Source organism: Crassostrea angulata, chromosome 9 (assembly GCF_025612915.1).
Source record: "Crassostrea angulata isolate pt1a10 chromosome 9, ASM2561291v2, whole genome shotgun sequence".
In the NCBI taxonomy this organism is placed as follows: domain Eukaryota; kingdom Metazoa; phylum Mollusca; class Bivalvia; order Ostreida; family Ostreidae; genus Magallana; species Magallana angulata.
Window position 1 is genome coordinate 35,666,618 of NC_069119.1, and position 102,408 is coordinate 35,769,025.

General features: G+C 34.2%; 7 protein-coding genes and 1 long non-coding RNA gene across 11 annotated transcripts; 4 read left to right on the forward strand and 4 right to left on the reverse strand.

The window, feature by feature from the left end:
* The first annotated feature begins 4,303 nt into the window (after positions 1-4,303).
* LOC128163090 (uncharacterized) lies at positions 4,304-7,936 on the forward strand. The gene is made up of 5 exons (XM_052826578.1): positions 4,304-4,397; positions 5,198-5,526; positions 6,735-6,815; positions 7,296-7,436; positions 7,613-7,936. The coding sequence occupies exons 1-5, from the start codon at positions 4,392-4,394 to the stop codon at positions 7,872-7,874; spliced, it is 819 nt and encodes a 272-aa protein (XP_052682538.1). The 5' UTR covers positions 4,304-4,391; the 3' UTR covers positions 7,875-7,936.
* An 878-nt stretch (positions 7,937-8,814) lies between these two features.
* Positions 8,815-21,508, reverse strand: LOC128163093 (uncharacterized). Its single transcript, XM_052826582.1, has 8 exons — positions 21,351-21,508; positions 16,748-17,399; positions 16,218-16,354; positions 15,741-15,885; positions 12,216-12,295; positions 9,775-10,426; positions 9,417-9,553; positions 8,815-9,152 (listed from the first exon to the last, which is right to left on the reverse strand). Exons 1-8 carry the CDS (start codon positions 21,351-21,353, stop codon positions 9,006-9,008), a joined length of 1,953 nt encoding a protein of 650 aa, XP_052682542.1. The 5' UTR covers positions 21,354-21,508; the 3' UTR covers positions 8,815-9,005.
* LOC128163095 (uncharacterized) lies at positions 21,508-35,108 on the forward strand. 2 transcript variants are annotated; one of them, XR_008240760.1, is made up of 5 exons: positions 21,508-21,586; positions 25,903-26,084; positions 27,884-28,085; positions 33,469-33,572; positions 34,971-35,108. It is a non-coding gene; the product is annotated as an uncharacterized LOC128163095 (long non-coding RNA). The 2 variants fall into 2 exon arrangements; XR_008240759.1 differs by lacking the exons at positions 33,469-33,572; positions 34,971-35,108 and adding an exon at positions 28,177-28,573.
* LOC128163084 (putative phosphoenolpyruvate synthase) lies at positions 21,755-47,531 on the reverse strand. Of its 3 annotated transcripts, none has more exons than XM_052826566.1 (38): positions 47,462-47,531; positions 45,898-45,998; positions 45,221-45,387; positions 44,502-44,758; positions 43,660-43,725; positions 42,948-43,061; positions 42,238-42,347; positions 41,398-41,453; positions 40,996-41,048; positions 39,369-39,496; positions 38,801-38,948; positions 38,232-38,415; positions 37,544-37,606; positions 37,144-37,193; positions 36,706-36,872; positions 36,249-36,319; positions 35,501-35,565; positions 34,991-35,138; positions 34,433-34,550; positions 33,475-33,569; positions 32,900-32,971; positions 32,468-32,574; positions 32,165-32,237; positions 31,657-31,749; positions 31,187-31,357; positions 30,491-30,622; positions 28,617-28,701; positions 27,910-28,061; positions 27,538-27,633; positions 27,068-27,127; positions 26,505-26,605; positions 25,940-26,075; positions 25,446-25,537; positions 24,902-24,980; positions 24,600-24,651; positions 24,426-24,502; positions 23,907-24,084; positions 21,755-23,497 (listed from the first exon to the last, which is right to left on the reverse strand). In XM_052826566.1, the coding sequence occupies exons 2-38, from the start codon at positions 45,995-45,997 to the stop codon at positions 23,430-23,432; spliced, it is 3,984 nt and encodes a 1,327-aa protein (XP_052682526.1). In that variant the 5' UTR covers position 45,998; positions 47,462-47,531; the 3' UTR covers positions 21,755-23,429. The 3 variants fall into 3 exon arrangements, with proteins under 3 accessions (XP_052682526.1, XP_052682527.1, XP_052682529.1); XM_052826567.1 differs by having other exon boundaries at positions 47,457-47,509; XM_052826569.1 differs by lacking the exons at positions 42,238-42,347; positions 42,948-43,061; positions 43,660-43,725; ... (2 more) ...; positions 45,898-45,998; positions 47,462-47,531 and adding an exon at positions 40,529-40,566 and having other exon boundaries at positions 41,398-41,427.
* A 1,793-nt stretch (positions 47,532-49,324) lies between these two features.
* Positions 49,325-53,304, forward strand: LOC128163088 (zinc finger protein 501-like). The gene is given in 3 exon segments (XM_052826574.1): positions 49,325-49,449; positions 51,182-51,719; positions 51,722-53,304. Coding segments are annotated over 2 exon segments (1,458 nt in total). The 5' UTR covers positions 49,325-49,449; positions 51,182-51,427; the 3' UTR covers positions 52,888-53,304.
* A 3,400-nt stretch (positions 53,305-56,704) lies between these two features.
* Positions 56,705-62,231, forward strand: LOC128163087 (zinc finger protein OZF-like). Its single transcript, XM_052826573.1, has 2 exons — positions 56,705-56,884; positions 60,084-62,231. The coding sequence occupies exon 2, from the start codon at positions 60,254-60,256 to the stop codon at positions 61,817-61,819; it is 1,566 nt and encodes a 521-aa protein (XP_052682533.1). The 5' UTR covers positions 56,705-56,884; positions 60,084-60,253; the 3' UTR covers positions 61,820-62,231.
* A 6,181-nt stretch (positions 62,232-68,412) lies between these two features.
* Positions 68,413-77,586, reverse strand: LOC128163580 (uncharacterized). Its single transcript, XM_052827206.1, has 3 exons — positions 76,960-77,586; positions 76,607-76,691; positions 68,413-70,688 (listed from the first exon to the last, which is right to left on the reverse strand). The coding sequence occupies exon 3, from the start codon at positions 70,675-70,677 to the stop codon at positions 68,986-68,988; it is 1,692 nt and encodes a 563-aa protein (XP_052683166.1). The 5' UTR covers positions 70,678-70,688; positions 76,607-76,691; positions 76,960-77,586; the 3' UTR covers positions 68,413-68,985.
* A 13,280-nt stretch (positions 77,587-90,866) lies between these two features.
* Positions 90,867-98,214, reverse strand: LOC128164172 (tripartite motif-containing protein 2-like). The gene is made up of 4 exons (XM_052827924.1): positions 96,526-98,214; positions 92,379-93,326; positions 91,867-91,949; positions 90,867-91,002 (listed from the first exon to the last, which is right to left on the reverse strand). Exons 1-3 carry the CDS (start codon positions 98,189-98,191, stop codon positions 91,882-91,884), a joined length of 2,682 nt encoding a protein of 893 aa, XP_052683884.1. The 5' UTR covers positions 98,192-98,214; the 3' UTR covers positions 90,867-91,002; positions 91,867-91,881.
* Between the last annotated feature and the right edge of the window lie 4,194 nt (positions 98,215-102,408).

Below are 102,408 nucleotides of genomic sequence, written 5' to 3' on the forward strand. Positions count from 1 at the left end.
TGGGATATATAAACGTATTATACCTAATCTAGCCTTAATAACCTTTCACAAAATTGCTCTCATTAAAGGGCTATAGATAAAAGATTTAAGAGCTCTTTGATCCCCTAATTTAAGGGGCCAGTCCCTTTTTCTTGATATCAAATGAAAAGATATTTAATTCTGAACACATTTTGTCAACAAGTGTTGAGAAAATCGTTACTGTTCTGGAGATATATGAGATAGAAGGTTTTAGGGGCCGATCCCTTATCTCTTATCCCTTATAGGGGCCGTTTAACGAAATTTTGAAGGATGCATATTGTTAAGAACATTAATTTGAACAACTTTTATTCTGTATTGCATTTCAAATTATTTTTTCTTTCTGAGATATGTTATTGAAATTTTGGACTTTAGGCCCCTAAAAACCCTTAATTACGTAACACATAATTAAATCATTACATTGCTTGGATACATATCTGTGAGATAAACATATTTGCTTCTATAACATTTCAAAAAATATCTCTCAGTAAAGGGCTACATATTTAAGACTTTAGAGCCCTTTGGTCCCCTTATTTGAGGGGCCAGCCCCTTTTTCTTGATATTAAATGAAAGGTCATTCAATTCTAAACAAATTCTGTTCAACAAGTCTTTAGAAATTCGTTACCGTTTTGGAGATATATGAGATAGAAGGTTTTAGGGGCCGATCCCTTATCTTCTTTTAGGGGCCGTTTAGCGAAATTTTGAAGGTTGAATATTGTTAAGAACATTAATTTGAACAACTTTTCTTCTGTATTGCATTTTAAAATATTTTTCCTTTCTGAGATATGGGTTATTGAAATTTTGGACTTTTGGCCCCCTAATAACCCTTAATTACGTAACACATAATAAAATCACTACATTGCTTGGATACATAACTGTGAGATAAACATATTTGCTTCTATAATATTTCACAAAATATCTCTCAGTAAAGGGCTACAGATTAAAGACTTTAGAGCCCTTTGGTCCCCTTATTTGAGGGGCCAGCCCCTTTTTCTTGATATCAAATAAAAGGTCATTTAATTTTGAACCCATGTTGTTCAACAAGTCTTTAGAAATTCGTTACCGTTTTGGAGATATATGAGAAAGAAGGTTTTAGGGGCTGGTCCCTTATCTTCTTTTAGGGGCCGTTTAGCGAAATTTTGAAGGTTGAATATTGTTAAGAACATTAATTTGAACAACTTTTCTTCTGTATTGCATTTCAAAATATTTTTCCTTTCTGAGATATGGGTTATTGAAATTTTGGACTTTTGGCCCCTAATAACCCTTAATTACGTAACACATAATAAAATCACTACATTGCTTGGATACATTACTGTGAGATAAACATATTTGCTTCTATAACATTTCACAAAATATCTCTCAGTAAAGGGCTACAGATTAAAGACTTTAGAGCCCTTTGGTCCCCTTATTTGAGGGGCCAGCCCCTTTTTCTTGATATCAAATAAAAGGTCATTTAATTTTAAACCCATGTTGTTCAACAAGTCTTTAGAAATTCGTTACCGTTTTGGAGATATATGAGAAAGAAGGTTTTAGGGGCCGGTCCCTTATCTTCTTTTAGGGGCCGTTTAACGAAATTTTGAGAGTTGAATATTGTTGAAAACGTCATTCTAAACACCTTTTCTTTTACACTGCTTATCAAAATATTTTTCATTAAGGAGATATAGATGATCAAAGTTTTGAACTTCTGACCCCTAAAAATCCCTAATTACGTAACATATGAGAAATACATTTTATTGTATGGGTACATAACAGTAAGATAAACAATTTTGCTTCTATGATTTATAACAAAATAACTCTCAGTAAAGAGCTACAAATCAAAGACTTTAGACCCATTTGGGTCCCTAATTTTAGGGGCCAGCCCCTTTTTCTTGGTATTAAACGAAAGCCCTTATAAATATAAATTTTTTTTGCTATACAAGTTTTAACAAAATATTTTTGAGAAAAGATATAAACAAAGAAAACCACAAAAAATCATGACTTTTTTTTAATCTCTTTTTTCGGGTCCAGGCGAGCTTTTAGGCTCTTTGAGCTAGACATTGATGATTGCCTTTAGACATATCTTCAATCTTTCGTCTATCATCCCTGAAAATTTGAACTCAATATCTTTTACCGTTTAGGAGGAGTTCAATGGACGAGCAGACCCTCAAAAAATCACTAAATCGTCAATATCTCAGAAACGGAAATGACGTCATCAATATAAAAAATTTCCAATAAGGTTCAGATCAACTTCTATTAGATCTGAAAGTTTCATAAAAATCGATCAAGCCGTTTACGAGAACTTGCGTGCACAAAATTTGTAAGAAAAAAAAAGAAAAAAAATAATAATAATAGGGAAAAAGAAACAAAGCAAAAACAATAAGGTCTTCCGTTGGAAACGGAAGACCTTAATAAGAAACAGTAGAATAACAGAAGGGTTTTCCGTTGAAAAACGGAAAACCCTAATAACTAGATACGATCTCGTTACGAGTAACGAGTAGGTCTTCCGTTCAATTTTTAAACGATACGATTAAAATATCAATAAAATTTCTGAATTCCACCTCAAACACCCCCTTTCAGATAATGTATACGATTGTCAATATCCTTTAAAATGCATAACAAAGTGTTTTGCTTTTTCACATTTTGCATATTAAAGATTTAAGAGTTTAGTCCCCTAAAATCAATAATTACGTCATCAATGGGTGTGGCAATGCGTTTTACTAACTGATATAGTTATGATCAACAACTTTGTTTCTATAATGCATAATAAAATCTTTATGGTTTTTAAGGTATATGAAAAAGACTTTACGAGTGGCTTGGCCCCTAATTTAAGGGTCCAGCCCCTTTTTCTTGAATTCGGTCGAAAGGTCTCACAAATTCTAACATTTTTTGTTATTACACGTATCTAAAATTGTTGATCATATTTGAGATACAAATGATTGAATATTTAAGGGGCCAGCCCTTTAGATCCTTATTGGGGACAGATATTGGTGTTTTGATTGATGGAATCGATTAGAATTATCAACGCAAGCATTTTCTCTTTTACAAAGCTTAACAAAATATGTCTCCTTCTCTAGATATATTGTCTCAAAGTTTAAGTACTTTGGCCCCTAAAAATCCCTAATTACGTAATAAATGGGCGTGGCAATGATTTTTCCTGATAGATATTGTTACGATCAACAACTTTGCTTCTATAATGCATTACGAAATCTTTATCATTTTTAAGTCATCTGTAATAGAGTTAACGAGTGTCTTGGCCCCTAATTTAAGGGGCCAGCCCCTTTTTCTTGAATTCAATCGAAAGGTCTTTCAAATTCTAACATTTTTTGTTCTTACATCTATTAAAAATTGTTTATCATTTTTGAGATACAAATGTTTGAATATTTAAGGGGCCAGCCCTCTAGATCCCTAATGGGGACGGAAATTCGTGTTGTGATAAGTGGAATCGATTTAAATCATAAATTCAAACATTTTCTCTTCTACGATGTCTAACAAAATATTTTTACTTTTCTAGTTATATTGCGTCAAAGTTTAAATACTCTGGCCCCTAAAAATCCCTAATTACGTAATAAATGGGCGTGGCAATGATTTTTTCTAATAGATATTGTTACGATCAACAACTTTGCTTCTATAATGCATTACAAAATCTTTATCGTTTTTAAGTTATTTGTATTAGAGTTTATAAGTGTTTTGGCCCCTAAATAAAGGGGCCAGCCCCTTTTTCTTAAAATTGTTGGAAAGAACTTTTGATTATCTACCACTTTTGTTATATATGTCTTAACAAAATATTAACTGATAAAAAGATACAGATCAAAATGTATGAAGTTTTTGATGCAAAATTCGTATCCAATTTTCGAGCCTAGGCGAGCTCGAAGGAATGGCGCCACTGGCGCAAAAAAAATACGTTCTGCACATCTTCAAACTATGGTCTACCCATCCTGAAAATTTCATATTTATATCTCTTATAGTCTCTGAGTTTATGTCTGCACAAAATGGGTCGTAAAAACTTACAAAATCGGCCGTAAATCGGAACCGGAAGTGACGATTTCAAAATTTCAAAAAACTTCTAGAATTATGACCACTGGCAATCATCTGTGAAGAAATGGTCAAAATCGGCCAAATAGTTTTCGAGATATCGCGTGCACAAATTTTGTGGAAAAAAATAATAATAATAATAATAAGAAACAGTACGAAAACAATAAGGTCTTCCGTTGGAAACGGAAGACCTTAATAATAAGAAATCGTACGAAAACTATAAGGTCTTCCGTTGGAAACGGAAGACCTTAATAAAATCATACTTGAATTGTTTTGAGGAATTTTGTCTTTTTTTCCATTAGAAATTCTCTATATAAGTTTAGGGGGAAATATTTTTGTGTTAATTCGCAATTCGGGATTCTAAAATGAAGGTAAAGAAAATTTATATTTCTTCTCTAACTTTTATATCGAAATTCTTGCTACATTACAACATTTGTTTGTTATAGTTACATGTAATCATATGTTTAGATGAGTCTTTGAAAGTTATACGTTAATATTAGTATTAAAGGGGCATGGTCATGATTTTGGTTGAAAATTGTTTTTTTTTATTTTATTGTTTACAAATGTTCAGAGAGGCATTTTTAATAGACAACCAAAATTTGAGTGTCATTCGTTAAGTTATTAGCTAGTTACAGAGCCTACAAATCTTTGCTATGTAAACACAGCTTTTGTTTACATTTTAAATGTTGAAGTGGAAAATCCAAATTTAGACCAAATATGAATATGTCAACCGTAAAGAACAGTTTATTTATGCTGCAAAATGAATAAGAAGATTTATATGTTAAAGGTGAACTTGTGAATTAGCTCTTTCAGTAAATTTATTGTCAAATTGATACATTAAAAGCATATGTTTTAATTTTGGAATGACTTTGCCTAGTTTTAGTAACACATGTATGCAACAAAAATCTCCTAAACTTATTTTATGTAGAGAACATTTTAGTATTTATAGCAAATCTAAATATAAAACCACGCCATTGGAATTGTTTTTTCTTACACGTTGAAACATTCTTTGTGATGTAGATGACACTGCCATATGTTATAATTACGCGATTTATAAAGACAATGAATAGATGGCTCTGAAATATTTGAACATTATTTGATTTTTAGTCGATGCTACCATATGTTATAATTATATTGATTGATTGAAAAACACCAACATTATTCGTTGTAGACGCCACTGCCTTTTGTGACTCTCCTTCTTGTTCTGGTCTTCTATGGACAATTAGTGTCTGCCCTGGAGGAACCTCGTGAAGCCACTGAAGTCGATTCCCAAACAGACGCAGCAGACGACAGTCGCTCAGAAGAAGCTCCAGTTGATCCAGAGAGAAATATTGCTGAAACTCCCGAAGGCAGAATACAATCTTCTGACTCTTACCAATCTTCTCACAACCCCGATGGTTCTATCTATGGAAAATACAATTCTAAGGAATGTTGCTGGGAAAGGGGACCAAGAGCGCCTAGGATAAGAGTTGGAGATAGGAGTCAGTCTGAGGAAATCAAGTAAGACAGTGTTGTCAAACAAACAGACCCTTTGAGGAAAGGGACCTAGTCTCAAATCAATATGCAGAAGCGGAGGGGGAGGGCTAGACTTATAAAAAACCTTGACAAGAAAAAAAAGGTCTTTGGCCCTGGTTATATTTTTATGCTTAAAAAGAAAAAAAAAATGTAGAAAAAATTTTAAGTTACAACTTTTGAAAATTGCTTTATTGATTAATTGGTTAAAGCTTAAAAATCATAAATAAGATTTAGAAAAGATGGGATGGTTAATTAATTGACCATGCAGTTTAGTTGAAGGATTACAGTTATTTTCACTTCCTTTTCCCCATTCAGGTGTTTCTTTTACATGTTGTAATATTTGTTTTGATGCATTTATTTAATTCATTATTAAGAAACCCAGACGACTTTAATTGAACACATATTGCGAATTTGAAATAATTTAAAAATGTCATCATTGAGTATGTCTATATCAGAGCATAAATCTTCATGTTGGCGATAGTTTGAAGAAATTAAGAAATCTATGATGTTGTTACATCTATATCTATTCGTTGTAAGAACATTTCACGATTATAAGAGACACTCGCGAACCTTGCAAAAAATCTTTAGACGGAAATACCAATAGTTAGTTTTCCCAATGTCTTGTGATGTAGTGGATGCCTCAGTTTTCCCTTTTAAGTCCTCGCTAGCATTACATTGTGGGATTTTTTTTCCAAGAGAATAAAAATCAAAGTACTGAAAGCACTGAAATGTAAAACCATGAAAAGGGTCCAACGGATAACTCTACCAAAAAAATGTACATGCTCGAAATTAGATATTTATTCTAATACTGTTTGAACCTCATTGTCTTATTCAAATGTGTCTTGTTTAGTGAAACTTCTTAGGCAATGCTTAAATTTTAAATACTATTTGAAAATTAATGAATCATAAATTACGTATGCAAATGGTGTAAGGTTTGAAGAAACAAATAAATCTACATTCTGCATTTATGGTTTTTGTCGCGTGTGTTTGTGAAACATTGTGTTGTGTCTAGGTTTGAAGAAAGCCCGTTAATGTAGGTAAAGGTAAAGATATGAAATAGAAAATACATTAGTAAAGACACATTTGAAGACAACGAAAACGTATTTATGTGTTTTGGAAACAAAAAACAAGGCAAGATGTTTCCTAAACTCTAGTGCAGGTAAAAGATAATATATAATACCTTTTTGTTACAGGAGGAAGATAGAGTACGAGTTATCCAAAAATGTTGCAGTGAAGCAAGCTGTATCCAAACACGCAATGAACTGTGAAAAAAGGTACAGTTCACACTACAGAATAATTAAACAAAATTATTATCAATTAAACTTAACAAGGGCAACTGTAATCGTGATTTTACCTTTGTGTCATTTTATAAACCATTTTGAATGTATTGTTAAATGCATGTACACAAAGAGCACTAGCTATAATTTCTAATTTACATCTTTTTAAACATTCTGAATTCTAATTTGATCACTACAGGAAACACCATAGCATATTTGAAACTAAAACTATTTGTGTAAAAGTATAGTATAAAATGCCTTGGTCCCTCAATCTTCTTAAAAGTTAATGCAGTATTTTCTCTCATATTTTTTTTAAAAATTAAAAAATTAAAATACAGTTCAGTTGGCTTGGTCCCTATTTACCTGGCCCTTCCATTAAAGAAACAGATGCTATAAGCCAACCAATGAGGATGCCAACGACAGTAGTCATATAATGCAGGGAAATTAACCTTTCGTATTTGCAATTGTCTTTACAAGCCACTGGTCATCAGAGGGTCTCTCAGATAACTGTCCCTCTGAATACAAACGAGCTACTGAGATCCGATTGCCAGGCAAGAAGTGTTACATCGTGCGACCCAATCAACAATGTGTGACCTACAAAAGGTGTTCCTCCAGACGGTAAGAGTTGATTAAATTGCTACCTAAGTATAACAAGGAAAGCATTGCTAAAAGACAGGTTATAATAACTAACTATTGTGTGTTAGTTTTAAACTTAAATATTTTAATGTCCTGATTTTTTCTCTTGAATACATTTTGCCTTCACTGTTTATTTTGCTTGTATTGACACATTTCAGCCCGTGTGCCGGTCGCAATATTATTAAACGACCCATCGCGGACAGAGGCTCTTTGCCAGTCCTGGTCAGCCGGAGGAGGGTGAGACCAAAAGAGGATCCGTGTGACCGTGTGTACATGCGCTCCAGTACGTGTTTACCTGACGGCTACAGGACGTTCCCGGTCTGGGTCTACTGCGATTACAGTCGCTTCAAGCTGATTAACTTGGAGTTACCGCAGTGTTGTTCATGCAAACGGTACCAAGAGTGCATACCACAAATTTAGGTTCTTCTCTTGGTATCCAGTGTATGAGAAACAGCAATAAAAAGATCTTTAGAAAATCTAAACTGTTTTTGTTTTTCGTCTACAGTTGTCTAAAATATTTATAAAAATCAGTATATGGTTTAGAACACTAAATGATCTTATTACCTGAAATAAAAGATACCATAGAATCTGTATCATTTGTTTCATATTTGGATATTTTACTGGAGATGGACTTTGATGGTAACCTAACAACAAAACTTTATGATAAACGCGATGACTTCAATTGTTCTATTGTCAACTTTCCTTACTTATGTAGCAATATACATTATCCTCATGCATATGGTGTTTTTGTCTCTCAGTTAATTCGATACACAAGGGCATGCTCTTCGTATGAACAGTTTCTATAGCGAGGCAAGCTACTGGCAAACAAGTTGATAAAACAGGACTATCAACAGTCTCCTTTGTAGTCATCTTTTCGTGAGTTCTATGGTCGATACAACCACCTAGTCAGCAAACACAATCTACCGCTGGGTTGCATGCTGAAAGGCGTTTTTCATAGTAATTGTTAGACCATAATTAATCACCTAATTGTCTACAGACTTTTCCGGGGATATTTTTCGATTTAATAAAGGCACATGGCGGGTGGGACCGGTCAGCAAAGGATGCTCACTCCTCCTAGGCACCTGATCCTAGCTCTTTCGATTTTAGAGGTGGTGTTGCTCTGCTTTGAATTTTTTGTTTTATGGATTTTTTAGATGGTTGACGGTTTGTTATTGTCATTTTTCATACACCCTGCTTCCAGTAGACTCTTAAAGAATGTTACCTTTATGTTTGATTTTGAATTGATCATTCCGTTTCCGATTCTTTGGAGAAATTCGAGATCTGATTTCTCTATTTTGTGAAATTAACTAATTTAAAAGTCATTATGCCTGGGTTCTTGAAGGAATGAAAAAGAAAGTCGCAGTATTATTGAAAATCTAATCAAGCAAATGGAATTGACACGCATACAATTTTCGCTCATTTAACGTAATTAAGATAATACTGTCAGAATATTTTTATTAATCGACAAAGCATTTAATTTATTATAAGCAACATAAATAGATGAGATCACTTATTTGAAAAAAAAATCAACAAAAGCATGGCAGTATTCAGCTACGTGGTTTCATCTTTCTTCACTTTCCTTTGCCGTACTTTTCCTGATGTCACATTCTTCTTTTTCGTACCCAAAGAGTCGTCTCCCTTTTTGTACTCTTTATCTGGTGTATCTTTGTTAAAGGGCAAACTATAAATCTGACTCGCCTGTAATTACATTGAGAGAATAAGACATTCAGTCCTGCTAGGTAACTTAAGTCGGAAGTAGGTCTATAGCGAAATCATGATGTTTAACTTAAACTTAGTATATACATTTTTTTTTAATGACTATATGTATAGATTGATATTTAAAAGGCCCAAAGTATTCTTTCAGCTTGTATTCAGTGTTTAAACTCTCTCTCTCTCTCTCTCTCTCTCTCTCTCTCTCTCTCTCTCTCTCTCTCTCTCTCTCTCTCTCTCCTGTTATCCTACCTTAAGCCCCACAAATATCCCTACGAACGGCCCTGCCCAGTACACCAGTAGATGGGACAGTATTGGGGTGTCTCCACAGCCGATGGTTCGCCCCGTGACCATAGCTGGGTGTATGTACATCCCTGTCATCCTCACGCCTAGAAATAAAACACAGAAAGAAAACCATAGCGAGACAGCAGAGACAATTACAGTTAAGATGCATTGTGTGTCTTAGAAAAAAAGTTAAAGTGTATGCATTTAAAGAAAGTAAGATGGACGGGAGGAAGTAACGAAATGCACAATCACACATGATACCGGTATTTTAAGGGGGGGGGGGGGGGTAAGACATTTTGAAACGATGATTTTTATTGTCTCTTACCGATACAAACCACGAGAGCTGTATTGGTAAATTTCAAAGCAATGTCCAGTGCTCTATTTTTAGAGAGTGTCTGTTGGTTCATCCAGAAGTCATAGGCTACCCCAGTCCCTTCCAGGAAAAACCCCGCTATGGCGGCAATTCTCAAATCTGAGTTACAGTTCGCTTTTTGGCCAAGTTTGTCTGCAAACGACGGGTGAAAATCTAGGCCTAAAATGAAGTGTCCAAGTTCCCAGGCGCAAAACCCGGCAACGATTTGGGCCGACACCTTGACAACGAACTTCCATGTGGGAATTTGACCTCGAAGATATTTGGCCCATACAGTCAAGGGCGTCCCGTCTCCAAGGTTAAAGATTAGAACACTGGCTGTGTTGAGGGGCACCATGCAGAGGATGTAACCAAGGTGACCATGCGCGTTCCTAACGACGCCATGGCCAAAACAATAGGTACAGAAAGCTAACGTCTTGAAGAAATCCAGGACGTATTCTTGTATGAATCCGGGAAGAAATGTTTTTGACAACTGGTATAGGACGTAACAGAGGAGCAAGACCAGTAGGTAAATCAGGACTGCTGACGTCACAGACGAGAAGTGGGTCATCGGGGGATCGAACCCGACCGACATTGACCAAAGCTCTCTCCATGTCGTAAAAGCCCCCTAAAAAAAAGATAAAATATTGAATAATATTGTAAACATCTTGTTATAACTTCATAATAATGTATAATACGTTAATATTAAAAAAAACTGAAATATTGATCTCGTGGGATGAACTGCATGTACAAGTATTATTTTCAAGAAATAACAAGGACAAACGTGAAGGACCAAAGTTCTTTTAAAAATAGGCTACCTTGGACTTCAGACATTTAATGTAAATATGATTGTTTATTCAAAACAGACTACTCATGAGAAAATTGCAAGGGGTGAAAACGAGAACTCATAGTCTAATTCAAATCATTGAAAGAAAAAAAATACTATTTTAACCCTGTTTTATTTTTGTTCCATTCTCACTCAACCCAAATAGTATATCTGCCTTTAATTTCAAATTCAGCAGAGAGAGAGAGAGAGAGAGAGAGAGAGAGAGAGAGAGAGAGAGAGAGAGAGAGAGAGAGAGAGAGAGAGAGATATTCAAATTTAAAGCTAAAATATTTGGATTTTCTCTTTACTAATAAATATTTTATGGGCCAAAAATATCAATTTTAAAATTTTAAGGCAGATCTGACGAGTAACTTGTTGGCCATCTAGCCTCCTTTAGAAATAGCTTACAATTGGCCATGAGCTGTAAACCACCGTGTCAAGTGTACCTCTTCAATTTGAAAAGTCATATCAGGTGCAGATCCACATATATTTCCCATTGGTTATTGTTAAGTTTAACTGTGGATCAATGATATTTATGAATTGAGATGTTTAATTTCCAAGGGCGGGGATGGGGCTGTCCCCCTTCCCCCACCCCTAACCTCAACCTGTGGCCCGCACATGATCGTAAGAGAGAAAGAAAGGTAACTCTATTCATCTTAAATTACATTAAGATAGATGTCTCTAAATTTTATAATGAATCAAAAAGCATTTCTGGACTAATTTAAAAAATCCCTTTTTGGTGTTTAATTAGCAGCGCCTTTGGTTTGAAATTTTCACACAGAGACAGACAATTTTGTTATATCCCTAACAGATCCTATCAAATTACTAGCACGGTTTTTTTTATTCTATGCATACATGTGCATGTTCGTGCATATTTGACTCGTCCAAAATTTTTAACAGTCTTTACCTATCTTTGTTGTGAGAGACTACTCGACGTTTATAACAATATGTTGTTTAAAAGTTTTTAGAAACTCCACAAAACGTTATTCATTTTTGACACTGAAAATGATGCGTATCAACTAAAGATAAAAGATGAGTTGGAAAATAGGATTTGTTTTTTCTTCAAAATTTGATACCGGTACAAGAACCCCCCCCCCCCCCTTTAAAAAAATCAAAACTAAAATATCCTTCTTTTTCCAACCCCAACCCCCAGAAAAAAAAGTATGGATCCGCACATGCATGATGTTATCGTTGAATTGAACTTTTTCTTTCCCGATTTGCTAAAAAAAAAAAATCAATTCTAATTCACGATTGCACAGTCATGTGTGTTTACTTAATTTAATCTTAAAGATTAAATAAATCTAGAGTCGGTGCGTGACCGCATGCATGCAAATATTTAAAAACTTATCTGATATTTAACTGTGTAAAATGTACACGTGTGTACTGTATACTTTTAATCACTACTTAATATTCCAGTAAGCCTCAACACACCAACCTGGTCAAACGAACAAAGCAACTAATGAATTTCACTCCGGAATTTAACTGCTGATGGGTATATCTTTCAAATGAATTGAATTTACAAGTTTACAGACAAAATGCAAACAGTTCAGTATGTATATATGCAGTGATAATTATAAGAGTAAGACCTCACCATGCCGCGGCCTGATGTCCTAGTTTTCTTTATCAGTTTACCTAGATGTCGACACCTTTTTCTTCTTGGGTTCGTCGTGTCTGTCAGTGACTGTTATATAAAGTTATCCATGACGAGACATTTTGAATGACATAACATGTGAGGACGGTTTTTTGGGAGGTTCTGCTCCCGGCCCATATTAGCCACCCCCCCCCCCTCCCCCTCCAACAACAACAAAAAAGCTCGCAACTTCTCGGACCTTTCCCACAGGTGTCCAGAAAGCCCCGAAAAGATGCGAATAAATAACACCCCTCCCACTCCCACCCACCCGCACAGAGAGAGAGAGAGAGAGATTTTAAATCTAAGGAGAGAGAGAGAGAGAGATAGAGGAGAGAGAGAGAGAATTAAATTCACATTTGACATGAATATATGTACATTGTACTACTAGTTCATAGATTTGTGGGTTTTGTTAAAATATATTTACCTCACATTTTAACGGACATCCTTTGGAGGTTTGTGGGAACGAGGGGGCGGGGCAAGATGATGCAGTAGAACAACCAATAGATAGAACTAGTAGTCCAGGCCTATACCGTAATCATATTCAATACTTTGACGACCATTTCTCATTTTCAAAATATGTCATAGCAAACCTTTGTTATAATATTAAAGCACGAAATGGTTCTGCAACCTATGATATGCATCCTCTAAAATCTATTTAAACAGTGTCGTAGTAAAAAGATGGGTCGTGGGTATGTGTGTGTGGTTGGGGGGGGGGGGGGGGATGTTACTCCCCTTTTATTTCAAGTTCGTTTTCCATATGTCAATACATAAACATGAAGGCCTTCTGTCCCACCAACTTTCTGTTTAAGCCACATCCTGGGGGTCCCCTTCCAAATTTGATAAACAATTCTGCGTGTCTGCATATACATGTAAAACAGGAGACGGTACTTTAATCCATCTTTTTATTGGTTCAATATATTCAATATTCATCCAACATATGTAATACCACAGTACCAGCAGTCATCACCAAGAGAACAAACATAATATGTCAAATGATAAATAATACATTTTGATTTGTGGATAGTTTTGATTAGCCAGCTGTTGTATAATGGGTTCCTTGTATTATGTCCCATGCTATAACTTGAGACTGTGCATTGCATGCTTTGATAAATCTGTGACATCTTTATATAAACGTGAAACCAGGTGATCAATACAGCAAGCTGATGAGCTTTCCATTTATAGTAAAATTATGGTGAAGTGAAGAGTTAAAATAAAATGCATAACGATGTATAAATTTGAAAATAATTCTGGTAACTATTCAAATACACCTTTCAAAGGTCTTGCATTTGTAACATTTAAAATGTTTATTTTTCAAAACTAACTTTTGTCAAACTGAAGCCTCACTCTTCAAATAAGCATATTTTGGTACTTTTACTATCCCTACCCCTTGATGTCAATGAATAATCTCTCTAGCTGAGCACCTTACACTCCCCCCACCCCCCCCCCCCCCTTTATAATGAATGATTCAAGTTATCGATGATACAGAAACACAATATTCATAAACTCGAGAATCCTCATTTCCAAACATATGGATACCGGTGAATCTAAATAAATATATGTGTGTGACAAACTCTGATTTGATGCAGGCGGGGTCTAATCTTGATAAACTGTCCTTTCATTGGCTAATAGGTATAAATACATTGAAAACAATGACACTTGTTGACTTCATTCAGGGCTGTATGTTTTATTTAAAATAATGTAAATTCCTCATAAATTGCGTGGAATTTATATCCGCCTAAAATCGCGAGAAGCACCCTTCTCGGATTTTTAAATCTCCCCATTATTTTCTGATTGTCAGGAACTATAATAAAGTTGGATATATGTTCCACATTTGCGATTTAATAATCTCCCTATTTGATACAAAACATTGGAATTGTGGAATTAAGAACTTGCGTAATATAAGGAATTTACAGTAGCATCAATTTCACACAACAGAGCAGTTGGGGTAAAAAAAATTCTGAGTTTGGATTTTTGTGAATATTAATGAGCTTCTCTAAGTAAATTAGGAGAAACGAGGTCAGTATTTGAGAGCTTGTTTTGATGAGTAAAGTAGATGGTAACATCTCACGAAAGTCCAATCTTTCGTTAAAATCTGTTAAGGAATTTGTTTTATAGATTAAGAATAAGTTCCCAAGGACAACAATACTATATATGTGTATTAAAAAAAAATAGATGGAACAGCCTTAAATGATTTTATGCTATATACATTGAAATACATAAATAATGAGAAACTACGAGTAGTTTCCCAAACTACTGTTTTAAAATTCTACGTAACCAAGATTTTCTGTGTATGATGGTGACAGAAGATGAAGGCTCTCGCCAAACTGAATGCTAATTAAGTTTTCAACCAAAAAATCAGACAGACAAAGTTACACATATATAACAAAAAATAAAGATCAATATATTGGTACCTTCACTCAAAACAAATCTGAATACTGTAAATTCTTGATTAAATGCTGTGGAATTCATAAATCGCGAGAAACATTGCAAGAAACACCTCTCACAGATTTTAATATCTCACTTTTAATATAATGGCAGATGTGGACTATATGAAGTCATAACAAAAGTTTGATGCTCGTGTTTTTTATATTCTCAAGATATGATTCAAAATGGTAGAATCGCAGAATTAAGTACTCGTGTAAAATAAGGAATCTACAGTATGGAAAATTATTTCAGTATTAATTAAGGTAAAAACAAAAAAAAGTCTTTAATTCTTGTGCAAAAAATTTCCTGAACAAGAATAATGCAGCATGCAGGGTTTCCATTACGAATGTCATTTTTCCTATTTGTCCGAAAAATTGAAAAGGTTCTGGTGGGAAAATTAAAAAAAAAATACAAAGTTATTCCCCTTTGTAACATTGCATTGTAACTTAAGCAGTAGTGCCTGAAAAAATAACCCCAAATGAATATTTTGGCCTTGCCACAAATACATTACAAACTGGTACAACACTTGTGAACAATATAGGTGTGTTAAAAAAATAAGCACATCATCATAATGTGAGATCAATTGATTGATATCAAAATGCAAAACATAGAAATGAAAAAAAAAACATTTCAACATGGTGCCCTTGGCAAAATATTTCAAAGTGTTGGTCCAATACAATCTGGAATTTAATGAAGTAAAATGAGCAATTGAAATTATCTTCAAAAAATTGGAATTACATGTAACATAGTCATAATAAAACCATAAATGAAAAATTGATTTCATTAATCACAAAATAAGATGTTAATTAAACATCTCATTAAACAAGATGAAAGGACACTTAATGTCCTTAATGATTAAAATTGTAATTTTTTTTAAAGTCATATCAGACAAGAAAAAATAACATTAAAATTTTATGAAATTAAAATGGGAGCACCAGGAAATTTACCGGCATTATTTTTGGCCTTTATGGAGTAGGTTTCCTTTCTAAATACAGCATTTTGAACACAAACAGAGAAGCACCAGGATAATTTTCGTTCTCTAATAATGCTTCTTCTTCCTACTCCTGTTGCGCACTTCCCCTGAATGATGGCCATTTTGTTCAGTCTTTTTGACAATGCTGTCTCCATGGTCACCATTTTGGGTTGTTTTGATTGGCTGCTGGGATTTTGTTGTCGTTGAGATCGGCAGATGGAACATTTGTCCCAGCTGAAAGTAAAATTTGAATGCTGGTAAAAAGGGGCAATTTAAACAGCCGAAAATTCTCACAAATAATGTGTTTCCTAATTTTGATGCACTATAAAATAAAAAAAATTCTATTTCTATAACACTGTGCAGTAAAACATGCTTATAGCAAAGTACCAAGAAAAGGTGATTTTCATTCCTAATAAATGTATTTGGTTCTACCTGATCATAAAAGTCCTATCACATGTAATTAACTTTTAGGGTTATGAAATTGACTTCACTGTAAGAATATATTCATTGTAAGCAAGTTCTCTGTAACCAAGTCTTACTGTAGTTTGTATGGGGAGAATACTGACCTTTAGACCAATGTATATTCCAATGAACGGGCCTCCCCAGTAGACTAGGATGTGTGACAAGATGGGGGTGGGTCCGCAGCCGAATGTGTGACCCGTCGCCATGGCAGGGTGCAGGTACATTCCAGTCAGGTGTAAACCTGATGGAGGAAGTTAACGCTGATAAATCATTCAAATGGATACAATTTCTTTAGGACAAAATAAAATTATTGTTCGGTTGGAATTGCCGCCCACCTCACTGAAATACCCCCGCTGATAAAATTTTATCAGCAAAAAAAAAAAAATTCCCTGCCTTCCTCCTGGGTCTAGAAACTTCCAGGCAGCAATTCCAAACAAACAAATGGCATTAGTGATACCACATTTCCATTCTTAAGTAAGGAACACTTAGGAACACTAAGAAAATTGTATAATTTGATGTGTGAGTTATCAAAAATTTGCTTCAATGACTAAAAATTTTTTTTTAAAAGGTAAGGACAAGGTCATTGAAAGCATGAAGGGGAATATAGTAAATCAAGGGAAAAAAATGCTTTTACCTAAACATACAATAATGGCACAGTTAAGGATCTTTAAGGCAAGGTCTAACGGCATATAACGAGAAAGCGTCTGCTGATCTAACCAGAAGTCGTAGGTAACGGCAACCGTCTCTAAGGCAAAACCTGTAACCGTGGCAACATTCAAGTCAGTGGAACAGTTGACCTGACTCTCAACTTTCTCCACAAAGGAAGGATGAAAGTCCAGTCGAAAAATCAAATGGCCGAGCTCCCAAGAACACAGACCAGCCATGATTTGAGCAGTCACTTTTGCCAGAAATTTCCAAGCAGGGATCTGTTTCTGGAGGTATTTTAACCACACCATGAGTGGGGTTCCATCACCGAGGTTGAAAATGAAGACACTGGCGGTGTTTAAAGGCACAACACAGAGGATGTAGGCAAGGTGGCCGTGAGCGTTTCGTATGACTCCATGACCGAAACAGTAGGTACAGAAAGCCATGGTTTTGAAGAAATCTAGGACATATTCCTGCAGGAATCTGGGTAGGAGTATCCGTGACAACTGGTAGAAGACGTAACAGAACAGCAAGGCCAGTAGGTAGACTAGGATGGCTGATGTTACTGAGGAGAAGTGTGTCACCGGGGGGTCGAATCCAACAGCCATTACCCACAATTCCCTCCAAGTCATCAGATAGCCCTGAAAAATACAAGATTTTGTTTTTTTGGAAGCTAAAATTATAATTGGGTGTCTGGAACAGTTTTATTTCAATGATGAGTCACTTGTACATGGAGGTGTGATTGACATCAGTGTGAAATGGATTAAAAATCATTATGGAATCTGTGTCAGTAAATTACATGTATTGTCTACTCGTTATTTTATGCAAGTACTTCTTTCCACGATTCTGATAGCAAGAATTTATTATCTTGAGTGGCAAACTTAAATTTCAAAGTGATGAAAGCAAGATTTGATAATCTGTAACGGATTCTTTCTTCGTTTTATTGAGGATGTTTATTCCTAGCATTTACTTGTAAATAGAAATTTACAATACAGTACTGTATTTCATTTAAAAAATGATCAAGTTAAAACAATGGGATTAGTGATTTTGAACCATAATTATAAATACAAACTTTTACTTTGTGAATTGAACAATCAAATATACCAAATATACATGTATTTTAAAAGATTTAATAGATATTTAAGCTTCAAGATTTATATACTTATTTCAGTTTTGAATTACATGTATCTTTGTTACCCACTTGCCATTTCATGAATGTAAATCTGATTCAAATACATGTACATAATTATATTTTTCACATTGAGTTGATGATCATCAACTCAGGAATATATCTGCCTATATAAAGACAAAGTTTATCTTTTTCACATCTGGTACAAGTTCATTCAAATTTAATCCTTTTCATTGATTTACGTTATTTAAGCTTCACAATACACTCAATATAATGATTTTCAGCTGCTTCTAAATACTTAATTGAATTTACAGAATTAGAGTTATTTTCAGTGCACGTGGTGCACCTAATTCAATGGGCTAACACTGCTACACAGAACAATTAATCTACACATGAAAATGGCCAAGACAATTAAGATCCTCACGTACACTTTTTAAAAAATCTTTCGCAACCGAACACCCAGACATAATGCTGTGGAAATCAGTTTGATTAAAATCAGTCTGCATGCAGTAAACATGCAAACACAGAAATGGTTGAGTTAATTACCAACTTTCAGTTTTGTTTTAAAAGATTCATTAAAGTATGTTTAAGAGCCATTTGATCTGAAATCACAACACAGACAGGTATAGTTCTATTTCATTCTAAAGAGAATTTTGACCTACATATTCAACTGATTCAATTACTTGCACATAACCAAGTAAAAAAAAAGTCAAACCTCTACAAACATACACTGATAATATCTTGTCAAAATTCATATATGTATACAAGATAATTCTCTCTCTTTCCCTTTCTCTCTCTCCCCCTCTCTGAGCTCTCTCTCTCTCTGTCTCTCTCTCTCTGAGCTCTCTCCCTCTCTCTCTGAGCTCTCTCCCCCTCTCTCTGAGCTCTCTCTCTCTGAGCTCTTCCTTTCTCTCTCTCTCTCTCTCTCTCTCTCTGAGCTCGCTCTCTCTCTCTCTCTCTCTCTCTCTCTCTCTCTCTCTCTCTGAGACAATCCTACCTCCAACATATTAGAACCAACTGGGGTTATTATATGGTAGCAGTAAAAATTAACTGACCATCTGATCACAGTTAATTGTTATAGTCTGGGAGCTGTAGTCTCATGGTCCGTGAACTACTGAACTTTAAACCACTGCAGTACTAACTTTAAAAGGACTGATTAATACTTGCATTCAATCATAATCTACTTTGCAAAGGTCCACGTACATGTCTGCTTGTCTGACAAAATAAGAATTGTCTAAATGACAGTTCTACACGTAATCTGTGTTTGTACTGTAATTTTTTATAGAAGGTTATTCATACTATTATGTATCTCTTTTATTTTTTCAAGCATAAATCTGCAGATGCATAATTTTGTAAAATATTAATATCTAATGATGCCAAAAAAAGTCTATCAAATATTAATAACCTAGTTGTACAATCGCCGCTTGCATCAATTGACCAAATTCATTTCAGCATGATATATCAAAATTGTAAAAATTGGCTGGTACTAAGTGGAGGTCAAATATAAAGCCAAGCCTATTCACAATGCCATCTTATATGACCCCTCCAACGAAACTGCAATACTGCTCTTTTGTACGACAAATTGGCATTATTTGATGAAATTTGACGTTCACTCAAATATGTTTCATTTACGTCACTTATCTTCCTATAACTAAAAGTTCAGCAAAGTATGTAATTAATAATTTATATTAAAATTGCTTTGCAAGAGAGTACCATAGTACTGACAAAGGGCTCTATAACGTCAGTACATCTCTCACTAGTAATTGTAACCAGATAGCACTGTCATAATTTACGCTAAATACAGTAGGCGAATTGCCTCCATACACCTCTTATATATATAATACCTTCTAAAATGTCAAAGTTGGTGCACCAATAGTTGCTCTAAAATCGTGAAGTTGGAAAGGCTAGGGAGTCTCGGATATGTAGAAGTATCTGCACTCCCTCAACTAAGCAACTTCCCACTTTTGCATCTACACACCCAAGTGCAACAGTTTGTGTGTGTGCCCCCAACAGTTCATATTATTGGTAGGGATGGGACGATCCACCGATGCACCGATGCATCATGACGGTGCATCATGGTATTTATTTTGACAATATTTGGATCGATACGTTTACCATTAATACAACGATACCTAAGCGAACTTTTTTTTATTTTCCAAAAATATCCGAGCTTCATATATCGGCTATTTTTAGTCTGCGCGCCTAATATGAAAGTACAAAGATGCGGAAAACCTCGTAAAGTTGTCGAAACTGTTAGGAAGCTAAATCTGGAGACTGTGGACAACTTTTGGATTACTTGTTTATGAAAAATTAGTGTTTATGAGACTTAAGTCATTTGTAAATTTTGCAACGCTCATTTTAAATATATCAATAACATTGGACATGCGGTAATATACATCAACAGATTAAATAAATTTTTAACCCTTATTCATGTTTTTATTTAGTTTCAATGTATCATGATTTGTATCGTATCTCATGTATCGTGATATGTACCGAATTGGCTAAGTACAGAATCGTCCCAGCCCTAATTATTGGGGAATGTTAACATCTTTTCTCCATTCACCAAGCACTCAAAACATGGCACAATTTTTATACATTATTCTCCGTTTACAACGTATATATAATCCTGCACTATACATTTTTTATTTGTAGCCGCGTGTATTGAAATCAGACAAACTTTAGATCTTTATGATGGGGGGGGGGGGGGGGGGGGGGGGGTTTCAAAGGAGATATCTTGGAATTTTATCACACTTTTGAATGAACCTTGCTTGAACCCTGATGTACTGTGCAGCTTATAAATGTTTTGGGACAGACTAGGCCTATATATAATGTTATAAATATCAGTTTTTATAGTGTACATCCTTTTCAAGGTGCATCATTCTTTTATCTTTAGGCCTATTCTTAGTTCTACAGTAGCTATTATCTATGGGGGAAACTTCATTTAGCTGTTCAGTACAGTGTCTATTGATGGTCTATTTTTAGTTTACATATATTTTTTTTCATTACTTTAATTTAAGGTGCCTCACTACACCGTGAAATAGTTTCTCATATCAGCAGAAAATTACTTGATTATGATAGAAAGCATGATGGAAAAGAAGTATATATGTCGAATAGGCGAAAAAATGTGCAATTTTAGATAAAAAATGATGTTTTAAAAAATTTCATTCAGTAAACATAAACAAAAGCCCCAGGTGGATTCGAACTCATGACCTGCGGTTCACAAGCCTGATACTTTAACCACTGAGCTATGACGATACACATCTGAATCGATTGATACAAACAGTTTAACAAAACATTTAAATCGCCATCTTGTGACGTAGTGTCTTAAAAAGTATAAGTCTCGGTGTAGTGAAGTACCTTAACGTACTCTAAGAATAAAACAAGAGATTCAAACATGATAAATATCTATCATGTCTGAAACAGTACTGTACAGCTGTACGTTAAGCCTATGTAACATTCTTACCATTTCGTCAGGGTCTCCAAATCCTTTATCTAAGAGGCCCCAGTGCTATCTAGCGGCAGCCTACAGCTGATCTCCTACAATTACTATGGTGAGGATGGCCTCATGGCCAGAATCGGTTGTTTTACACATCCCTACTTAGTCCAAACCGGCAAACGTCAACATGGTTGAATAGCGGTAGCTTGTCAATTCAGTCCTAGTGCCTTTAGACCCTCACCAAGAGGAAACTCGCTAAATCGGTATGTATTTCATTTTCGTAACCTCTCTTTTAAAAAAATGATTAAAATTCATAACAATTACTTAAGAGTAATGCTTTTAAGTGAACAGTATTTTTGAGAAAATGAAATTTCTAGAAAAAAGTGCCTCCCCCCCCCCTCACCCCCAATGATAAAAGAAGGCTTTGAGGAGCCGTTTTAGCATTTATTGCTTTTTAGTGCACTGATCATGTAATGTAAATCTCAAAATGCATGGCAATGTAAATATAGACGTATTACCAAAAACAGCTCCTTATATAAGACAGTAACACTTCAAAGTTATTCCAATCTGATTTAATCATTTTAAAAGACACAAGATTGATGAAAGGAATTTTAACATGTTATTTTACAATTTTGGATGACTCTTCCATACAGGATTTAAGTAAGTTACCATGAAATGGACTCGAAGTGAATTGTTCAGAGCATAAAGTTAGCAAAAATTCAAAAAGTAAAACAAGAACAAGTCAATCCAACTCAATAAAATAAACTGGCCAGTTACCCAGTTACCGGTACTGTATTAAAATAATTTACAGCATGGTATATTTTTTATGCATCTTTTAACACATTTTCTAGCTATTATATATAAAATATAGATTCTAAATATACCGTAAAAGTCATGCATGGTATGATAATTTCTTATAATAGTACGTTCTTGTTCATTGTCTATCATTTATAAAATTTCAAAATCAGCTCGAGAGTCATTAAGCTCAAGGCCTAATTAAATACAGGATTTGTCTGATGTTAAAAAAATGCCCATGCAATATTAAGTAGGCCTACTGGTAATCTGTCTTCATAATACATTCTTTAATTAATTGGACTGTTCATAATGTAAATATTATTAATAATAGAAATCAACACTTTCCTGAAGATGTAAACATATAATAATTTATAAGTGTATAATGTATAAATTGAGAAAAATTTGGCTATCTTCAAGTATATAAAAAAACAAAATGTAAAAATGTACACCTGATTTGTAAAAACACATTTGATCAATTTGATCATATTGCCCTCAGAATGAAACAATGCCAGCCTTGATGACGGAACACAGCAATGGGCAAAACTGTGGATACATGCATTAGACAATGATGTAACCAAAAAACCATTATAATATCAGCGACATTAATTAAAATTGCAACTGCCCAAAACTGAAACAGTAAGACAAACATTTGGTCTTTGGGACATTAAGTATGAAATAGCACATTACTGTAAACATATTATATTTAGCATGTACAATATTTGGCGGAAAACGATTTTTCAACAAATAAGCGTAGATTTTATTTAGCGCATATCCAAATGTACTTATCTATATCTACTTGTATATTTTACTATTGGTGACCGAGTACTTGATTAAGCGGACGCCGTTTTCCGCAAAAAACGCTAAATAGAATACTTAGCCAAATGTACTGTAATACGTTTACAGTACTTTTCCTATTATTTGAATAATATTGCCTAAAACCTATACCTTAGAAGTGTTAACTATCATGAACAAAATTAACTAAGTTTATCATATAGCACCCTCGAAAGATCAACTGTGTTGGTCTCCGATCTGTCGACATGGTTTCTACGGGTGACAGATTCTGTTTTTATCCTAAGGCTTGCTCAATATGATGTTATTATTTTCACTATACACTTTATATATTTTTGTCTGTATGAAAATATAAATTTTAAGTTTTATACTTGTAAGTAAAATTCTCATAAGGTTTCATCACAACAACATTATGAATCAAATCACAGTGCGCTTTGTTGAGTAGTGAAGTTACATAGACATAAACACAAGTAAATACACAACACCCACAGTTTAGACTGGATTAAAGTCAAGCACACTGGTTTAATCTGTGCTTGTTCCTTCGAGCTTTTCTATTTTTCCCGCCAGTCCATCTAGAATTATATCATCACCTGGAAAAGAATGTTTTGTCTATCAGATTAAACATGAAACATCAGCAGAATGTACCGGTAAAAAGTTGACAGTAGATTTATACCCACCTGAATGTAACAGGCGCATTGTACAGTACTTTTCTAAAATTATTGTTTACAGGCATGTTGTACAGTACTTTGCTAAATTCATCGTTTACAGTAGATTTATACCCACCAGATTGTAACAGGCACGTTGTACAGTACTTTGCTAAATTCATTGCTTACAGTAGATTTATACCCACCTGACTGTAACGGGCGCGTTGCCTTGGGAACGTTAACCATTCAGAGTTATACCCACCTGACAATAACAGTTGCACTGCGTTGGGGACGTTAATCACACAGATCTATACCCACCTGACTGTGAACGTTAACCACACAGATTTCTACCCACCTGACTGTAACAAGTGTGTTGCGTTGGGAACGTTCACCACACAGGGAAGCTGGAACTCCCTGGCCACCACCGCCCCATGGGAGACCAGCCCACCCATCTCAGTGACCAGACCCCCCAGCAGCGGGAAGTAGGGTGTCCATCCCACATCTGTGTAGGACACGATCAAGATGTCATCTCTCTGTGGAAAAAAATTCATATCATGACTGTCACATCAGTGTGCAACACAACCAATTTGAACATATTTTTATTGAACAAAAATACAATTGGGATTGGGCACAAGTACCATAACTTAGACTGCTCTCTCCCAAACGACCAATAAATAGGCATCTTCCAGTAGTAATTAATGCAAATCACGCATGCCATTGTGGTGGCATATTAGAAAACACAGAATATATTCATGCAAGAAAATTCACAAAATTACATTATCACAAACCTTTAAAATGATTGACTTTATCAACAACAAACTGACCCACACAAATCAAAATGATTTCATAATAGTAACTACAGTGCCCCTTTTACCTGTATGGAATTAGCCTCCTCTAGAGTCTTGACTACCCGTGCTTTCCCCGTCACTCGACCTTTACAGATTGGCATCCCTGTAAAAAGGTCAAGGTCAGAAATAGTTAGGTCAATGTTATATCGACCAATAAAAATTCACAATTTGTTGTGTATGCTTCTCTGGCCATTACTTACCAGTAAGAGTGAAGGTAGGTTTCCTCTGTTCCTCAAAACTCTCCTGTTCTTTCTGCAGATTAAAAAAAACCCAACTATCTTGAATATTTACATAATGTTTAAAGCAAAAAATCATACATTTTCACACTATGTCAAGTTACATGTATTTGGTAAATAAATAAAATTCCAAGTATCTGAATGATGGTTGCAGAGATCCAATCTCTGAACAATAATCCTAAGTTTGAACATGCACATAAATGCAGGGTTGTTGTTTTTTTTCCTTATAGAAAACAGATATTTTGGCCTTCACAACCCAGACTTACTGGCTTAGGAACTCCTACTGAGTATTTTGGAAAAGACAAAGTCATCAGTTTGGGCAACAGCTTTCTTCTTCTCTTGGCTCTGAAAACAATATCAATTCATTAAAAAACAGCAATGCCTTAAGGTGCATAAACCCTTATGATAAGAAAGACAACTCTCACTGGGATTATTGACTAGAACTCAGAACTTCATGTTCTGTTAAATTTCTGTTTAAATCTAAAATGAGCTTTTGTGCATTTCATTAGTAATTTTGATTTCTTTTATAACTTTAAAAAATTCTCTGAGTGAGCAATGGAATGGGGAGCCTAAAGAACTGAGTCTGATACAATCTATTTAATTAACAGGTAATATTATATAATTTCATTCATTAATATTGATTAAATCGTAAAATTCATACAGGTCTTAATGAATGGTAATACATGTACTACTCATTCAGTATGGTACATAATTACATATGGTTCTCTCTCTCTCTCTCTCTCTCTCTCTCTCTCTCTCTCTTGTTTAACTCATAATCATATTATTTATGATTTAACTGAGTTATCTTACTTTGTGAGTAACTTGGGTGAGCGAGTTTCCAGTAGCTGTCCGATTTCTCGATGTGTTAGGAAAAACAACAGTTCCTTCTCTGGTAACCGACCCTGTGAGAGGTGTTTATTTTAATGCAATTAAGAAATTCCTATTATCTACCATTGTTTTTCAATTTTATAATTTAGATACTGGCAATATCGTCATTAATTCAAAGAAAACATACATATCTATAAATTCTACTTTTCAGAGAGAATCATCTATAATTTCAAAATTGGTAGTAAAGTTAACATGGTAAAGAGCAATATCAATAGTAAATTGCATGAAGAATTCATTGGTACTAATTGTTTTCACAGAATTTGCGAATAAATAATGTTAATCATTCCAAATCTACTGCTTATTCTTTTGCACAATAAATACACAATTTTTTCCATGCGTGGCACTGCATCTCCAAAGTCATACATCCAAATTTTTTCAGACTGGAAGCTACAGACCTGCAGCTAACAGTCACATACCTCTTGTTCCATTTTCTGGGCCAGTCTCCAGTACGCCTGTTTGAACTTGTCGGCCACCTTCACACACAGCGACTTCCCGAACTCCCTCTCCCCCACCGCTCGCCGCGCTCTGGGGAGAATGAACTTCAGACTCCTCCTGTTGAGTGTAAGCAAGTTTGGTTAAAATTTTATGCATGTGATAATGCAACATCATTAATAAAACCATCAATGTCTTTACATTCATTTCTAAATATAAACTTCATTACATAAATGTACATTAAAATAGTTGTTCTTTCCAATATCACATTGGATGTTCCTTTGTTAAGTGGAAATTTTAAAAAAAAATTTTTTTTGGAAACACTAACTGATACCAATGCAAGGTATGGTGAATTTACTTTTGGCATCTTATGTAACATACATGGAATTCAATCAAACTGTCCAGGGAAAAACCAAAGGATGTAAACTTTAAATATAGCTGCAGCTGTTTCATTGCCAAACACTTGCATTGGATACACATATAAGCCACAATTAACTATTGTTAGCATCACTATTGTATATAAGGTTTGTAGGCTAAAACTTGACCTACTTTTCTCCATTAGTTAGTGGCGTCTGCAGATTGGCAATGGTGTCTTTTATGCTGAAGCTGGTTTTTTGTCTTTCCTGGTATGCTTTCATTTTAATGATTTTCTGTAGATGAACAGAGACCCATCAGAGCAATTAATATCAAAATATTTTTTTTACACAGCTATATTTAAAAGTACTAATCCACTAAAAAAATGCTGAATTACTTTCAATTTTCGGAAAGTTAACTTTTTTTAGAAAGAACCTCTCTACAGTACTGTAACAATACTGTAAATTCCTAATTAAACGCGAGGAATGATTATCGGTATAAAATCGAAAGAAGCCTGTCTCTCGAATTCTTAAATCTCGCTTTTAATTTTCGGACACATTTAAACTACATGAAACTATCGTAAAATTTTGGCATTAGCGATTAAATGTTCTTGCAATTTGATGGAAAATCTTTGAATGGTGGATTTAAGTACTCGCCTAAAATAAGGAATCTACTGCAACAGTAACATTTCTTTTGAAAGCAATAGTAACTCTACCTTTTCAAACATTTTTAATATGTAGCCTTGGGGACACCCTTACCTTCAGCACCTGTACCAGTCTCTCGGGGTTGGTCTGCCAAGACTTCTCCATCAGCTCAGCCTGCAACAGCCAATCACAATTCTTAGAGTTAACGGAATGAAATGATCAGAAATTTCTGTTGTTGGTTTGCATAGCTGTATATGTATAATAAACCATGTGGCTACTTTTTATCATTTATGATTCATTAGTTAAAAAAAATTGTCCAAAACATTTTTTTTTGATAACTAAAGATCTTCTCTTAGTTCATTTAAGATTTAAGGTTGTGTTTATCATATTAATGACTTTGTCTTAGAATGAGGTTGTCGCAGAATGAGGTTGTCTCAGAATGAGGCTGTTTCAGAGTGAGGTTGTCTCAGAGTGAGGTTGTCTCAGAATAAGGTTGTCTCAGAGTGAGGCTGTCTCAGAGTGAGGTTGTCTCAGAATGAGGTTGTCTCAGAGTGAGGCTGTCTCAGAGTGAGGCTGTCCCTAACCTCTCTGATGTAGCGGTGGCCATGTCTCTTCATGAAGTCCTCATACAGGTCCGTTACAGCGGGCACACTATTGTCAGACAGCAGCTCAACACACCCCTGGAAAATCAATCAAATCGTGCTTTAAATTGATAAATTAATACATTACTTCTAACCAACTTCTTTTTGCCAACAGGGCTATAAAAAAATTATTGTGGCAAAATTTTGTTCCCTATTCCTTGCTGAAACCATGAGCATAAATTAATACATTACTTCTAACTAACTTCTATTTGCCAATAGTGATATAAAAAAATATTGTGACAAAATTTTGTCCCTAACATTTCTTGCTGAAACCATGAGTTCTTTAAAGTTTCAGAGCTTAAAAACTAGAAATACCTGGTCATCTCCGCTGAGGAATCTGTCCTCTAGCCCCGAGGTTACGATACTCCGAGCAAGACCCTGAATGGCAACCGGTACATCCGCACTGTAAACATCCTGGCACTGAGAGAGAATGACGGCCACATCCGAACACATCTCATTGCTGTACTCTGTCCAAATAAACCAACAACAAGGTACATGACTACATGATCACAGACTGTGTACTGTATACAGTGTTATTTTTGCCATTTTTGTATAATTTTCACCCTTCTATACTTCCAAAAGGTACTCGTCCACCTTGAATTTACCAAGACAACTCACAGCTAAAACAAGGATAAGTAAATCATGTATCGGAGTTTAAGGCCATATATAAGTTTCCTTGCATGTACATCAGTCTATCTTTACTGTGCTCTGTTTGATACTCATGTGATTTTTGGGGGTATTTTTTTATGTTAATTGGGGGCGGGTTCGAGATCCAGGTAATGCTGTCTGTGTTGTTTACTTTTTGCCAATTAATTGCATTTACAATAAAATCAACCTGATTAGAGACATTTTGACCTTAAGGGTCAAGTTAATTTCTACTTTTGACTATAAATCAGTTGCACGTTGTCTGTCTTGTTGTGGTTTGTCAGCTTTATCTTGTTTTTTATTATTCTTTCATATACATTTTTTACCCAAGTGATTCGTGTTGTTGTCTTCGCCGATAGTAAAATCACTTTACTCACCAGTTTTGCCCTGAAGTAGAACTCCAAACATGGCCGCCGCCCAGGCTCCAGAGTTGCCACTCTTCAGGAGTCCAACCTTCCAAACCTTAAACATTAATTCAATGAAGTACTGTTAGCATGACTACTGCAAACACGAATAATTTTTTTATTGATTTGCATAAAGTACTGTATAACTTATGTGATATTATTTAAATAAATATACAGTAAAACTAGTTTAGTACGAACATGGATATACATGTATTACAAATTCTCTGAAAAAAATAAAAAATTTTGAGTCACCAGTAAAATTCTTAACAAACCTTTGCAAAATTTATGATTATAACAAATTCGGATATAACAAATCTACTGATATAGCGAACTGATTTTGAGTCTCATACAGGTAAAAAATAACGAAATTTAACACCTTTATAATGAATTTCTATACAGTTTAAAATAGTTTGCATTATCATTTATCAAAATAGTTTGAATGAATTTATTTTCATACACTTTTTTCAATTCACAACCTGATTATTAAAGGTACCAAAATAATGTATTTTTATTTTAAGCCTCAATAAGCAAAAATTATAGTCTGTTGAAAGAAAACATGTATATGGTGAATTTGCTATAAATATTATGAATTCGTCCTACGGATAAAACGAATTACGGATATTATAACAAAGTATATGTAATTCCATTAGTCCCTAGGACTTTGCAACAACTGAGTTTTACTGTATTTAGCATGTGCAATATTTGGTGGAATTTGAATTTCAATAAGTTAGCGTAGATTTGATTTAGACATAGTGCAATTCTGAATTGATATATTGATACAAATATACACATGGCATTGCGTAGCATTTGGTGATGCACTTAATTTAGCAGAATCTGCTTTCTGCCAAAATTGCAAAATAGAATACACAGCAATATGTGAAATGTTTACAGAGTATGAACAGGTAATATACAGGAGAAGCAATTAAGAATCAAAGTACTGAAGTTATGACGGGAGTTGATTTTATCGATTATCATTTATTATAAAATGAACTTATCTTGCGTGGCAATTAGTTTCTAGTCTGTAATATGAATTTTAATTAGACTTTTCAGACAAGAATTTAGAGAAACCCCATATGAATCATGTTATGTAATATTTAAAGATAGATTTCAAACTATGTATAAGTAATCGAAACAATTCTAAAAAGTGTATGGATCCAAGCACTATAGATATTGAACTCCAGTCTCGTTCAACCAGACGCTCAGCTGTCTCCGTTAATCTCCGACAAGCAACAGAGCCTCTCTGATTGTCTGAGATTTACAGGGAGAGCCGAGCGTCTGGTTGAACGAGACTATATTTAACTCTGGCGTAGGAATATATGAGACTACATAAATATCTAAATTGTTCGTATTATATAAAATCTTACTATTTTCAAAGTGTTTATAGATAACTTTCCTTGAAAAACAATGCTTCAGCATTTATACATTTCATTGAATTTTTCTATTATATTCAAGAACTAAGACTTGTCAGCGGTGATGATTTGTGCTTAGGTCCAAACACTGTTTAACTTTCGGTTTGCCTGAGTGACTGCATAGGAGAGTTGATTAAAATCAACTCCCAAAAAAGTACTAATAAAATGAATGTCTATTTCACAACTGTATACAGGGAAAAATTTGCCCTCATTTTATTTTCGTCCCTTTTACCCTCATCACAAACAAACAAATGTAAAACTAGACGCATTTCAATGTCTCAATTTATTCATCTTGGTGTCTGGGCAATATCAATAAGGAACAAAACCATTTCAAGTATAGAAGGGCAAAATTTTACACAGGGCAAAAATAACACAGGGCAAAAATAACCCTCTATATAGTATTAACATTGTCATACTCCACTGACAGTCTGACTGTACCTCTGTGTAGTCGGGAAGATTCTTACTGATGTCCCTGTACATCTGCAGACAATCAGATGATTGGTCAATCACCTCGTAGCTGTCTGCCTTTTTCGCCCAATCATCACACTTCTTATTTGTGGCAGGAGTCACCTATCAATTCAAACAAACTTTGGATATCACAGTTGTTCTAGAGCATTCTATCACAACATTCTCTTCTCTACTCTTTCTATTGCTAAAAAAATACACTTTCTTGCAGCAGAGAAAATAGTTCTGAACTTCAAACACTATGCATGATTATAACAAATGAAATAGAGATGCTCCAAACACTTATCTAGCGTGAAGGAGATTACCCTTCATTGCTGCATAAACAAAGGCAAGACATACACTGGTTAAGAATTTGATGGTGTTGAGGATGGTTTTGAGGCGCGAGGTGAACGGTCGTTTACTTACACTGGAGATGTAATTGAGTGTGTTGAGAATGGATTTGAGGAGAGGTGAACAGTTGTTTACTTACACTGGTGATGTAATTGAATGTGTTGAGAATGGATTAAATTTTGAGGAGAGGTGAACAGTTGTTTACTTACACTGGAGATGTAATTGAGTGTGTTGAGAATGGATTTGAGGAGAGGTGAACAGTTGTTTACTTACACTGGTGATGTATTTGATGGTGTTGAGGATGGTTTTGAGGCGCGAGGTGAACATTCGTTTACTTACACTGGTTAGGTACTTGATGGTGTTTATGACAGTTTTGAGGCGTGAGGTGAACGGTCCGTGGTACGACTTGACAGAGTCCTCAGTGAGGTCGGCTAACGTCTCGCCCACAACAGTCAGTTCCATGTTCTCCTTCTTCCCAAAGATGTTGTTCATGGAGCCACTATCATACGGCTGAAACACATTCAATTTCAGTACAGTAAAACCTGGTTATAGCAAACACACTTATAATGGATAGACGCTTACTGCGAAGTTATTTTTATTCTCTGTGACTTTATTACATGTTGTAAACTTGACGGATATAGTGAATTACTCTTATACCAATTTAATGAATTACTCTTATAACGAAGTGAAATCATTCATCCCTGGCACTTCGTTATTAGCTTGTTTTACTGTATTAAAGATTTTTAGAGATTTAACTATGCATGCAATAAGATTTTGAGATTTTTAAATAATGATTACAAGTTGAATACCATGAGGTTTATAAAGAGGTGACCACAACAGCTGAGCAGCATCTTCCTGGGGTAGTGGTAACTCGGACTCCCACACAACTTGACAAGCACTTCCTATAGAAAACAAGACCACTGATTAATTGATTAATTGAATGATTTAACTGATTGAATGTGTTGACTTATTGATTTAATGCTTGAAAGATGGTTGATTGATTATCGAACTGATTGAATGATGCATTGATAGATAGATTGATTGATTGATAGATTGACTGGTTGGTTGGTAGATCTATATATATTCAATGTTCCTAATTGACCACCTTTTTTATGAAATTTAACAAAATCTTGTCATTCTTGAACAAGATAACAGCAGACCGACCTCTTGATAATGAATAAATCACAAAAACTTAATCAAATTCAAGCTTCAGTATAAATATTCCTGTTGGTACATCTTAAGTGTTTCTAGTGCTCAATAATCTTACTTAATTTTGAATTATGTGCATTGTTGGAAATAGATTCATGTTCTTCTTACCAGACAAGAAAGGTCGATGGCAGACGCAAACACAGAGTAGGTCAGAGGAGTTGTTGCCCCTGGCATCATCTCACTATAAAATACAAAACCAATACAACTGTTAGTTCTGTCGGTCAAAAACTTATAATTAATACATTATTGACAACTAATTGATAATTCAATTTTGTATGATAATTACTTTTTATGCTACATATAATTTGAGAATATGAAAATATTTGAAATCTGTGCAGGAATATCTAAAAAAAATTCAAAATTTAACAAAAAAAGGTATTATCTAAAAAAAAATTCAAACATATAAAGAACCTGATGTTTCCGGTAGTTAGCCACTCCTGGTCAGTGATGAGAGGGTCGTCAAACTCGTGGATCAGGTCCTCGTCGGTGACTTCCTCCAGGGTAGTGATAGGACGAGCCTTATTGTAAAATACAAAAACAGTCATAGAGTTAAACATGCTTACTGTAGACAAACTTATAACGAACTCACTCTTACAACAAAGTCAGTTTTCTTCCACTAATCTTACAATTGTAAACTAAAATATTGCTCATCTCTATTGCTTCATTTAAAATGATTGTATTTTACTGTACATATATAAAGGTTAAAATTCAGTTCTTTTAAAAATATGTCATCGTTAAAGAAAATGCAATGAAATTAGAGCACTATTCAAAATGTTCATTTGAAAATCTTAGTATGAGGACCCATTACCACTTGAGTATATAATTGTAATCAAATACTCTTACCTGTAACAGGTAAAACTTGTCCCCAGCCAGCGCCCACTCTATGTCCCGGGGGGAACCAAAATATTTCTCCAACTGTAGCAAAAGATAGGGAAAAAACCCATAAGATTTTACATCAAATTCAAAGATTTCTCAAGCATTACCATAATTTTACGAACATCAACAAAATGATATCAAAGCTGAACGTTGCATCATTTAAGACTTGTGTAAAGCAGCTTAAATTCAGATTAGCTAATATGTTTATAGTTATTCATATGCCAAAGGTCATTTAATAAAGTGACCCCATACAGGGCATTGTTAGATTAGATCTTTTATAGCATAACATAGTGGAGCAGACCAATTCTTTGGTTTCATCAATATTTGTTGAATACCAAATTTTTCATGGATTAAATTAATCTACGAAATTAAATATTTATTGAAGTGCAATTTCTACTAGTAATATTTTGTATTGATGGGATCATTGGCCACAATTCACGTATCCTTAAAACTGATTTTCAATGAATCCCCAAAAATTGTTACCCACGAACATTGATAAAACCATAGTAAGTCTAATGTCATTTAAATTTTTCAAGGCACACCTTTATTCCAATCTGACACAGCTGCTGTATTTGTGAGTCGGACAAACAACACATATCCTCCCCACTGACTGACTGCTCCTCGAGTCCTCCTCCCTCTGGTAAGGACACAAAACTAGGTCAACACAGTGGTACATGTACTACATATCATACACAAAACTAGGTCAACACAGTGGTACAATGTACATGTACTACATATCATACACAAAACTAGGTCAACACAGTGGTACATGTACTACATATCATACACAAAACTAGGTCAACACAGTGGTACATGTACTACATATCATACACAAAACTAGGTCAACACAGTGATACATGTACTACATATCATACACAAAACTAGGTCAACACAGTGGTTCATGTACTACATATCATACACAAAACTAGGTCAACACAGTGATACATGTACTACATATCATACACAAAACTAGGTCAACACAGTGATACATGTACTACATATCATACACAAAACTAGGTCAACACATGATACATGTACTACATATCATACACAAAACTAGGTCAACACAGTGATACATGTACTACATATACACAAAACTAGGTCAAAACAGTGGTACAACATATCATGAACACAAAATTAGGTCAACACAGTGGTACTACATATCATGAACACAAAATTAGGTCAACACAGTGGTACAGTGCACTATTATAAATCAAACTGAACTCAAAAGTGATGTAAATCTGATGATAATCCTATGGAATGATTAGTTTCAATATGATAGCAAAAATCTTCGATGTAAAGGTCTAGGTATATGAAAATGAAGAAAAAGAATCTGGTCTAAATTCAAACTTTCAAACCAAACCATTATTTCAATTTATGAATCTTTTTTTTTTAAGAAAAGTTGTATGCCAAAAATATAATCCTTATTATAAAAATCTCAGGGGATTTTTTCATTATTTTGGTTGCTTAATTCTATTTTGATTCCAAACAGAAACCGACCTTTGACTATAATGCGTAGATTTTTGGCTCCAATCTGTTTACTCTGGACTGTGACCTTGTCCGACCAATCTCTGAGAACCGTGATAGAGTCGGGGGTTGTCTTCCCCGACACAACCGCCTAGTAAACAAACAAACAAAGAATGATTCATCTATTGTTAAACAACATCATGGTACACGAAAAAACAAACACATAATAGCTGTCATTTACATGGCACAACTCCCTCCCTCTTTTATGGAAAGAAAGACAACAAAAACATACTAACATGAGTAGTCTAGCATCACATTTCCAAAATACTCTAAATTCCTATTTTAAGATTCAATCAACTGTTTCATTCAGTTAACATCTTTCTAAGAAATAGAACCGAGATCCCTAAAGTGTGGCTCTCATGATTTTACACAGATAATTATTAATTCCTCGCATTTAATTAGGAATTCACAGTATTAATCTAAAGCTTGCAATATGGATTTTTGTGTAAACTTATCAGTTACTCTGACTTAAAACATTGATTAAAAGTAAAAAATTTCAATTTTCGAGTAGAAGATTGGTATTTCCCTTACCTCTCCCAGCCCGTAGGAAGCGTCGATGACCATGTGATCAGCACTTCCTGTCACTGGGTGGTTTGTGAAAAGGACCCCGGACACCTCAGATTTGACCATTTCCTGGATAACCACACCCACCAGCACTCTGATTGGTTGACCGTTCTGTCTGTTAACATGCATGTATTCATATACATTGTTGCCCCATTACCAAAAATGGATAAAGCAAATATTTGTATCTTGTATTACATGTAAAGATAATTTTTTTGGCATATTCTATTTCCATGATTATTTTTGATAGGAGCAAAAATTGTTTTTTTGCCATTTTTAGCTGAGCTTTGCTGAAATTCTTGGCTATAGGCAATTGCAAATACAATGCACTGATTTTTTTTTACTAGACAGACACATTTCATTTCTGTTATTGAAAATTGAACGTCACAGACTTGCAATGCAAACATAAGGGGAAATATACTCTGAGTCTTACTATAATGTCTTAGAATCAACACATAAGCCTGTGACACGTTTTGTTACCTCCTGTACTGGACAGCCTGGAAACTGTATGCTGAGGCCCAGCATCTACTCACCGACTCCAGCACCTGTCAAATCACAGCAACAACGTCTTAAATAAAAATCTAAAGTTTCTGTCTTTTATCAGTTATTTATTGCTTTGGTTGATTCATTGATCAAAACCATGTTTGATTATATACTATAAACCAACTTTTATTCACAGTGACTTTATTTCGTGATTGTATTTCCGATAAACTGATTCGTGATAACTAATGTTCGCAACCAATTAGCCAGACCCATCTTGTTTAATTATACTTTCATGTTAAATACTGAAATCTGATTGGTTTAGACACAGTTGATATTCTGTTCTGTTACCCTCAGCGTTAGCAACACACTTGGCAACGGGTTACATAACGAATTGTTACATGTGCGTAAATTATGCGCGTATGGTTCGCCGTAGAATTCACGTCAATTCTATATAAAAGCAGTAAAATTTTCTTTAAAATTAAGACATTCAGTACAATAAAATAAATAGTGCCTGTTTGGGAGGGTAACAAATAAAATTGACACCCCGAGAAAGCCATTGTCAACCTCCGCTTCACGTCGGTTGACAATGGCTTTTTCGGAGTGTCAATTTCATTTTTATATAATAACAACCATATGACAACTGGATCGCAGTGAGAAATATTTGCACCAATGTGGCTCTTGCCAACCTTGTGAAAATTTCTCGCTCGCGAATAAAATTGGTTTACAGTGTGGTGTTCAAGCTCACCTTGTCAATTCCGGACACGCCCAGAAAGGTCTCCATCTGCCCCGCCCCCGAGGCCTCAGTACCGTCCTCACCTACAGCGATTTATTACTCAGATTTACATCTCTAATAACAGGAAATCTAATGTTTTTATGACAACTTTCAGTCATGTATTGCATATTAATGTATTTTCACCACTTAGTCTAAAACAAAAACATATTTCATTAATTATCATTTACAAAATGAATTATCAACCCTGAATCCATTTCATGTAATGTTTTTTTTCTTTTGATCCAAAGACATTTTTAAGTACGAGAGAATGAAATTTACCCTTTATTACCCTGATAATTTGATTTGAAACATCCACTGCAATGCACATGTAAATGCTTCACATGCAGCATTCATAGAATAGCATGTTCAACATTTAAATAGATATTAAATCATGAAACATTAAAACAGAGAACATTTTAGAAATTTATACCTGAAGCTGATGACCTTACAGCGACACAACTATGTTCAAAATCAGCACCAAACACTTCCTCCATTGAGGATAAAATGGCGGCCCTGACACTGTCCGTGATGATACTACCAGCAATGGCTTCCACAGCGTCCGAGCAACGAGACTGGGTGTCCTGAAGGGTTCCTGTTCTGTCAAAAGGGGAACAGAAATAGGGGTAAGTACAGTAAGTCAAGGTCAAATAGACCATAATTTAAGGAGAATTAGTTAATTGTGTCAAGGTGGACAAAAGCACCATCATCAGGGTAAATGCTTCTAATGTCAAGGTCACACACTGTCAAATTCATTATAATTACTGGTAATCAATAAGAATCACATTTTAAAGCTAAATCTGTATATGCTAAGGGTACATTATTATTATAATTTGTTTGATTCAAACATTCATCCACAGAGACCAATTACCTGAAAGATTCTTCAATTTTTGTGATGGCTGTGACAATAGATGGCTCTTTCTACAAAAACAAATTCTTCTTAACAACTTTTGTAAATCATGCCATAAATCAACAGCAATATATCATGAATCAATCAATGTTAAAGAGGGGTAATAAATTGGGATTGGAAAAATAAAATTATGGTAGCAGAGGTTAATTTTAAATGTAGCTTGATAAGCTGATGTAGTTTCATGCACAATAATATCTCCAAAACTACAATTCCTTCACAGCAACAATGCTTCCAAAACTTCATGCCTTAATATTAATATTAACATACAGTACATGGAACATAATTTGTAATACCATTTCAATAAAGATAAAAAATTGATACAACATATAATGGCATATACATGTATCAGCTTATTTTGTACCTGAAGCTGTTGTCTGTATGCATTTAATGTGATGGAAAATCCCTTCGTCACCACAAAGTCCTCCTGCAAAAAAAAAAAAAAAAGAGATACAGAACTCAAATTAATTCATGCTTTGTCATTCTTAAAAAAAATTTAAAATCCCTATTCCCCTCTTCATGTCTGGTGCAACACCAATTTTACATCTGTGTCCTAGGTTTAATACATGTATATCAAACCCATAGCAGAGGTACCACGTAGCCGATACGAAACTTTTTCATGTTTATAATTCATTAAAAAAAAAACAACAACATGCACTTATGTGAGGAATTTGGGAAAACAATATAGGGTTGAAAATGTGCCTCCATATACTGGATTAGAAGGTGAGTAAGACAAAATCTGTTGGAGGGAGTGAAAATGGCTCTGCCTTTATTAAGTACCATGTACAGAGGAATCATTTTTTATTCATAGCGTCAATGTGTGGGTTACCAAAAATTTCATGGTTTGTGGGGACGTATTTTCGATGGTAGCAAGTTCGATTTCATTAATAAAGGTAAAACAAATGCTTGTATATACATTTGTGGGGATGTAAATTTGTATGCAAGGGTTAACCATGAAAGCCATGAACATTGGTCCCCCATGAAAAATTCCACAGTACTGGATAAAAGAAGAAAAAATTAGATAGGGGTGATAATCTTCCCTGACAGATTACCTTGTGTTGGATAGAGGAGAGCAGGCCAAGCTGCGACCCCTTTCCTCCCACAAGTGGACTGCTCCCACAAGCCTCCTTGGTAAAAGGAAGAGTCAGAGCCTCGTCCAAACCCGAGGGCAAATCCCAAGGCTCACACAGCAAAGGGAGGCAACTGGGAGGAGTGTAGCTTGGTCCATTCATATTTCTATATGTCAATTAAATGAATATCAAAACTGATAGGTTGAATCAGAGATTTAATTGAGGAACTTATTTTCATTTTACTTTTGAATTAAACATGTAGGAAATAAATAGACTTTAAATTCTAATCAGGTTTCATTAAAATTGAATGACATGTATTATATATTTTCATTTCTTTGGTTTGTCGAAAATAACTCTTTATATAGTATTACATGCATAGTAATTTTTTAAAAGTTTTTAAAAATTGTTTTTGCTGGTTATAACTGTTGCCCTATTTAACTGCCCTTGTAGAAGATTAGATAAATAGAGTCAGAGTTATTTATAAAAAACCTAAGGTATTCAAAGTTTAAAGATTACATTTAGGAAAATATTATAAAGTCAACAACTCTCACCTATAATGGAACTCTGCTATTCCGTAAGCAGGTCTCCCGTTCACAACAAAACGAGAACATTTCTCGTAAATATGGCTGCCTCGATCCTCATGATGATAAAACTCTGGAGCTACTTCCCCTTTTACTTCGACATTGAATTTCAATCCTCCTGTTACACAGAAGATTACAGTTTTAATAAATAAAACCTTCTTCAATCACCTGTAATTTTAATTCTGTTATTCATACTGTAGACCAACTTTAATTCTTGTACAAGAAAATGTTTGAAGTTGGAAAAATCATCGCGCAGATATTTATTGTCGTAAATCAGTTCTGAAAACGTGTAGCATTTAAAATTCATACTCTAAATTTTGCTTAATGAATGCATAAATCAAAGAGGGCCACAAATAAAATAAAACTTAGTTGTTGTGAAATGCGAGGGACGATCTATATTGATTTGTAAAATTATGATAACACATGCTTTCTGATATATTCATTGACAATAAATCTACAATAAGGGTAATAAACAGACTTTTCTGTAAGCATGAAATATGTATCCATACTTTACTGTAACAAATCAGATTAACTATACCTGCTTTAAAACTGAAGCTGTACTCGTTCAGTGGGCCTTCGTCAGGTGCGATCCGCCATAACTGTATGTCTGTATCCTCCACAGAAAATGTCTGGGCACTTGGGAACATGACATAGCCAATCTTTAAACTTGTAAGAGATTAACAAAACAGCTATAACAATATCAATGAGAGAGAGAGAGAGAGAGAGAGAGAGAGAGAGATCCTTTACAATAATATGAATCTCATACCAAACATCTATTATGAAATAAAATACACCTGGTATATTGTATGTCCAGTACTTAATTTTTCTTGAATCTTCAATGATTGATACATGTATACATAAGCAATACTTAATTAAACAGACAATTTGGGAATCTCTAATATTTCTAGTATACTGTACCACGGGCAGGTAATTCAATTAAATAATAACAATAAAGAGATTTTGGAGGTAAAGGAAAATTCTGATATATACTTTTATACAAAAGATGTACACCTATCAGTGGTTCTAAAACTCATGATCAAACAGTCAGTGTTACGTTATATATACATGAAATGCCATGCATATTGTTAAAGTTTTAGTTGAAAGATATATTCCACTTGGCCACCAAATAAAATATAAAGACAGATTTTTAATCCTTCACCTTAGAAGTTCATAAAAGTTTACATGTAATATATTATAAAACAGCCTAATTTTGGCCTTGATATAAAAAAAACTTGCATACATCAAAGCAATCCTCCAGTTAATCACACTAAGCAACCGTCATACATCAGTTATGTGTCAACAGGTCTAATTTTCACAAGGATCTTATTTTCGCTGTTTCATTGTTTCTGTGGTTATTCATAAGACCCAAATTAAATTATTGTTTGTTTTGAAATGCCTCCCACCTCATTGAAATACCCCCTCCCCCCTTTCAATAAAATTTTATTATCAAAAATAAATAACTTTTTATTTTTATTGGAGATTTTTGTTTTTTCCCAATTTTTAATTGAATTAAATCCCCTTTCTTCCTCCTTGGTCTAGAAACCTCCAGGCGGCAATTCCAAACAAACAGCTTTAAAGGATGATTTAAAACCCAAATAATTCCAATACAAGTACTTGTTTTAAAGGTTTTTTATCTTACATTTTGAAAAAAAGATCCCATGAAAATCTCCCTTTTGTTGGCATGGTAACAGTGCTTACCCAATACATCAACATTACACAATGCATTCTGCAACTTGCTGTAAACACAGAGGTTATTATTCTGTACCCGATTTCTAATCAAAAACTAGTCTAAAAACACTCAAAAATTACACAAGCAGTAACTATCAAGCCTACCATGAACTTTATGTGAAATTTTTCCAGAAATTTCAAATGAAAAGAGTACCCACATCAATTTCACATGACTCTTATCTATTTTAAAGATTTCAAATAAAATTTCATGTCTAGTGCATTATGATGTGTGTATTGTCCTCAATTTTTTTTCAATGTGAGAAAGGAACTTCATGTGAAAGGTAAACTTTGTTTGCCTACTCTTTCAATGTGAAATTCATATGAGGCACACCCTAAAACTATCCATTTAAGTAATAGTTACTATATACACAATCTAATTTGCTAGACTAAAATGGTGTAGGTTGTAGTGCATATGAAAAATGGTCCTTTGTACTTACTGCGACATATTTTCTGGCAGGCTGACCACCCCCACTTGAATAATGGTACCATCCTGTAAGGTAAGTAAACATTCTTTATTTTATTTCATAGCTAAAGATATCTGAAAAAAGTCCTATTTACAACTTTCTTAAAAATGAAGTAAGTGATTTTTCCATATCACAGAATGTTTATCATTCCATTCACATGAAATACCACGGTAGTACATATGCATGTATTGTATTTGAAAATCATACATGGATCAATATCATGCAGCTGTATTAATCTCAACCAGATTTGCTGAGATTGAAAAATTTTGGCTGGCGTCTCTTCTTTTTTTTTCTTTTTCAGTCTTGTCAAATCTCGCTGAGATTAGCAGCTGTGTAAATATGAGCAGTACTTTGATCAATTAATTCAGACCCTACCTCAGTGAAAATGAAGTGAATGACATATCTATAAATAGACCTCCAGTCTCGTACACCTGGAAAAAAATAGAAGCACAATAATAGTTAATGTATTTTTAATTATGTTTCTGGAACTCTAAATGTTTACTAAAATGTGAGCTGTATTTAGTGCATGATTACAGATTTCCCTGCTTTCACTGGAATGCAAATAATACATGTATACCACTTTACGGTATTCAAAATACATGAATGTAAAACCATACATGTACAGGAATTAAATTTCCAGAATGAATGCTAACATCAATGAAAAATAACACGATCACCAAATACTCAAAATGCCTTTTTTATCAGATAGAATATTACTAGATGAATTACAAAATACACCATATTGCTACATGAATTGATCATGGCATGCAGAATGATTCTAAAAATCTTGTGAAGTACAGCACTTTTCTGTGCATGCACCATACACTGCAGTCAAACTTTTATTCACTTCAACTTAATTTCATAATGGATTAATGAAACAATGGTTTTCTTATTAACATGAATTCTACGTTTGAAGTCTTGAACTAATATATCATTATTTAAGCTTACGTAACTATATATCAAAAAGTTTTCTGAAATTTCATGAATCTCTCATAAGTTTCCTGCACGCAAATAAAAATTTGTTCATTATTAGAACAATATAATGTGACATTCATTTGTGAGAATGGTCCCCAAGAGACTTCAGCCCAAGGCTCTGCCCCCACCCCTATTTACCTCCCCATCTGTTCATACTCACCATAAGAGTGGACCCTGACAGACTTCAGCCCTAGGCTCTGCCCCTCCTCCCATCTACCTCCCCATCTGATTCATACTCACCATAAGAGTGGTCCCTGACAGACTTCAGCCTCAGGCTCTGTTCCTCACCCCCACCCACCTGTAACCGGCCACTGAGCTCCCCCCACTGTTCATAGTGCGTCTGGTGGTCCCTGTTCAAAACAGTCACACAATAGCCATGTCGAGCAGCTTAAAAGACTAGGATAGAATTTTGCTGAAGCAATATATACAGTCAGTTTTACTGAGAGAGAAACTACATTATTATTAAATTTTATTTATAATTATACTATATACTATCAAATTATATCTTAAATGTACACAAAGCAAAAAATGACTAAAAAACCCATTCTATTTGACAGTTGTTTATTTTTTTAAATATAATACATGTATAGTCACTTGAACAAGTAAGAGTTGTCTCTCTTATTCAAGAGGAATATTAGCTTTACCTTATGAAAAACTTGCAGATCAGTTGTCAATTGCATTTATTTATGCCTTTAAATGAACAAGTAATCCTAACTCAAATATTAAGAATTCATTTAAGTTAATTACTGTAGATTCCTATTTAAATGCGAGGGATTAATATGTGCGTAAAACCGTGAGAAGCGCATGTTAGACATTTTAGACATATGTCAACTACATGAAACTATGATAAAAGTTAGGCATTTACTATTTTATGTTCTCGCGATGTGATGGAAAACATCTGAATCATGGAATAAAGTACTCGCGTTATATAAGGAATCTATGGAATATACCTTTGCAGTTTGTTAAAGAACTCTCTTGTCCACCCCTCTCTTGCTATCCCATCAGCAAGAGCCTTGGGGTTGACATCTGTGTCAAAATTAAACGGGTCTGTCACTGCCTTCCATCTGTAGAATAAAATTCCATCATGATTGATTAAGCAAGTTCATGAAATCCACTAAATAATTAGTGTGTGAGAGTTAGCCTGGGTCAAACTTAGAACTTAGTCGATGTACTTCATATAGGTAAATGGTATATAGCTTGATTATAGCCATCTCATTGAAATCAAAAGAAATATTGCCATTGACCAACACTAATTCAATTAGTTCTTAAAATAATAAAACAATCTAGGTACATTTTTTGTAGAAAACTAACTTCAAGTAGTTATCAACATCTAAAATTCCAGGAAAAGTAAGTACATTGTACTGTGGAATCATTTAATTTTGTGGGGGCCAATTTTCGTGAATTGTTGGGTTTTTTTTTATTTGTGGGGATGAAATTTCGTGGATGAGTCAATTTTCAGTTTCAGTAAGTAAACTAAATCAATTTTCCTGGAGGATTTAACTTCATGGGCGAGGGCTACCCACGAATACCACAAAAGTTGAGCCACCACAAATTTAAATGATTCCACAGTACGGTAATCCCTAATTTACAGTTTTTGAAAAAAGTTGTGTAAAATCCACTTCGTTATTACCATCCAAAAATTCGAGAAAAAAAAAGACTTACGTAAAGGAGAATTTGGTGTGCACCAAGGAGCCCTCCTTTTTGTCCAGCTCTTTACAAACTCCTTTCCTGTATTAAACATGGAAACTGTAATTAATCATGCTACATTGTTAATGTAAAGTAAATTTATTAATTTAATCCACACTTTCTTAAAACATTGTGTCTTTTTGTGGGGTCAACACTAAGGTCAGAGGAGAAAGAAATACCACACTTAGACTAACCTTGAATTTATACTTGTTTTAAAAGTTTTCATTTCAATCAAGCCCTACCACATGGCACTAAAAATAAAATAAATGATGCAAATTGCCATACTTTTAATGTGCAAGCAAAAAGCTAAAGGCTTTTGTTAGAATCCATTTGAGATTTTATCACTGATGGCAGCCAAAGAATATATCTTCTACACTGTAGATTAAACTTTAAAAAAATATTGGAGATTTATTCAAATATGCTGGAGTAAATTTTTTAGGGATTGTTCATTTTCCTGACGTTATTGGGAATGATGTGCTTTCATTACTTGATTTACGACTTTTTACGTATAAATGCATCAAGTCACATGAAGCTTCTTTTTGCAGAGATCTTTTAAAAAGTATAAATCCGTGAGCTTACTTCTATATTTCTATATATCTGACAGTTGTGAACTTAATGAAATTACATGTACATGAAAATTTTGTTGCAATTTGAGACAAAAGGGCAAAATCATAAAATAAGGAAACTGGTACTTAAAATGAAAAATCTACATATATGATTGTTGCCTCAAATGACACCCTCCATTCACTTGAGTAGCCCATTAAACAACAGACCCTGCACTCACCTGAGTAGCACATTAAATGAGACCCTGCACTCACCTGAGAAGCCCATTAAAAGAGACCCTCCATCTCACCATTGGGTCCAACATCTCAATCTTCAGACCCCCAGCAGTGAGAGTCCCTGGGGTCACGTTACTTATCAGTGTGTCTGGGTGGACGGGGTGATGGAAATCCCCTACTCCTGGCAAGTGTAGGTAGAGCCACACCTCAGCATACCGACCATGTCGACGGGCAACTCTTGCCACAAAATATATGCCATCTTTATTGAATCCTCCAAAATAGACCGAGTCTATTGCCTAAAATAAAGAGGACTTAATTTTCATAGAAATTTTTTTTTTCAAAATAAGATTGAAAGAATATCTAGGGAAATTTACACATTTGTACATCTAAAGTTTTGCATATTGAATATGAATTTGCAAAAATTTGCAAAAAAAACATGCATGTATTTGTATGGAAATAGCCAAAGATATTGCATACATATACATTTCATCATTGAATGCTTGTTTTTGGATGTTGTCAGTCCTAAAAAACACCAGGCCATCCAGACAATATATGTGTTTACAGGAATTAAAATGAATGTCGCAGATTTCCAATGCAAAACATAAGAGAAATGAAAATATTATAACAGGTAAATGTACACTTATTCCACCAAATAAACATTTTACAAAAACTTTTTAATAAGGACAAAATCCTAATTCAAGAATTCAAAGTTGCATACTTTATGTAGAGTTCCTGAAAGCTAGTTATCGTATACTTACATGAGGATGCTCTAATAATGGCGGGCTCTCCTCCATTTTTTCAGGGTCGGTTACAGACAGCCCATACCCAACATTCCCCTCTTTCAGTGATTTTTCCTTTCTCTTCTTTCTTTGTCGCAGTTTCAACAATCCAAGGAAAACCAGCCTCTTCAGATGGTACCATCGACCTGTAGAAAAGACTCTTAAGATTTTCATTGTCAAGTATTCAGTTCGTTTAAGACATACGGTTATATTAAACCTAACGCTATATGTCCCAGAATCAAGAAGATATCACAGACTTACTTGTACTTAGAATTCATATACAGCTAGATTCTTGAATTGTTTTTTACAGACAGAAAAATCAAAAATGTTACTGTCATGAGGATTTCTTCCCTATTTTGTTGCTACCTACACATTTTAAAGGTCAATCTATAATTAATACGCATTTCAGAAAAGACTGAAATTCTGAAAAAAAAATGAGAGAACTTTAATGATCAATGACCCAGGGACTGACATTGTACTCACACTACACAAGGTAGTTCTGACAAATTTGGTATTTTACTTTCAGGGAAACCATCTAAGGGTGCCAACCATCTAATATTTATTGCACATCAAAAGCATAGATTGAGCTAGAACACCGCCATGGATAGTTTATGACTTGAACTAAGCTTGTACATTGATACACTTATGCCGTTTACCTGGCTGTCTGTAGACTCCATTGATAGGAGAAGGAACTGGTTTAAATAACTCCCATACCAGTACACACAGACCAATGCCCAAACAAACAGTCCAGAACATTCTGAAAAACAAAAGTTATACTGTACTGTGAGTATCATATTGTAAAAGAAGTGTCTATGGGCTTAGTACTGTCACACTCATACTAGCACAAGCTGGTTAACCCTTAAGCTCAGTAAGAAGAGCTGTGGTCATTCTTCCTCTTCTGTCACTATGTGTATTGAGATGTTTTATATACTGTATACATGGTTATTTTTGCCTCGTGTTATTTTCGCCCTTCTACACTTGCAAACAGTTTCACCCCGTTTTAAATTCGCCCAGACTTGCTTGTGTACTAAAGAAATAGCTTGGAACTTCGGAATTCGCCCAGTCTTAAATTCGCCCGCAGACAACGAGGGCAAAAATAAAACAGGGGTGAATATTTCCATGTATACAGTATTCAAATTCATTGCCGGTAATCAGTAAGTAGAAATTCCTGCAGTCACATGTCAAAAAGCTGTACGATTCTGTCCTTGGTTGACACACAGGCACAAAGCTACCTTGATAATATTTGCCTCTCTAATATGTTTCTATTATATATAGTACATGTATGGTTTATAATCACCAATTCTGATATGTTTCTAATTTTTCTATATTTCATCAAACGAGCTTGGTGCCTGTGGATTATAAGACAAATTTGAATGTGAAGCAAGTCGACAATAATACACAAGATGTTTTCCTCCTATTGTTTCTGTATACAATAACATAAAGATGATCAGTAAGGTCGGCAGCCCTTACGTTTCATATTTTCTGGTCTATTACAGAGCATGCTAAGGGGCTATCAAATCAGAATTAGAAGTTGGATCTGCTTGCTTACTCCCTACACAAACACTAAAATTGTTGTCACTTTCATTTAATGTACTTTTAGTTGTAGAAAGACTTCTGTGTACTGAGTAGAGACCCTTTACATTTCCTACCGGATTTTAGCCCCCAAAGTTTGTGAAGCGAGTAAATGAGTGGATCTGACATCTAATTTTAATTAGATTTCTTGAGGGGGACTATATAGAATCATACGTTGTATGATGAGTGCTGAAGTCTGCAATCATGAATGTTTGCATCACTTTTTTTTTCAATTCATACATGAAGTGAAATCACTCATTTTGGGGTTATCGCATGCATTGTTAATACATGCACGGTACTCCATCTTAATATTATGCACTCATTTTGTGAATATAGATAAATCCTAACAGGGATGGATTATAACGGTATAACCATGTTAACAATTGCATCATTTTTTTTTCTAACCAAAAAGTCTAAGGCCAAAGCTAGGACCAAATATTTTTACAATAACAACAGTTGGAATGCTTAGCTATTAAATACGCCTTACATAATATAGTCTAATCATGCTAACTTAGAACTTCAAAGCCGATAAATAATTCAACAAAGCTAGCTTGGTTGCATTTGATTTCAAAAGCTGCATTAGGTTTATGTTTTTCCATTCACATATTTTGAAGAAGGTTATTCCGTGTCTAAATGTTGTTACCTAACCTATTTTTCCTGGACCCAATCAATCAGCTGCTGTGCAGAACCAAAATATCGTCCGATGGTTGGACTTCGAACCCGAGCTCATTTATTCCGCATCATCGAACCCGATCTAATTTTTTTTCTGTCTTGTTGACGGACACACGCATATCTTTTTATTTATTCATAAACTTTTGATCATTGTCAATCCCATTGATACTATTTATCAACAGCAAACGCCACATGCAACGTAAACATGCATGTATCTTATTGGCAGATCATAAGGAGCGAGGTTGCTGCATGACCTCTCTCCCAAAATTATAGTAAAAACTTTATCGGAGGCGGAGATTTACAGGCAAATCGCCAACGTTACTGTAAATAGCACAACATCAAAAGTAAACAAAAAACCGAACAGCGTTAAAGTAAAATTTTTCGCTATACCAAATAGTTACAAAAAGAGCCACGTTTTGTCAAAAGTGTTGGCGTTTTGGTTTTTTTATTTTGGTTTCGAGAGAATTGTCTGTGTTTTTTTAGTTTTCTTATAAATAAAGTGTTAACATTTTAAAACAAGACTATGTATTTTGGACAACAAACAATGCGCATGAATTTTCATGAACTACTAGTACCTTGTTGCACGTTGAAGAAATGGGGATTGTTGAACTTTTTTCTACTAGACATACATGTATATTCGTTTATAGCCGCTAACAAAATTTGGTCGCTCTCTAACGCCTTGCCGACATTAAAAGTATGCGTGAGAGAGAGAGAGAGAGAGAGAGAGGAGATGAGAGAGAGAGAGAGGAGAGAGAGAGAGAGAGAGAGAGAGAGAGAGAGAGAGAGAGAGAGAGAGGACGAGAGAGAGAGAGAGAGAGAGAGAGAGAGAGAGAGAGAGAGGGAGATTTCAGTCTTTATACTACACAATATGCATAAAGACACCAAAAAGAGCCGCTTTCAGTACTTTGATTATAACACTGTTAATTATACAAATGTCTGACTGAAATTGCTTTCATTGTTTTAGTATTTCAGATGTATATTTCGTCAGATTTTTTTACTGCATGCTTGTCATACAAAATGAAAAATTTAATGTTATAACGCAGTATAATTAATATATATAAAACACTACCAGGCAATGTTTGCAGAACGTTTTTAAAACATCTATAAATAATCGAACTCGATGTTTTTTCTGCGTTTAAAAGTCATTCTACTATTGGGACAAAATAAAAGTTAAGCAATAATCACATCTATAGTACATTTAGATATTATTTTAAAAACCAGATACTGATTTATTTTTTGCATATATGTTTATTCAAATATTAACAAGACAGAGCATTATAAATTATGCATTTTGATTAAACATACTATATTAGAGAGAAAGTTTCATAGGGATTTGCATTGAAAATGATTCTCCAAACTTTCACTAATGATAACAATGTCAGAAAAAAATGTTTCTTTTAAAAGCTTAATTTGTATTCATTTCTATGTAATAATTTTAAAATGTTTAAATAAAAACCACACGAATTTACGTTGTAATAATGTTTTTAAAAAAGTTTTTGTAATATTTCTACAGCGTTTTAAAAACGTTGTTGTGTTAACAAAGCGATTTTGGGGCATGTAAGTGCAAATATATAGACCTCGGTGTTTCAGAATGCCTATTCAGGATTAGGCTTTGGAGGAAAAAACTTTCTTTTTTTAAATCATCTCATTTAGTTGAAAAAAGTTTTTAAAAAAGACACAATGTATTTTTCTGTGATGACAAAACGGCGCGGTGACAAGTTGGGGAGCTGGAGAAACGCATAACCCGACAGTAAATGTATATTGTTATTATTCACGGAACTATTAGTTCTTTCCATTGTCTAGTTTTGTTTTTTTATACCAATAGTTAAACTTCCGGTTTCGAGTTTTCCATTGAAATTTGTTAGTCGAGTTAGTCCCCTGCACTTGTCTTAGGTACTGTCAGCTACAGTAGAAAAGTAATTTGTGTCTTAACCTGTGATCGGATGGCGGATGCCTTTGTCGAGGTGAGGAGTTTTGACAAGTTGAGTTCAGAAAAATTACTGCTGTCTGAATGCACTGGCGTCGGAAGCAAATTGAAAGTGGGGGGGGGGGGGGGGGGGGGGGGGGGGGCTAGACTAATCCTCAGAAATATTGAGAGAAAAAAGTAATTTCCAAAATGATGGAAATCCTAATCCGTGGGGGGGGGGGGGTTATATGCTTCTGAATCCAACTTCTCAATCTTTCAAGGTAAATTTAGGAGCAATAATCTTTCCTGCGAGAAAAAGTGTGTGGGGGGGGGGGGGGGGGCTGAACCCTCTATCATGCTATGTTTCTAATGGTAGTATGCTTCTGAATCCAACTTCTCAATCTTTCAAGGTAAATTTAGGAGCAATAATCTTTCCTGCGAGAAAAAGTGAGGGGGGGGGGGGCTGAACCCCTTTATCATGCTATGTTTCTAATGGTTAGGTATAACTTTGCAGAAAAAGTGGGGGGGGGGGTAAGCCCCCCCCCCCCCCCCCCAGGGGCCCCCCCCCGGTTCCGACACCTATGGAATTTACCTGTAAGTTAAGGTAGTCCATCCATAACCATGATAACTAAGGTGAATTTAACAATTTTGATTGATCTATACTACATCAAATACATATTTTGAAGCTATTATGAGGCTAACATAAACCAAACTTGGGGTTATGTATGTAGTCAATTTAATGAACTTTTTGCACTTAAAACTTTTTTTAAGAGTTGTCTGCCCTTTAGGAAAATTAAAAAAATTATTTTCTGAAAAAAATGTATGGTAAACTATAAATTTTTTTAGCATATTCGAAGACGGAGAAAGCTTTTGCAACTTTTTACCAAGAAAAATGTGAAAAAATTACTTGTACTAAAGAAATATATTTAAAAATGCATTTTTCCCATAGACTTCCATGTTATTTTCAACATATCATAAATTTATCTAAATTAATTTTTTTTTTAAATTTCAAAGGTGAAACTTTATTATTTAATAAACTCCTTAAAATCACATTAAGATTTTAGTGATCAAACTTGCAATCTATTAGATATGAAATATGATAGTTATTGATGGACTACCTTAAACTACAAACAAAGCTATGTTCGGTGAATGTCAGATTGTAGCCTCATATTTTTAGAAAAGCAGAGACATGGGCAACTGATCGAAATCTCGCGAAATCCTGCTGTCTTTATCTATGTATTGTAAATTATTTCCATTTTTAAATCAGTACCGGTATATCTCTCTAATAAACAAATACATGTATATCGAAATAAAAACAGCTTAACCCTATAATAACACATTCAAAATACATGTAATATGTGAACGGTGTCACTATGATGGGGCCAAGCGCAGATTTTTTTTTGGGGGGGGGTGGATAAACAATATTAAAAGATGTGGCAGTTCTGAGTTTTGACCTCAAATTCATTCACTTCTCATATAAAGATTTGAGTTGAGGACTGAGTTAAGTGATTTAAAAATTTTGGAGATGGCAAGTCCTGTTTAAATATATATTAATATGATGCTTCCAGCCAAGTAATTTTCAATCCTCCTGACTTTATTAGATGTTGAATGTAAACTTGAAGGTTATAACGAATTACACTTAGAGCGAAGCATAATCAGCCGTTGTAAGAGTGTTTTACTGTACTGATAACATGACATGTTTAAAGGACCATTTTCATTATAAATTTGTCTCTATGAAAATTGTTGTGCTCTATTTTATGCTGTCTTGACTCTTGTGTTTCTCTTTGAAGCCATTTTGGACCTGCCCTTCCATAAAGGGATAGCATTTGGAAAAAAAAGTGAAGAACACAAGACTTTGAAGTGAAGCCATTTTTAACTGTTGCTAATGTCTAAGTTTTTAAAGAGCTTCCAATCAAAAAACATTCAAAATAAATACATCAAATATTTTGTCTTACAAATGAACAAATAAATAAATAAAAGTAATATGTCAACAAAATTAAAGAAAGAGAAACCATCCGAAGAAAATCACAGTAACTATGCATACAGAAAATAAGGAATCCAACTGTACGGGACAATCAGATGAGTGGATCGGTGGATATATGGAGTCAAGAAGTAAGGATATTCAGCATTCACAGAAGAACAATGTACAGTTATTAAATGAGTTGAAAGACAGTGATGATTGTGATGATGATGATGATGATGATGATGATGATGATGATGATCTGCTAGTTCAAATTAAGGGGAGTGATATTCAAAGTGATGATGATGAAGATCAGTCAAGTTACCAATACAAAAACGGAGATTTTCTGTATAATTCAAGAAAGAATTCTGACAGTTGAATGATGGCAACGAAAACACCAATGGTTCTGATGCAGATGAAGAAAACGATGATGCAATGCATTTTACTAACAATGAAAGATCGATATCCAGTGTTGAGAAACCTTTGAAAAGACAAAATACCAACGCAGAACCAGATGAAAAGCCAAACTCAAAGAGGGGAATAAAGAGACCATATATCTGTTCGCTGTGTCAAGGTAGATCATTCACTTCGTCTTCAATTCTGAGGAAGCACATGAAAGTCCACACTGGAGAGACTTCTGCCAGTTCTGGCCCTATCCGATACAAGTGCCACATTTGTCAAAAAGAGTATGTAGCTACAACACTGAGAAACCATTTCAGGAAGAACCACGCAGACTCCAATGAAAAGCCGTTCAAATGCCCAGTGTGTGAGGAGTCATTTAATAGTGTTACTGCATGTAATGAACATATATATAAACACAAGAATTACAAACCATTTAAATGTAGCAAGTGTGAGAAAGAGTTTTGTCGTGAACTGAATATGAAGATGCATATGTTGAAGGCACATTCTGACGTCAAGCCTTTAACCTGTGAGGTGTGTGATAGATCTTTTCTCCATCGGGGGCAGTTTATTCAGCACATCAGGTCAAACTGTCAGAAAATGTTTGTCTGTGACGTGTGCGACAAGGTGTTGTCTACAAAACAGAGCTTGATTTTACACAAAATGAGGCACACCAACGAGCGAAACTTTCTGTGCAAATTTTGTGGAAAGAGATTCCTGGCTCTGTATGCAATGAAAAATCACATGAGAATTCATACAGGCGAAAAACCATTTGCCTGCAACCAATGCCCTATGAGGTTTATGCGTAGAAGAGAATATAATAAACACATGACCTTACACACGGGAGTCAAGTTGTACCTGTGTGAAACATGCGGAAAAGAATTCAACTGCCGTTCGTATCTTACAAATCACAAGAGGTTGCACACAGGTGAACGTCCCTATGTGTGCGATACTTGCGGGAAAACATTTGTACAATGCTCACACCTGAAACGACACGAATTGATACATACAGGGATCAAACCATACACCTGTGTGCACTGTGGAAAATCGTTTAATCAGCCAGGTAATCTAAAAACTCATGAGAAGACTCACTCTGAAATACATTCCATGAAACAAAAGAGAGGAACCAAGTCTTAAAAGAAGCAATTGATAAAAGTAAATAGTCTTTAAGTTGTTGACTAAAACTCCTGAAAGACACATTTGCATACATCATTTAAGTAAACAAAGAACTGGATTCAAATAATTCTCACATGAAGTCACTTCACATGTATTTATTATATATGCAAAGCTTTTATTTGCTGAATAGACACTATTACAGGGTACAATGTACTGCTGAAATTTATGAGGTTTAATTTACTAGTAGAGAGAATTTATTTCTGATTTGTTAAGAAATTGTAAAATACTCAGTTCCTGACATAATAGCATTTTTTTGTGCAAATATGCACACTCATGTGCCTGCAAGATTTATAGAGAACCATGTGTAAATAAGAATTCCACATATTTATATTTTGCATTGCATAATTATTTTTCTCTTTATATTCAAAGCCCCCCCCCCCCCCCCCCCCCCAACTTTTTATTACATGTAGTGCATAAGAAATTCATTTTGTTTTTCTGAATTATACACTTTCTCTATTTAAAAATGATAGTACGTACATTTCTACATGTACTTCTTTATTGTTGTGAAATATGGGGAGTGGATCTCTCATTGAAAGATATTTCAGTTATCGAAAAATTTCATGTAAAATTTCTTAAAGATATACTTGGATTACATTGCAAAGCATCTAATACTGGTTGTTTGGCAGAATTAAACAGGTTACCACTTTGGTCTAAAATCTCATTCTCAAGCATTAAATATTGGAATCACATGATAACGTCTAATTCTTTGGCATTTAAATTATATCAGGGAACGATCAATTCCAATTCCTGGACTAAGAAAATTTATGGCATCCTAGACAATTTGGGATTCTCAAACATTAGTAATTATAAAAGCACAATTCAACACTTTTTACCAAACATAAAGCAAAGAATCATTGACCAATGTATCCAAGAGCAATCATCAAAAATTTTTAGTTCAGAAAAACTTTCATTTTTTCAAAAATTATATATGAGAAAAAGAAGTCCTTATGTTGATATACTCAGGAAAAGATCTGAGAGATCCTCTATTAGTAGAATAAGATTAAGTGCACATAAACTTGCAATAGAAAGTGGTAGATATAATGCCACAATTAGGAATGAAAGATATTGTAATGCTTGTAAAACTGGTGCAATTGAAGATGAAACTCATTTTCTTTTTTCAATGTAAAGCCTATTCTCATCTAAGGAACAGCTATTTTAGTAATTTTTATAAGATAAGTAAAATAAATATTGCCAATAACTTGGACAAAGAAAGATACATTTTACATGTATGTTTAAATAGTGAAATACATACTATTTTAAATATTACTGTTAAATTCATTAAATGACTGCTTTGAACACAGATGTCAATTAGTCTAAGGAAATGTTAAACTGATCTATATAGATCAGTAAAAATATATATACTGTACATGCAATTATTGTAAACATACAATGATGTTCTTATATATCCATTGGGCCTTTGCCAATTATTGTAATTGTGTTTGTGCCAATAAAATATTTGTATTTGTATGTGTAAAGTGCAGTGATTTCTTCATAGTCATTTTGTTAAATTAATACAACAAACCTTGTTGTTAATAAACTTTTTATTTAATATCAAGAAATAAATATGTTTTTCATATTAGCAATTATAAAAGCACAATAGTATTAAAAAAATCCCAAGATTTCTCTTTTGAAATGCCCCCCTCTAGCTTTGTCAGGTTTCATTACACAGATAAAAAAATTAAATGTGATGCCTGCAGGGATTTTGTATTGAAACAGACTTGGATGATAACGTTGAAGAATTGTGCGAGGCATTCCAATTGACTTCAGAATGGAGAAAATATATGTCAACATCTCCCATTATAAATCTTCCCATTCAAAGAAATCTGTTTTCATAAATAACTGAAAATATATATGGCGCGAGCACAGGCACCTGACTATATAAATTTTTGTCGTATTAAAAAAAATACCATATACCCATGTATTATTAGGTATAGGCTAGGGTATATAAAATTTTTATTATGACAAAAATTTATTTCGTCGGGTGCCCATGAGCGCAATATCACTGTGACGTCATACGTTAAAATCTATAATCATTAAATGATACCGTCCATACAATATATATTTGCATTTCCATTGTTCTTTCCCACTGTAAGCCCATACGGAGGAGCTGCAATTATTTCTCTATAATCGCAATTGCTCTGTCAGTATACAATGACGTCATAAAGGTGTAACGTTATAATATACTTTTCCATGACGTTGTAGATTTAACGAGGCCGGGTCTAATTTGTTCTGCCCTAGATTTTTTGATGAAACTTTTTACATGAATTTCTACCGATATAATTATCATTTTAAGATTAAAAAATAAGACATTTACCACACCGTTTGTTTAGGGGGTCATTTCAAAGTTTGTAAATCTTTAACATAGGACCCTATGGGATTTTGCTTGAAATGTATCAATTTTGCATATTTTTTACATTTTTTCAAAACTTCTGCCCTAGGGATTTCTTTTTCTGTTCTACATATTAAAGTTATTGCTAAAGGGCATCAAATGGTCAAATAAAAAAAACATTTTACCTCCTGGTTTGTTCCAGGGGTCTTATCAAAGTTGATTTTTGTATGCCCAATTTCCCAGATTTGTCAGATAATGGCTATTTTTTATTTGACAAAGGCGAAAAAGGTGATCTATATAGTATTATTAAAACATTCAGACATATTGAAGTAATAATAAATATATAACATCACATTTTAAGGGTCATTAATATAAAATACATGGTTACAGTCTTGAAATGTATGAATTAAGCTATATTTAGGCGGGTTAAGAAAACGTGACAGAGGACTAGGCTTGCTGAACCCTCTTCACGTTTTCGACCCGAGCCCAAATATAGCTTATACTTCGAGACATTTATGTTTATTTCACAATATAACATTATTTTTACGCATCAAACGAGATATTTTCAACAATTTTCGCTGAATATCTGCAGTTGAAACTATCACGCCATGGCGTCAACCAAGCAAAAAGATGACGTCACAATACAAATGAAACGCTGCGCGAAAGCGTGCGTACTCGTTCTGTACTCGGCCTCGTTAAACCACTATACGATACATCATGGGTTTTTCTCCAACTCGATTAAAATTGACGTATTTACATGTAATATTAAAACATGTTTTTGATAACATTTTAAAGGAATTACTGTTATAACATATCATTGATTCTGTTAACAAATCTATGTGAATTAAAAAGATACATTACAATCTGAATGTTTACTTTTGATGTAATAGCTAAATGTCAAGGTCTAGGCTAATACAGGGTATTTGCGAGTGGTAAAATGCAGATATAAGTAATAAACAACGATTATTTAGTGAACATGGCGTTATGAATAGCAACTGCTCTGCTGGCATATTTTCCATGATGCGCTAGCGCGCATCATGGAATATGCCAACAGAGCAATTGCTATTCATAACGCCATGTTCACTAAATAACGTTGTTTATTTCTTAAATACATCCCTGATACAATGTAGGTATATTCTTATGTAAAATCAAAAAGTAAAATAGCCTTTTTTGAGGTGGACACAGTTCAAGGTTTGGTAGTTAAAGTGTACTGTTTCTTTCTTTTCTTTTCTTTCTTTTTTTTTTTTCTTTTTTTTGGGGGGGGGGGGGGTAGGATCCCATTCCATTGAAAAGAAAACACAAAGTATATTTATGTGAAAACAAAATCACGCGTTGACGAACACCAATACACTGAACCGGAGAAACGCATTACCTGGAAATACATCCTCCGATTATTATTCCGGAACTATCGGTTCTATATATTGTCCAGATTTGGTTTATTACAATAGTAATTGCATGCATTATAACTTCCGGTTTCGTGTTTCTTCATGAAATTTGTTTGTCGAGTTAGTGCCAACTTGTTTTAGGTACTGTCAGCTACTGTAGAATAGTAATTTGTGTCTTAACCTGTGGAACGTCTTGATACTTTATCAATGACGTCAAAGGACATCACAAAATGCCTTTGTCAGGGTAAGGAGTTTTGACAAGTTGAACTAGAACTGTCCTAATGGGACTAATACCCCCGCTAGGCTAATTTCAAATGGGACAAATAATTGAATTGAATAATAATTAAGGTTTGGAACACATACAAAAAAAATTCTAGAATTGTAAAAAAAAAAATAGTTAACAAAGAAAAATTAAAATCAAAATTGTCAGAATTTCACTGTAAATACATATCTATAACAGTAATACATTTACAAATGTATGTATTTGATGATATATTTTTTTAATTGAATTGATTTAAAGAAAAACCAACAAAATGACAATAACCCCTCCCTTTGCAGTGAATAGAAATACCAGTAGCCAAGCAATGCTCTTCTGTTGATAAAACTTTCAATATCTTTCTAATAAGAGTCTTGACAGATGCAATTAGTTGTTTCAAATTTTCCTCACTTTCTCCTATGGCACAATTGAACTCCATATCAGAAAATTGATCCCATAGGACTATGATTTTCTTTGATGAGCTTGTTAAATTTAATAAACTCCCAAAACATTACCATAATTACCATACTATGTAAAAATATGTAAAAAAGAAAATTTAATATTACAAACAATTTTAAAATTGCCAAAACACTACAATCATATCAGTAATTTTAAATTTCATTTAAATTAATGCCCAATAGTGTCACTTCATCAAATTACTTGACAAATAAATTTAAACAACCTCTAAAAATAGTTTAACTTCTTTATTAATAATTATATTATTTATTTCCTTATAATGATAGACCTTTTGGTTTTAAGAATTTATCATTGACAAACAAAAACTTTGCATTGTCAGTTGATAGAATACTTATAAAAAATAATTTTTTTTTTATTAATTAAGACATAAAGACAAAAAAAACTCCATCTGGATGTATTTATATAAATATATTTTAGAGTGTTTTTTATTAATTAATTAATAAAATCTGTAAGGATTACCTCCCTTACTTTTCAACATTAGTGTACAATACATAGAATAAGGAAAATGAAAACTGTCATAAAATCATTAAATCTTGTCTGATCTTAAAAAAAATTGCAGGTGCACATCTTCAGATGGTGTTCAACATATGTACAAATTTTCAAACTGTTCCATGTAGTAATAAAAAATTCTATAGGGGGGACAAAGTTGCGTCTACAGACAGACGGACAGATGGACAGGGTGAAACCAATATACCCCCCTAAACTTCGTTTGCGGGGGTATAAAAAGCAAATCATACTTCTAATATGTTTTACGGTGTGACCGTTGGGGCGAGCGCAGAAGGAACCACACATCTGTCATCATTGTTAAATGCAACCCGTGGACTTGCCCTAACCAAAAAACTTGGGCTTTGTTTGAAAACTTTTACCGCCGCAAGGAACCCAAAGTTATTAAACTTTTTTTCCAATGGTCCCTTCCTAGGCTTATACACTTACACAAACTACCATGCACTGAGCATTAATAATGATCATTTAAATCAGGAAACAATGAATTGTGTGTCTGTGTTATCTATCATTTTGTTCCTCTGTGGCATCAATTTTGTTTTTAATCTTTTAAATTTTGTACGCTATATAAGCGTTGTAAACATGTGCCCTCACCCTTTTTGTGTGTTATCCAATTTTATTTAAAGGTTTGACCACATATGTCACTATAACAAAAACATGTAGATATTTTAACAGTTTAATTTTTTTCGTTTATTTATTCATTACAAAATGACGTGGCTGCACATAGATCTAACAATGATTGGATTTTTCTTTTTTAATAATTTTTTGTCACCTACCTAACGTATGCATATATGTTTGGATCAGTATGACAGTAAATTTAGCATGGAACTTGCATGTGTATTTACTGAGCAAAAAAAAAATCAAAACTAATCAGCCAAAGAGTCACCGTTAACACTGATATTGAGTACTTTCTACACGTTACATCCAGTACAGATGCTTGATCCACCTCTAAATATTGCTGGAAATTATATAGCCCGAGATCATTGTGACGTCATACTTAACTTTTGCGCTCGACAGTTTTCGTAAATTGTCGGACAAATTCGGGGAAGGAAATGACGTCATGTGTCAGCAAAAGTTCAGATAGGTGCAGTTTTTTTTACGTAAGCATATGTGTTGTTAACTTTAATGTTTTTAAAAGGATTTTTTTTATTAAATGAAAATGATGTATGCGATTTACAGGTAAGAATTTTCCTTAGAAACGCTTCCTGTTCCACCATGTTGCTATGCACCGCAAAGGATCATTGGGATAGTAGAACTTTTTCACGTGGCCTCATAAAAATTTCTTTGAACAATGTGCAGATTTTAACTCGAATTTCCTCCGTTCGCACACGTTGTCTATGGAGCTCGCTGCGCTCACTATAAAAACAAGCATTCTGAGCTGCATAAGCAATACACGTCTCCTACCGGTTTGTAGAAATTTGTGAAAACATTGCACTGTTATGCAGAATACCGTCTTCTGTACCTGGAATCAACAGACCAACCCGATAACGAACCCGATTGTAATAATACAAAAAACCCGTGTCCGTCGATTAAATTTACAACACGATGCTTGACACTATTTTACAGAACTTATTTGTTTGTTAGAAACAATACAAGGAATGGTCCAAGTAATACAGGATATTATTACTGACTACATACTTTCATCGTTTATTCAATACACACCGAACCTGATAACGAACCCGAACATTAAAATTGGAATATAAAAAATTATTTTTCTCGAAAATATATCAACCAGACGCTACGAAAGTGTATACTTGATCTGTAGTTTGACATTTTGAAGCTGTTCAGCAAATTTCATATTATTCCTCAATCGCATAAAGAAACAAGTGTGGAAAACTGAAGTGGGACAGACAGACTGACGGACACAGAGGAAAACTTTAGTCCCCTCCGGTGAAAACTGATAGGGGACTAATAAATGTCTAAAGTAAATATATGTATAGTCTGTCCCAAGATATTTATGCAGCACATTTGGGCGATTCTTAATAAAAGTACACATACCTAGCTGTAAAAGAAGTGCAATTGAAATAGTTGAAAGGGATAATTTCCAAGATATTTTCATTGATTCATTATTGTCTTTCACATGGAAAAATTCACCAGTTCACAGGAATGTAAAGAGATTCCTTACGGAGATTTATAATGTGGACTGTTTACATTTTTTCTCCATTTGGAATATGCTTTACCTTACACTTTCTTATTTTTCTTTTTGCAGCAATTTGGGACTTGCCTACCAAAAAGGGATACAATTTGGAAAAGAAATGAAAAATACCAGATTTTGATGCACAACCATTTAGTCATGGCTTTAAAGAGCTTCCAATTTGAAAATAGATCTATAAAATACATGTATATTAATTTACAAACAAACTCATACTTATAACCAATATGTCAACAAAATCAAGGAATGAGAAACCATCAAAAGAAAGTACATTAACTATGCATACAGATGACATGGATGATAAGGAATTTAACTCTACTGAACAATCACAAGGGTGGATCGGTGGATATATGAAGACAAGATGTAAAGATATTCAGCATTCACAGAAAAACAAAGTACAGATGTTAAATGAGTTGAAAGAAGGGGATGATTTTGAAGATGATGATGATTATAATGATGATGAAAATGGTGACCTGCCTGTTCAGATTAAGGGAAGTGATATTCAAAATGATGATGATGATGATGATGATGATGATGATGATTATAATGATGATGATCAGCCGAGTTACCAAAATAAGAATGGAGATTTTCTGTATAATTTAAGGGAGAATGCTGAACAGTCGAATGATGGCCAGGAAAACGACACTAGTGGTTCGGAAGCAGAAGAAGAAAATGATGACGCAATGTACTTTACTTACAATGAGAGTTCAATATTGAATGTTGAAAAACCCACGAAAAGAAAAAATACAAACACAGAGCCAGATGAAAAGCCAACATCAAAGTATAAAAAAAAGAGGCCTTATATTTGTTCACTGTGTCGTAGGACATACACTTCGTCTTCAAATTTGAAGAGGCACATGGAAGTCCACACTGGAGAGACTTCGGACCCTCTCCGACACAAGTGCCACGTTTGTCAAAAAGAGTATGTGAAAACTGCAACACTGAGAAACCATTTCAGAAAGAAACATCCAGACTCCAGCGAAAAACCGTTCAAATGCCCAGCATGTGATGAGTCATTTTATAGCGTTCATGCGTGTAATCGACATTTATATAAACACAAGAATTACAAACCATTTAAATGTAGCAAGTGTGAGAGGGGATTTTGTCGTGAAATGAATTTGAAGACACATATGTTGAATGCACATGCCAATGTCAAACCTTTTACCTGCGAGTTGTGCGGTAGATCTTTCCTCCGACAGCAGCAGTTCAATCAGCACATCAGGTCAAACTGTCTAAAAATGTTTGTCTGTGACGTGTGCGACAAGGTGTTGTCTACAAAACAGAGCTTGATTTTACACAAAATGACGCACACCAACGAGCGAAACTTTTTGTGCAAATTTTGTGGAAAGAAATTCTTGGCTGTGTATGTATTGAAACGCCATGTGAGAATTCATACAGGCGAAAAACCATTTTCCTGCAACCAATGCCCAATGAGGTTTATGCGTAGAAGAGAATATAATAAACACATGACTTTACACACGGGAGTCAAGTTGTATCTGTGTGAAACATGCGGAAAAGAATTCAACTGCAATTCAAATCTTTTAAATCACAAGAGGTTGCACACAGGTGAACGTCCGTATGTGTGCAAAACTTGCGGGAAAACATTTGTACAATGGTCACATCTGAAACGACACGAATTGATCCATACAGGGATAAAACCATACACGTGTGTGCACTGTGGAAAATCGTTTAATCAGCCCAGTAATCTAAAAACTCATGAGAAGATTCATTCTGACATGCATGCCGTGAAACAAAAGAGAGGAACCAAGTCTTTAAAGAAGCAGTTGATATAAGTAAAGAGCCTTAAAGTTGGTGACAAAAAGCTCATGAGAATTTAATAAGAGTTACTCACTTACATCATGTAACAAAAAAGAAGGTATAAACAGTACTTTGAATGAAGTAATTGTATTCAATATACCGGTATATATACCGGATTGTAAAGCTTTAATTTCCTGAATTATTAAACAGTGTTTCAAGGTTCAGTATACTGCAGAATTTCATGAAGTTTACTAGTTTTGAGATTTAATATTTTAATTTGATAAAGAAATTTGAATACCTGACATAATAGTACATATATTTTTTTTATGCAAATATTCAGGCAAATGACATTCTTATGTGCCTGCAGATTTAAAGAGAACCATGCCTAATTAAGAATTGCACATTTGTTTTGCATACTCACTTTATATTCAATGTCCCCCAACCCTCCCCCAATTAGCATAGTCTTCATATTAGCAAAGTCTTAAAAGATGTGTTTGTTTGTAATATGAAGTCACTGTGGTGATAATTATAACGAACAGTGTTCAAAATCAAAAGTCGGAAAAAAATACATAACAGTACCAGAGCAAACACGGACCTCTTAAACAGAGACTTTAGGATCAGGTGCCATGTAGGAGTGAGCATCCTCTGCTTACGGTTACCGGTCAAACCCACCGTGTACTCTTAAATTAAATCAGCATGCGACCCAGTGGAAGATTGTATTTGCCGACAAAGCCGTTGTATCGACCATAGAACTTGCGAAAAGATTACTAAACGAAACTGTTGACCCGTTGGATCTGTATTATCATCTTGATTGTCAGTAGCTTGCCTCGCCTTAGAAACTGTTCATTCGTAGAGCATGCCCTTGCGTATCGAATTACTAGTAACTGAGGGACAAAAACTCCTATCCAGCTGATGATATATATTTGAAAAATGAAAAAAAAAAATACTGTACAATTACATTATTTTAGAACATTGTTCAGTCTTACAGATACATGTATATACATGTATGATGAACGGAAAGCAAACGCCAGCTCAATGCAAAATTTCACTGTTTTAATTTTTTTTAAAATCTGATAAAGATCTTTTTCTGTTTTAATGATATCAAACAAGGTCCTGAGACAGACACTAGAGCATGATATCGCAATGTTGCAACTTTTATGAAGATGACGTCACTTTCATGACGTTATCGTGATTTTTTTTCTATCAGTAAAACCATATCAAACAGACTATAAAGGAATTTGAAATTGCCAGGGGGAGTCCGGACCCCTCTTCTTTCTAGATCCGCTCATGTTCTGGTCTCGACATGGAAAGTTCAAATTTCTTTAATTTATGTGGTAAAATTACCGTCAGTGTGCCGTTGACACCCCTCTCCGGCAAGCCTAACTATCCTTCGGAGATTCATCGGGTAAAATTATAAAGAGGTACTAGCTTTTAAAGACAGCATTTATCAATGAACGTCAATACATGCTACAACACTCCAAATTAAGATTGTTAGGGCGCTGAAAAAATAACTTTGATATAATCAAAGTTTTAGCCAGAAGACAACTTTTTTAAAATTCTATTAAGGGGCATGGTCACGATTTTGGTAAATTTCTATTTTTCTGTTTTTATTATTTACAATGCTAAGGAATGCATTTCAAATGAACAAATGAAATTTGAGAGTCATTCGTAGAGTTATAAGCAAGATACTTTGTCATGTAAACAAGGCTCGTGCCCTGTTTTTGTTTACATAGGTTCAATATACCAGTAAAAATCTTTTTCCATCTTATTTGTCTATCTTTTTATTTCTTTTAAGCACAGATAAACAGTTCCTAACGTTTAGCACATTCATTTTAGGTTTAACCCGGAAATTATTACTTCAACATTCAAAATGTAAACAAACACTTTGTTTACATAGCGAAGAATTTCAAGCTCTGTAACTCGCTTGTAACTAAACAAATGACACTCAAATTTCGGTTGCCTATTAAAAATGCCTTTCTGAAGCATTGTAAATTTTAAATTGGAAAAATATTTTTTGACCAAAATCGTGACCATGCCCCTTTAACATTCACTGTAGTTAAATTCAGCAGCATATTAGTATAAAAGCGAAGACTACATATACACTGTATGTTTTAAGATTTTTTGAAGTTGACTTTATTGGAATAATAATCAATGACTGTAAAAATCAGTGTGATGGTATTATAAACTAATGAAGTCTTAAACCTCCCATTTTGGCTCACATGGCTAAAAGCTCAAATTAACTGTTATAATCATTTCTTGTCTATTTGTCTGTCTGTTTGTCCGTCCGCTTGTGAACTTTTCACACTTTTTTCTTCTCATCCAGAACCACAAGGTTAATCTTAACTAAACTTGGCACAGATCATTCCTAGATACATGCAGAAGGTGTATATCTTAGGGTTGGGTTTGATTTACAAATTAGCATTACTTACTCCGATCTAAGATTCATCCCAAAAAAAAAATCACAAAAATTATTTTTGATAAGCTATATATTATGTACATGCACATAAAAACATAAAACATATTTATTGTCTAAATATGTTTTCAGACAATACCATCCAATTCAGTGAAGAACTATATAAATGAAATATGTTGGCATACACCGAGTAATTTTGTGACATTCAATGCTCAAAATATGAACATGACTTTTTTTATTATATATATCATATAAACTTGAATTCATACATTTATGTTCACATAGTTTGATACCATATGTTATATTCACAGTTTGATTACAAAAAATATTTAAACTCAGTATATATATATATATAAAGTTGCGCCCACATATGCTACGTTAGTAATGGGGTATTTAGAAAATACACTTTTTGAAAGAACATCAGAAGTGTTTGATGCCGAACTTAGTACCTATATAGGATCCAATTGGAAACGCTATCTTGACGACTGTTTCATTTTCTGGACTAAAGGGGAAGACGACTTAGAGAAATTTCATTCTTTACTAAATACTTTAAATGAATCAATACAATTTACGATGGAGAAGAGTGACAAGGAAATTCCATTTTTAGATCTACGTATTATAAAAAATGGGTCATGTATAACAACGGATTTATACTGTAAGCCCACGGACACACACCAATATCTGGATTTTAGATCATGCCACCCTTCCCACACAAAACGCAATATTCCGTTTAACTTAGCACGGAGAATTTGTACAATTATCACAGACAAAACCTTACGATCTAAACGTCTGGAAGAATTAAAAATATTTCTGCAACGTCAGAGATACCCGAAAAATTTAATCAACGCTGGAGTAAAAAGAGCGACACAAATTCCATTACATGTTCTACGTAATCCTCGCCGGTCTTCTAATAATCGCAACAACGACGGGAAACTTGCTTTTGTTGTGACCCACAATCCAAGGAACAGAAATATTCTAACAGACGCAAAACGACTTTACCCTATATTAGAACAGTCAAAAAATATGAGGAAATTATTACAATCCGAGGACATAATCAGTAGCCAACGACAAGCACCAAATCTTAAACACATATTGACCAAGGCCCGATTTACAATGCAGGAGGAAATTCCATCTGTGAAAAAATGCGGCGACCCGAGATGTGGTACATGTGCCTACATAGAAGAAGGAAATACAATTCTACTAAAATCTGGGATGGAAATTCGCGCCAATTCGTCGATGAACTGTAAATCGGAAAATGTTATTTATTGTGCTATTTGCCCAACATGCAAAGAATTTTATATTGGACAGACGGGGAAACTAAACGCGCGTGTTCGTGTCCACAAGCAACAGATTAAAGACCCGAGTGTTCGTAATACTCCATGCTGTGAACATTTTGCTGAATGCGGCCAGGGAAAATTTACCCTATTCCCATTTTATAAACTTCCAAATGAAAATGAAATACTGCGCTTAGCCAAGGAAGACCACTTTATTAAATTATTTAAACCAAAACTTAATCGCACCCAGTGAAAAATTCATTATATGCATGTGATATAATTGAATCATTTGTTATATTTGCGATTATTATTTTTTTAGCGCCTTTTTGCTCTGTGACTCTAACTTTCCGCTACTTTAACGTTATTATGACGTCACAATGAACTTTTGCTTATTGACGTTACTACGTTACATATTAGTCATTTGTACATAACTGCCTGAAGAGCCAGGAATGGCGAAAACGTTTGCGGTTAATAGGATCAATTTGTGATTTTATTCTGGATATTTATCATTTTTAAATTATATATATATATATATATATATATATATATATATATATATATATATATATATATATATATATATATATATATATATATATATAAAATAACAACACTAATCGCAAAACGTAAGCGCTTTCATTTCTTCCTCAGACTTTTCACAATACATTTAAAAACAATTGACGTTTAATGATTGATATTAACGTCACTTTTTTTAAACAAGAGGCCCATGGGCCACATCGCTCACATGAGGAACAATAGGTATGATAAAGTCAGCTTAATGGAGTCATAATACATGTAGATCCTGTATAAATAAAATCCATTTTCCCCCCTTGGAACTCGGATAGCCGATTGCTGCCAATACTTACAAGAGCAGACTTTAATCACCGCTCCTGCACATATATAGGGACTCAACGTTACGCAGGCAGGGATGACCGCACACCTACGCAACTGAACAGGTACCAACGTTAACGCAAGCATGGATGACCGCGCACTTGCGCCAACAGCTCAACCTAACGCAAGTAGGGAATGCCTCACACTTGCGCTAGAAAGGCCAGAACACCAGCAGGGATGACCACACACTAGTGCTCCGCCGCAACCACCACCAATACAAGCAGATATGACCGCACACTTGTATTAATGCGATACAGGGCAGGGATGACCACACCCTCTGTATCGTAGGTTAGAAAACACGGAGATTATATAGAGCAGGAATGTCCACACACACTCAATTTATCCGTACCCGCTCAAGTTCCACCCCAAACAGTTGCTCTTCGTAATGCAATAGACACTGTCCCTATATATGTGCCGGCCTAAAATAATTCAAACTAATCCGGCCTAACCCAAAACTACTTATGCAGAACAACTTATATACATTGAATATTTATTATTGTATAAAAATAATCATCACAATAATTGGTTAACAGTGGATGCATTAATTAAAATAATCAAGAATCAATCAATCAAGGGCAATTACTCAATACAGTAATACAAAAAGATTCTAATGAAAAAAAAACTGCCTGCTTCAAGTTTATAGTCATATCACATGTTGAGTATTGAGCAGTTCTCAAAAAGATCCTTTACAATTGTTTATATATGGGATATTTAGCTACATCAAACTCTGAACCTTCTTGTGAGGCCGAAGAATTGTCCTGGAGCCAAAGTCTTAACAATTATAAAGAATCATCTTGCTGATTAGTTTCTGAGAAGATTTTTAAAGATTTACCTTATATATTCCTATGTAAAACTTTAACACCCCCCCCCCCCAATGTGGCCTCACCCTACCCCCAGGGATCATGATTTTCACAACTTTGAATCTACACTACCTGAGGATACTTCCACACAAGTTTTAGCTTTCCTGGCTGATTAGTTTCTGAGAAGAAGATTTTTAAATAGTTATTCTATATATTCCTATGTAAAACTTCGACCCCCCCCCCCCCATTGTGCCCCACCCTACCCCCAGGGATCATGATTTTCACAACTTTGAATCAACACTGCCTGAGGATGATTCCACAAAAGTTTCAGCTTTCCTGGCTGATTAGTTTCTGAGAAGAAGATTTTTAAAGATTTACTCTATATATCCCTATGTAAAATTTTAACACCCCCCCCCCCAATGTGGTCTCACCCTACCCCCAGGGATCATGATCTTCACAACTTTGAATCTACGATACCTGAGGATGCTTCCACACAAGTTTCAGCTTTCCTGGCTGATTAGTTTCTGAGAAGAAGATTTTTAAAGATTTACTCTATATTTTCCTATGTAAAACTTCGACCCCCCATTGTGGCCCCACCCTACCCCCAGGGATCATGATTTTCACAACTTTGAATCTACATTACTTGAGGGTGCTTCCACACAAGTTTCAGCTTTCCTGGCTGTTTAGTTTCTGAGAAGAAGATTTTTAAAGATTTACTCTATATTTTCCTATGTAAAACTTCGACCCCCCATTGTGGCCTCACCCTACCCCCAGGGGTAAGAATTTCACAAATTTGAATCTACACTACCTGAGGATGCTTCCACACAAGTTTCAGCTTTCCTGGCTGATTAGTTTCTGAGAAGAAGATTTTTAAAGATGTACTCTATATATTCCTATGTAAAACTTCGACCCCCCCCCCCCATTGTGGCCCAACCCTACCCCCAGGGGTCATGATTTTCACAACTTTGAATCTACACTACCTGAGGATGCTTCCATACAAGTTTCAGCTTTTCTGGCTGATTAGTTTCTGAGAAGAAGATTTTTAAAGATTTACTCTATATATTCCTATGTAAAACTTCGACCCCCCATTGTGGCCCCACCCTACCCCCAGGGGTCATGATCTTCACAACTTTGAATCTACACTACCTGAGGATGCTTCCACACAAGTTTCAGCTTTTCTGGCTGATTAGTTTCTGAGATGAAGATTTTTAAAGATTTACTCTATATATTCATATGTAAAACTTCGACCCCCCATTGTGGCCCCACCCTACCCCCAGGGGTCATGAATTTCACAACTCTGAGTCTACACTTCCACACATGTTTTAGCTTTCCTGGCAATCTGGTTCTTGATTTTTCAAGATTTTTGAAAATTTCTCGAAATTTTTCATTAATTTCTAATTATCTCCCCTTGAAAACGGGTGTGGCCCTTAATTTTCACAACTTTGAATCCTCTTTGCCTAAGGATGATTTGTGCCAAGTTTGGTTGAAATTGGCCTAGTAGTTCTTGAGAAGATGTTGAAAATGTGAAAAGTTTACGGACGGACGGACAGACGGACGACAGACAAAATGTGATCAGAATAGCTCACTTGAGCTTTCAGCTCAGGTGAGCTAAAAATGTATTGTGAAACGTCTGTGGAAGAAATGAAAGCGCTTACGTTTTGCGATTAGTGTTGTTATTTTTTTTTTTAATATATATTACCGGGCACTGTGATTTTTTAATTATATATATATATCCTTTTTCTCGTTGCATAGCCCAACACATATCACATTCATATAATACAGGTATATACACAATATGTTTACATTTTAAGCACAGTTTTTCTTTACATGCTATATTGGATTTTCTTCAATTTACCCGTGTCCCACTCGGCCAAAAAGAGGTTGTCTTTGGTGTCCACGCATAAACCCATTGGAATTCGAAGCTGTAATTGGCAGTTTTCTATGTAGCGGAGGAACTGTCCATCCTGATCCAGGATGTGGATACAGTGGTTGTTACAGTCTAATACCAACACACGACTTTGGCTGTCTGTGGTAATACCGCGTGGGCTAAATTGTCTCTTGGTAGGAGATTGATGGCCGGTGTAGGTGAACCGGAGTTTCCCGGCTTGATTGACCACCACTACTGCACTGGCGTCATGGTCTGACACACAGATATCTAGGTTCCTGTTCTCACTGATGTATTTTGTATCACCAGATGAAAAGAGAGGTTCTCCCGTGTCATTGTACTGAATGCTTTGTTTCTTTTTGGAGCCAGAGTAGCGCACTACTTTTGTTTGTTTAACATCTTCATCGCCACCACTGTCATCATCATCTTTGTCATCACTGTCCATGACAACCAGAAGGTCACCAGACAAAGTACTACAAATATTGAGAGGTTTCCACCCTTCTAGGCTGATCACTGTCTGTACCTCTGTATTTTTCACAATGTTTACAGTTCTATCATGGTAGTCAGTGTAGAGCAAATCCCCGCTCCTTGTCACTGCTATGTCCCATGGATTGTTCCCTGTGTTGGTTTGTATGGACTTCAGTAGATCCCCCTGAAGATTGTAGAGGTTCATTATATTGTTTAAACCACGCGTCCAGATCTCTGTATCATTTAGACATGACACACCGGATATATGTTCATACATTGTGTCTATGGACGAGATGATCCGAGGTACATCCATCAATGACCGGTCTAGCGGAGAGGACTTGGCTCCCTGAAACGACATGATGTAGTGTTGATCATCTGTTGTAAAAGATAAGGATGACAGAAAACCAAACTGTTCAGTCAATTGATCTATGTGGACTTCCCGAGGCTTAAAATTTAGTAAAGATACTTTAAGTTTAAGAGGCAATTGTTTGAATTCAGGGTTTCTGGATTTGTACTCAGAGACAAGGCAGACATTTTTGGAGTTCAGTAACTTTTTCAGTTCAACAATGCTGTGTGAGATTTCAGAAATGATTCTCGTGATTTCATCTTCCTGTTTCTTTAGAACAACAAGGTGTTTAGATTCCATGTCTGCCACGTTAGATTTAAGGTTTTTGATAACAGTGTCTATTTTGTTATGCCAAAGTTTTCCTTGATTGTTGATATCTGTTGTCAGTTTCTGGGAGTTTTTATTCAGATCCGCTTTCTGCATTTGGATGTTAGATGCAATCTCTTGGTATGTAGGATATACGATTTTTTCTAATTCGTGTAACTCTCTGTGTAAAACGCTTTTTTTCAAAATCTCAGTTTGTGTGTGTTTTAAATGTTTTTTAGATGAAATACACTGTGTACAAATAGGAATGTCACATTGGTCACAATGGATTTTGCATTGTTCGGTTGGGTGTTCCTCACAATTTGGATAGGTCAGAGTGGTAAAATATTGTTGAAGCGACACCACTTTATGAATTTCAGAGAACGCAGATAAGTGTTTCTTTTCACAGTCTTCGCATAGATGTGTATGACAAACTTCACAGTACTTGAGGGGCACAGACGTTTGACACAGGGTGCAGCGTACAAAATCCTGGGCGCTGTTCCAGGGGTCCATGGTCAGAAAACCTATTAAAAAGTAAAAGAGGACAACCGCGTTTAATTCAATATATTTCTAATATACATAATAATGCAGAAGGTGTACATATGGTGCGCATTGATGAAACATTTTTCCGGTCAATTTTTCCTTGGGTAGGTCGATCAGTAGGAAAATAAACCTATTTTCTTCAGTCATTTATTAATATCTAAGAAAACATTTTTAAGTCATAAAATTAAAGTGTCATTGATCAATTTTTTTATTGATCGACTTATCAAATCGCATTGATGAAGTTTTTCAGTAAATTTTTACGTCGAAAAATAGAAAAAAAAGTATTGAATTCATTTCTTAAATTACAAGTTACCAGTTAAGTCATAACTCTTACAATGATGTCATAATGCTCAAGTGGAAAGATATTTCGTATTGACTATGTATGAGATATACATGCATTTTCATTCTTGTAAAGTATACATTATTCAGGTTAAAAAGCGTTGATTATTTGATTTATTCGTAATAATTGACGAATTCAGTTCGATATAGTTAAAATCTTCTACCGTGCTGTTTGGTTTCTTAGAACACATCTATACATGTATGCATGTATAGATGTGTTGAATTTTTCAAAAATACTATATTACATTTTCAAATATACTACATTATATTTTCTATTTGCTCTTTCTGTTTTTTTTCTGCGTCTGTGTTGTGATTTTTGAATAACTAGAGTTTGGCCTTGTTTTTATACCGCGATTAATATTTTTTTAATCAAATATAACATGTTGATTAAAAAAATTAACATTTAATTAATGAAATATACACATGTAACGTCAATATCTACACATTTCGAACGCGTAATATTGCACACAATTTGATGCTGAAATATCATTAAAATGCTGCTTTTGCATCAGCTATGAAACTTAAACACCATATTTTCCATTCTGCTGTATGATGAAAATATGCTCTAATTTGGAAATCACCTACATGTATATGCTCTAATTGCGATATCAGTTTTTTTTTATAAATCGAAGCCAAAAACCCGTCTTGCATACGCTTACTTATTGCATATGATTGAATGCGACTGATCGTTCATTTACGATGATCATTAATAAAGTACTCTTGTTTGCACTAGCAATACATGTATGATTTATTTAAGTGAAAAACAAATAAACTACGCTGCATACTCGTTGTTGATAAGAGGGGTTGAAGACTGAGACATACCGAATCGATGCAGAGCAGTATTTTTCAAATCAAACAATTATCTGCGCAGTAATTACTGTGAAACAATACAAGCCAAATATTTCAAAAGATTTTTTTTTAAATAGTTCACCTCACAGGAGACGATTCTGCACCACTTCTTAAATAAGTTAGAAGGAACACGAGAGAAGCGGCTATGTCTCAATTATAGTGTTACGACCAACATACAAAATAAATTCTCGCATAATTCTATTACTAAAGAAGTTGCGATCAAATTTTGAAATTATTTAACAAATTAAAACGCATGTAACTAACGGATTCGAAAAGTTTGAGAATTTTTTCACAGCGTAAAAATCTACTCTGATGTATCGCATTTGATTTCATGGAAAAATCTTATTCTTAGTGACATTTTCATGTAAAGTGCCTTTAATGAAACAATATAAAATTATATCTGCCTGTACGATTGAAAAACTTGTGTATTATTTGTGCGCAGCGTATTTTATTTTCTTGTGCAATTTAACAACCCAAATCCACGTGTTGTGTGTACTTTTTGAGCTATTTTACGTAAAATTTAAATAAAAATCAATCAAAGCATGCCTGAAAACTCACCACATTTTCAAGGATTTCTAGCATTTTTATATGATTTTCAATATTCATCTCAAATCAGTAACGTTAATGATTCAAAAATCCTTGAAACTAAACAGATTGGTAAGTGCAGTCATTATACTACTATACTTTTGATATCAAGTCGAACAAATTGCCGTTTTACGAATAAACAATTCATGTTTATCCATAAATATAATTTAAACACTAGATGTGCGACACTTATACAATTAATAACATGCATGGACGTACAATTCATCTTCATAGATGATGGTTTCTCATCTGTTCTTTTTTATACAAGAAACAAATTTCGATGATACTGAAGTCACTGTTTATGTGTGTATGTTACAATGTACAATGTACAGCCAAAAAAAAATCCGAGAATCGCGATATTTCTTAAAAACTTCGGAATACCGTATGCAACTGTTTGCACTCTATAAACGACTCTTATTTAATTTTCCATCTTTTTTTTTAAATTGAAAATCACTCGGTCGATATTCGTATTCATATTGAGAGAGAGAGAGAGAGAGAAAGAGAGACAGAGAGAGAGAGAGAGAGAGAGAGAGTAAATTAATGCAGAGATACATTAATTCATTCATCTTGTAACATCGATAATACAATGGAAGAAATTAAATTAAGTCAACATGTAAAAATGTACTACTCACTGAATATAAGCTACGTCTATCGGCACTCTACTATCGATTAGTGTAAAAAAAAAATCGACGTAATAAATGCAGAAGTCTTATTTAAAGTTACATGCAATCTTGCATTTTGAAAAAAAAAATGTAAATAATTCTTATATATAATTAATTATTTCAACGATTATGGTTTATAAAAATCGCATCACAAAAATACGACGGTACGCATGAACTTACAAAGCGATTGAATAGAATTGTAGATTCAGTACGTTGAAGGGGGGGGGTGTATTTAGTTGGTCTGTCGTATTTGATACACTTAATTAGGTGTGTATGAGTATGTTTAAACAATAAACATAAACAAAAGGTAGCGATCAATACCAAAAAATTAACGTAACCCGCGTTCTGTAATGTGGATGTCTCTATAGCCCGCATGTATCACCGAAGAAAGCATTTGATTGTTTATATTTACATCTTTCTTTTAATAAATTAAATTAATGAATTGAATTGATCGTAATAAGTAAGTAAAATTCACTAAATTATTGTTAATGTACACCAGTACATTAGATGAAAGCTGTAGCCAAAGCGTCTTATATGGGAATTTGAGTTAGGCATCATCATGATTACTTCGTGCAATCCGTGATATTTCTTAGGTTGCTGGAGATTTCGACAAATCGATAAACTGCGTGGTTAAAACTGGACCGAGGAGATTTCAGTCTTGTCTGTTTCTACACAGCTGTGAATTACAATCAATTTTCGTAAGAAAAAGAGGGAATCATACGCGGTGGATGTAAATTTAAATCTATAAATATAAGATGCCATTTTTGTTAAAATCTTTTCTCCACATTTTTGTAGTTGGAACTTTTCAGTGAGACAGTCAAAGCAATTTTTTTCATGGGTAATTTCATAAGAATTAAGTATTGATAACGTATAAAAGAGAAGAGGAATCGGGAAAGTAAATTCACACCATATAACTTCCAAGTTTCAAAAATAGCTATTGATTGATTTTAAACTTGCTTCAGAACTATAAAGATACTTTTAAAAAAGTAATATCAGTAAATATGCGATTTTCCGTGCAAAACGTTGATCAAAAAGAATAAATATTTCTCCTTTTGAAAAGAAACTCGTGTATGCCGCAAAATTGTAAAAACATAGGCATCGAATTTGACAATCTTTATCTTTGTTTGTTACATGTTTGTTAATAATTTGCCTCGCTGCAGCTTAGATAACTTTGATGCATTTAAAGGTCGGGGAGAAGTTGATATTTGTTTTCTTTAGATATCCTTTATATATCTATTCATCTTATTTTCGGGGGTGGGGGTGGGGAGTGCATGTGGATTTATCGGAAGATATATTAGCTGCAGAACTTTCACTATATCTAAATCTTCAAAATGTTTTGCTCTCTTTTGTTAAAATTGTAAAAAATCTAGAATTGTAGAAAATCATTAATTAATTCTACTTCAAACAATTAAATACGATGTGAAAGGAAGTATAGAAGAAACAAATTAATGCTGAACAAAATTTGACGTCGTGTTAACATGTCTTACTAAAATCGTCATAAAATGCTTAAAACACACAAGATCTTGGATATCTTTGTATATTTGTATTCAGAAAGAGTTGACTAATCGGAATTGACAAAAACGTAAGTTTGTGAAATGTTGACCTTAAGGGCCCTTTTCTCGTGACGGCAGTCATATATATATATATATATATATATATATATATATATATATATATATATATATATATATATATATATATATATATATATATATATATATATATATATTCAATATGATATTGTTTCTATGTGTAGAAGGGGGTTGCGTCTAGTAAAAGAGATTTTAAACTAATAAAAATGTATTTTTAAAATAAGACAAACTTATCATTGTTTCCTTAAATAATACTCTATTATATATATAAATTGTTTGCATCGTTTAACTTGATGTATCCTAAATACCCCCCCCCCCCCCGATGTTAAATTGAATATCAATATCAGTATTTGTATTAATAAAATGCATAACTTTATTTTCAATAAAAAAATATTTATCTGCAATGATGATGGTATACAATCGGTTCGGCAGTTGCTTAAACCCTTTTTGATAAACTATCTCTACTTACCATCAATAAATTCTTTAGTAACTGACATCGTTGTGTTTTAAAACGTCGATAAAGCTTCATATCTAACCACAGTTATGACCTAGTATCTCTTCATATTTTATTAGAAAAAATGAGATAGTATTTTTCCTACGCAAGTTATCAACCTAAGAATGTTGTGCTTTTTGCCCAAATTTGGGTTATCGCCTTGTTGGATGTCGGCACCTACAAACCGATCAGTCATTGCATACCGCGATCAGCTCCTTGATAGCTAAGGTGATTTGCAGTTGTATATACTATCTCCGCACCTTTTTTTACTTTTTGTAGCTTAAATTTTCAGCTTAAACCATTCAAAATCAATGTTTGGTAGTAGAAATAGTGATGAAAAATATACAGGAAATCTTCTAAAATAAGATTACTGAAGAGTTGAAGCGCGAGAGACTTAAAGTAAAAAATAATGACGAAATAAAACAAGAGAAAAGCGGTCAACGTGACAGCCAACAGGGTTTTCTTGTGTGTGAACAGTATTTATAATCTATTTGTTAACCTTGACTTGATGAACACAACCTATCCAGAGAAACGATATACTCTATATGAATATTTATCCCCTAAAAAAGTTCAACCGCTGGTACTTTTTTTCATAGATTATCAGAAAACAAGATGCTAGTAATATGCACACTTCTAATATGTGTACAATTGATCTGCAAAAGAATAACTTCCTATCTTGAAAACTGTTGGAGGAGTTACCCGTAAAATAGGGGAGTAACAATGTTTTGCAATAAATGACTATAAGTTCAATAGCTGGTATTTTTCTCATAGATTATCAGAAATCCCAATCATAGCAATATGCACACTTCTGATATATTATATGTACAGCTGATCTGCAATAGAACCATTTCCAATCTTGAAAACTGCAGGAGGAGTTATCCGTACAATAGGGACAGCGTCGTCATATTTTGCCACAATATGACGACGTTTAACAGCTAGTATTTTTTTTTTATAAATTATCAGAAATTATATTCCTAGCAATATGCAAACCTCTAATATATGTATAATTGATTTGCAAAAGAACAACATCCTATCTTGAAAAGTGTAAGAGGAGTTATCCGTAAAATTAGGGTAGCTTTTTGGCAGCCGCCCGCCCACCCGCCATTTTCACCATCTTTTCTTCGGAATAACAATTACCGGAAAGAAATTAAGCATTATATGTTCGAGAAAAAAAAGGTTTATCACAATGGTAATTTACATCAAAACGTATGAGATAAACTTCTTCATTAATAAGATGTTTTCCGTTACCATACATTTCTAAATCTATATAATCATGTTAAATATATCATGGCAGATTACAAAAATAAGTTATAGTGCAAATGATCATGATGTTTACTTTTTATGACAATAAATTAGAAAAAAACTTTTATAAAACTTACCTTATTTCCTATCCCATAGGTAAATTACAAAGCTTAAAAATCCAACATGGCCGGTTGCAATATTTGTTGCATCTGGTCCGACTACCTGCGCAAATGATAAGGCGATTGATTTTAAGTATGTCAAGTACAAATATTTATTCTAATATCAAGACATATTCGTAATTTTAAGTCCTGAAATCAGGTTAACCAATTTAGTTATCGATTAAAAATGTCAGTTTTCTCTTTGTCAAACAAAAGTAAAATTGGCATATGTGTAAAAAGATTTTTTTAAATGAATTGTTTTTATTTGATTAATATACTTTAATGTCACAGTATAGTAATAATATGAATCAATCAATCTTGTTTGAGCTCACCTGAGTTTTTCTGATCAGTTTTTGTCCCTCTGTCTGTCTGTCTTTATGTCAGTACGTCCAACCATAAACGTTTTACATTATTTTGAATTTCTCTTCAGAAACACTAGACAAATTTAACAAAATTTGGTACAAATCGCCCATAGTAAGGAAAATTCAAGTTTGTTTAACTGAAGAGTCAATCTCTCTTTCAAAGACGGGGGTAAGTAAAAATTATTGAAAACCTATTGACATTTCTTAAATATCCTCACAAAGACCTTTTTGCCAGAAGAGCTGAAACTCGTATGATTTTTAAGTAACCTTAGGTATTGTCAATTTAGGTTTGTTTAAATCAAGATCCTCGAAGATGGGGTACGGTGGTTGATTTTTGCTCAGAAATAAAGTGTTAATTTTTTTTAAAACTTCTTTTAAAAAAGAACTGCCGAGAGTTTTAGAAGTAAATGATTAATGGTTCAAACAGTGGATATTCTTTTACTCCCTGGCTTGGGATTTAACACATCCAAATAATATGTAACAACTTCTAATAACAAAAAAATCAATGAGGGTCACTATTCGGTCCTAGTATTTCATCCTACTTTCAATAGCATCGTGGAAACAAGAGGGAATCAACATTTTTAAAACTCTCTCTCTCTCTCTCTCTCTCTCTCTCTCTCTCTCTCTCTCTCTCTCTCTCTCTCTCTCTCTCTCTCTTATATAGCACTGAAAATAGATAGAAGGGGCAATATTTGGCGAATAAAATAAAGATGAGGTGTAAAATTGTAGTGACTATTAACATCGGGTTCGGAATTCCATAAATAATAACATTATTATATATCCATAGTCCAATCCACACGTTGCAAAAGTTGTTCCCCTTTGCGGGGTCAACCCAAAGGTCAAAAGGGAAAAAGCAACTTTTCCCTTCTTTAAGCAACCAAATATTTGGGCGTCCTCTGAAGAAATCTCTTGGAATTTGATTTATTCCTTCGACGTGTGGGTTGCCCCAATATGGGGCAATTAAAATTCACAGGGAAACGTTTTTTTAATGTCAAATGACAAAGTTACAACCCTCTAAACGACAACGGCCACTGTGAGAAATATATGGGTTTTCCCCCAAAGATGGCGGCCAAGGGACATAACTTTTGTAAAGTGTGGATTGGTCTATTGTAAACAAAATTCAGTTGTTACCTGTACCTTATCCGAGTTGGACGTAGATTTTATCCGTCAGACTTTAGAGGTTTTTAACAACTCATAACTCATATTTGTGAGTATCATTGACATTAGTTCGTGCATTTTGGCGCCATAATTAATTTTTTTTTCTGTCTTCCAAATTCGATCTATAGGAAGATATTTATTTATTTCAATTAAAATATTGGTATATTTTGGAAAGAACTGTATTACTTTTCTTGTTTATTTTGATTTTTTTCTTTTGTTTTTCTTTTCTTATTATTATCGACGCATCAAATCGCATGGATGAAGTTTTTCAGTCAATTTTTCCTTTGATACGTCGAAAAATAGAACAAAATATCCAATTCATTTCTAAAATTACAAATAACCAGTGAGTTCATAATACTCTTACAATGAAGTCATAATGCTCAAGGGGAAAGATATTTCGTACTGACTATGTATGAGATATACATGCATTTTCATACATGTAAAGTATACATTATTCAGGTTAAAGGGCGTTGATTATTTGATTTATTCGTAATAATAGTTCAGTTCAATATAGTTAAAATCTTCTACTGTGCTGCTTGGTTTTCTTACAATAATTGAATTGAAACTTAATAATTTGACTTCAACCATACATCAAAAGGTATATTGGAAAAATTTCACACATCTATATGCATGTTACATTGTTTCTACGTGTAGAAGGGGGTCGCGTCTCACATACAAAGTGGTGGTCCGTATAAAAGATATTTTAAACTAATAAAAATGTATTTTCAAATAAGACAAAATTTATCTTTGTTTCTTTTAAAAATACTCTATTATAAATATTAATTGTTTGCATCTTTTAACTTGATGTATCCTAGCCCCCCCCCCCCCCCCCCCCGTTTAAATTGAATAGCAATATTAGTATTTGTATTAATAAAATGCATAATTATATTCCAATAAAAATTATTTATCTGCTATGGTGTCATATCTTTGCCCCTTGTGTGCAAGTTATTTTTCTCTTAATTATGTTGACATGCAAGATAAATATGTTGATATGCAAAATAGTTATGTCAACATGCAACATAACTATGTTGACATGCAAGAGAACTGCAATCAAATAAGAGTTATAAAAATCTCAAATATCGCCAACATATGACATCCAAGAAACTAGATACGCTACCTATTGATGTCAACATGCAACTTATAAATGTTAACATGCAACTTATTTATGTCGACATGCAACTTATTTATGTCAACATGCAACTTAATTATGTTAACATGCAAGATAAATATGTTGACATGCAACATATTTATGTCAACATGCAACTTGGCTATGTTGACATGCAACTTATAAGTTGCATGTCAACATTTTTATCTCGCATGTAAACATAACTAAGTTGCATGTTGACATATTCATCTCGCATGTAAACATAACTAAGTTGCATGTTGACATAACTAAGTTGCATGTTGACATAAATAAGTTGCATTTCGACATAAATAAGTAAACATAACTAAATTGCATGTTGACATAAATAAGTTGCATGTCGACATAAATAAGTTGCATGTCGACATAAATAAGTTGCATGTCGACATAAATAAGTTGCATGTTAACATAAATAAGTTTCATGTCGACATAAAAAGGTAGCATCTAGCATCTTGGATGTTACAGGTGGGCGATATTCAGATTTTTCGAGATTTTTGTATAATTCATATCAGATTGCAATTTCTTGCATGTCAACATAGTTATGTTGCATGTTGACATAACTATCTTGCATGTTAACATATTTATTTTGTATGTCGACATATTTGATAGAAAAATAACACACAAAGGACAGAGATATGCCACCATAATCTGCAATGATGATGGTATTCAATCAGTTTGGCGGTAGCGTAAACCCTTTTTGATAAACAATCTCTACTTACCGTCATCAAATTCTTTAGTTGTTGTGTTTTAAAACGTTGATAAAACTTCATATCTAAGCACATTTATGACCTAGTATCCCTTCATATTTTATCAAATTTGAAATTTCAATACTTATGGCTAAAAAACATGTGATCGTATTTTTCCTACGCAAGTTATCAACCTGAGAATTTTGCGATGTGGGATGTCGGCACCTGCATAACGATCAGTCGTTGAATACAAGAGATTAACTTCTTGATAGTTTACGCAGATGAAGTATATATATATATGCAAGTTTACCAACTCCACATCTTTTGTACCGTTTTTGTATAGCTTAAATTTTAATTTTCAGCAAAGTCGATTCTAGATCAATATTTTTTAGTAGAAATAGTGATGAAAAATTTAGAGAAAAAAACTTAAAAAACAAGATTTCTGAAGAGTTGAAGCGCGAGAGTCTGTTTAAAAAATAATGACAAAATAAAGAACAATGACCGGAAAGACATTGGATAAAGCATCACCTGTTTGAGAAAACGACGGTTTATCACAAGGGTAATTTACACCAAATCGTATGAGATAAACTTCTTTATTAATAGGATGTTTTCGGGGAGTTCGCGCTATTCGTTACCATACATTCCTAAATCTAAATATTCATGTTAAATCTATCATGGCAGATTCCAAAAATAAGTTTTGTGAGATTAAATTAAAGAAAATAACGAAGTCATTTATAAAACCTACCTTATATCCTATCCCATGGGTAAACTGCAAAGCTTAAAAAAAACATGACCGGTTGCAATAATTGTTTCTCCTGGTCCGACTACATGGGCAAGAGATAAAGTGACTGATTTTAAGTATGTCAAGTACAAATATATATTCCAATATCAAGAAAAATTCATAAGTTTTAGGTCTTAAATTCAGTTATCGATCAAAAATGTTAGTTTTATCTTTGTTGAAAATAAGGAAAATTAGCATGTAATTATAGCATGTGTGCAAAAGTTTCTTTTTTTAATTGTAACAGTGAAGTGATAAATAAATATGAATCAATGAAGTCTTACATCTTTGTCGACCTCACCTGAGCTGACACATAAAATGGGTTTTTCTGATCAGTTTTTGCCCATCTGTCGGTCTATATGATAGTCCGTCACACTGTAAACGTTTTAGGTTTTGGGCTTTCTCTTCAGAAACGCCATGCTAATTCTATTCAAATGTGGAATAAATCGTACCATAGTAAAGAAAATTTAATTTTGTTTAACTGTGGGGTCAATCTTTCTTTCAAAGAAGGGGGTAAATAAAAACTATTGAAAACCTGTTGACATTTCTTAAACATCTTTTTAAGAGCCTTATGGCAGAAAAGCTGAAACTCATCTGATTTTTAAGTAAACTCATGTATAGTGTAGATTTAAGTTTGTTTGAATCAAGATCTTCGGAGATGGGGCACAGCCACTTATGGGGTTGATTTTTGCTGGGAAATAAACTGTTAAAAAAACTTTTAAAAAACGTTATTCAAAGTACTAAAAAAACTGCCGAAGTTGATTTTTATTCAAAAGTACATGTAAATAGTTTTTAGTTTAAGCAATGGGTATTCTCCTACTCTACAGATGATGTGGCCCTTGGCTTGGGATTTAACACATCCAGAGTACGCAGCACTATTAAGGATTACTTTGAAAATATCAGCGGATTTAAACGTTCATAAAACGATGTAACTTTTATTACAAAATATTTATGTAAAGTTATTTTTATCATGAAACAGTATAGTAAATGCTACTTTGTATGACACCCCTGAATCGATAGTCAAGTGACATTTGTTGATAATTATCCCGATTGGAGGTCATAAACAAATTTAAATATTACAAGGGAATACCCTTATTTGAATTAAACACTTGAATGATAATTAAATTCTACTTCTCTGATAGATTCTGTAAAGTGCTGCTGCTTTGTATAGAGTTCATCTTTTATTTGACTAAATATCAAAGAAATGAGCTCCGGTTGGAATTACATAACGTTCGCTTAATATTTTACGTATTATTAATGCATATTATAGATTTCATCGAAGCAGCAGCACTTTTTAATAAATTAAACATTCCTTTAATTCAGATCGTAATGATCTGTTTAGCGTATGCCCTTGTAAAAAGCGGATTTGATAGACTTCCCGGGTGTCAACCATCTAGAACTTGTACATTCTATAACACTCTAGAAAAGAAATAATACCCGCTCTTAAAAGTTATCATATGCCGATTCAAAACAATCATAAAAGTTTTAAGATTACGCTCTGTTGATTAATAAAATGCATTATTCCATGTTTAAAATTGATTGATCCGCCACTCTCTACACAAATATGCGTCAAAATTTACATTATGACGTCACATCGACAAGTGCACCGCGATCAGTCAGTTGTTTATATATATCGTTGTTGGAGTTATTTCACTACAAAGTTGCATGCATAGGTAATTTTTAATGTAGTCAAATGTTTTCGTCCTCATAACAAACGGAAAATACTTTATTATTAGATTAGCATTTTTGACGACTTGTTGTTTGGTATGGTGTCATAGTTCACATATCCCGTACAGTACTTTCTGGTCGGCGCGATCACAAATTAAAATTTAAACAGTGCTGCGTAATATGCAACAACTTATGATAAAAAAATCACTAAGGTTCACTATTCTGTGATCGTAGTATTTCGTCCACCTCTCAATAGCAAAGGAAACAAGAGAGGATCAATATTTTGAACTCTCCCTCTCTTTAATAGCAGCGTAAATAGAAAGGGGTCAATATTTGGCGAATTAAAGTAATGGTGGGGTTTAATATTTCGCTTCCAAAATATGTTGAGCCTCCTCTTCAATAGCAAACAAAGGAATGGGGGATGGGTGGTTGTCATTGTATTTTTAAACCCGGGTTTAATATTCCATAGGAGTTTTCTTATATACATTTCTCTGCGAAATATTGAACCCGGGGTGAGAATATGGCACCATTATTGATGTGTTTCGTTTTTCATGTCTTAAACTACCTTTATTCATAATACCTTGTTTTGGATAAATTGAATACATATTTTGGTTACATGTTTAGCTTTTTTCTGGTTATCGATCAAAGAACCTGTAGTGATTAAACAGGTGTCTTGATTATCTAATTGTTTATATTTGTGCTTTGTTCATCTTCCACTGTATTAACCAGTGAATTCCATTTCCCGTGATAACAGTTTAAGGTTAATGAAGTACAGTACCTTGATTTTGTAGTAATTTAGCGATGATGGGGCACAATGAAAAACCCAACAGTTACTAGTATTATAGACTGCATGTCCAAAGATATTTATGCGGCACATTTTCTTAAATTGTTCTATATTCATAAATACCTCTGAATTTGAACGATGTCTATTCAATAATTTTAAAAATTTCATGATTTTCCTTTTGAAACGCCCCTCAATCTAGCATGTCAGGTTTTAATACACTAAAAAATTAAAAAGGCTACGGGAAATTTCCATTGCGAAAGGTGCGGTATAAAAGAAATTGTGCAAGGCATATCGAGTAAGTTCCAAAAAGAGAAAAGATGTCAACATTCCCCATTATAAATCTCCGTAACAATCCTTTTTTCCTTTCTGTACTTTTTTTTCTGTGTGAAAACGATAATGTGCCAATGGAGATATCTTGATAATGTTACCTCTTATAATTTTCCATTGCACTTTTCTCACAGGTATGTGAGTTTTTATTAAAGATTGTCGAAATGTGTAGCATAAATATCTTGGAACAGACTTTATATGATGTTATTGACTTTTTTCATGCAAATATTTCCATATCTTACAAACAAATTATACTGTCGGCATATCTTCTGTCAGTGTGAAAAAAGGCAAAGGTGTAACCCTTCCTCAAAAATTAAAAAATTAAATGCATATGTATGACAGATGAGTATATGGTTTATATCAGAAGTATTTGATTTAAAATACTTTAAAAGTACTGCTAGAATCCTTTGCCTCAATGTTGTAAATGAAAATATTTTTCTCACTAAAATTAAATAAATTGAGAGGGTTTATGATAAATAATAACAATATCTATTATATGTGAATATTTGCATCATACCTACATATAAACATCAAGGTAGTGTTACACTTTTTAAATTTTAAGGTAAAATAGTGATCTGTTTTAAGCGCCACGTGATACCATGGCACGACAGCTTCAAAGAGCAACTCAATTCCGAATTATAAATATAATTCCCTTGTAAGACATTCAGCGTGAATAAATCCAGGTACATATTACTATGTGTCTTTATGGTTAATTAAGAAAAGTGGTTTATCAAATGGCCAGTGTACACTAATGCCTTTAATGAAAGTCGTGGTCGCTTAAAAGTAATTTGATTACTTTCAATCTTGGTGCACCAATGTGTTGTCCGTTCGGCTTTTTGTCTGTTTACCTTGAATAATTACAGATATATCAAAGACAAATTTTACTAGACCATTATCAATCACCGAATTATCTATGGGTTTTCCCGTTTTCTCGATTTTGACTTAGATCTAATGCCGGGTGTGACTGGTCAACAGAAGATGCTTATATACTCCTCTAAGGCGCCTGATCCTACCTCTTTTTGAAAAGATCTGTGTTTGCTCTGCTCTTGTTTTGTATTTTTTCTTTGGATTTTTGTTTTAGAACACAGTCTGTCATCGCCACTTTTACCACTTAAAACTCACATAATCTATTTTTGAATTCATTACCTACGTTGCATATCATTTGTAAACAGATAGCCATGCTATGACCATGAATGGCTAGTATTACATAATGGTCACTATGATATTTATGTGTACCTAGGTGCTGCGCACTGAATGGTGTTAAGGGTAATGAACAGAATGAACTCTGTGAATCTTGTAGCACTGCGTAGTATTCCTAAATGATGTTATGAAACCGGGTGCATCATACGGGCATAATAATATCCAAATTGAGAGTTTAACAACAAGTGACATATTTGGCGATTCTGTGTCTGCAACGATAGCTCATAGATAATTGTTGTAACTATACGATCACGCTTTAATAAAACCGCTTGAGAAAGAAATACTGTACTTGTCATCACTAAGTTTGAGCTGACCCTCAATTGGAACCGTAAGACAGAAGGCTTACACATTGTTCTAAAGAGGGGACTGCATGCTGCTTGCTGCGGTCTGTCTGTTTGTTTGTTTGTCCGTCCGTCGGCCGGTCCACCAACAGGTTCAATTCATTTTTTTCCTCGGAGGATGCATGCATCAAAAAGATATGGTATACAGGTTTATCATAAAAATATGTCACTGACAGACAATTTTTATTTTTACAGAGTTATGACCCTTGGACGTAGCAAAATTGCAATTATTTGCACTTTCTTTTCATTTTCTTTGCAGATGTTTTCCAAAAAGGGAGGCAAAAGTGTTTCACAAACATATTGTAAAATCAAAGGTTAATATATTAAGTTAAAATAGCAAATTTAATAAAGTACAAATTTGAGTAGATTAATATAAATGTACCAATCAGCCTTAGATACAGTCTGACCCGATCACTTTGTGACCACTCTCCATTCTTTGTACGGGATGGAATGTTACAGGCATGCCCATTAACCCATACGTATTATAATTGTACATTTGTTCACATGCAATATATATTTCCAAAGATTCCTTTTCAATACTCAATACAATGATTATTTGATCGAAGTTATGGTTAGTGTTGCTAAGGTGAGCTATATGACCCCTGGGCCTCTTGTTATCAAATGTATTTTGACAAATCAAGAGTAACTTAGTTACATTTTGTTATTTTATTTCGATATTCATGTAGATTAATATTATGTAACATTTGAAGAAATTATATATATTTTTAAAACCCCACATTTTTCTATATCCGTATTTAATTATCTTCAAAAATAAACACTGTTCAATGTAGATTTAGTGTTAACATATACATGTATTAAGTACTTTTTTAAGTAATTCGGGTTGTTACATCATTGTACATGTACATACAGCTATTATATGCTTAAACTCTTAAAAAAACATCATAATTTTTATTAATAAACCAAGGGAAAATTTGAATAACAAGTTACAAAAGAAAAATGATGCATATTGGTTACACATTTGAAATTTGATCCAATGTACATTTAACAGACTGATCAGTTCTCTTCAAAAGTCAAAAACGAATTAAAGGGAAACATCTCGTTATCATCTTTTTAGGCATAATGAGGTGTTTTCATTGTTAAAACGTAGCCCCACCCTATCATTTGAGAATTTAATTCTAACAAGCTTGAATCTACACTATCCAAAAATGCTTCTTCACAACTTTAAGTTTTCTGGCCGAAGGAGGTTAAGAAGATCTTTTTTTTTTCAAATGCCAACAAGTTTTAATGAGTCTTGATTATCTCTCCTTTAAAGATAGTTTGTCCCTTCAGTTTAACGAATTTCAAATTCCTATACATAGAAAAGCTTTGTTCCAACTTTGGTTAAAATTAGTCTAATCGTTCTAGAGAAGAAGTGAATATTGTGTAAATTTTTAGGCGGACGAACTTACAGACAGAAGGACACACAGTCAGGAAAACAGACATGAACAAAAAGAAATCAGTAATTTGTTTTTGATTTTACTCCTGATTAGGTGTAAAACTTTATTCATTCGTATCATCGCTTCACTGTCATTTTTTACAGCATTAGAGTATGTTAATTAGATTTGCATGTTCTACACTAATATTCTCACTTATGTATTAAACTCTGAATTGTACTCTGTTCAACATAGATAACGCTCAGCACTAGCATTCTTAGTCGATAACTTTGGTTAAAATGATTTCAGGACTTTATATTTGTATATATTTGTTTATCTCTGAGTACAAGTTTGTTTCTGACATATAAATCAATCACCTTATCTCTTGCTTAGGTAGCCTAACCAGGAACAATAAACACTTACAAGTCGGCATTTGAAGCTCCGTGGATAACCCATAGGATAAAATAAGGAAAGTGTGTTAACTGACTTAATTATTTATCTTCTTAAGTCAAAAAATTTATTATAGCATTTGCGCCTTCATTTATTTTAATCTGCCTTGATAAATTCAACATTTTACCTTCAATTTGGAAATGTTTGCTTTAAGTAAAACTTTTATATAAAAGTAGTAAAAAATATTTACAAGCGAACAGACTGACAGACAGACGTGGAAACAAATGGATAAAAAACTGACAGACGGACAAAAAAAATACTCATGAAAACTTATTATAGCTTTCAGCTTTGAGCTAAATATAAAGAGAATTTAAGGCTTCATTAATTTGTATACTGTGATTCTTTACAGCGATTACTTATGCAAATCAAGCAACTTTAAAAATCTTTTAAAAAACATTTTGTGTATGCCACACTTATATGCTAAATCTTTATCTATTTAACAAAGATAACGTTTAGCATTCTTAATCGATTTCAGGACTATAACTTTCTGTATTTGTCTTTGTCAATATGTACAAGTTTGTTTCTGACATACAAATCAATCACCTTATCTCTTGTAAAGGTAGCAGGGCCTGGAACAACACCTACAACCGCTTAAAGCAATACGAGCTGTAATTTTCATGCTGAGATTCTGTTGGACGAAAATAAATATCGTGTTTTTTAAATTTTTGTTTGCCCTATTTTTGTGTAAAAATTAAGCCATTAATATTCTTTAATTGAAGTAAAATTGAATTATTGTCGTCCTGTACAAAAATGGACCTACTATATATTCCTTAGAAGAGAAATCTTTCTTCTGACAAGTTATGACATCATTTGTACTAAAATTTGTTTTAGCTCACCGAGATGAAATTGGGGAGGGCTTATGTTATGCCCCTCGCTTTGGTGTTGGCGTCGGCTTCCGGACGTGGTTAAAGCTTTTGGTGCAGGTCCTGTATCTAACTTACATCTAACTTGCATGGGTGATGCATCTGGTCATAGTAATCTACGTCTAATTAAATATTTAAATATGGTTGTCATTGCATAGTAAATAAAATAGTGAAAGGCGCAACGCGTGCGCAAATAGCTAAATTTGCCGGATGCCTCATATGGACACAACTGTGATCGGCCGAAGCCGATCACAAAAATCTGAAAACATATTCTGTTAATGTTCTACATATATGCTGGATTTTACACTGTTTAACAGAGATAACGCTCAGCGTTCTAAATAGATAACTTTAAAGCTGCTTGGTCCGATTTTTTTGTTATTACAGTATGATAATTTTTTCCATACAAACCATTTATCTTAAAAAGTTATGGACTGTCTCCTATTTACCCGAGCAGAATCAGTCTCCTTTCAAAGTTAGAATTATTCAAAGTAAATAAAAATAATTTCTTTTTGGGCAAACGAAAAAACAAACCAAAGTGCATCACTGGAATTTTTAGAAAAGGAAACCGTTTGGTTTCGTTCCCCGAATGATTGGGGTTACTAGTATTCAAACCGCATGTTATGCATCGATTTTAAAGAAAGCAAACTTCAGAAATATTAGCGAACAAAACGAACAACAGTTTATTTGTAATTTGTCTGATTATTTCGACCCTTATTTAATACGATGTCGTAATACAACCATGATACCCGTCTCGTCGTCAGGGGTGAAATTTAACATGGGGCGAAATAACGCGGTACCCTTTTATGTCGTTTGTTTGTTAGCAAATTTTGTACGTATTTTTCTTCATTGAAATTTGGCTTAATTGACTAGAAAAAACTACTGCAATGTCTATTATTATACATATACTAAGCATAACCATCGTTTAAAAGCGTGCATAAAATTTGATATAAAATCGGACCAAGCAGCTTTAAGTTAACTTGATTTCAGGACTTTCTGTAAGTTGTCTTTATCTATAAATACACATATATAAAATTAATGACAATATCTCTTGTTAGGGTAGCAGAACCAGTAACATTTACAACCGACCAAGCTGAACAGCTTCAAAACGTCAAACTACAGATCAAGTTTACACTTTTGTAGCGTCTGGTTGACATATTTTCGAGAAAATTAATTTTTTATATTCCAATTTTTTAATGTTCGGGTTCGATATTCTGCATAACAGTGCATTGTTTTCACAATTTCCACCAACCGGTAGGGGACGTGTATTGCTTCTGCAATAGTGAACACTCTCAGAATGCTTGTTTGACTTAGTTTTTTTTTTTTATTAAAGCGAAAATATTCACTTTTACATGCCTATAATGAAATACGTATGTATTTATCATTCCAACATTATATTTAGGAAATTTTCTTCAACTTAGAAATGAAAAGTCCCCATGATGTTTGGGCCTTGGAACTTAGGAACGATAACCCTTACCTGAGGAACTTTCATACCAAATAAAATTTAGAATATTTTTCTGTGTTTATTTGCAATGATTTTCATTCAATATTTTATGTCACAGTTATCAAAATACATTTTTTTATAACATCAAGCATCTTTTTCAGGTGATTTGTAAACAGAGTAAGAAAATATGAAAAATTATGTTTTAGGGAAATATTAAAACAAGAGGCCCAGGGGGTGCATCGCTCACTTGAGCATCAATTGCCTTCACTCTGATCAAATTAGCATACAGTATCAAAATCAAAATATCTTGACAACTAAGTACAGTAGATCTTGCTAAAAAAAATGAAAATCTGTCAATTTTTATTCACATCTTTTTTTCGGTAAATACCAGCTTTCACCTCAGGTGAGCTAAAAAAATTGCAACAGAGTAAGAAAATATGAAAAATAATGTTTTGGGGAGATACTAAAAAAATTGCAATAATAATATTTTTGAATGTTAAGAAGTGTTATATATTTTTTTTAGATGTCCGAAGGAAATATCTATCAAATGACAAAAAAAAGTTCTCTCAATTTGTTGATATTTAATTTTTTAAAAATCATTTTACAAAAACACAAAATACATTAAAAAATTCTTTTAAAATACCTATGGTATTCCTATCATCATTTTAATATTTGATATGCATATGTTTTGTGGTCTTCTGTTGAAAATTGAAATAAACTGTGGGTGTATAGAGCCACCTTAAAAACTGTAAGAGGAGTTAGCCGTACAATAGGGGTGCCCTTTTGACCATTTAAATAACTGGATTTCTCCTTTGGAAAACTTGGTCCCAAAAATTGATATCAAAGTAAAATAACAAATTACTGTATAGTTAATGTACACAGACCACATATTTTAAACAGAAAACATACTGTGAAATAAAATGATAAAAAAGCATGATAAGTGATTACTGTATAATTTATGTACATAGAACACACTGACAGGTTCAAATAATGATGCATTATTTAAAAACAAGTCACTCCACAGATAATCAATTCTTCAAATTTATCAGTATTTGGTCTTTCACAAATTCTAGGATCTAAATATTTGTCCATATACATGAAAAAAATTAAAATATGGTTCAAAATGCATTTCATCTATTAAACAAAAGGCACACATGCCTTGACGGTCACCTGAGTACCGCAGCCCTTAAACTGACAAGTCAGGGAGTCTGATGTTAGTATTGTAAGCTGCATTTGGAAGTTCACTCTCTAATCTGAGACTCCTCTGACTGTCAATCCGCTTTTATTTGTTGCTGTTCGAAACATTTATTCATGAAAATGAAGGTGAGGGGGGGGGGGGGGGGTTGGAGTCAGAGAAATTTTGCATCATCAATACCCTCTCAAAAAAATATTCTTTTGGTACAAAGAAAATTAAGAGAAGAACAATTTGGCCATTTTTGGATATTAAGCCCTGCCCATGGGGCCCTGAGGGTGGTAGGGTCATAATTTTCATATTTCAGATTCTTTGTATTCAAGACATGCTTCAAACCAAAAATGGTGACAATTGAACATCTAGTTTTCAAGAAAAAGTTAAAAATGTAAAATTGTAAAGGAAAGACGCACGATGGACACCACACGACGACGGACAAAGACCAATTTCATTAGTGACATGAGTGACTCGGGTCAGTGCGTACTTGAAGATAAGGACATCATATTACATTAATCAGTGGTCTACGTAGCCAGTCTGTTTTCTGTCTTCCTCTGTAAGGATTTTAAGGAAGTTGTTCTTTTTTCTCCCCTCAAGGTCAGGTAAATTTGGCCCATCTACAGGAAACAGATTAAACTAATGAATGATGTAGTTAATGATCAACACAACATGATATCAATGAGGACAGTTCCAGCAAAACAAGATATCTGTGAGTCAATGCTCACTAGTAATACCCCCGCTCTGATGTCAATATACAAAATAAGCAAAGTTGACTTTAACAGGAAGTTGACGTCCCATTGGTACAAAAATAGATCCCAACGTATGGCATGCCTAAACAAAGAGTGTGTAAAATATCAAGCATTTGCGATGAATAGTTGCTGAGAAATCTTTTACGAAAATTTGTTTGAAAATTTAGGCTATATATAAACACTCATCATTAAACAGGAAATCAATGTCCGCAAAAATAGATTCCATATGCCTTAACAAAGAGTGTATTAATATTTCAAGCACCTGCAATGAATAGTTGCTGAGAAAAATGTGACAAATTTTTGATACAAACAGACAGACAGAATGACGGCCAGACAGACAGAGACACAAGGGTAAAACAGTATACCTCCCTCTCCTTCAGAACGCCGGTATGATAACCAAATGTTCAAATTGATAAAGATCTATTACAATATTTAATTATTCTGTTTTTTCCCCCCTTTTTTTATTATTCAGTTATTATAGACTTCATATGAATATCTCTTTTGTGTTTATGTTAATCCATATTTAGCAAAGTAAAATTTGTATAACATATTCCACACTCAGTAACAGACAGCCATGTTTGGATAATCACAAAGTGTGAAATAAACAGGAGTCAGTATTACAGTCCATGTGAATTATACACAGCTCAATTTCAGCTGCAGATGTTGAACAAAGTGACAAACAACATGTGTGGTTTTGAGAACAGACTACATTTGTACAGAAACATTTACAACCTGTCAATATCCCAGCTATCTCCATTCTATGGCTGGTGTTGAGCTGGACAAGGCCTCCCCATCAGGACGGTGTGTGTGTTCATCTACAACAAGTCATTAATTAGCCGTTAATTAATTAACATCATACAGGTTATGTAATGATAGAGCTACATCTAAAAATTAAAAGTTTAAACTGATTACATTGACACATGTATGCTTTAATATTTACAGGCATCTAATTAATTAAACCAATTAAATTAACTTGTAACAAAATAACTAATTACAAGTACATGCCTTATCATATTAATTACAATGATTTTTTATTCTAATTAACTACAGACAATGAAATGTAACTGTACATCTAATAAATGAAATAGATACAGCTAACCCTGTAACAATCAGATGTTTATATTAACAAACTATCACACAGATAAACATGTCTTACATGTATCTTATTGACTGATAATTAACACGGACTGTGTGTCTTAGTTATCTATATCTAATTAATGTGAATGATAATGACTCAGACTTACCTGTCAGAGCGTCCTGTCTGGTGATATACCTGTATATAACCACCGTGTTGTTGTCCCCTGATCCGACCCAGAGGCGGTGAGTGTTGACATCATAACTCAGGCTTTGTGGTGAGAATTTCTCTAATTGTTTTATCAGTAGATGTGACAGGAACTGACCGTCCCTGTCTATCATCTGTACTGTTTGGGTTGTATCATCACACACCAGGATGTGTGACAGCGCGTCAGTACAGATTCCACATTGCCCTAGTCCTGATCCTGATGGATGTCCTGTGTAGGAGAAACGATGTCTTCCTCCACGCTCTGTCACCACTACAGCACCAGTCTGAGAGAGAAAGGCATAGTCAGACACCACGACATCCCCATTGTTGTTCTCTGTTATATAGATAGGTTCACTATACAGTCCCAGTCCTGTGTTGTCATGTTCTATGGTTTGTGTCAGTTGTCCGCTCTGGTTGTACCGGGTTACCTTGCCTGTCTTTGTAATATTGTTATACATCGCGACCAGTAGATCCCCAGTGGACGGGGACCAGTACACACACTGTGGTCTCCATGTTGAGTATGTTCTCTCTATAAATGTGGTGGTTGTTTTCATATCCTTTGACAGTTTGTTGATGTTATAATTCCTATCTATATAAATCAGTTCACTCTCACTGTTCACTGTGTGTAATCCATTATATAAATCACAACATGAATCCTCCACACGATGTAGAGGGACACCTGTTGTGTCTGTCAAGATGATATTGTACCAATCACTGACCCAGACCCGGTCTGATGTCACACAGGAAATATGATAACAACGATAAACACCTGTCACTGTGAGAGAGGGAAGTAACACGGGGGGAGACATCAGTTTCAGCAGACACTGGTTTCCTTGCTGTGGTTTTTCTGTCCCTGGGGTTGGGATTTCACTCGGAGACTCCATCACATCAGCAGTGGCTGGATTCAGATCTACAAATAACAGACACAAACAGTCAGATGGAACAGATTGATTAGGCCTAACAAAAAAAATGGTTCAGGGCTCGACATTAACGCTTGTCCGCTTGTCCGGTACCAGTCAAAAAATTATACGGACAAGTGAATATTGCTTGCCACTTGTCCGACTGGACAAGTGCATTTTTAAATAAAAAAGTCTCCAACATTTTAAAAAGTGAAGTTTTGTGATAAGTTTATCTGTAGTCCCGGTATAAGTTTATCGATTAGTTATTTTGAATTTCGATCCCGACTTGAAATTGAAATAGTTACTCTTGATCGGGATAGAAGTTCACTAATTACAAACAACTTTCAATTTTGAACTGTAAAGGTGTGGATCTTAGTTCTTACACAGTACCAAACACACATGTTATCAAAAAGAAAGGAGGAACAGGTAGCAAAGATAAACTTAAAAGATTATGGAAAGAAATGTAATTTATATTAGGTTTCATTCATCATTGATAGACTATGATGACTTTCCATGTTTAGTTTAAAAAACAGATGAGAAATCAATTTAAGAGTTACATGTATTTTAAAACCTGATGCTAGATTTAAAATGTCTTGTAATTTGCCATGACAAAGCTACAGCTGACAAATCATTTTTAATGGTATATGGAACCAATACATTTAGGAAAGACACTTTAAGTTTCCATTTAAGAAGTCAGGTTATTAATTATGGCAAGAATAATCAATAAATGACTTTATTTTAGTAATACAAAACTGTAGTTTTCAAGTTGACAATATATGATCTTTAATATTGAAAAAAATTTGGACAAGTGAAGTTGAAGTTCGGACAAGTAAATATCTTGGTCACTTGTCCGAATGGACAAGTAGGAAAAAAAGTTAATGTAGAGCCCTGTGGTTTGTTTCCGCTTTCATGCTGAAAAAAAGAAGGGTCGGTCGGAATTTTTTTTTATTTTTTTCAAATATTTTTTTCCCTTTATTATTGCAGTATCCATACATGCCAATTAGATACTGACACTGCTGAATGGTATAAAATGAGAAATACTTTTATCATTCCTGACTATTAAGCTGGTCTTAAGAAAACACAAAAATGATATTATATACCAGATACTTCCTCTGCCAACGATGAGAGCATTATTAAAATCTACAACACATGGAAACATACAGCCATTTTGAAACAAAATGTTTGAGTTACACTGATGTGAGAAGAGTAACTGCTTCAAGCGTTTTTGTGACCAAAATTTTGAGTAATTTTTTTCCAAATCGGATAAATAAACGTTTTTCCATCAAAAATCCTTTTAAAAAGTTTTGAGTCGGGGGGGGGGGGGGGGGGGGGGGGGGGGGTAAAAGCAGAAACAAACAATTTTTTTCTTAGGCCTTACAAACATTACATCTTGTATAATGATTGTTACAGCAATGTTTGTCTGTTATAATGTATCAATACAGACCCTTTATTAATGAAGGTCAGACAACACATTCCGCGAGAATCTTTTTTGTATCTCCTCGTAATAGATCGAGAGTTCCAATAAAAAATATTTATTTTAAAAATGATTAAAATTTAATTAGATGTGGTTATGTGTCTAGATGGCAGAGTGGTTAGAACCGTGGCCGCTCACTGCCAGAAGCGTATATGTTCTAGAGGTCGTGAGTTTAAAGCCCCGCTCCGGCCGAGTTCCTATATAGTGAATTTTGCTGTGCTGTATATTGTATTTATTTTTATTATCAGCAATTCAAGTGTATTTCCAAGAAGATTATATAGGAAATTGCATACTCTAGTATTTTGCAGAAATGCCTGGTAAGGTACCCTAATTTTTTGCAAGAAAGCTTGTCAAAATAGAAGTAAATCGTCAACAAATTCCTGGAAAAAGTTAAATATAAAATTGAGGAACGTGTCATCTGACCTTAATAACAAACATAAACTGGTAAACAGTCTAGACGAACTCCCAAAACGGAGTCAATGGAAGTGAATTTCTGCAAGCATTTTGGACTCCGTTTTGGGAGTCTATGCATGCGCTCTGGTACAGAATATGGCGATTTTTCGATGAAAACATGGGGTCAACAAGAAATCGTCTTGCAAAGTGCTGCATGTGTTGGCAGACTTCAAACATGTTTTAAAAGACCCAGGATATAATTTGCTATCAATCGTATTTGCACGAAATAGGGGTTTATTTGCACTAAAGAAAGTTATTTCTCTTCGAAGTTGGACGTTTGGACGATTCTTAAAAAGTGATATTTTTGTGTTTTTCATGGAATTTAATCGTTAATAAAAGGTAAATTGCATTTAATTTTACTTCTTTCGTATTGTGTTACAATTTTAAATCACCAAACATACAAATTGATAAGTGCGTAAACGAAAAAAGCTTCGATTACTAACAAAAACTGGTTGCTCTAGCAATGATTAAAAACGTCTTTTTGGTATTTGAAAAAAGGGATTGGTTATTTAAAAGCCCAGAAAATAAAACAAATTGTTTCTCTAGATACAATAACTCTTTAAATTGAACTGATAATTATCATCAAAACAATTACAATCGCTCCCGGCATTTGCGATGTTAGGAAACCATGTTAAATACATAATTATTCAAGATAATTGAATAATTTAGCATGAAAAAGATTAAAATGAGACTATACTTTTAACAAACAATGATAAATAAACAAATCCAAGCGTTCCATTTATTTCAAAACAGTTATAGTTGTGCGAGATCGAAGTTCTGAGTGAATTTTTCATTTCAAAAATTAATCTTACGTAATACAAGTAAACGGTTATGAACATATGACATTAATATGACACATAAACGTTCAGAAATGTTTTTGAAAGTTTAGAATTAATTTTTGTCGTGTTTTTGGCCAATTTTAGAGATTTATTTAGAACTAAGGGGCATAACTCACACGTAGTTACATTAGAAACGCCATTTTACCGCAATGCATGATGGAGCCAAAGACTCCGTTTTGGGAGTTAACTCCGTTTTGGGAGTCCCGTCTAGACTGGTAAAGGTATCTAATTAATCTATTAATTAAGAAATTATCAACATACGTACATGTACCTCAGTAATTGATTAAATACAAACAAGTAATGTATTTGCATCTCATTAAATGCAGTCTATGCACAAATATGTACTTACACATTATTGACAAATGATAAAGATCACATCCTATATACATGTCTGACTTGTAACTACATATTATATAATTTACAATGATAATGACTCAGATTTACCTGTCAGAGCGTCCTGTCTGGTGATATACCTGTATATAACCACCGTGTTGTTGTCCCGTGATCCGACCCAGAGGCGGTGAGTGTTGACATCATAACTCAGGCTGTATGGTGAGAATATCCCTGATGGTCTTATCAGTAGATGTGACAGGAACTGACCGTCCCTGTCTAACATCTGTACTGTGTTGGTTCTATCATCACACACCAGGATGTGTGACAGCGCGTCAGTACAGATTCCACATGGCCGTAGTCCTGATCCTGATGGATGTCCTGTGTAGGAGAAACGATGTCTTCCTCCATGCTCTGTCACCACTACAGCATAAGACTCATAGTCAGACACCACAACATCCCCATTGTTGTTTTCTGTTATATAGAGAGGTTCACTATACAGTCCCCGTCCTGTGTTGTCATGTTCTATGGTTTGTGTCAGTTGTCTGCTCTGGTTGTACCGGGTTACCTTGCCTGTCTTTGTATCATTGTTATACATCCCGACCAGTAGATCCCCAGTGGACGGGGACCAGTACACACAATGGGGTCTCCATGTAGGGTCTGTTCTCTTCATAAATGTGGTGGTTGTTTTCATATCCTTTGACAGTTTGTTGATGTTATAATTCCTATCTATATAAATCAGTTCACTCTCACTCTTCACTGTGTGTAATCCATTACCACGATCATATAAATCACTACATGAATCCTCCACATGATGTAGAGGGACACCTGTTGTGTCTGTCAACATGAGATTGTTCCAATCATCACTGACCCAGACCCGGTCTGATGTCACACAGGAAATGTGAAAACAACCATTAACAACTGTCACTGTGAGAGATTGATGGAACTCAGGAACAAACGTCAGTTTCAGCAGACACTGGTTTCCTACGCGTCGGTTTCCTCTCTCTGTGATTTGGATTGCACTCAGTGACTCCATCACATCCTCCTTGATGAGTGACTCAGTCATGGAGAGCTGGCTGGTGTGGAGTGTAAGATGTATCTGGGGGAGGGCTGTCTTTGTGAATGAGAGGAATTGTAGCGCACTGAATGTGAATGCTGGCTGTACATATCTGTGTTCATATTCCTGAAGGCTGACAATATGTCTGCTCATTTTTATCATCTGTTTTAAACATCTGTGTTTGAAATCAAAGTCACAAAACACATTGTACATGAAATCTTTTCTCGCTTTATTTATGAGATTCTTCAGTTTCGGGGCCTTTGTTGATATCTCTGATTGAAAGAGGGAGAATTCTGTGTGACATGTTTTGACATCAGTTTTGATTCCTGTCAGGAGAACAGGTCTGTAAAAGAGAGCCTCACTTCTGATGGTGTGAATGGTTCCTCTGTGTTGTTGTCGCTTTGTTTTATTATAGGCTGTTCTAACATCTATCTTCTTGTGTTTTTTATGTTGTTGGCATTTATTACAGGCAGGAACTTGACAAGGTTCACAGTACTTTGTATAAACATGGCCAGGATGTCTCACACAGATCTCTTGTGTTGGGATGTAATTGAGTTTATCACGGTGTGACACAACATCATGGTCAATTGTTTGGAGATCTTTTACATGGTTCTCTTTACACTGGGGACACAGATCACATGGACACGATACACAATAGTACTCTGTGTCCCCCGGACACTTAGAACACGAATGTGCTCTATATGGGGAGCTTGCTGTGTCCATGTCTAATGCTATATCTTTGAATCACAACCTGTTAAATAAAAATAAAGAGTTTTAGAATTATGTCAACCACATTCTTTAAAAACTATTTAATGATATAATCAATTTATACAATATCATTATATAATATCATTTTGTGTGTAAGGAATATATCAATTTAAATTGGACTTTATTTTGAAATAATAATATATTTTCATTCATAGACAAATAATGGTCTAGCTAGCTATTATCATTCGATAATAAAAACACTCGACCAGTAGATAATTTTTTTGTTAAAACTCTAAAAAAATCTCTTTCTGACATTCCAGGGATAGACATTAACTTTTAAATTCACTTGCCCTTCGGGCAAGTGAACTCAAATTTTGACATGCCCGAATCTTAAACTTGGTTGCCCGAATTCAGTAAGAAGAAAAACACACTGCAAATCAATTTTATTGATATAAACAAGTACAATGTAGTAATATATGCCAATAATGATATTCTACAGCACACAGGCAAGTGGATCTTGATAATCAGATCTTTTGATTCTTTTGATTTACTTTCATTTTGTTTCCCCCCAAAGTATTTGAAAAGAGAAGACTGCAATGCCATGATGTTTAATAAAACCGAACTATCTCCGTTTCCATCAACACACATGTTTGTGAAATAATTAAGTCGTACCACAACTGCTTACAGAATAATGTGACATGCACATGGTTGGCTCTTTATCGTGACAGCACATACCGTAATACGAAAAAGAACTGTCATCGAGCACATGAATATATATTCGCGCGATCTGTAAATCAATGTAACAAGAATGTCATATGGAACAACTAACCTAAAGTTAAACGCTAAGGTAACAGAAGACTGAAGAGTTCCAATTCGGAAAGGATGTTGATTTTAGAATAAAAATTATTTGTAACCAAAACAAAAGAAGTACTTCTAATCAGAAATTTTACTTGCCCAATCGGACAAGTCTACCCAGAGTTTCACTTGCCCGAATTGAGCAATCGGCCGGGCAACCGTTAATGTCGATCCCTGTCATTCTCTGCTAAACATTGGTGACTTTCTCCCTCTCTCTTTTTTCTCTATCTGTATCATACATTCACTGCTAAGAATGTTCTCTCTCTCTGTCTCTCTCACAGTTTAACATGTACTCTTCCTCTTTTTTTCTCTCTCTCTCTCTCCAAAATATGTACTTTCTCTTTCTCTCATTCTTTCTCTAATTCCCATTCCTCAGCAACATGTACTCTTGCTCTATTTGTCTTACTATCTTTGACATTCTACAATAAACATTATCTCTCCTCTTTCTCTCGCAAACATTTATTATTTTCAGAAATTTTCTGCTAAGGAAATACAAGACTTAGTGCTCTTTCTTCCAGTCTTTCCCACCAATGTATGCCAGCTTTCCGTGTCTATTTCTCTCATGCAGACTTATGTTCTCTCTCTCTCTCTCTCTCCTCAATATGTACTTTCTGTTTCTCTTTCTCTCATTCAATTTTCTGAAAAACGTGTACTCTTGCTCTCTTTGTCTCACTATCTCTGCCGTTCTTCATTAAACTCTCTCTTTCTCTCTCTAACATTCACTGTTTAATGTACTCTTGCTCTTTCTCTCACTCTCTCTCTCCAAAATATGTACTTTATCTTTCTCTCATTCTTTCTCTAATTCCCTTTGCTGATCAACATACACTCTTGCTCTTTTTGTCTCACTATCTCTGATATTCTTCAGTAATCTCTCTCTCCTCTCCTCTCTCTCTCTCTCTCTTAGACATTTACTATTTTCAGACATTCACTGCAGGGAAATTCAAGTGCTCTTCATTCCAGTCTTTCCCACCTAAGTATGCCAGCTTTCTGAGTCCATTTATCTCTTGTGCAGACTTATGTACTTTCTCTTTTTCTTTTCCTCTCTTTCTCTCTAACAACTTTCCCTACCTAACATTTATTTACCAAGTAATCGCTGCTAAATATGCACGCTCTTGCTCTTCTTTATTTCTTTCTTTCTCTCTTTCACCTTTTCCCACCATTTACTCTCTCTTTCAGTACCCTGTCTTCTTCTGCTAAACATGTACTCTTGCTACTCTCTTTTACTTCTTTGCTTCACCAGAACTTTTGCTCTTTCTCTATTTCACTTATTTTAGCAACATGTTCTCTTTATGTTTGTGATCTCTCTCTCTCTCTCTCTCTCTCTCTCTCTCTCTCAAACTTTTTCTGTTAAAGATTTACTTTGCCTCTCCTACACATGTACTCTCTTTCTCTGTGTTACACCATCATTCTCTCTCCATACCTCTGTAAAACATGCACTTTTGTTTTGAGTGTCTCTCTCTCTCTCTCTCTCTCTCTCTCTCTCTCTCTCTCTCTGTGCTAACTCTTGTACTCTTGCTGCTCTGTCTTTTACTTCTTCAATGTATTTAAAATGGGAACTTTCCAAATTATGTATGAGGTCATTAATATTAGCTACTGGCTTTTGACATATGATTGGCTATCCCCCTTACCTTGGCTGATTATTCGAATCGCTCCCAGGAAGATAATCAGACAATATCCCAGGCCTGACATTACCACAAGAATATGTTTTTCTTGTTTACAGATTTATCATCAAATGGGGATGAGGGCAATAGTCAGTTCATAACAGTTCTTACCCCAGGACTAACACAATGACTACTGCCCTCATACCCATTTAAGAGATGAGTACTATGATGTCTATGAATGACACGACAACGAATTTTTACTTGTGATAGCAAAAGGTCTCCTGAGTGACTCAGGTTACCTAAAAATACAGAGTTTAACTACATAATAATAGTGACAATACATGACTACTATACCACATATAGTCTTTCATTAATCAATTAGTTTACTGCATCCCATTACACAAGGAACCTGTAAAGAGATATCACAAAATATTACATACTGGTATATTTTAAATAAATATTTCAGTGGCAAAATATCATATTAATTTCCATTTTTTCAAACTCAGATATTGAGTAATAAAGGTCAACATTGAGTAATGAATGTATTTACATAAACATTTAAGTTGATCATAATTGTCAGTTCAACCTCAATACTGTAGATTCCTAACTAATTGTGAGAAATTAATAGACCATCTCACAGATTTCAAAATCTTGCTTTTATTTTATGGACAGATGTAAACTTAATGGAACTATGATAAAAATTTGGCGTTCACAATTTTATACTCTGATGATTTGATGCAAAACGGTTCAATAGTGAAATTAACTCCGTAAATCGGAATTTACAGTATAACATGAACACAGTGGTGTAATATTCTATATAACTTTATGCTTTAGTGGTAATATAGTAATCATTTTCTATTTTTTTTTTCAAACTGACATTAGTAAGGAAGGCCGACATTGATTCATGTATTTTCATAAACGTTTAGTCTGTCAACTTAAAGAATAAATTGTACTCATGATTTAGACTAATGAAATCCGACAACACATTGGCCAGTGACTTCGACAACATTTCCAAAAGGAGAATACTTTTTTTTCCATCTATTTTTTTTAAACATCATTGCATGGAGGCAATCTTATATCAAGGGGTCTGGGGGTCACCCAAGGTCACAAGTGGGTCTGGGGCAGAGTGGTTCTGTCTGATGATTGGTCACTCTGAGATCAAGGAGATCTACATGTACCGGTATATGTTGTTTGTTGACATACATGTAATGATAAAACAACTTACCCCCTTCCCCTTAACACTTATTTTATCTGACACTAGCTACAGTACCGATCAGACCCGACATAACAGAAAGTAAACCCCAACTATAAACCCTGGGTTTACTTTCTGGGTTTACTTCGGGTTTACTAGAGTGGACCCAGAGTAAACCCAGAGTAAACCCAAAGTAAACCCAGATTGGACACAGAGAGTAAACCCAGTCAGACGTATACCCCTGATAGCAGACACTAACTGTGTATTCGGAATATACAAAGGGTAGGAATTACAGGCAGTAGGATGGTAAGATAAAATGCTAGTCTGCTTCACACTTCAGTGCATACAGTTGACCTCAAAAGCAATTTCAAAGTAAACCCACACTAAACCCAGAGTAAACCCAAAGTAAACCCCGAGTGGACCCAAATTTTCAAAAAGTAAACCCAGAGTAAACCCAAAGTAAACCCAAAAAGAAACCCAGGGTTTAGTTGGGGTTTACTCTGGTGTTAGGTTGGGTCTGATCGGTACTGTAGTATAATTACATCAATTTACTTCAAAAATGATTTAATACCAGAACAAGACCT

Coding starts and splice junctions, on each gene's coding strand:
- LOC128163090 (XM_052826578.1), top strand. Junction 6,816..7,295: donor GCAATGAACTGTGAAAAAAG/GTACAGTTCACA, acceptor TGTCTTTACAAG/CCACTGGTCATCAGAGGGTC. Junction 7,437..7,612: donor AAAAGGTGTTCCTCCAGACG/GTAAGAGTTGAT, acceptor GACACATTTCAG/CCCGTGTGCCGGTCGCAATA.
- LOC128163093 (XM_052826582.1), bottom strand. Junction 15,886..16,217: donor GAATATACATTGGTCTAAAG/GTCAGTATTCTC, acceptor TTTTACTTTCAG/CTGGGACAAATGTTCCATCT. Junction 12,296..15,740: donor AGGGGAAGTGCGCAACAGGA/GTAGGAAGAAGA, acceptor AGTCACTGACAG/ACACGACGAACCCAAGAAGA.
- LOC128163084 (XM_052826566.1), bottom strand. CDS start 45,997: ATGTTCTGGACTGTTTGTTTGGGCATTGGTCTGTGTGTACTGGTATGG. Junction 43,726..44,501: donor TCTTTTAATGGGCTTCTCAG/GTGAGTGCAGGG, acceptor TGTTTAATACAG/GAAAGGAGTTTGTAAAGAGC. Junction 38,416..38,800: donor ATAGCAGAGTTCCATTATAG/GTGAGAGTTGTT, acceptor ATTGACATATAG/AAATATGAATGGACCAAGCT.
- LOC128163087 (XM_052826573.1), top strand. CDS start 60,254: ATGTCAACAAAATCAAGGAATGAGAAACCATCAAAAGAAAGTACATTA.
- LOC128163580 (XM_052827206.1), bottom strand. CDS start 70,677: ATGGACCCCTGGAACAGCGCCCAGGATTTTGTACGCTGCACCCTGTGT.
- LOC128164172 (XM_052827924.1), bottom strand. CDS start 98,191: ATGGACACAGCAAGCTCCCCATATAGAGCACATTCGTGTTCTAAGTGT. Junction 93,327..96,525: donor CAGACAGGACGCTCTGACAG/GTAAATCTGAGT, acceptor TGTTATTTGTAG/ATCTGAATCCAGCCACTGCT. Junction 91,950..92,378: donor CAGACAGGACGCTCTGACAG/GTAAGTCTGAGT, acceptor GACTTGTTGTAG/ATGAACACACACACCGTCCT.